The sequence below is a fragment of the Jaculus jaculus genome, chromosome 19 (assembly GCF_020740685.1).
Source record: "Jaculus jaculus isolate mJacJac1 chromosome 19, mJacJac1.mat.Y.cur, whole genome shotgun sequence".
Lineage (NCBI taxonomy): Eukaryota > Metazoa > Chordata > Mammalia > Rodentia > Dipodidae > Jaculus > Jaculus jaculus.
This window is the reverse complement of record NC_059120.1, coordinates 42,923,791-43,031,052: the sequence shown is the minus strand read 5'-3', so window position 1 is coordinate 43,031,052 and position 107,262 is coordinate 42,923,791. Positions and strand designations below refer to the sequence as shown.

General features: G+C 48.5%; 1 protein-coding gene across 4 annotated transcripts; it reads left to right on the top strand.

The window, feature by feature from the left end:
* The first annotated feature begins 8,084 nt into the window (after positions 1-8,084).
* On the top strand, positions 8,085-62,066 carry Kcnc4 (potassium voltage-gated channel subfamily C member 4). Of its 4 annotated transcripts, none has more exons than XM_045138809.1 (4): positions 8,085-9,175; positions 19,250-20,186; positions 22,170-22,373; positions 61,618-62,066. In XM_045138809.1, exons 1-4 carry the CDS (start codon positions 8,471-8,473, stop codon positions 61,764-61,766), a joined length of 1,995 nt encoding a protein of 664 aa, XP_044994744.1. In that variant the 5' UTR covers positions 8,085-8,470; the 3' UTR covers positions 61,767-62,066. The 4 variants fall into 4 exon arrangements, with proteins under 4 accessions (XP_044994744.1, XP_004659068.1, XP_004659069.1 ...); XM_004659011.2 differs by lacking the exon at positions 61,618-62,066 and adding an exon at positions 28,632-29,771; XM_004659012.2 differs by lacking the exon at positions 61,618-62,066 and adding an exon at positions 28,570-29,771.
* Positions 62,067-107,262: the final 45,196 nt, after the last annotated feature.

The following is a 107,262-nucleotide window of genomic DNA, read 5'->3' as shown; positions in this document are numbered from 1 at the left end:
AGTACCCAGACCATTTCAAGAAACCAAAAACGCAAACTACCCACTTCTGAGACTTGGGCATGAAAATGGCACAGTGTCCCTCCCCACCATAGTCTGTGCGTCCCAGCATCTGTTCAGAATGGAGAGGACACAGATTTCATTAGCTCATGCGCAGTAAGCCTAGTCTGGGGTGCCAGAGATCTCCATTGTCTGTTTTCAGCATCTGTGTGGAAGCTTTCTCCTGAGGGGATATCAGCTTAGACACCCACAACTGGGACACACCACAGATCCATTTGGATGAGGAGGTGAGTAGCTAAATTTGGATGGAGGAAACAGGCAAGAAGGAAGATGAGAAGGACAAGTCAAAGGACAGGAGAGACAGCTTCTGGCTCATGTCGGTCCAGGGGCAGGTGGCTGAAAGTAGTTTGAATCATGAGTCTGTCATCAACTTTGAGAAAGCTACTTAACCCTCTGAACCTGATTTTCTAATCTGCTAAGGGAGATTAACAATAAAATCTTTTCCCCCTAGTAGATATTGTAAGGCATAAATTAACTCCTGGAGTACCTGGTGGAATACAGCATAGAATTCTTGCAATATGAGAATCTAATGGATGTTCATTACATATTACCCTTCTTTCTTTTCTTTTCTTTCTTTTTTTTTTTTTTTTTTTTTTTTGGTTCTTCGAGGTAGGGTCTCTAGCCCAGGCTTACCTGGAATTCACCATGGAGTCTCAGGGTGAACTCACGGCAATCCTCCTACCTCTGCCTCCCGAGTGCTGGGATTAAAGGCATGCGCCACCACGCCCGGCATTACCCTTCTTTTTGTTGCAACCCTGGGTGGGTCCATGAAGCCTGTTTCCCTCAGGGGGCTATACCACCCATGCAATACACTAGCCTCCCAGAGCTAATTTTAAAAAGACCATCTTAGTCCAATATTGGAAGAAGCCAGGGAAGGAAGAGAGGGAAGGATGTGCTGACTGATCCTGAACACTAACCTGTTCTCTGCAACAGCCACATAGGTCCATCCAGTTCCAGCCATAGGGGCTTGAGCTGAAGAATTCCATAAACTGCAGGAAGGTAATAGTGTGTTGATGAGCAAATTTTAAAAGAAAAGGCTCCGATATTTTTAGCCCTTCTCCCATGAAAAGATTATTCTATGTCTACTTTTTTTAGTATTTGTTTTTTATGAGAGAGAGCAGAAGTGAGCAAGAGAGAGATAGAAATAGTGCTTCAGGGCGTCCAACCACAGTAATCGTACTCCATGCACCATCCCGTGCTCATGTGCGACCTTGCGCACTTGTGTCACATTGTATGTCTGCTTTTGTGGGACATGGAGAGTCGAACATGAGTCCTTAGGCTTCATAGGCAAGCACCTAAGGTACTTGGCCATCTCTCCAGTACGTGTCTTTACTTTTGAACTTGGGTGAGCAAATGCCTCTTTTGATAATAAAATGCGGTGTGACTTCCAAGGCTAGACCAGCATGAGTCTTGCCACTTCCACACGGTGCTGTAGGGACACTGGTCCTGTCATGTAAGAAGTCCTATGACCTGAGCCTGAAATGCTGGAGGCTGTGTATTTGCAGGTACCTCAGTCAACAGCATCAGGCTTCCAGCCATCAACTGCCACATGCACAAGTCATATTGAATGTTCATTCCAGCTGAGCTTCAGATGTTTGCAGCACCAATAGACACGTGACTGCAGCTACATGAAGGCCTGTGTAATAGACAGCTTCAGGTCACTGAGATGAACCTCCAAACCAGAAACAGTTTATGGGAGAAAGAAGGGAATTATTTGAAGCTTACAGACCCAGGGGAAGCTCCATAATGGCAGGAGAGAAGTTGGTCCACTTTCACAGGTCCAAGCAGAGAGAGAAGAGCCACAAGCCACCACCAAAAAACAAGCCAGCACTTTAGGAACTCCAAGCACACCTCGGGCGCTTTGCATATCTTTAGAATGGAATTCCAAATCCACCCCCACACCTTAGGGCTGGGCCCTAGGATCCACCCACAGTGACCCCTCCACCAGCCAGGTGGCTGCAAATCAAAATTACAAACTTAATAAAGTCCTGAATACATTGGGGGCCATCCATTCAAACTACCACAGGCTGTTAGCAAAAAACCGTGTAACTGAACCTTTCCTCACTTCATGACCCATACAATCATGAGTATGAGAAAATGGTGAGAATGAAAATACTTAGTAGCAGAGGCCAGTAAGTTAAAAAGGAGACATAAAGAAAATGATGCAAAGTGGCATATGAGCCTGTTATCCCAACATGCTTGCAACAATGGGAGGCAGAGCCATCTGACATTCATTAGCAATCTGGAGGTTTGTTTGCAGCAGTGAGAGGCACGTGGGGCCACTGTATTCATGACCGTACAGTGGCTATCATTACCTGCACAATATAAATGATATAAATAATATAAATGATGAAGAGAGGCAGAAAATAAAGACATCAAAATAGTAGAGGGATTGGTTGGAGGGAGAAAGAGTCTAGCAGAAGGGGTAGATTGAGGGGGGGACAAGAGTGACAAGAGGGGACTGTGATCAAAATACATTTTGTGCATATATAACAATTGTCAACAAAAAGTTAAAACAAGGGCTGGAGGGATAGCTGCTTAGCAGTCAAGGTGCTTGCCTACAAAGCCAAAGACCCACGCTTGATTCCCCAGGACCCACGTAAGACAGCTGCACAAGGTGCCACATGCTTCTGGAAGCTGAAGGCCCATTTTCTCTCTCTCTATCTCTCTCAAATAAATGAATACATGAATTTAAAAAATTCTTCTCTTAAGTTAAAACAAAAAAGAGACCCTGAAGCTGGGTGTGGTGGTGCACGCCTTTAATCCCAGCACTTGGGAAGCAGAGGTAGGAGGATCGCCATGAGTTTGAGGCTACCTTGAGACTACATAGTGAATTCCAGGTCAGCCTGAGCTAGAGTGAGACCCTACCTTGAAAAACCAAAAAAGAAAAAATAAAATAAAAGAGGGGGAGAGAGAGACCCTGATTCAAAGAAGGTGGAGAACAGAGACCTCGAAGCTGTCCTCTGACCTCCACACACGTGCTGTGGTACACACGTGCATGTACACACATACACGTAAAATATAAAGAAGAAACCAGCCATGATTAAGATTTTTCTGGGTACAGTCAGCTGCAAACAGAAAGACCAGGTGGGTCTGAATTGGCAGAATTGTGGGTCTCTCCCTTGTGCCCAGGGTGAGATAAGCAGGGAGGGATCCCTGAGCTTTATGACTACCCCAAGAAGAACTTTTGTCTCTTGAGACAGCTGCTGGCCTTTCCCAGGACACTGCTGGACTGGAGCAGGCTCGTCAAGACTAATTAACTACACTAATGGAATGAAACTGTTTTCCTGGGACTTAGCCCAGGTCGGAGGAATCTGTACTTTTCTAGATGGAGAAATGCTTAGTGCCAAGGAGTTTTGCCAGCCAGACCCTGAGCTAGAGGAAGAGAGAGAGAGAGACAGATTGCCTAGAGCCAGGCTGGGCCCCAAGTCCAACAGCCTTGAGCAAGGAACATCCCTCAGGGGGTCCACTCAGCTGGCCCTGGCCCTGTAATTCTCATTAACACTGCTCTACATGTGAAGAGCACATGGGCTCCCACATTTTCTCTGTGCTCGGTCCAGCTGAAGCTCTGTCTTCTCGAGTCATTGTTTCTGCTTAGGCCTGAAGTCTTTCAGCACCAATGTGCCTGTGAGCTAGCACCCAGCTATTTTTCTAGCTCTATGACTCAAAGCCATGGTTTATGAGGACCTGAGTTCTGGTCCCACCTGACCTGGCAGTTTCCACTGTTCTGGTCTCTTCTTAAGAGCTGGACCATCAAAAGCCATCTAGAGTTCCCCAGAGTCCCAAATACAACATATTGTCACAACCACTCAATCCTGCTTGCAGCTCTCAGAGCCCTTGTAGTTCATCCCTATAAGGTCTACGTCATTCTGGGCCATTGTCTTAGGCTACATTCTCCCTAGAGCCCTCCAGGGAAGACTGTCTCATTTGATTTGGAGCCCAAGAGTCTTTGTCCATTGCCTGGGGGTTAATGTGGGAGGATAAAATAACCTGATGAGCAAACAGAGGCTCCCAACCTTCTCTTGCCCACCCTTCCTTTCTTCCATAAGGGGAAAGGCTTACCTCCTCTGATTGTGATGAAGTCTGATAAAGCAATTCAATTTATCAGGTTAAAAGAGAGCAGGGCATGCTGGGAAAGGATGCTGGCTCCTTGGCTTGGACCAGAAGGAGGAGGGGCTGGCCACTAGAAGAATATGGAATGCCAAAAAGGGGAGGTGTGAGTTCCAATGGCTATAACCTTGCTCTGTCAGTTATGGGCCTGCTTAGCTGCAGCCCCTTAGAACAGGCGCCCATAGGAGGAAAATGGAAAGATCAGATGGCTCCTGTCACCCCCCAAAAGCTGAGTCCACACATGCCACCCCCTCTCCAGTGTAAAAGTATAAACGGCTTTAATTTCAGGTTCTCACCTTCCTCTGCACAGAACCAGCCTCGGCAGAAAGCAAGGGTGTCTTCTAAGAGTCTTGGAAAGGGGCAGTAACTCAACAGCCCCATCAACATCACCCTGGAATGCAGCATCGTTTTCTCTATTCTTTGTCCCCCTACTAATCCTGGGGAGGAAACTAACATCTAATGCCAGAAAGATGCTCCTGCCTACATCCAGAAGAAACGGCTCCCAGGAGAGAGGGTGAGGGAAAAGGCGAAGGAGAGACGGCAACATGGGAAAATGCACATTTCTAGCTGGTGCTACTGGTGGTCTTAAGACTGGTGGCTATCAAGGTCTTGGGAAATGGAGAAAGATTCTGGGTGAGATTTTTAGGCTAGGGTTTGCCTGAGATCTTGGAATCGACAGCAAGCCCTGGACCAGTTGGCCTGCTGGACCAACAGCAAGCAGCCCCTTTTCATACCATGGAAACCTGGAGCTGAAGGTGAGGTCCGGAGCCAGGCTGTCTCACTACCGCCAGGGGGCAGCACCCTCCCACCTGCAGCACGGCAGGGGGCTTCCCGCCTCTTCCCGGGGCTCCAGTGGAAATAGCATGACCTCATTCATACACGGAGCTGATGGGAGAGAAGTCCCGTCACCAACTAGTAGCACAATGACTCTCCTATAAAAGCCCAAGAAGGCCCAGGGAACAGGTTAACCCAGAGCTCTAGAATAAAACCTCCAGTAGGATGAGTGAGGCCTCTTGTCTGAGGCCCGCCAGAGTTGGCCAGCAGCCTCCTCCTAGAGCATCTCTACCTGACTGTTTTCCTAACCTCAGATCAGCTTTCCCTTCTCCATTCCTTCCCCCTGGCTTCCCTTTTCTCTGGCTGGGCTCTCCCTCCATCCCATTCTCATCACTATCCAACAGTATTGCACAATGGAAACACACTGGACACCTTTTTTTTTTTTTTTTTTTTTGCGGGAGGGTGAAGGGGACAGTTATTTTTTAATGCATTTACAGGTGTTCAGGGCCTGAAACAGCTTCTGGAGGGTAGTAGGCGTTCAATGAATATTGAAATAAATAGACGAATCGGCTGTTGAATCCCCCCTCTCCCACCTCAGCCCCATTAATTTGTCCCTTTTCTTAGCCTGAAAAACAGGAAAATGAGGAGAGACTCCAAGGGGCCTGCCAGGGAATGGCCCACAGAGGACTTTAAAGCCATCATTACAGCCAATTCTTTCGATGGCTCTTCATTCCACACTCCAACTCCAGCCAGTTCTGCATCTTCTCTTCCCAGTCATGCTTGAGATGTTTCTTTTAACTCAAGACCAGTTATTGAATTCAGACAACTGAGTCTCAAGGGGTGGGCTGGGGGGGGGACTCACACAAACGGGAAGCCAGCAAATGTGTGCTTCTAAGTACAGCCCGGGTGGTGATCTTTCTCTTTCCATACATATTGATATAGATCATCATCATTTTGGGTTTCGGCCTCAAAACGAGTCTTTTTGTTTATAAACAACTCTTCCATTTGTTCTGGGCTTTTAACCTTTCCTAGGAGCACAGGGAAGTCCTGGTCTTGTTTTACCTATTATAGCTATGTGGTACTTAATCCAGAAATCAGATACACAAGTGTCCAGGGAAAGCATGTTGATCACCTTGCATTTCTGACTTAAAGTCCTCCCTGTACAGAGAAAGGGGGGGGGGTTGGGAGGGAGGGAGATTGACGATGTAAGAGAGGTTCTGTGCTTAAAAACAAAAACAAAAGAACCTGGACACTGTTCTTGGGACGGGGCCAGCCTAATGTTTTGGATATGGCAGCCTCTCAATCACTTAGCAAACAGATCCTCAGGGGCAGGCACTGTGGGTGCTATCAAGATGAAAAGGCACAATGCAGCGTGAAAGAGCCCAGGATCAGGGAGAAGACAGGAGACAGAACCACAGGAAAAGATAACCTGCCAGGACTGGAATCATGGGGTGTCACAAGGAAGGACAAGGCACTTCCTATGTGCCCTGTCAGACTGGGCTTTAACCTGATGAGCTTTGGAGCCACCACTCGCCACCCATTTCTCCAAGACAGTGGTAGGTTACAGCTTCCCTCCAAGCAGACCAGAAAGCCCTACTTCGCCCAGGGCCTTGCCATCCCGATTCCGTGGCGGGGGCCGTGGTGACTGTGCCAGAGGCCATCAACACCAAGACAGGAGGGGAGCACAGCTGTCAGAAAGGTCTAACACTGTCTCTGGGTCAGGCGAGGGTACCCTCCTTTTCCAGGCACCATCTCTCCACTCTCTTTCATCCAGGCCTCAAGTCAGCCGCCGCAGTGAAGCAGGAAACCCGCGAAACCATAACAACGCCACCAGCTTGGCAGGGAATGGGGAGACAGGTTAGGTTCTGCGAGAAAAGGACCGAGGTTAGAGGTCAGGGGTCGAGAGCCCTTGAGTGTCACTGGGGCTGCAGTGGGAGGAGCTGTGGACTTGGACGGTGGTGGGGAGCGGGGCCCAGGGAGGAGGGTGGCGGAGGCGCGCAGGGGCGGCGCGCTCAGCTGGGCACGGGCGGCGAGCGGGGTACGCGCCTCGGCTAGGCTCGGCGGCGCGGAGGGAGGCTGAGCAGAGCGGTGCTCCGGAGCCCTGCAGCGAGCCGGGTCGGCCCGCGCCGCACCTACCCCGCCCCGCCCCGGGGAGGGCGCGCCCAGGCCAAGCGGGGCCGCGAGGAAAAGGCGCCACCAGAGCGCCGCCGCCGCCGCCGCCGCCGCGTCCGCCCACTGCCATCGCAGGAGGGAGACGCAGAGCTCTCGGAGCCCCATCCCGCCGGCGCCCGGGCGTCCTCTGCCCGTAGACCACCTCGCACCCACCCCTTGCCCGCGAGCCCAGGCCGGCAGCCCGGCCGGGAGATGGGCAGACGCGTAGATGGCGCGGTTCCCGGCGCCGCCACATCTCAGGAACCCGGCTCCGGGGCGCTCCGCTGAGCCACCCCTCTCGGCGCGGGAAGCCTGCAGGTGTCCTTGGCGGCTCGGCCGCCGCCCGGGGCACTCCTTCCCCGCTGCGCGGTGTCCGGTTCCTCGGAGCGGCCCCGCCCGCTAGGCTCGGCGCCGTGCAGGACGCCCCGTCTGAGGCCCCCCTCCCAAAAAAAAAACCCCAGCCCTCCTCCCCGGCGCGGCCCCCGCAGCGCGGCGCCCAAGCCCGGCGCAGCTCCCGGCCGCAGACGCAGGACCCGGGCTCGCGGCTGGCGGACGCGCTTGTTTTCCTGCCGCCGCCTCGCCTGGCGCAGCCCCCGCCCGCCGGTCAGCCTCGCTCGGCGCGGTCCCTCCCGCCACCGTGCCAGGCGTTGGATTTATGAATGGGGGGAAGAGGCCACATGCCGCCACCGTCGCCGCCTCGTGTTGACCGTACGCAGCCCGGGCCCGCGGAGCTCCGGCGGCCGTGAGTGTGAGCCCGGCCCCAGCAGCTCCGGGGGAGGGGGGGGTGGGAGACTTGTTGCTGCCGCCACCACCACCTCGCAGGCTCGGTGCGGTGCGGGAACCGGAGGGTGGCCCGTGTGAGTGCGAGCGGGCGAGCGAGCGCGCGCTAGCTCGGCGCGGACCTTGCACGGTGCTCCGGGACTGTGCGCTTCTGGGTCTTTCGGGGTGAGGTGGGGGGAGGGGGTTGGGGGCGTGTCCCTGGCCCCGTGCGTGCGTCCGTGTGTTTGTGTGTGTGTGTGTGTGTGTGTGTGTGTGTGCGTGTGTGTTGTGTCCCGTCCCAGCGGGGAGGGGCCGTGCGTGTGCGTGGACCCCTCCTTGGAAACCCTTGGCTCGGGTCTCCCCGCTCCAACCTCCCTCCCCGGCCCGAATCCCAACCACCTGTGCACGGGAGAAACCCAACTCCTCCCGCTCGGCGCCCCCGGGGGGTGGGGGAGGCGGGGAGGCAGGGGCAGGGCCACGCCGCAGAAGGGGGACCACGCCGCCTCCTGCCTCCTCCTCCTCGTCTCCTCCTCCCCCTCCCCCGGCCTGACGCTGCCTCCTCGCGAAGGGTGTTTGGAGGGCAGCGGCCGCCCCAAGCCGGAGCCCCGCAGCGCTTCTTATGATCAGCTCGGTGTGTGTCTCCTCCTACCGCGGGCGCAAGTCGGGGAACAAGCCTCCGTCCAAAACATGTCTGAAGGAGGAGATGGCCAAGGGCGAGGCGTCGGAGAAGATCATCATCAACGTGGGCGGCACGCGACATGAGACCTACCGCAGCACCCTGCGCACCCTACCGGGGACCCGCCTCGCCTGGCTGGCCGATCCCGACGGCGGGGGCCGGCCAGAGTCGGATGGCGGCGGCGGCGGCGGCGGCGGCGGGGCGGGCAGCAGCGGCGGCGGGGGCTGCGAGTTCTTCTTCGACCGGCACCCGGGCGTCTTCGCCTACGTGCTCAACTACTACCGCACCGGCAAGCTGCACTGCCCCGCCGACGTGTGCGGACCCCTCTTCGAGGAGGAACTCACCTTCTGGGGCATCGATGAGACCGACGTGGAGCCCTGCTGCTGGATGACCTACAGGCAGCACCGCGATGCCGAGGAGGCGCTGGACATCTTCGAGAGCCCGGACGGGGGCGGCGGCGGCGCCGGCGGTGGCACGGGCCCCGGCGACGAGGTCGGCGACGATGAACGGGACATGGCCCTGCAGCGCCTAGGCTCTCACGAGGGAGGAGCGGGCCCCGGGGCCGGGGCCGGGGCCGGGGGCTGCCGTGGATGGCAGCCTCGAATGTGGGCGCTCTTTGAGGATCCCTACTCCTCCAGGGCGGCCAGGGTGAGTGCCAGGAGCCCGTGTCTCCTCCCCCCCCCCCCAACGGTGTCTCCAAAGGGTGTTTGGTGGTGCTGGTGGCGGGTACGGTCCAGGAGGAGTGTAAGGGTTTATTTTACCCTACAAACCTGTAGTTCCTATCTGCTTCCCAATTCCCTCCAGGTCCCTGGGAAATTACACACTCCTACCCTCTTCCCCTGCATGCTCTATCGGGAGGCTTCACACACTTGGCTTACTACTTGGACCCAATCCCAGCCGCCTGAGCTGCCGCATCTCCCCCTCCCCCGCCCCCCAGTGAGTGGGGTGCCCTGGGCTTGGCTTTTCTAGCTCCTCCTTTGGTCAGCAAGGCTGCCTTCCGCAGAGCCACAGTCCTGGAGAAACAAGAGCTTGGCATTCTGATTAAGTCGAAGGAAGACCAAGGGAGGGAAACTGATGCCACATGTGTTAGATGTCCCCCAGCTCACATCCTGTCAGCAGCTTTGCATTTCAGAGAGAGGCGCAGAGGCTCCAGCATGCTGAGCTCAGGAGAGGCAGAGTTGCCCAGAGCCCAGGCCTCCTGTCCTATTTGGAGGCCTTCTTTATTCCTGGGGGCCAGCCGTGTCTCAAGGCTTCCTGTACTTTGGGCATAACCTGGGGCCTTTGCTGATGTGGGAGGACAGTTATCTATAGGAAGGTCCTTCTGGATCCCAGGGTTGTGGTCAGCCACAGGCTTCCGGGTGATGGTACCACATTTGTCGTCGTTCCTTTTCACCCTGCTGCAGCACAAAGTGGCTTCCCAGAAAGTCCAGGTTCAAGTTACACTGAAAATGAGTGTGCTGGGGAGGGGTGGGAAGGGAGCGCTGGTTGATTTTCAAGCAAGATCAAGTCTTTGCCCTGAAGGCAGGAGGGATGGTGGAAAGGGAACTGGTCACTCTACTTTATGTTTGTGTAGATAAAATTCCTAAAGGGGGCTTTAGCTTAAAAAAATGAGAATCCTGAAAGCTGGTGTGTGATCGCATGCTCTTAGCCTAAAAGTCTAGATGGAGTTTCCCTGGAAGACAGGAAAGAGAGGTGTGAATTGCTGGGTTCTGGGTCTACCTCTTGCTGTGGAAGCTGAGCTGAAGTTTGCATCCCAAGTTACTGTGTCAATGAGCCTCAGAGCCCTGCTCACTCCACTTCTTTCTCACACCCCATGGGCTGCGCCTCAACCCAGTCATGGGAGGAAAAGTTCTGATTCCCACCCTGGGTAGATCAAGCAGAGGATTGAGGATTGGAGCTAAAGGAAGAGGCTAGGCTTAGACCAGGGCAGATGTACCACCTCCTGCCCTGAAGAGAAGACAGGAGGTCTCAGAGGCCTTAGCATGCCAAGCTGGAGATACAGGCAGCCGCTAGAAGGCAGGGGTATTTTCTAGGTCCCTGACCACCCCAGATGCCTTGGTTTCTTGCCTTGCATCCCTAAGACCAACTAAGACAATTCAGGCACAGTAACCCCTCTGGCCAGGGTTTTCTGTGAGCTCACCAACTCTGCGGGTTTCAGCCCTTGGCTGTACTAAGGAAGAGGCGGGCACAGATCATTAAGACACTTTTAAAGTTGAGGGACAGGGAGGAGAGAGGAACAGGCATGTAGGAGACTAACTACTGAGGGATTTATGAGAGGAGGTAGTTAGGTACTATTTCTGAGTGTTCTGGGGGTCTGTGGGGATATTTTTATCTGCTCAGTTTCTTCCATCAATGAGTCTACCTACTCAACTCATTGCAGAGTGGCCCAGAAAGGGACCTCTGTTAGCACCTGGTTCCTTGGAAGCTTCTAGGTGTTTTGACATGGATCTTATCAGCCTGGCCATTCCACTTTGTGAAAGGAATTTTGGGGCCGGCCAGGGCAGGGTTAATTCTCCCCTGTAAGAAACCAGTTTTCGAAGACATTAAGTGTCCTGCCAATGACAAGTAATTGCAGAGCCAACAAGTCAACTTTATTTTCCAGCCTTCTGGTGGTTAGTACTGATGTAAATAGCTCTGTGGAGCTTTGGCTGGCATATGTGCCCAAGCTGCTTCTGGCCACAGAAGTGGGAATACACAATTAAAGAAAAAATTAGTAACTGCTATTCATTCAACACCCCATGCAGATACTTACCCATGCAAACTTTACTTGAAGCAAGGCTACTATGCCCATTTAACAGATTGAAGCTGGGAGCAAGTAAACCACTGGCCCAAGACAACAGCACTAGCGGCAGGACTTTGAATCCTAGCCAGAGCTTCCTGGGCCCCAAGTCCTTCCCCTTGGCTGAGGCTGTTTACAGCATGCAGGTGGGGCTACTTTCTTGCGCCAGCCTGCTTGGTGCCCCGAGGTTCTGTACCTCCTGTGGATAACATCAGAAAATCCAGGAGCAGACGGGAACATCAGAAAGGACACTTACCTTGTTATTCCTCCGTGCCTGAGGGCACAGTACCATATAGAGGGTTCTAGGCTGCACTTCTTCCCTCCAGTGACTCCAAGCCGGTAACACTGTCCCCATGGAAGCCCTATGGCCTTGAGTATCTGCATTCGGGGCCACTGCCCCCTTGAAGGGCTTTGCAGCACCGGGGTAGTAGACTGAACGTCACCCTGGAGGGCGCATGAGAGCAGAGCAGCTGCGCTTTGCCTCGGGCGTCTCTTCACGCACAGCAGTCCCGTCTTGTGAGTAGTGCATTATGACAGGAGCAAAACAGATGCAAACGGAAAGTGAACTGAGCTGATTAGGGGAGCCTGTTGCCTAGCTACTGGCCTGGCCCACAGAACTGGTCCATTCAGGGAAGGCCCTAGAAGCTGTAGTTCATTTCCTGTGGTCTGAACTGGGAACTAGCTGGTCCTGTCTCCACCATCCCATGACCGACCTTCTTCCCTGCGTGGAGAGAGGGATCACCTAGATCATTTCACATCCTGGTGGTGGTGGTGGTGGAAGGGTTGGGGGGGCTTGATGGCACTCAGCTAGAGAATTTTGCCTTCGTTCTTTTTTGAGAGCAGACCAGAGGCCTAACAAAGGGGACCATGGGCCACCCGGTACCTTCACTGTGTTCTCCACAGATCTGGACTCTTGACTCACGGCTGAACACTAGCTATTGGCTATATTCTCCTTTGGCTAAATTGGTTCCTGGATGGATTTTTCTCATGATGTTTCTCTTCTGAGTGGAGCAGGTGTCCACAGGATCCCCGTTGCCCCAAGAGGGAAGCTAGAGTTGAGTGTCCCCCTTTCTCAGGAATGGGGTGGGTGCTTGGCCTGTGTTTTCTTTTGCTGCCTCTGGCCCTGGGGTGTGGGGAGGAAGGGATTATTAACGTCAGTGAACAGGAGGACGTTCCCCAGATGGTGGGAGGACTAGGCTGCAAGCCAGGTCTCATAAGGCCACATCTGTGCTCTTACGTGGTCTCTCAGAGTTCTGCCCAGAAAGGGCCTCGAGCTGGCAGAGGTTTTGGAAGTGGCCTTCACTGGGTCGCTTCCTTCTCTATTCCTCTCTCATCCCTTCCTTTACTTCTTATTCCAGGAATTGAGTCTGACCCCTTGGGGAGCCATGACTTAGTTAGGAGTGAAGGCTGGGATTCCCCTGGCCAGAGTGGAGAGATAAATAAACCATTTCTGTCTGCCCCTTCCTGAAGGCCCCCTGGTCCCTGGCCTGGTATTATGTAGGAACCTACTGCTTAGTGGCTACAACAGGCTTTGGAGTGAGGACCAAAAGTTATTGGTACAAGGTCCTTTGAGATAGGGTGATCAGAAACGAGGGTCTAGGAGGGCAGCCTATCTACTTTCCCCCAGAGGAGGAGGAGGAGGAGGAGGAGGAGGAGGGGGCCGGCCCTCAGAGGCAGCCTCCCAGGGCCTTCCCAGTCTTGTGTTTTTTTTCTTTCTCATTCTGAAGAGATCCAACATTTGCCTCTGAACATCTTGTCTCTGGATGATGACGTGTTTCTGACTGTCACTGTTTGGGTTGGGGTGTGGAGTGGGGGAGGGGAATAAGCTGAATGGGCTGTGTTGGAGAATGAGGGAAAAGGCAGGCCTGAGCAGAGTCAGGACCCTGGGCCTCGGGAAAAGGGAACAACCAGCCTTTCCTCCACCTCCACCATGGACAGCGTCAGCCTAGGCGCTGCGCACCAAGGTTCGCGTGCCATCCTGGCCACAGCCGTCCTGCCGCGACGGCTCAGCTCTCTGTTGGAGGTCCTTTCTGGCTGCCATCCAGCCCCTGCCAGAGTCCAGGTCTCAAAGAGGGTTTGGTTCACCCCGGCATGCTGCCAAATTACTAGGGCTCTGGTACCTGGAGGTCCTTGTGGATACTCCTTTGTCACCTCCAGCCACAGGGCTGATGAGCCCTCCAACTGACAGGCTCTCCAGGCCTGCAAGAGGGAGCTGCGGTCACCTTACCCCGTCCATCCAGAAAACACTTGCTGAGCACTTAGTATATGACGGCCACGTGCTAGATTCTAGAAATGTAGAGAAGAGTCAGGTGGCTTCTTTTGAGAGCCACGACAGGTGGAGGGAAACTGAGTAACAAGAGATAACAGTAATATTAGAGTACTCGATCATGAAGGACACCGTGGTGGTCATGACAAAGTTTAGTAGGTGAGAAAAGGGCATGGTAAGTCCTACCTCTTCGTGGGATGGGGGTTCTGTGAGGAAATAGAGGTTGAGTGGGGTGGGTCTTGTAGGATAGAGAATAATGTTTAGAAGGAGGCAGGTTATGAATACATATGTAAATAACTTTTCAACTGGGTGGTGCCCAGCCGTGCGGTCAATGCAAGTGGAATTGCCTGGTCAGGACATCAGCCAGAAAAGATAGGTTTGCAAGAGACATGAAGAGACAAGGAAGGATGCTATTGGACAGTGATCTGGACTGGACCTAATCCTGGCTGGTGTGGGACTTGAGGGCCCTTGGGCAGGCCAGTGGTCTGAGAGGCCCCCCGTGCTGACCCAGCAGAGGGCCAGCACAGGTGGAGTCCCGCACTGGTCACTAGAACTATGGGTTGCTGGTTCAGGCTGTGAGAGGAGCCTTGGCTGGGTTTGCTCTGAGGGCAGTGGAGAGGAGTGTGCCTCAGCTAGGATCTGGGCTCAGTCGTGGTCTCAGGATCAAGGGACCACTCCAAGGTGCCCTTCTTGGCTGTCCCTGTCTGTAACTGCTTCTTACCCTCAGGGCACCCCACTCCCTTTCCAGCGCTGCCAGGCTCTGGCTCTGCCCCTCACCCCATCCCCACAGATCTTCCTCTGCAAGTGTCTTTGGCTGTGTTCTCAATTTTCCTGTCTCCTACACTTCATCCTTAATTTAGGCTTTTGGGCATGAGTCTTCTTATGTTTATCTGTCCATCTGTCTCCCTGGCCCTCCTTCCTTGGGCGCCCCTCCCCAGCCCCCAGTGAGTGTATTCAGTTTTCAGTGATTGGTGTCTGTCACCTCTCCCCTTGCCCAGCCTGTGCCAGCTTTCCCGAGACACTCCAGACTCTGGTAAGTTCAGCCCTCAGCACAGCACAGCCCTGTAGGGCAGGTTCTGCTCTAATCCCTCTCACCATTGGCGCCTCGGGGCCTGCACACCATCTTTTCCTTCTGCCTCTGGAACTGACAGTGTTCCCTGTTGCTACCTTACTCCTTTAGGTCTATCCAAAAGTCACTTTGTCATTGTGGTCTAGGCTGACCATCCCATGTGAATTACTGCTCCCACCTCATATTCCGTGTCCTCTTCTTCTGCATAACACTTGTACCATCTGACATGTTAGGTCTTTTACCTACTTAATGATAAGCAGTTTCCTTCCACTAGAATGTGAAGTCCAGGGGACATGGGTGTTTGTCTAGATTGTTTTTAACTGATGTTCCAAGAACAGTGGTACATAGTAGGTGCTCAGTTATCCATTTTGTGAATGAAAATCCTAAAACTAATTAATGTTTAAAAAAAATCCACACAGGGGGCTGCAGGGATGGCTTAGCTGTTAAGCTGCTACCCTGAAAAGCCAAAGGACCTAGGTTCAATTCCCAAAGACCCACGTAAGCCAGATGCACAAGGTGGCACACGTGTATGGAGCTCGTTTATAGTGGCTGGAGGCCCTGGCATGCTCATATTCTCCCTCCCTCCCCCCATAAATAAATTTTAAATATATATATATATATTTTTAAATTTTTATTTATTTGAGAGCAACAGAGAGAGAAAGAGGCAGATAGAGAGAGAGAGGGAGAATGGGCGTGCCAGGGCCTCCAGCCACTGCAAACGAACTCCAGACGCGTGCGCCCCCCTTGTGCATCTGGCTAACGTGGGTCCTGGGGAATGGAGCCTCGAACCGGGGTCCTTAGGCTTCACAGGCAAGCACTTAACCGCTAAGCCATCTCTCCAGCCCTTAAAAATATTTTTCAAAAATCCACACAAGGTCTCAGGTAGTTAATAGCAGAGACCAACTAAAACCCAGAAGTGTGTGACCTTGCATTTGTACAAGGACAGTCTTTGGGTATGGTGATGGGGAGAGCTGGTGATTGAGCTGACAGTTTTAACACCTGAGCCTTTGGAGACGGTAGGTCCCTTGCAGGCCATGGTGGCCAGCCTGTGTCTGAGGGGCCCTAGGGATCTAGGAGAAGTGCTATCCCGAGAGGCCAGAGGATTCAAGGTGCTGAGGCCCAGCTGCCTTCTCCAGCCTGTGGGAGAGAGGTGGTGCTGTCAACGCTGGGTCACACCAGAGGTTTTCCGCTTGGGCAGTTCTGGCTTCCAGCAGAATCCATAGCCTGCGTCCTTGGCTGTGGAGAGACCCGAGCACTTCAGCCATGGAAACCAGGGCAAGTCCCTTTACCTGGCCCTAGGTGTTTTTATCTGCAAAAGCAGAGAGGGAGTTGATGAAGACAAACCTCTGAGTCCTTTTTCACTTCTAAAATGCCAAGATTTGTTGATACACTGGTCTTAGGTGTAGGAATCCTGCCAAGGACCCCCATGCCGCAGCTCAGTTGCCATGTTACGGGACATTTATAGGATATTAGGTATTTCTGTATTGAAGCTCACTTAGTCCGACAGTGGCATTGTGAGATGGGGACTTGTGCTGCCCTGGCCTGCATGGAGGGGATGGCACAGGGACACCTCTTAACCTGCACGAGGAATCCGAGCTAACAACTCTCAGCAGAGAGGCTTCGAGACCAGGACTCCTTAGCTCTGCTTTGCCCCCAGACCAGTAGTGCAGGGCCTGACAAGAGAGAGGCTCCAATGCAACAACCAGTCCAGAGGGCATTGCCCATGGTGGGGGTAGTGGAGCTAAGCTTCAAAGCCAGACTGTGACCCTAACCACCTTCTCCCGGGTTCCCTTTGTCCTGGGAAGCCCTGAGACAAGGGCCTAGTGGAAAATGAAGCAACAGACCTGCCGCAGGAGGAAGGCTAACAAACGCCCTAATCACACAAGTAAACTGATGGTGGAAGAGCCCCGCTTGGGGGTGATGTGGGGGAGAAGAACAATATAGTCCTGAAACCTTAGGGTGATACATGGGACAGTTTTGTGTTTTGAAAAAAAAAAAAAAAAGGAAAAGAAAAGAAAAGCCCGAGTGAATATAACAGGAGTCAAGAGGTTGAATCGTCCCCCATGAGGATGGATGGTCTGGACTTCCTGGGCCCGGCAGGCGCCCTGGCCTGCCCGAAACGCCTTGGGCAGTGGCAGCTGAGGGAGGCGGCGAGGAAGGCGCCTTGTTGGCCCGTGGCTCTGACAGTGGCGAGGCTCATGCTGTCCTCCCTCCTGACTCTGCTCTCCGTGCTCAGCCCCTTGGCAGCTCGTCATGAGCTTGTTTTTCCACATCACTAATTAACCTCACGCTCAGGTTCCCAGGTGGGCTGACTCCGACGGCTAACAGTCCCTGAGAGAGGGAGAGGGAGAGAGAGTGTGTGTGTGTGTCAGAGAGCCAGCTTCCATGGCTCCTGGCAGAACTGGGATGGGCTGTTCCTGCTGCTCGCTCCGGAGCCTTATGCTTGGATTCTGGATGTCCAGCATCACCAAGGTCACGGGAGGGCGCTGTCACTAGCTCATCCCTGACAGCCCTAGAACCCACAGGCTGGAGCCACTTGCCTGCACCCCGTCGTCTCTCAGGGAAGGAAAAGCTGAGGCCCGAAAAGGCACTCGAAGTTGTCCTTTCCAGGGAGAAGCAGGCAGGAAGAACACCAGGCAGAGCTTTAAAGTAAGGGAAGTGTGTCTTTGCATGCTCTTCCCTGACCTGCTTCTTCCGCACTGTTTGTGATCAACCCGTCCAAGGTCAGGCGTAAGGGAAGTACCCTGTGGTGTGTGATGGGGGCCTGTGCTAAGCCAAAGTACGCATCCCCAAGATGAACTAGCAAGCGTCAGGGAGCTGATGGGACAGGCTCAGGGGTTCAGACTCAGCATTCCTGGGCCTGGTAAGTGACCCTGCCCAAGGAGTGTGCCAAGACAGTGTGGGGAATATACACGTGGTACAGTTTTCAGTTCACATCTGGTTTTCACTCATCCTAGGCAGTATGACCCAAGACAGGTATGTAACCTCTCTCCGATTCTCAGTTCTTCCTGTGTAAAATAGACCTGCCTCTCAGGTCACCTAGAGGACTGAAGGCAGTGACACACACAGGGTGCCTAACTGTGAGGTAGGTACAGGATAGATAGCTGGTGCATGTTATGCCCAAAGTTACCCTCCCAGCCCCGCAGGCTGGCTCCTGCCTCAGTGGCCCCTGGGGGCTGCAGCTTCCTGCCTCGATTTTCCAGATGCCCTGCGTTTTCCTTCAGTGTTTTACGGTCCTAAGAAAAAGTTGTTCCTTCTCCCTGGCTAGATGCCCTAGAAGAAAAATCTCTCACTGGTGGAACTGAATGTTTCCTGGACAGGGACGAGGCCAAGGCCAGGTTGAAATTGAGGCAGAGTAAGCATTAGGGTTGCCATGTTTTGGGGCCATGGATCTCCCTTACCCACCTGTGAAGGATAAGTCCTTTGCTTAGGAAGCAAGCCTGACAGGAAGCTCCACCAAGCGGGATAGGCAGAAGCAGGAGTTTTGCTGGACCCTGGCAATGAGCGGCCTGACAGTGCTCTCATGAATAACAGATGAAGGTTCCGTAATGGGTGTTATTACACGTGCATCTTATCTCCATTCATAATGATCAGACACTTAGCCCAGCCACTCCCGTGGGGAGTACTGTCGTCACGTTCCAGCCCAGGTCACTGGAGCTGATGGCTGCTGCCACGCTGATCATGACGGGTACCTTTCCTTTTGCTTTGGGGCTCAAGTGTCCCAGGGTACATTGGCTTACAGGAGGAGGGGACACTGATTGTTCTGGGCAGATCACCTTGTCTCTTGCCATGGCCCATGCTGGTATCTTCCTTCAGGGACTGCCTCACTGCCTGGGCAGTAGATGGGGGCGTCCTAAGTGGGTCACGATTGGAGTGGAGTGGTTAGTAGGGTCAGCAGACAAAAGAGGTCATTCCTTACAGCCCTCTCCTCCACCACCTCTGCACATCCCAGAAAGCAGCTGACTTCACTTGAGCTCAAGTGTGCACCAGGATGACCTGCTAGGTTTACTAAAGTAGGTTTACTAAAGTGCTGGGCTGGGTCCCCTTGGCATTTCTTGTTTAGTAGGTTTAGATGGTGTCTGGAACTTGCTTTTCTAACCTATATCTAAGCACCTGATGTTTCTGGTCCAAGACTACACTTCTAAAGCCTGGTTGCTCCCACTGTGGCCTGTGGACCCCTTCTTACCTGGAGCCTGTGGGAAGGACGGGGGTGCAGGCTCTGCTCTAAGCTGCCAGAGTCAGAATGACACTGGATTCTCAGCTGGTTTGTCCATCCATTACAACTTGGGTCAGAGGTGGACAGAGCTATGGAAGGCAGGGCCGGGCAGCTGTGGTACTGTGACCTGTGGCTTCCAGCCAAAAGCAGCCTCAGCCTTCTAAATACCCTGACAAATGATTAAGAAGCCTGGTCTAGAATACCAGCGCCAATGCATAGAGAGCCTCCAAAGAGGGAATTCTAGCCCTTGGCGCTACTTTATTCCCAACTCTTGATTAACACCCTGCCTAGCGGCCTGTGTGCCCATGTTCTGTGAATAAAGGTCCCTGTCCCCCACAAGACCAACCATCTCTGTCTTGACAGCCACCCCCTCCTCTCCCTCTGGCCTACAGGTGGTGGCCTTCGCCTCTCTCTTCTTCATCCTCGTCTCCATCACCACCTTCTGCCTGGAGACCCACGAGGCCTTCAACATTGACCGCAATGTGACCGAGTTCCACCGTGTGGGGAACATCACCAGCGTGCGCTTTCGACGTGAGGTGGAGACGGAGCCTATCCTGACCTACATTGAGGGCGTGTGTGTGCTGTGGTTCACCTTAGAGTTCCTGGTTCGCATCGTGTGCTGCCCTGACACGCTGGACTTCATCAAGAACCTGCTCAATATCATCGACTTTGTGGCTATCCTGCCCTTCTATCTGGAGGTGGGGCTGAGCGGCCTGTCGTCCAAGGCAGCCCGGGACGTGCTGGGCTTCCTGCGTGTGGTGCGCTTTGTACGCATCCTGCGCATCTTCAAGCTCACGCGCCACTTCGTGGGACTGCGGGTTCTGGGCCACACCCTCCGCGCCAGCACCAACGAGTTCCTGCTGCTCATCATCTTCCTGGCCTTGGGCGTGCTCATCTTCGCCACCATGATCTACTACGCCGAGCGCATCGGGGCCAGGCCATCTGACCCTCGGGGCAACGACCACACCGACTTCAAGAACATCCCCATCGGCTTCTGGTGGGCTGTGGTCACCATGACCACTCTGGGCTATGGGGACATGTACCCTAAGACGTGGTCGGGCATGCTGGTGGGGGCGCTGTGTGCACTGGCTGGCGTGCTCACCATTGCCATGCCGGTGCCTGTCATTGTCAACAACTTCGGCATGTACTACTCGCTGGCCATGGCCAAGCAGAAGCTGCCCAAGAGGAGGAAGAAGCACGTGCCACGGCCGGTCCAACTCGAGTCACCCATTTACTGCAAATCAGAGGAGACCTCACCCCGGGACAGCACCTACAGCGATACCAGCCCCCCTGCCCGGGAAGAGGGTACGGTTGAGAGGAAACGGGCAGGTGAGTAGGGCCTGGGGTGAAGGGCCCCTTGTTCCCCAGTGGCCAAAGGCACCTCCCTCCCCCCAACCCCCAGGGAAAGCTCAGCCCTTGAATGTGCTTTGTTGGGTCAGCTCCACTGTGTAGCACATGTGCCTCTCGGACAGCAGACTACAGAGACTGGCTTTCTGTCCTCTGACTTCTTGACTCTGCAACGCGTCAGGGTCTGCGGAGTGAGCGTTCCATCCACGTCGGTTTCGATGGCAGCACATGGGGCTGGATGCCTGACACTTAGGCTGCTTGTTCCTTCATGGGCCCTGTGCCGTGTGCTCTGAGGCCGGGCTCTTCCTCTCTGGACCTAGGTTTCTCACCTGCACAATGGGAATGAGGCTTATCAGTATCCTACCCCCAAGACTGATGAGACCCAGATGAGTGGGAGGTGTGTAGTGCTTTGTGAAGTTAGGACCCCTTTACTAATGCTAGGTGCCGACATAGATGAGGCAGAGAGCAGGGCAGCTGTTCCTCCAAGGTGCACCAACACATGAGTCATGTCTTTCCCAACATTCACGTCTGGTGTCTCTTGGCCTAATAGATGTGATAACGTGCCAGCAGTGGGAGGCTGCCTCCTGTTCAGTCCTGGGCTCAGGGTGTGATATGGATGACAGGGAACCGGGGAAGAAGGGGGCCCAGATGATCTTGGGAAGGAGGAAAGATGGGAGAAGCTGGTGTCTGTCCTGGAAAGGGTGGGCCGGAGCATTGCATTCCTGTTCTTTCCAGGAAGGAAGGGCTGCCCAAGAGAGGTCGCCCGCCCTGGGTCAGGTGAGAGTAAGTAAACGAGCTGTGTGCCCAGCAACATGGGGCAAGGCTGGAGGGCAGGAAAGACACCAGTTGTTTTAGTGGGTGGAGTTCTGGGGACAGTGGGAATCCTCTGATGCTGAGCATCAGGCCATTGGGGCTGGGCTGACCCCGGAGACTGAGGCAGAAGCTCCTGGTTACGCTTTAGGATGAAGTGGGTTGCGTCTTCAGAGAAGTGTCGGAGACGGTGCACTCATTACGGCCTTTTGGCATGTTTCCGTTACACGTTTTAGGGCCACTTGTTCCCTGGCATCATCGGGGCTCTGGAGCTTTCTTGATAAAAACCTTGCTAGGACAGCTCCCCCAGGTCCCTTGGCTCCCTTCTGCTCCCGCCACAGGAGCGCCTCTTTCTGATTCCTGACTGTAAGTCCTCCAGGAATCCCAGCTATGTTTCAAGGCCCATTGAGGGCTCAGAGAGGCTCCTCGTGTTAGTGTTCCGAGGGCCTTAGGTGGGCTCTTCATTACTGCACTGTGGCCCTTAGCCTGGCTCGGCCGTGCTGAGGGCTTGCTTGGCTAATGCCAATGCTACTGTCTTCAGCCCAGGGACACCCCCACTTACCACGCCACCCCCCCCCCCACGTGTCCCGGCGTCAGTATCAGCTGCATTGCTGCCTGACAGAGGAAGGGGATCCCAGCAGAGGGGAGATGAAGTGGAGCCTCTTTGCCACAGTGTCCTCCCAAGCACAGGGGCACCCTGTGAGCAGAGGGCTCCAGATCCTTCCGTAGCGCACTGGCCTTGGTGCCTGGGGAACAGGGTAGCTGCTGTAAGGGGTCCAGGGAGCTAGCTGGAGCCACCACCTAGTACATCGGGTGCTCATGGTGCCACCCACCATTCCACCAGCCAGGTATTCTCCCAGGAATGCAAGGTCATCCAAGAACCAACCTGAGTCCCAGTCCAGCGGGGGCGCGGTGTAGCTGCCGGCCTTGGGCTGATCCCTTGGGGCGTCCTCAGTGGGCCTATTTGGAAGTTCCTGATGTAGCCAGTCTGTGCTTTCCTCCAGGGAAGACTCTAGGCCAAGGCTAGGAGAAAAGCAGCCTTTGGACCAAGCCTAGCCATCCTGCCCTTGCCCTCCTCCCCCCCACCCCCATTTTGCTCCCTGCCTCTGGGGTCAGAGAGACCCATCGCAGCCTCTTTTCTGTCTGCCCCTCCAGACTCTAAGCAGAATGGAGATGCTAATGCGGTGCTGTCGGATGAGGAGGGAGCTGGTCTCACCCAGCCCCTAGCCTCCTCCCCCAACCCCGAGGAGCGCCGGACCCTGCGACGCTCCGGCACAAGAGACAGAAACAAGAAGGCAGCTGCCTGCTTCCTGCTCAGTGCCGGGGACTATGCTTGCGCTGACGGCAGTGTGCGGAAAGGTATGGCTCCCTGGGCCGGGCAGCTGGGCCACTCTCCCAGGGCTGGGTCTCCCCAGTCTTCCCCACCGAGCTTGAGGTCGCCCCCTCCCCTGAGCCCGTGGCCACCATCTCCTCTGCCTTGGATGCGCCCCCGCTTTTAGAATGGGTATCCCCATCTCCCAGTGTCTGGACTAGAAAGGCCTCCATCATCCCTTAAGGTCCGTGGAGCCTTCTCCCCACAACACCCACAGGGAAGAGCAGTGCTAGAAGAAAGAGGGGGACCCTGGATCAAGGGCCCGACCCCTCCCCTCCATCCTCATCACCTTCTCTGCCTCTGCTTCTGCTGCTACCTTCAAGCCCAGCCCGCAGGGTCATGGAAGCCTTCCCCAGGCCTCTTGAGCATAGCCAAGGCCTCCCCAAGGATGTTGTCCCATAGGTGCCAGGTCCCACATATTCAGAGAGCCTACATAGGCCTTTGTCCCTCCCATCTTGAGGCTTTGGAGCCCAGGGTAGGCTGACCTACATCTGCAAGTAGCTGGGGTGTGACAATCCTGGGGCAGAGCCAGAGGTGACCAGGAACAGATGGGCCGGGAGAACTCTCCCCTTTGAGGGGTGATTTGAAGGGTTCACTTAGTGAAGAAGTCTTTTCCCTGCCTGCCAAGGAAGGTCAGGGTCTGTCACTGGGCCCCTGGCTCATGGCAGGTGCAAGATAGAAGGTGGGCTGTGGAGCTTGGGTGAGGGCGGCAGACGTGGTCAGATGGAAAGGGCCAGTGGGAGCTGAGAACTGAGACGCTGTTCTGAGCACATTTCTCCTAACTGCCTCTTCCTGGAGCCTAATCTCCCCAAAATCCAGCTTAGTTCTAGGACGAACAGTGCCTTTTCCTAAGTTCTCTGGACATTCCTTGGTTAGCCAGATTTCCCATTCCTTCCCACTGTCCCAAATCCCAGAATGAGACCAGATTGAGTGAGGCAAGGACAACGGCTTCGGCGGTAATAGCCCATGATACCTCTGGGCCCTAGTGATGTCCCCTTCTACCTAAGCCAGCCAGTCTCGTGGACACCGTCCATGGATTCGTAGGCCACCAAGACTTTGTCTTTGCCAGGTTTGAAAGGTGTGCACCCAGTTTCGCTGAGCACAGGTTTTACTGGGTAGGAGCAGCAACCTGTCACCAGGAAGGACAAGGGGCCAGGCGCCGCAGCCAAATGACTGTAGGTAGAGAGTGCTCCGTCCTCAGACACCCTCTCTTGTCAACTTTCCTCAGACCCTGGACATGTCTTTCTTGCCCACCTTCTACCCCAAACATACAGAGGTCCCACAACAGCCTCTTTCACACTCAGAGCCTTGCTCAGGCTGCATCCTGCTAAGGGACAGCCTAGAAGGTGTCCCCTGTCCACTGTGGAGGACTTGAGCAGATGGAACTGAGTGACAGCTTTCTTTCTGGTTCTGTGCAGTGCTCAGTGGAAGGAGAGATGTGAACTAGGCTGTGACTATATTAAGTTAGGAGGGACCGGAGACCCTGGGATTGGCTGTACCTACATGTCCATGCATCAGGCAGGGAAGTACCCCCCCCCCCCATCTCTCTATGGGGCCTATCTGCTCTATTTTCAAGATGCCTCCACACTGCTTCTTGGCAACAAGCATGTAGCTCAGCCAATTAGAGTGACCTCCGAGAGGGAACAGGTGGGTTGCTGGGAAACAGGCCCTGCTAAGCAAGCATGGCAATTAACATCGCCAAACTCCCAGTGCGCACTCAACAACTTTCCCCATGCCACATCACGCTGCACCTCTCTGCTCAGCTGCACTTAGGACCAGGAGAGGACGGGATGGCCTGCTCCAGCCACTAGACAGATCCCATCACTAACCTGTAGCTGCTCCTCGTGGCAGAATATCAGCACCCTGAGAGGAGGGTGGCAAGGTGCCAGTTGGGGCTTCTTAGCATGGGAAGAGCTGGGTGCTGCAGGCTGTGGGCTCTCGGTGTAGCTGGGGCACAGGGCTGGAGAGGCACTTAGCTGCCAACAGGACAGGACACAGGTCAGCTGGGTGTGGGCCCAGGACTCTGACCTCAGAAGCCTTAAGAGACAGACCAGGGCGAGTCAGGAAGCCTCTTCCAGCCAGGACAGATTCCCTTCACCCCAGACTGGGGCCTTCAGGACCTCTTGAAGCATCATGGATTCCATGGAGCTGCCCTGGTGTGGAGCTGCGTCCCGCTGACCCATGTGCCTTTTCTTCACCAAGGCTGTGAAAAGTCCCGGAGTCTAAACAACATAGCTGGAGCGGCTGGAACCAGTCTGGGGCTGTCTCCACTGGCATCGCGGTACAGCTCGCCTTACCCTCCGAGAAAGCTTCTGCTCTCACACCCATTCCATCCCCTCGCCAGCCCCCCGCCGGGCCACTCAGGACCTTAGCTACACCCTTGGCCCTCTTCGGCTCTGGGAATTGGGACACACACCCTCGCAGGCACACGCTCTCCCAGCCCCTGTCCCTCCTGAGGCTGAGAGCAACAGGAGAAAACAGTGAGTCAGGACAGAGAATTGGGGCACCCAAGTCTCCCTTGCACCATGGCTTTTTCTCCCAAGTGTCCAGCCATGGAGCCTGAGCTCAGGGAGGAAATTGTTTCTAGAACCTCTAGCCTGTCATCTGACCTCCCGAGCCATAGGTGCCTGCATCTCCAGGACCTGTGTGTCGGGCTGTGTCTCCAACTCAGGGTCCCACGGGGTAGTACGCAGCATCCCTGGGACCAGTCAGCCTTGCTGGGGAGCCATGCCTACATTCATATTTTTAACCACAGCAAATTTATTTGCATTCCTCGTGGCCTTTAACCAGTAACCAAATAGCCTGTCTGTCTGTCCATCCCACACCAAGATCAGAAAGGGACAAACGTGGGGCATCTCTGCTGGTGTAAAGGGCAGTTGACTCCTCAGAAGAGCAGTGCTCATGGGCCGAGCTGCCTCGGGAGCAGGGACCTAGTCTTTCCTACCCTAGGCCTCATACAGAGATGCTAGAGTCGAAGCCCCAGACTTGGTGCAAGCCCTGGGCAGTGAGCCTAGGTGCAAGGTGGCCCTCCTCTCCAGGGGCCTCTGGCGCCCAGATTCGGCGAGTGGCACCCAGCGGCCCACCTAGCATCCCATCTGCGCCCTGCACAGAGGCACCTCTCTCCCTCCACGCTGCTTCCTCTGCTTCCGCGACAGCGCGCTCCCTCTCCCGCAGCTCCCTCAGATTCCCAGCCCTGCCTCTGAGTCACCTGCCACTCCCACCCAGCCTCTGCTCCGTATTCCTGCCAGAACCGGAGACTCATCTAATTTCTATAATTAAGTGTGTTCATTTACCTAACGAGCCCGAGAGCACAACAGGTTTGTGAGTCATTGGGTGAGCAGGGGTACACCTTGCGCAGGGACAGCTGAGGGGAAGTAAGGAGACAGGAGTGGTCCTTTTGCACCTGCTCCTGCCACACCCAGGGAGGCCCACCCCTGCCGCTGACCCCACCCATCTCCAAACAGGCCCCCTCCTCAGCCCATAAGCAAGGGCTGAAGGCCGCAGCCAAGGCATTTTCCTATTTTACCTGATAAGAATTAGACCTGACAGCAGAGCCATGCTCCTGGCAATTTTTAGAGTCAGATTATGCAACTTTGTAGAGTGAATGACTCAGGATGGTCCATATCTGCTCCCTGCAGGGTGGCAAAGATAGGCCTGGCAAGATAGCTCTAGGTACCTGGTAGGAAGCTTGAAAGTCTGGGAGTCAACCCCAAAGGTGGCCCAGGCAGAAAGGTCAGATTGTTTCCTGAGGCTAGGGGGTGGCGGCCAAGCCTGTGGCAGCAGTGCCCATCAGCACAGTGAGCAAAGCCCCTGGACGTCCCTCTGGGCCAGTCTTGGGACCCGCCAGCCCTGCTGTGCTCCGTGGTGCCTGCCAACCACTTGCCGTCAACATGAAATGACTGTGAGAGTTGAGAGGAAGGTGACAGGATGCGGGAGCCATGGGGAAGAAGGAGACACTAGGCACCCTCTGTCCTCAGCTGAGTCCAAGGCCAGCTTCCTCATCCAGCCCCACTGGGCAGGGCTTCTGTCGTAGAGGGACCAAGGTCTGACAGGGACATGACGAGCCAGGTGTCCAGTTTCGCATGGGTACCACAGCTATTTTCTCTGCTGTTCTGGTTTGGGGAGCTGAGACGGCTATTTCTGTGGCAGCCCTCAAGTTGTCAAGAGCCCAGGTTTCCACGGCACCCACCGCCTCCTCCCCTCTTCCTCCTACAGGGATGGGCATGCTCACAGCACCCCTGTGGGGGGCACAGATGTCCCTGGGAGAGACCGTGCAGCAATGCCAGGCTGGAGCCCCTAATACCTTGGTGTGATGGGGGGGAGGGGGAGGATGAACTCCCACACGTCCCCCACCTGCCAGCTTAGTAGAGGAGAAACAGGGCCCAGTCAGAGGGAGTTTAAAGTGGGGGGGGGTCGTTATTTGCAACTAACTACCTCTCGGGACTCTGGGCCTTCACTGGACCCTGGGAAAGAATAAATCCTGCATTTCCAAAGGCTTCACATACACTGGTCTCTGCCCTGAGAGGCGGCTGCCTCTCTTGGAGACTCCTCTTCAGAAGAGGGTCTTCCGCCCAGAGTCTGAGGGGGCTCTTTGCTTTCTTCAAACTGGACTTGGACTTGCACGGGTTGTGTTGGCTCTGAGAAAGAAACCTGTCCCTGCGGCTGGGGGAGGGGCCCTTTCCTAAGGAGCAGGCCAGCATCCTAGGCAAGAACTCCTAGTGTCTCCTTCAGGTCCATACTGGACCTTCTGAGTACCCGAGAAGTGGCTTCAGAGCTCAGGCTTCTGAAACAAGTGGCTATGAGGTGCCACCAGCACAGGAGACTGCTTGACCTCCAGATAGGCCGGCAGGAGCCGAGGGGGAGACTGAGCACTCCCCAAGGGTCTGACTAGGGCTCTCCTGACCAGAGTCGTCCTCTGAAGCCCCTGCTCTCCCGCAGTGGGTTATGTAGAGAAGATTCCAGAATCAAGAGTCCAACCCTCAGAGGTCCCCATGGACAGAGTGCTCGTAGAAGCTGCTGAGAAGCCACTAAAAGTCATTCTGTCCCTTGTGTGCCTTGGCATCTAGTGGCCTTCCCCTAGTGAGAGGAGACCAATGGCTAGATATTACTGCAGGCACACAGGCAGGTGACTTTTAGGAATTTAGGTCAAGGCTGTAGCTCTCTCTCCTTGTCCTCAGAAATGGGGTTCGGGAGAGCTTTAAGCTTTTGTGGTTTCCTCAGGGATACTACTTAGAGGCCTAGGACTCTAGTGAGTGATGTCTAAGGAGTTGTTGAGGCCCACAACCTTAAGGAGATGGGGACAGTGCCACCCTGAGATGAGAATACACTTTTCTCAGGGGATGGCGAGGCACTTTAAGAGTATCAGGGGAAAACTGTGAGAACTGGATGACAGATCCAATCCCCAGCCTGCCTGGACCACAAACCTACTAGCTCCAGTTGACCGGGAGGGACCGAAACTCCCAACACACTGCTGGCTCTCTCCCTAGCTGTCCTTCCAGTTGCTGCCACTGGAAAGTAGGAGAAAGGAAGGCCCAGGCCTCAGGCATCCCGGGCTGAGGGTGCGGTGCCATTACATAAGGACTCTCCAAGGGCTTGGGTTTCTCAGCTGCTGTGTGCCAGTCTTCTCTCCAGAGGCTGTGTGCCCCTCCATCTGCCAAGACTCTTCCTGCCACATGTTACCACACTGCTTCACCAGCTCCTTGGGAGCGTGGAATAGTCCGTGGTGGTGAGGGCAGATGGAGCTGTCTGGGGGAGAACTCAAGTTGAGGAAGAAACAGCTAGGGTGGTGGCCTGCGAGCCACAAGCCGTGTCAGGAGTTTGCCTTCCTGCTAGGCGGTGGGGTTCACGGTGGCTCCTCACCCGACTCTGTCAGGGCTCTGAAGACCTGAGAGGATGACAGCTCCGAGATATGGTTACCTGAGCTGAGGCCAGCATCACCTGGGTCCCCTTAGCCCAGAGGTGGGTTGGCAGAGGGGAGATGAAGAGCTTACCCCATTCCCTGACCCATCCCGCCCCCACTCTGCCTCGCCTCTTAGCTCTGGGTTCCCCACGCCTTCTAGCTCTGCTCTGGATCTGCTCCGTAGCCCACAGCCTGTGGGTCAGCAGCTGGCTGCCTCTCTTCTAACATCTCATTTTTTTTTTTTTGTTTCTCCCTTTCTTTTGCTGAACTCTGTGCCTCCCCAGAAGGCAATGTTGAACAGAAAGCGTGCGTCCCAGTGTCTCACACCTGTGCTCTTTAAACACAGAGACCTGCCAAGACGCCCTCTCGTCCAACTATGCCCAGCCTGAAGTCCTCACCCTCTCTTAAAGCGGCACCAACGTGAGAGAGACAGGCAGACAGACAGAAAGCCAGAGGCTTAGGGAAACTCTGGAACCCAGGCACGAATCTTATGCTGGGAAAGACTCAGATATCCTTGTTTGCACAGGACTGGTGAAAAACCTCCCATGTGACCCTCGAGGCCCAGAGCCATCTGGGTCTGATGTTCTGTTCTACTGTACATTGAAGAGACATATATGCACATATAGTATCTATATTCATACATACTATATTCTTGTGTTTAGTGCACGTGCTACTGGTGGTCTGTCTTCTTTGTTAGGCTATGTATCCCTGAGCCCTCTCCCCACCCTGTGTACCCCTTTCTTCTGACCATGTGTGTGGAATGCCTCAGGGAAAGTGTGCCTGGGACCTGCTCATCCCGCTGGCTGGTCCTAGGCTGCTCTCTCCTGGGAGTGTTTCCCTGTCCGCAGGTGGCCTGTGTTGAAGTCTGTTGAAGGCAAGACTGTCCCCCAGGGTCACCGCTTCACTAGCCCAACCCCACCCCAGATTGGGGTTCTACCTCCCACCCCACACCCCAGTTGTGGGGGGACTTCCAGGGGCTCTTCTGCAGCCTCTTTCACTCCTTCTGTCACCCCCGTCCCAACTGTGTCTCTGACAGAGGGGGACATTTTGTTATTTTCCTTTTAAAAATTCTTTCTTGTCTCCTTCGTCTGTTTGTTTTCTAAGATGCTGCTGGGCAGACGGGCAGGGAAGGAGGTCTGTCTGCCCATCTGGCTCAGGGGTCTGAGAAGGGGATGCCTTGGGCGAGAGGAGACCAGTTACAATACTGTACTTCCTGGCCAGTGGCCAGAGGACGCGTGCAATAGCAGAGGCCAGGTGACCCCTTCAGCCTTGGCCTCTGCCCCTCCCTCGGCCCTCCCTTCCCACGTTCTTCCTTCCCCCCCTGCTGCTCCCCGGTGTCGGTGGGTCCTTTTGTAAAGCTGTCTTTCGTGTGTATCCGAGGCATGCCTCGGCCGGGCCCTGCTGCCCTGTCTGTATGCCCTCAACTGTCGTGCTGTGCTCGAGCCCCAATAAAGACATCGCAGTGTCCCGCTGCTCCTCCGTGTGAGCATCTGCCTCGCCTCTCTTTCTGGGGATTTCCGTGGGGCTCCAACTGACCAGCCGGCCACCTGCGTCAGAGGAGTGCAACAAACACACCTGACCTGAACACATCTTCACCGCTGACCCTCCATGCAGCGTAGCCACATTTCACAGCTAGCAGTGAGTGCTTCAAGACAGAGGTGACCTGCCCAGGGCGACAAACGGTACAATCTTGAAGCCCTGACCCCCAGAGCAGCGTCCTGTGCCCACTGAACCCCATACTACAGGAAACATCTTACTTGTCTAGTGAAGCCCACTGTGTGCCTGTTTGTTTGTGCGCCCCCCCCCCCTTCCTCCCGACAGCTGCACTAGTTCTAAGTGGGCCAAGGCCCTGGGGATGCCAGCCATTACCATGACTGCAGGGCTGGCGGCCTGGGCTGACGCGGGACTGGTGGCGCAGCCAGGGGCATGAACACACTTGGGTCTGGTGAGATGAAGAAGGGGCAGGTGCTGGCCGGATGCCATCAGTGGCTCTCAGTGTTCCTTTATACACAGGGCCACACACACACACACACACACACACACACACACACGCAAGGCTGGCTGTACGGATGTATCACCCTGCAGCCATTCAGCAAGCCCCACACCGGTTCAGCCGTCACCACGGCAGAGGTAGTTGTTGAACAAGGAGATCTGTCGCTTCATTTTGCACTGTGCTGGACAAATCCCATAGCCAGGTCCAGGGATAGGTTCATCCTGCCTGTCCAATATAAACTGAGTCATAAAGGTTTCTGTTTATTCTTTTTCTTAAAAAAATTTTTTTAAATTTATTTATTTTATTTATTTGGGTTAAAGAGAAAGGCAGATAGAGAGTGAATGGGCACACCAGGGCCTTTGGCCACTGCAAAATGGACTTCAGACGTATGCGCCCCCTTGTGCATCTGGCTTAACGTGGGTCCTAGGCAGTCAATCCTGGGTCCTTTGGCTTTGCAGGCAAGCACCTTAACTGCTAAGCCATCCCTCCAGCCCTGTGTTTATTCTTAATCTGCCACTTACCACCTGAGTAACAAGGGAGCAACTCCCTAAACGTTGGCTTCTCTGCCTGTAAAAGGACAGTACTTACTCAGAAGCGGCACAACAGCCTGGCCCAGGGGCTTGTGTCTGCACACCAGATGCAAGAGATGTACCCTGAGTGCTGCCCCCACCTCACCCTGGCCTGTAGCTGTCAGGCTTCCCTCCGTCGACTTCTGAGATCTCCAGGCCCAGTCACACTTGGAAAGGATGAGAGCACACCCAGAGCTGTTTGGGGAGCACAGAATGGCAAGGTGAGGATCGCAGCGACCCTGGGAAGGGGAGAAACAAGGGGCCGCCTGCTTCTGAAGTGGGAGGGAAAACCAGCCGGGAGCCTGGTCCAGCAGCAGAGGCTGGTGGTGGCAGGCGGCCAGTTGTCAATTAAAGATAAAAATCTCTCCTCCAACTGGAAGGCAGATAGGGCTGTGCCCCCCTCTGCCCCCACCCAGACCGGAGAAAGCCATTTGCAGCCTGGCTGCTCAAAGAAGCTTGGCCAGGTGATAATGGGATGGGATGCACTGCTGGCTCCCTAATGACATTACGCATCAGGGCCCATTTCCAGAATGGCTGTTTTCTTCGTCGTTTTTTAGTTTAGTTTTTTTTTTTTTTTTAATGTGGAACCATTTCAGGGTCAGGAACTCAAAACTCAGCAACATCCCAGGAGTATTGTCTATCATGGGCATCTTGAGGTGACATCTAGGATGCATGGTGACACCTTCAGAACCCTTAAGTTGACAGGGACAGAGCTGGCTGAGAGAAGCAAAGGGGGAGCCCCTTTGCCCTAGCAGCTGCACAGTCGCTCTGGGCTTCTGTTGGCCAGGTGCTTGAGTTGAACCCCATCCGGGGAGCTGCTTAAGAGAGCAGGACATTGGGGTTGAGGATTTAGCTCAGTGGGAAGACTGCTTGCCTATCAAGTGGAAGGCCCTGGGTTCAGTCCCCAGCATTGGTCGGGGGAGAAAAAAGAAAAAAAAGAAAATGGGATTTCAGTGGTTGGGACAGGTTTGTCGAGTCAGAGGGACTTGAGCTTAAGTCGTGGCTCCATCACTAGTGAGCTGCTTAGTGATCTAAGCCTCGGTTCCTCATCACTCCAGGAGTCCCAGTGGGCATACTCCTGAGCTGTTTGAACAATGAGGCAAGGTGCTGCCTGCGCGAAGCCTGCTGCACGGTGCTGGGACGTAAATGTGGCTTACAGACACGGGGCGGGAGCTGCTTGCAGAGCACTTCACTCCACCGTGCGCCAGGTTCATCTGATGGCCTCACTTTTCAAAATAGACGCTTTGACTCAGCCTCATTTTCCCAAGGCCTTTCTCTCCTTGGCAAGGATAGTTCCAAACAGCCAGCACATTTTGAAGGTGAGGTGGACATGTATCGCTCATGAAATACATTCCAAGACTGATGGGGTTCACAGAGGAACAAAATGTGAGGTCATTCCCTCAAAGTCACACAGCCTAAATAAGCAGCAAGCCTGGGATTCCGGCACACAGCCCGGCTCTATGGGCCCAACTCCTGGCCACCACCTAAATCGAACAGGGCTGGGGAGGCAGAGCCTCCTGCTGTGGTGCTTTTCATGCTTTTCATTTCCTTAATCTCAGTTGATTTTACAACAAAGTCTTATTTTCCTGCTGTAGAGCTAAGAAAATTAGGGCTTGGGGAAGTGAGCAATTTAAGTCTTCCCCCCTTGTATATGTATGTGCCCCCTCCCCAAGACAGACACATACACACAGAGGACAGAGACATCTCCTTGGGGTTCATTAAATAACGTCCAGGAGGTAACATCCAGCTCAGGGAGTGAAGCTCAGCCCTGTGCGAGGACGAGGACGCTGGAGTGTCACTCTCTGACACACAGAAGGGAGGCCTGGGTGACACTGACCTGGGAACCAGATCACATGAGGAGCGGCTCAGCCTGGGGAAGGTTTGGTGGAGATCCAATCCCCACTCTCAGGTATTTGAAGGGCACTGTGGGCAAGTGGGTTTCTATTATTGGTGGAAATATGAGGAAGACAGATTGGGTTCAAAAAGGAGGAAATTTATTTTTGTTTCCTTTGCAAGTACAAATGTGATGAAAAGTGTTGGAAAGCATTCCCACACTAAATCAGTAGGGAGACACCCCCCCCCTTCTCCCTCCATTCCACTGTCCCCCAAAGGTGGCACTGTGAACATCTGCATGGGACTCCCAAGCTTTTCAAAATCAAGCTTTCAAGCAAAATGACCAAAGAGAAGCTGGGTATGGTGGCATACACCTTTAATCCCAGCACTTGGGAGGCAGAGGTAGGTGGATCACTGTGAATTCAGGCCACCCTGAGACTACATATTCCAAATCAGCCTGGGGTAGAGCAAAACCCTACCTTGAAACACCAAAAAATAAATAAATAAACATGACCAAAAGGGCTGGAGAGATGGCTTAGCGGTTAAGCGCTTGCCTGTGAAGCCTAAGGACCCCGGTTCGAGGCTCGGTTCCCCAGGTCCCACGTTAGCCAGATGCACAAGGGGGCGCACGCGTCTGGAGTTTGTTTGCAGAGACTGGAAGCCCTGGCGCGCCGATTCTCTCTCTCTCCCTCTATCTGTCTTTCTCTCTGTCTCTGTCGCTCTCAAATAAATAAATAAAATATAAAAAAAAAAACATGACCAAAAAAGACTAGAGAAAGGCCATTTATCAGGCTGAGAGGAAGACCCCACTCCTGGAAGTGTTTGGAGACATGGCTAAGTACTAGGCTAGGGATATGTGAGAAGAATTTCTGCTTCATATGCAAGATTCCCAAACCCCACCTTCACCTGGAAGGCTGGCTCAGCTGAGGGCAGGTCCAGAACCCAGACCTTCCAATGAGTAGGCTCAGATAAGTTTCTTTCTCAACAGGAAATTACAAAGTCCTTAACTTCAGAGTGGTGTTCCCTGCTAGATCCACTCTGCCTCCTCCATACAGTGACATTTGAGTCAGCAGCGACTCAGTCTACACTCGGGTGTTAGTTGCCACGTGTCCCAGCGCCTGCCCTCCAGGGATCCAGGCATTGTCACAGTGAGCACTATCCTCCAGCTGGGACCTCCAAGCCCTATGTGCATGACGGTGTCCACACAACAGGTGGCATACAAGCTGGCCCAGTTTCTAGGGTCAGTGGTCACCACACCTGGTCTTAGGACAGCATGCATTGTTTCAGAAGGCCATCAGACTCTAGGGGCCCAGCTCTCTCCTGGGCACCTCACTTCTCCCAGGTATTTGCTTCTCCAGGGACTCTTGGGAAGGGTAGTGGTTAGAGTATTGCTGGGGCCACTCAAGACTAGTTTACTGGAAACAGATTGCTGCTTTCAGCTCAGTTAGGGTCCCTGCTTCCTAATGTAGTCATCTCTGGTTGGTGGTGGGGAGTGGGTGCCCCCTTCTCTCTCCACATTCTTCCTAGGCGATCTCAGCCACTCCCATGGCCTTAAACACCCAGTGCCGATGAAACTCCCATTTCTAGTCCCAGTCCAGAAATCCCCTCTCACCTCCACGTACTCATTCGTTGAGCAAGCACACAGTAAGCTTCTCCTCCATTTCCAGGGCTGTCCTGAATCTCCGTACTCACATTCACTCTTTCCCCAACACAGGGCTTTGGTTCTGCCCTCTGCCTACCTTCACTGTATGCTACCTCTCCCCATCCTGAGGCTGAGCTAGAAACTCAGGCTGGAGGCAGACATCCTTACTCTCAGCCTCTCTCTCATTCACCACTAACTACTAACTTCACTCACTCAGTTTTCCAGCACAAAATTGTTAAATGCCTGTGCTGTGTCCTGGAGAAACAATAGTAAACAAGACCCGCAGGACTCCTGCCCTCATGGAGCTTGCATTCTAATGGAGGCAGGAAAGGAGATTAGCCAACAAAAAACAAAAATGTGTCACAATATCCCTCACTCACATTCCAGCCCTAGACTAGCAAGGTCTATTTTTCTGTCTCTGAAACATATTTCAAATAGTTTCTGTCAGCTCCTCTCCCTCCATTGGTATGGTCCATGGCCTCCAGCCTGGACTTCTGCAATGGGCACCTTCCTGAGGCCCCTCAGTCCATCTACCAAGGATTCCTACCCAGCCACTAGAGAGCAGCTTAAAATGGAGCCCAGATCATATTACATCTGCTTGAAACCCTCTGTGGCTGCATTGCCATTGCATTTTGAATCAAATCTAAAGTTCTCAGGGAGCCTCTTGGCCCTCCTTGTTGCTCAGGCCCCTCCTGCCCCTGCAGGCTCATCCGGCTCCTGCTCTCAGCCCCTGGGGACTGGCCACCACGGCCACTCTCTTTCCTAAGTATCTTCATGTACGCCGTTCCCTCCCGTGAGCCATTTCCCTCCCCCGCCCACCCTTCCCTTGACTGAGTTCTCACTCTGCAGACCTGGCCATGACCAGCCCTTCCCAGGTGAGCAAGGGCCCCTCTCCCATCCAGTCTCTCACCTCTGCTGTTGACTATCATCACAACTGGCTGGTTTCCTTCAAGCTCCTTGTCACACTGCATGACTGTGTTTATTGTTTTGTGCTACTGGACAGTGCTAAGAGATTAGTCCCAATTTTATGAATGAATGCATGTGCAGGAGAGAGGCCTCCCAAAGCTGCTGAACTCGGTCCTTCCTCACCCTTCCCAGGCTAGCTGCAGCTGGCTTGCACATCTCACTTCCAGGACATTCTTGGGAGCCCTTGGGGAATGATGTGAAAGCTCTTTCTCTTTACATTATGCATTTCCTGCCTGAGTAACTGTCAGAAAGAGAGAGAGAGACAGAACCGTAGCTGTTTCCTCTCTGTTCTTCAGAGTTCACCATTTTTTTCTATCTGGTCTTTTTGGCACTTTTAGGTATTTTTGGTCAGGTGCCCTTTCCCCAGAGTGCAGGTTGTTCAAGAGTGTTGACTCAAACGTGGCTTCTCTTTCAGGGCCTGGTCCCATGCTCTGTACATAGTTGATGTTCAGTGAAGTGGTTAAGTGTTTAAGTGAGGGAAGAAATGACGAGAAGGAAAAATAAGCAGAAATGAGAAGGAAAGACGAAAAGGAAGTAGGAACAAAGGAATGATGAAGAGAGAAAAAAGGAGGGCAAGAAGTGAGGTTGGGAGTGGGAAGGAGGAACCTGGGGGCCAGTTGCTTGGCCCAGCATCCACTTCTCCCCAGTACCCCCCAAATCCCTTCCCTCCAGTGAAATGGCAGGGCCCACTGACAGGAGGGGCTTCCTTAACTCTGGGTCACAGGGCCTTGGACCATGGGTCATGACTGCCCCTGAAGATACTCCTGCAGTGATAAGAGACCAGGGTCCTTTAACCCAGGCTCAACTCTACCCCTGATCCCTTTAGCACCTCTCAGATTCCTTATGAATCAGTGATAAAATGTTCACAACAACCAACCATTGGCAGACTTTGCCCCAGAGACCAGGCTAAGAGAGGCAATCTGCCTCCACCTGTTCAAGGCCCATGACAGGTCCCCCTTGGGAAGGCAGGGAGGGCGAGGCCAGGAGGCCCAGCAGCTCCTACCTATTCCACAGTAGCTGTTGCCATGGTGGCCTCCCTGGGGTGGAAGCTCTGCAGTTGCTATGGAGAATGGAGGTGTACCGCTGCCATCACCACCACCGTGGCTGGCTCCGTGGAGAAGCTTCTCTTTCCTTGGTCACTGGCCAGTTAGCCTGGTGACCAGTTGGTGCCATAGTTCATGCGCAGGGAACAGGAGTTGGACAGTCCCTCCCATCTGGTGTGACAGCAGGCCTTCCTGTCCCCTGAGGGGACAGCACTGATTGTAGTCCTGGCAAATCCACTAGGGATCTCATGTCCCTTAGGACCTCACTAGTGGTGGGAACAAGCTCCCAGGGAGCCTGGGCAGAATGGGGAAAAGGAGGACACTGTGATTCCAATGTGACCATTCTCCCTCTGGGCCTCAGTGCTAGATTGTGACAAACTGGATTTCCTTAGACAGGAGTGTCTCCAATACTCTTATCTCTTCCTCTATCCCAACTCCCGGCCAAAGGACTCTCACCTACTTTCTCCTTGCTGCTGCCTGTACATTTCCAGGGTTTTTCTGCTCTGCTCACTCACACTTCAACATCTAGTCTGCGAACCCAAAATATGTTAATTATCGGCACTCCAGTATGAATTAGCGTGGATGTATATTTTATTTCCCAGGACACAGGAATGCAAGATCTCTCACCTTTCATTATTAGAGCCCCGTTCTCTCTTGTAGGAAATCCTACCACCAAAGATCTCTATGAAGGATAGATGATTTTTTTTTTTTAATCTAGAGAAGAAGAAAGCAGATATTCCTTATGTTAGGTCAAATTAGAGGCCAAGAGAGTTCTGGCCTGGCTTTGATTAACCAGCAAACAAATAAATGGGCTAGGGCTATAGTACAGCGGTAGAGAACTTGAACAACATGCAAGAGGTCCTGGGTTCCATCCCTAGCACAGAAAAAAAAAAAAAAAAAAAAAGGAAAAATGAAAGCCGGGCATGGTGGTGCACGCCTTTAATCCCAGCACTTGGGAGGCAGAGGTAGGAGGATCAAGGCTACCCTGGGACTACAGAGTGAATTCCAGGTCAGCCTGAGCTAGAGTGAGACCCTACCTCGAAAAGCAAACAAACAAACAAACAAAAAAAAAACATAAAAATGAAAAAGGCCCACAAAAGAGACTCAGATGTGATATATGCAGTAGAGATTGCCTAAGTCTGGAAGGTCACCCCTCTCCTTTTGCTCCATCCCACATTCTATGGCTAAATTTTCCACCTGGTGAATTCTTATTCCCTCAGGGCTCACTCGGCTATCATTCCAACAATCCTTCCTGGGATTGCCCAGGTATAATTCCTCTGCCATTCCCTTGTGCACATCCAAACCTTTGCATATTTATCACAGTGATGACTTCTTGCTTATTTACTCAGCTAAGCTCCTGCTCAGAGCTCAAGGGTGAATGAATGGATGGATAGTGCATGAATTGCTGCCCACTGTTGACTTTAGTTAACTTCTTTCTAGTCCAGGCTGACCTGGAATCACTATGTAGTCTCAGGTGGCCTCGAACTCATGGCAGGCCTCCTACCTCTGCCTCCCAAGTGCTGGGATTAAAGGCGTGAGCCAGCACGCCCAGCTAACTTCTCTCTTTCATCTTTGTCATTCCAGCACATGTCTGAGTCTCAGAATTTGTTCAGAGCAATTCCCTGGGATGCGACGGCCCTACCGCCCCACCACCAAGAGCCCCTCTCACCATCAGTGCTCCCACCCCAAGATCTGCAGGCTCCAAAAGGTTGGGGTTTTCTTCCTGGGAGGAGGCTGCAGATCTGCATGCGGGCCTCTTGGAACAGCCAGGGGCTTGTGTGTCCTGGGCCCTGTACGCCTGACTTCTTTCTTCACGAAGGATGGCTGGGAGTCTCTTGCTCACCCAGGCTCTTGCGTGGTGCCCGCACTGCTATTTCTGAACAGAATCCCTGCTGCAGAAGGGATCCATGTAAAAGCAGGCAGGGGTTGCTTCCACGGGGGGCCAAGCCACAACATGAGGCTGCCAAGCTTCATCTTACACATCTGTGAAGTGGCAATGAACCCCATCCAGCCCTCATCTAAAAGTGGCAGGAGGGCAGAGAAGTGGCTTAGCAGTTACGGTGCTTGCCTGCAAAGCCTAAGGACCCAGGTTTGATTCTCCAGGTCCCATGCAAGCACATGGTGGCGCATGTGTCTGGAGTTCATTTGTAGTGGCTAGAGTCCCTGGTACATCCATTCTCTCCCTCTCTTTCTCTCTCTCTATCTCTGTCTCAAATAAAAATAAATTAATTTAAAACAAAGAAAAAAGGGCTGGAGAGATGGCTTAGTGGTTAAGCGCTTGCCTGTGAAGCCTAAGGACCCCGGTTCGAGGCTCGGTTCCCCAGGTCCCATGTTAGCCAGATGCACAAGGGGGCGCACGCGTCTGGAGTTCGTTTACAGAGGCTGGAAGCCCTGGCACGCCCATTCCCTCTCTCTCTCTCCCTCTATCTGTCTTTCTCTCTGTGTCTGTTGCTCTCAAATAAATAAATAAATAATTAAAAAAAAAAACAAAGAAAAAGATCATAAAAGTAGCAGAAAGATTAGGTAAAGTCTATGAAAGACCCTCTGAGTCCCATACAGGTGCCCCTGGGGTAATCATTCCCTCAGACGCTGAGGGACTTGTAGTCAGAGGCAGGTGACTCAGGAAGTCATGGAATGTGAGTGCTTGCAGACTTGGAAAAGCATTGTTCTATTCCCCGTGCACAGTGAATCCTCTGAACAGCCCCAGGAAGGAAGGCCTCCTTGTAACCGCTCAGGTTGTGCAGGTGAGGAAAGCGAAGCGAAGCACCGAGAGAGCCTCACAGGCTGCTTCTCACCTGCTGTCCTTCAGGCTGCCTCCAGCCTTGAGTACCAACCACTGGCTCTATGACCAGGCACAGCCACAGGCAGACGCTGGCCCCTCACTTAGCACCATCACTGCCATCCCAGAAGGGGGTGACCTGTGTGCTTGTTGCCTGAAGCTCTGCTTGCTCCCAGGAATACAGGCATTCTTAGGGTACTTTGGCCTTCATTTTCACTCACTGATCCTCCTCTCCCCCACAAAGCACAGGACTTTTACAAGGGTGCGCGCGCGCGCGCGCACACACACACACACACACACACACACACACACACACACGTGAGCCACTAGATGTGGGAACCAAGGGAGACAACGAGATGAGAGGAAGCACGGGAGGGCAGATGAAGATCAGGAGAGCAGATGTCACGGTCTAGATCATCAATTTCCCCCTAAAACCGGCTGCCCTGTCTAGGGTTGGGAGTTGATGAAACCTTTAGGGGATGGAGCCTTGCAGGAGGGTGCTAAGTTGTTAGGGGCATGACATTGAAGAAGATTCTGGAACCTCAGCCCCTTCTTTGCTCGAGCACCCCTCTGTCATTTGCTCCCACCACAGAGGACTGCGTGCCAACAGGCCCAAAGCGACACACTCAAGTGACCATGGACTGACACCTCTGAAACCAGGAGCTGAATAAATGGTCCTCTTTTAAAACTGATTATATTAGATACTTGTTATTATCATGGAAAGTTAAGCAGCACAGCAGGAGTCTCAGAAAAGAAGGTCCGTCCCTGACTTTGTAGAGTTCAGGTCAGCTGGAGAGGTCGATCAGCCGTTAAGGTACTTGCCTGCAAAGCCTAATGATCTGAGTTTGATTCCTTAGTACCCACATAAAGTCAGATGTACTTAGTGGCACATGCATTTGGAGTTCATTTGCAACGGTCAGAGGCCCTGGCATGTCCATTCCACCCCACCTTCTGGGTCTGTCTCTCTTTACTTGCAAATGGAAGGAAGGAAGGAAAAGCAAGAGAAGAAGAAAGGGAGACCTTAGAAGCAGAGCAGGAAAAATGGGCCCGACAAGGAAGGAGGGGCCTGCTATTGAGGGCCAGGGCTGTGAGGCCTAAAATGAACCTAACAGGCTAGAAATAGAACCACTGGGCAAACCTACACGCTCTTGGTGTCTGCGGAGCAAGTGTGCCAATGAGCAGAGCAGGCACAACAATTCAAGGGAGACACGGATCATTTCTCCTCGGAGGCAGGTCAGGCCAGGAGGCATGCATGCCAGTCCAGCACAAGTTAGTTGGAGTTCTTTTTCTGGGGATGTTTTCTTCATGTAATCGTTATTTTTAAACAGGGCGGCTTATGGCTGGGTTAGCCTGACGCCACCTGTCCTTGGCAAGTAACTTTGAGATCAAGACCACTCTGGGTTTTGATTCTAAATGTGGGTTCTCCTGGCTGCAGGAGAGCAGATCCTAACCCCCTTACTAAGTGGAGATGCAGGTTGGGGTAGACTGTCACTTTCTCTATATGAGCAAAACTCAAGCTGGGGATGGGGCTTGGCTGACCAGGGGCTTCGCCTTTGAGGACCTCCAGGCCACCAACAAGTTTCACCCTGGGATGTGCTCAGGCTCTTGTCCAGCTGGCTCCCTAGGCCCCCGGTTCCTTCTCCTCCCCGGCCAAAGCACTGTTTCTTCCCTCGCCCTGCCCGCTCAACTCACTCTCTCCCCAAGGCCCCTGGAGACTTCTGCTCTTCAAAAGGAATGGGCAGTCTCTGGAGCCCGTGAGCCTCCCCTGTAGTTGTTGCCAATGTTGAGGTGTCTGTGGGTAAAAGTACATTTTCCAGAGAGAGGGATTAGAGCTTCCATCCGCATCTCAGAGGAATTTGTCCCCACCCCCACTGCACTGTGAAGGAATTCAGTGTAGAAGTTAGACTCGAGGGCGACACAGGCTATGCAGACATGTGGAGCCAGCCAGCCTTGACTGTTGCTTTTCAGTCTACCGCAAGAAGGTCACAGTGGGGCTTTTGCTCCGTCCCTGATTTTGTAGAGCTCAGGTCAGCTCTACTTGGGGGTGACTTTTTTAAAAAATATATTTTATTTATTTATTTATTTGCGAGAGAGAGAGAGAAAGAGGTAGAGAGAGAGAGAGAATGGGCACGCCAGGGCCTCCAGCCACTGTGAAACAACTCCAGACGCATGCGCCCCCTTGTGCATCTGGCTTATGTGGATCCTGGAAAATCGAACCAGGGTCCTTTGGCTTTGCAGGCAAATGCCTTAACCACTAAGCCATCTTCTCCAGCCTGGGGCTGACTTTTCACAGGACCTAAGGGCCCTGAGCTCTAGCTTGACTTCTGCCCAGGCTGTGCGATCTTTGGCAATTAGCCTAACTTGGGTGAGCTATAGCTCCCATATGTCCATCAGGAATAATGCTACCTACCTTGACAGGCTTGGGTGAGATCTCTGACCCTACTAGTGAGCTCAGCTACTGATACTTCATGATACTTCTTCCCACCTCTCTCTCTGACTCTGGATGAACTCTAAGGCCCTTTCCACACCTAATAGGTAGCCTCCCCGGGATGACCTCTGAGAAAACCTAAACCAAGGTCAGAAGGACTAAACAGTTACCCAGCTGAGGACGGAAGAGAGACCAGGAACCCAGAGGTGTCAGGGGAAGTGCCTGTCATTTATGTGACTGGCGGAGAAGTAGCCGAACTTGTCTCTGATATTTGGAACGCAGCTGGAGATCACGCTGCATTTGGCTTTAACCAACTATTTGACATTTTGCGGAGCTCATTTCTAAACATGAAGCTGGGAGCTGGCAGGCCCGGCTCCATTCGCAGAGTTCCAACTCACTGGCCTCTGCTGCTTGGGGCTTTGATTTTTTTTTTCACCTCCTCTCCCTGTCATCAGAAGGCACTCATGTGAAACCCAGCGGGGATCAGTTCATAACAAAAAGTGTGGAAGCTGAAACAGGGATAGTCTTATCTCCAAGGAGATTAAATCAGAATTTCCCTGTTTTTATTGACTGGTCATTCCTGGAGCTAGTGATTGTATAGACCCAGGTGAAGTGAGGAGCCTAGTCGGCTGCCTACCAGAAACACATGAGCCTTAGAAGCTGGGTTGAGACCCATCCCTGCTTTTTCACGCACAGGGGAGCACGAGCCAGCCAGAGACACAGCCAACTGCAGAGCATGTATAATCTCTCCCCCACACTGCCTCTTCCCTTCCTGGCAGCCACAGGCTTTCTGCTAAAGAAGCCTGTTCTGTGCATGTGTTTTGTTTTCCAAGTAGGACTAGAAGTAAAACAAGTCACTTTCCTTTTTCTGACATTGGGGCTTGGGGGACCTGGGAGGATATTTGCAAGAATTGAGGAGTTCTCGGTTCTTTGTACTCTGTGGCCTAATTCAACCTTACCTGCCCCTGTTTAACCTGTCTCTTCTAGAAGCGGAGACCAGTGTCTTAGGGAGTGCCTGCAAAGGACTCTGGGCTGCTCAGATGTAAAGGGCAAGAGAAACCAAAGCTGGCTCTTTCTCCAGATGCTGTGGAGGAAAACAGTCCAGCCAAGCCCTTTCTTGCTTACTTGGCCAGAGACTGATTTAATTCCAGGCTCAGATTCTCTTATCTCACAGAACCTTGACCCAAAGATTGTCAGAGTATCACCCAGTCGGTCACCAATCCTTAAATCATCTTACAGCTTTCCTCAGATCCCCAGAGCGATTCTGTTATGACCTCAGAAGCCACTTTGTCCTCTGTACTGTGGCTTTCTTTGTCTTGGATTTGAGCATCACCTTTGTCACTTGATGCCCAGACAATATTTTTAGCTACCAACTATGATATGAGTTTTCTCCTCATTCACAACGGTGGTCACAAGAGGGCAGGGAGCTGCAGAAGATGCGGAGCTTACTTTAAGACACGTCTGGTCTTATCTTTTCTTTTCTGGGTGGAGATGAAACATGACACCATAAACTAACCAGGCCCTTGACTGTGTGGTCCCAGCCTGCCTTCCAGATCTGTTAGGCCCTGAACCTCCCTTCATGCACCCTGTTTGCCAGTCACATGCCCACAGGAGCCCCTCCACCTTGTGAAGTGACTCATCCTCAAGGAGATCTTTCTTGATTCACAACATCTCGTCCACAGGATGTTGTGCCCTGTAGCCCTGGACATACCTCTTAAAGAGCATTATGTACACTAGATATTTCCTCAACTGCCTTGAACAACCCCTGTTGGGACTCAAAAGTTTAGACTCACCTTTCCTACAGCTTTTGCCAGTGGATTATAGGAGCCTGAATTAGAAAGAATGATACGAACCTCAGTAGAGACCAGGAGGAGGATGACACATCTTCTATGTCATGTGGAAGCTATGTTTGAAAGATGAACACAAAGATTATTGAATTCTCTAGAACTGCAAATCACAGATGGCTGTTGAGCACTAGAAATGTGGCTAGTGCCATATGACAAAATGACAATATTTTGGACTTGTTGGGTTAAAATATATTACTCAAATTAATTTTATGTTTGTTTTCACTTCTTTTGTGTGTGGGCTTTTGTTCTTTGACATAGGGTCTCACTGTGTTCCAGGATGACCTCAACCTTAACATCCTCCTACTTCAGCCTCACAAGTGCTGAAATTATAGGCATGAGCCACCACACCTGACTTTCTTTTTCTGCTGTGGCTACCAGAAGCACTTAAATTTCACATATGGTTGACATAATATACCTATTGGGAAAAGTTGCTCGGCAAGGTAGATTTTTAAAAATATTTTATTTTTATTTATTTGAAAGAGAGAAAGAGGCAGATATATGTAGAGAGAATGGGCATGTCAGGGCCTCTAGCCACTGCAAATGAACTCCAGACGCATGCATATGTAGGTCATGGGGTAATCAAACCTGGGTCCTTTGGCTTTGCAGGCAAGTTCCTTAGCTGCTAAGTCATCTCTCCAGCCCTGAAATGTAAATTTTTATTTGCTATTAATATTAACTAAGGACCTGGACTGTGAGGTTTTGTCTGGTAGATATCCAGTGATTTCTGTCCAACTGGAAAGATAATCCCAATTTAGTGGCCTGTAAGACATTAACTATATTTGTCTTAAACCTAAAAAATTATTTTGTGTGCCTTTCTTTTAAATGCCACTTTCTCAAAAAATGTCTTTGAACCAACTTTATCATCTTATTGTTAATGAATGAGTTCAACAAAATCTTTGACATATGCTCAGTATACATTTCATGCTTTTAACTTTTTGGAATTATTTTTGGAAATTATAATTTGACAGATCTTTGTCTTTGCACAGCTTGAAAGTAAAAACTCAACTATTAACATGTTTCATATCAAATTAGGGCTCAATAAATGTGGTGCAAATAAAATACATTTGGGTGGGTGTTTTTAACATTTTTATTTTATTAATTAATTTATTTGAGAGGGAGAGAGAGGTAAAGAGGCAGATATAAAGATAATGGGCACACTAGGGCCTCTAGCTACTGCAAATGAACTCCAGACATGTGTGACACCTTGTGCATCTGGCTTATGTGGGCTCTGGGGAGTCAAACTTGGGTCCTTAGGCTTTGAAGGCAAGTGCCTTAACCACTAAGCAATCTTTCTAGCCCTGGGTTTAGGACCTTAAGTTGGAATTGCCAACCATACTTCCCAGTGGGATCTCTAAGAGCTGCAGGCCTGGAGGGTGAGTGGGAGGCAGAAGAACCATGAGACCTTCTTTTTAGAACCCAGACTATTTGGCTGCCCCCCCCCCCTTAGATTTTAGGGCTCATGACTTCAAGGAGAGGCTGGCCAAAGCGAGTCTCTTCTACACTGGAGCCTGAGACTCACACCCCATTCCTTCCAGCCTTGTGCCTGAGACTTGCCAACTCCAGGATTGTGAAGATTCTGCAGAGAAGCCTGGTTGTGCCTCCAGCTCTGGACACAAAGGCACTTTTATTGGCAGAGGTCAGTGGCTACACTGGCCTCAAGAGCCAGGTCTTATGGGTGATACCAGAGAAATGTCTGCAGATCTTGAGTCCTGGCCCATAATTGCAAAAATATCTCTCTTCCTCCCTCCCACCTCCCCCCCAATCTCTGCAGTGAGACCTTGCTGGCTGCTAACTGAGGGCAGAAGGTGACTGCAAATTCCTTGAGGATTGCTTTGCATGTACAATCTTGGCACCTGGCTAGCATGCCACCTGCCTGGTGTGCAGTGGATGCAAATGTGCTTCCCCCTCCCTCGTGCCCAGCTCCAGCACAGAGACAGCTTCTTCCAGTAGGCCTGAGCTGCAGACGCTTGGGCCTGAGCAGAACACTGCTAATCAAGCTCCCTCTGGAAGTCTGGGTAGGATCAGCTGTTAGACACCAAACTCAGGGTTTTACAAACACTTGCAGAAGTGTTATAGTGAGTCTGCCCTTGTCCAGTTTCCTTCAAAGGACAGAGAAATTGGTTGAGCTTTTGTTTCTGGAAGAGAATGAAAGTAATACCTTTTCAAAGTGTGATAAGATATAGTTTTACTACATTTTAAGATTTACTGTTTTAACAATTTTAAAATATGTACTTTATTTTATTTTTTTGTTAGAAAGAGAGAGAGAGAACAGGTGTGCCCAGACTCTAGTCACTGCTAATGAACTTCAGACACATGTGTGCCAACTTTTGCATCTGGCTTACATGGGTATTGGGGAATCGAACCTGGGTCTTTAGGCTTCACATGCAAGTGCCTTAACCACTAAGCCATCTCTCCAGCCCTGTTTTAACTATTTTAATGTACCAAAAGCATTAAGTGCATTCATCATCAGCCATCCCCAGAACTCTTCTCACCTTTCTAAACCTCATTCCCATAACCCCAGCCCCTGGAAACCAGCATTCCATTCTCTGCTTCCCTGAACTTGGCTACCTAAGTGCCTAAACAGAATGGTACATGTGCTCTTTGTGGCCAGTAATTCATATGTCCTAAGAAGCAGTTACACCCCTAAACCAGGGAGCCATTGTGACCAATATTTCAATTCTTTCAGGTTCATTCAGATAGCATGTGTCCAAATTGTCTACCTTGTGTATATGTGATGAAACCCAGGGCCTCAAATATTCTAGGCAGATGTTCTACCACTGAGATATACTCCCAATCTTCGTTTTACTTTCTTATATTGAGATAAGTTCTCACAATGCCTAGATAGGCCTTGAGTCTGCAATCCTTCTGCCTTGGCTTTCTCACTAGCTATGTCCCCAGGCCCACCTTGTCTTTCTTTTTAAGGCTGAACAATGTTCTGTTGTCTGTGTAAAGCACAGCCTCATTGTCCTTCCCCATCAATATGCACTCAGGTTGTTCTCATCTAGTGGCTATTGTGAATAGAACTGTCATAAACACAGGTGGCCCAACATCTGCTTGAACCCCTGCTGTCACTAGTTTGGGGTACATACCTGCAAATGGAATTCTGGGTCCTCTGATAATCCTATTTAGTTTTCTGAGGCAAAAGCATCATGTCTGTGTGCCTGTTTTATGCTGGTCCTCAGCTGGGCCCTTTCCACATGACATCTCCTTTGACTGGCACAACAGTCCTAGTGATTGAGATGATTGTTGCTTCTTTACACAGAGTTCCCAAAAATGCAATGACTTGCTTGAGGTTCCTGGTAGGTTCCTGGTAGTGGGCTCTCAACCCAGCTCTGTTTGATTTCAAAGCCACGCTGGAATCCAGTCATGAGGATCAGGAGTTTGAGGGCAACCTAAGCTACCCTGAGAGAAAAGAAGGAAAGGGGGCAATAAGAACAACACTCAAGTAAAAGTCCCACCTTGAAGCTGTTACAAGCTAACACTTTCCTCAGTGAACACTTAACACCTTTGCAGGAATTAGTTGCTGACAAGAATGGGGGCTGGAGAGATGGCTTAGTGGTTAAGTGCTTGCCTGTGAAGCCTAAGGACCCGATTCAAGGCTCGATTCTCTAGGACCCACGTTAGCCAGATGCACATGTGTCTGGAGTTCGTTTGCAGTGGCTGGAAGCCCTGGCGCATCCATTCTCTCTCTCTCTCTGCCTCTTTCTGTCTCCATCACTCTCAAATAAATAAAATAAATTAAAATTTACAAAATTTTTTTTTAAAGAATGGGCCATCACTCCCTCTTTCCTTGTGCCAAATGAAAGGGGTCTTCCAGATGGTTTCCAGACCCAGCTCCCGGGCTATATACCCAAACTCCCTCCTCCCAGTGGCCAGACCACCTCCACAACTGCTTAACGCCTCTTAACACAAGCCTCATCTTGACCTGGAAACCCAGCAGTCGCCCAGGATGGGTTCCTCCTCCACGTGTTCCAGAACTTCTGCTTTCCCTCCCTGTACACTTCATGCACTACTAGCTCCCTCGAGAATCTAACTCCAGGGGGTCACAGTTCACATCAAGCCCTTTACCAATGTGCCTTAGGAACTGAAAATTCCAGAAAAAAAAAAAAGAAAGCTATACCTATGTTGAAGATTTTGTAAAGCTGATTGATTCGAACTTTGTGAATGTAGAGTTGGGAGGTTACAGATTTAGAGCTAAATTATCTTGGGCTATGGTTAGCCAGCTCTCTTAATAACTATTTATCAACCACCTCCACATCTGACCTAATATCTATGTATTATCAAGTAAAACCTTTTGGAACATGTTAACATGCCACTAGCTTCCACCGACTCAAAAGCTAAGAATGTCATCAGATAGCATCTGAAACCTGGAAGAGAGATCTCTCCTAGGTACTGTAACCTGCTTACCCGATTGTTCCCCCATAATGTATTGGAAAAATGCTTTATGACTTTTCTTTCTTCTGTAGCTATAAGACCTTCATGAAATTGTTCCACATTGGAACAGATTATTTGGGGCAACTTTAATCTGTGTTTCTGGGCTCTTGTTACTCATATTTGGCTCAAAAATAAACTATCATCTTATTACTTTTGAGGCAAAAGCAGCATTTGGTGTCAACAACTTGATGCTCTTGAAGTGTTTGAATTAATGAGTCACTCTATCAGTGGCAGTGGTGACAGTTAAACAAAGGAAGGGAAAGTGAGAATGACCCTCTCTTACCTCAGGGCTTGTTCAAGATCAGACTGTTGAGTTCCTCATCATTTGCAAGCCATACTTGGTACCAGTGTTCAAGCTCCAGCTATTTGGAGTGGGAAATTCACAAGAAAAATGATGAAATCATCCTCTCCGAGAAATATATCCTCACAGTTGGTCTAAGGTGCCTTCAACAGGGGTAGAAATTCCTGTCAGGAGGGAAACTAAATCCTTAGGGGCCTTTTTATTTTTATTTTCTTAAGACAGGGTCTCAGGTAGTCTGGAACTTACTATGTAGCCAAGGAGGACCTTGAACTTCTGATCCTCTGTCCTGCACCTACTAAATGCTAGGATTCTTGGAGTTACCGCCATGCCTTGTTTGTACTTGGTTCTGGGGAATTGAATCCGAGTGAACAAAGGAAAGCAAGACCTTCTGCTGGGTTGCTTGGACACAACATCTTGCCAAGAAAGGGCGTGTTACCTAGGAAGGCTCAGTTTAGGAGACCTCCGAGGCTTAGGAAGTTCCTTAGGAAGAGAAGGGAGGCTGTGGCATGGAAAGCCAGACAAGCTCACTGGGCAAAAAAACAGGGGGCTGCTCCCAAAATCATGCCTCTGGATTGTCAGGAAGCCATGACCTCACCTTTTGCCAGCTCATCTAATGTCTTTGACATCAGCACTGGGGTACGGGAAGAAGGCCATGTAGCTGGCAGAGGGGGCAGGGAGGTGGTGAGCATACTGAAAAAAAAAAGCCACATACCCCACATGGTAGTTGCTCCTGTGCAGAGGGCTCCAGGGGAGTGCCCATGGGGTGGGAGCTTGCTGGCCAGGGTCAGGGCAGGACCTCCATGTGAGGGACCCATGCTCATTTTCTAGACTTCACGCTACAGTAACTTGGCTCCAAGAGTCAATTTAGAGGACTTTAAGCTCCACAGGCTAAGAACGTGAAGTGTGTAGCAGCAAAATGACAGAATTGGATTTTGCTCAGAAGGCAGAGAGTTGGGATTATTTATTTGCCCTAGAGAGAATGAAGCATTTAATCAACTTGCTGTTTGTGATGATTTCTAAGGTGTTGGGTGGACAGCATTCTCTCAGATGATCTTCCCATCAACCCCTGAGATGAGCAGCAAAGAAGCGATAATCCCATCATGCAGGCCAAGAAAAGCAGGCACCCAAAGGCGGAAGGCCTTCTCTCCACCCACCCATCCGCAAGGCAGATGGGGTGTGACGTCGGTGTGTCTGCCCTTGGCCCGGGACACTTGTTCGTCCAGGCATGAGTCCAGCGGGTCTCTCCTCAGGTGGACTTGGTGAGCAAGCCCACAGTGCTGAGCTGTCTGGCTGCCCCCAGGAAGCTCCTCTGAGAACAGGTCAAGGGAGGGGGCAGTGGTGGAGACAAGCTCTGAGTCACCTCGGGCTTAGGCAACCCACCAGATGCCGCCCCCATTTTAATCAAGCTGCCCAGAGCCCAGTGGTCCTGCATTTGCCTTACTAGGTACTGGCAGGGGTGGCTTGGGGGAGCTCAGAGGCTTCTGACTGGAAGAGGATGTCCAGGCCCTATGACTCAGTGTTCCTGCAGGAAAATAAATCCACTAAAATGATTTTTCTTTTTCCTTCCATCAAAGAAATGAGGTTCACAATGCATCCCCAGCTACCAGAGGAGAGCCAAGGCTGACCGCCCTCTCTATCCGGGTTACAGCTCCGCAATTGGCCAGCAGGGTTCTGGGAGATAAAAAGTTGCATTGCAAGGCAAGGGAGAGGCCTGCTTCACTTGTTGGCCACTTGTTGGCTCCAGTTTGGAAGGAGGTGTGGGGTGGGGGCAGGCTTTGCTCCTAAGCACAGGTGGTACCTGGGTGGAGCACTCTGAAATGTTCTCTTTGGTCACAGGAGAGGGTAGATGGCTCAGCTGGGGCTGTGAGGGTGACAGATCTGGCTGCAACATCTGTCACTTCATTGGTTGCCAGGGTTGACTCAGCTGATCTGACTAGCTAAATAGGTGTCCCCTTCCTCCCTCACTGGTCATGGGCATCTCTCCCAAAGTTGGGTGCTTTGTGGAAGAAGACCTTCTGTGGTTGAGGAAGACCTTTTTTGCAGTCCGAGGTATGCAAGGAGCTGTGCTCCACAGCTAGAACCTCCAAAATGAGCTCTCAAAGTTCATTTGCAGGAGAATGTGGGGCAGTTAAATTTCCAAGACTCCAGACATATCCAATTTGGAATTCTGCCTTAGAGAGGGAAATAGAGAGAGATAATATAGAAAGAGGAGAAGAGATAGCAAAAGAAAAGAGAGAGGAAAAGAGAGACGGCCCCAATGGATCCCATCAGAAGACTTCCCAGGGTCCAGTGTCCTTCCTCCCCAGGATGAATCTATTATATGACCACATTAATGGACCATCTTCCCCGTGGCAAATACCTCCTATGCCTTATCTCATTTCAACTGTGCATCACCTTCAGAGAAGGTGATGTCCCCACACCTGCATAGTCAGTAAGTGTGAAGGGAGGTGGGAAAGGAGAAGGGTCCTTCATTGACAGAAATGTCATTATGCGATGTGTGACTCTATCTGGACAGTCCAGCTTACAAGGGCGTCCTTTCCCGAAGCACCTCCAGCACTCTGGGCCACGCTAGGTCCCCTGCGCTCCTTTCCCACTACCTTTCCTGACTATGAAGATACTTCCTCACAGGACAGTTTCACGTGTGGACACCTCGTTCCTGCCACCTTTTGTCCTTTCTAAAGAATGACAGTCGTTGCAGGGTGTGGTGGCGCACGCCTGTAATCCCAGTACTCGGGAGGCAGAGGTAGGAGGATTGCCATGAGTTTGAGGCCACCCTGAGACTACATAGTGAATCCCACCCAGGTCAGCTTGGGCTAGAGTGAGACCCTACCTGGAAAAAAAAAGAAAAAGAGAAGAATGAGAGTCATACCAGAAGGTTACATTGCTTACAGCCCTGAGAGGTCCACTCTGGAGGACATAACTTCTCCAAGGGGGAGGCCCCCACTTCCCTACCTGCCACAGTATGTGGTACAGGCTGGAGACACAGAATTGTGGAATGCGTTCCCCAAAGCCATGTGCTCCTGTTCAGAAAACTTGGATTTGCATTGTCCCAGTGGATCCTCCTGAGAATCCTAGGATGGGTTCTGAGGAGACAGTGCTGTACCTAAGGTGTGCAACTGCTTATGGGGGAGCAGGACCAAGGCCCGAGTTCTTTCTTTTTTAAAAAACAATCTTAAGAGAGACAGATAAAGAGGCAGATAGAGAGAGAACGGGCACACCGGGCTCTCCATGTGCCACCTTGTGCATCTGGCGTACGTGGGTATTGGGGAATTGAACCTGGGTCCCTAGGCTTTGCAGACAACCACTAAGCCATCACTCCCACCCCTAGGGCTTGGTTTCTAATGCCAAACCTAAGGCTCTTTCTTTGCACAGGCCACACACACTTGCAGTGGATCTTTTCCTCCGTTGTTTCTTCCTTCACAGAGCTGGGGCCCTAGGAAGGAGATAATTAGCCTGGCTGAAGACAGCTCAAGTCAGAGGAGGTGGGTGAAAGCATCCCAGGGGAAGCGGAAAGGAGTCCAGCACCCTGCCCAGCTGAAGCCTGCTAAGAGAATATTCTCCCCGTGTCCTCACAGGATTGGTGCTAATACTGCTTTAGGGACCTGTAGGATCACTGTCCCACCCTCTGGCTATGCAGTAGCCCCCACTGGAGGCAGGCCAAGCCTCAAATGACCCTGGATTCTTCCTCTTGCAGGAAGGGAAAGGAAAACCATCAGAGGCTGGCTCTCCTGTCACCCAGTGGAAGAAATAGAGCAGAAGAAGGGTGGGACAGGCAGGTGCTGTTCTGCCCACAGGGTTCCGGAGGGAACTAGAAGCTACTCTGTGGTGCCTCCCCCCACAGGCAGCTTTCTTGCTAGAAGGATTACACAGCATGGATTCATTCTCACTTGCAGCCAGACTGGCAAGAGTCTGAAGTGCCTCCAGGAGCCTGGCCCCTGCCCTGCCCTCATCCAATCAGCTGCAGAGTCTAGTGTCCAAGGCTCATTGCGGTATCCGCAGGTGACCTGGGACATCATTTGCACCTCGGTTACCTGTTGAGTATCCAAGAACAGTCCCTAAGAGTCACGGTCAGAATCCATTTTCCCATCTGCGGCTTATCTGACAGTGAGGAGGCTGGGGCTGGAGCTGCGTCTGGAGCCAAGTGTGCGACACCTGTTTTTTGAGAGCAGCCCTGGCACGGGCTGCATGGTCTAAACTCTATAGCCTCTTGCTCTGGGAAATGCAGAATTAATTGAATGACATGTGCAGCGATTACGGGAAGAAAGAGGAGGGTGGGGGAGGACTGTCTGTAGATCCTGCCACATAGACCAGGAATTAATTCAACCTGTCACTTTATATTGAGCGCCCTTAGCAGGTGTCAGCAGAGCGGTCACCTCGTTTATCCTGACTACAGTACCTCATAGCCTGAGCTTGCATTTTGCAGAGCCAGTCAGAGCCGTGCGGGGGCCCACAGAGAGGCTGCAGCACTAGGGTGGAACAGGCCACAGCTGGAGCCTCAATGCCTTTCCATTCCATCCCATTACATCCAGTCCCGTATCAGCTTACCACCCACTAGGTCCCGGAAGTGGTGCCAGATAGACGCAACACAATCTTCAAGTTGATGCGGCTCACTGCCTAGCAGCTGACAACCAGATAGATACACCGCCTTTCCAGACTTTCAGAGGTAATTCTGGTTTCAAACGTCCTGTAAGATGAGCAAGGACAGAAGAGAGAGAGAGAACTGGGAACGTGCGTGTTGTCTTATTCACACCTATAACCTCTATGATTCACACCTATAACCTCAGTGCCTGGCACAGGGCTCGGAGCAGAGTGAGTGCTTCATGCATCTTTGTTAAATGAGGAAATGAATAATTGCCCGACTGTTCTGAGTTGTGCCAGCAACCCCTAAAACTTGGCAAGGATGCAGGAATCAACTGTTTGCTGATCGCCGCGGCTAAGACCTCTGGTGTCCTCTTAAGGGGCTTCCCTGCTTCTCGCAGTGAGCCACTCCAGACCTGAGCTCTGCAATCTTGCAGTCAAGCTCCAATCTGAGTCCCCCAAGTCCAAGTTGTCAAAGATACTAATATTAGCAGGTCAGAGTCAGCACAGAGGTACTTTAAGATGCTTAGCCTGACTGGGGAGCCCTAGAAGGAACTGGGTGTATTTTTAGCTCTTTGGGTATCTGGAAAGGCATTGAGATGCAGTCGTTGTTACAGACACCCTGGCAAATCAGTATTCTGCTACTGGCCTCTCCACACCAGCAGTTTCCATTCAGTGTCTCAAAAGCAAGTGTTGCCATGGAGATTGAGTGCCAGGACAACTGAACTTCCTGTCAGGAAGCCACAGCACAGGTAGAGCTCTGAGCCAATGGAAAACAAGGAGCTCCTTGGATGACCACAGCTTCTTGCCCCGAAGGTAAATGGTGGCAGAATTCCCTGGCACCCTTAGAAGGGGTCAGCCAGAGGATAGAGGACATTATCTCTGAAGCTACGTTCTGGGAGAAACTGAGTCTATTTCTGCTTTATACCTTTCTGTCCCTTCATTCTCCAAAGGACTGTGGCTATCTAGGCAGCAATCTAGAAGGTGCAGGGGAGCAGGAAAAGTGGCAGAGGCCAGGGCTGGCACATACCTACACAATGTAAGCATGAGCCTGAGGGAGGCCGGGCTAGCCTAGTCCTGGAGCTGTTAGAATTACAGAAACCCTCTCTATGGATGGCACTGTGTAGGATCACCACATTTCATTCTTGCTGTACCTGTGTATCTGATATCATGAGCAACCGAGATGAAAACCTGAGGCTCCAAGGGACTGTGTGGCCCACCTGTCCTCACAAAGCTAGTGAGAGGTGGAACCGGAAGAGCACTGGGGCTGTGCTCATGGACTTAGGTCCACAGCCTCAAGAAATGCCCAGAAGAGTGGTCAGTCTGAGCTGCACACTTTATAGAAAATCGACTGAGGCCTAGAGAGGACATGCTACTGGTCGCTCAAGGAGTTGGTGTTAGGGCAGGGTCAAGATCATCTGCCTTCTTTTCTTCTCACCTTCTAAAGCTCTCAAGGGAAACCTGCCGCCCTACATATTTGCTGCGCTGTCCCGAGTCAAAGAATGAAGCAAGTAAGAATTATATTCGGTTGCTGTCAATGGAGATCCGACCCAGTGACGTAAAGCTATGAGTTTATTCCTTCTCATCAAAGAAATCCATGCTTGGAAGGTTGAGGCAGGAGGAACAATGAAGCCAATGTGAGACATTCTTCTTAGCTGCTCTCCAACTTATTTTTGGAGACAAAGCCTCACACTGAGCAGAGAGCTCGGCAATTTGACCAGCAAGCCCTAACCTCCATGTGCCCAGCGCTGGGGTGACAGGCACAGGCCACCACACCAGTTTTTATGTGGGCGCTGGGGATCTGCACTCAGGGCATACACTTTCCTCGCTGAGTCATCTCCCCAGCTCCTGAATAAATGGTTTATGTTTCTTGTGTTTTAAAGGTTCTCTGTACTTTTTGTTTTGTTTTGTTTTCAATTTTTTGAGGTAGCGTCTCGCTCTAGCTCAGGCTGACCTGAAATTCAGTATGTAATCTCAGGCTGGCCTCAAACTCTAGGCGATCCTCCTACCTCTGCCTCCCCAGTGCTGGGATTAAAGGCATGTGCCACCACAACTAGCTTTTTTGGTACTTTTCAAAGTTTCTGTGATGTATATTTATTTGGCAATGGGAGGGGGAGGAAAAACATCTATCCTTCAAAAAATCCACATAGGTGATAATTTGTTTCACCTAAAGTCAAAATGAATGTCGGTTCAATTCAGTTTGAAGGAAATCGACAGACCATATCACTGATAGAATAGTCATGAGGCGAAAAAAAAATGTAGCCACTCTACCAAGAAGCCAAAGGGATTCATGACTTGATGCATGATCAGCAACAAACCCAGAGCTCTCTCTCGTGCTCGCTCTCTCCCTCTCTCTCTCCCTGTCTCCTCTCTCTCTCTCTCTCTCTCTCTCTCTCTTTCTCTTTCTCTGGGCTCCAGCTCCTCCTCACACCAAAACCCAGCAGTCTCCGGCTGCAGGGCCATGCGGTGCTGCCTGGAATCACGCTGAAGAAGTCCACTGAGGCTCAGCGTTCACAAAGCCCACATGCTCTAGGCTGCAGCCCTTTGAGTCCAAGGAAACCTCAAATATGTAAGACAGGTCGGTGTTGTGGAAGAGTGTCCTCTCCTCCCCACAGGCCAAAGAAGTCCCAAACCAACTGAATGTCTGGGCCCTTCTGACACCTGTCACTGCAATGGAAATACTTTAGGAGCAGGGGAACCCACCCAAGACTGTCCTCCACTGAGCTACACTCTGAATTCTTCCAATATGGTTTTTTTTTTTTTATTGCCTATGATGGTGCTCCCTGACAAGATGTTCAGGTGGTATGCTGTCCAAGGCATGATGAGAGGTTTTGAGAAGGGGTGATGAGGAAGCCAGGGTCATTGTTCCTCACATGCAAATGAAGCATGGGTGGCTCCATCTCTAGATGAGCCCAGATATCCCTAGGTATCCCAGAATCCTTTCTCTCACAAATGGACACTGATCGGAAGGCAGCTGTAATGAATTCCTTGACCTCTTAGATGCAGATGTTCACAGTGCTGTACCAGGAAATGCTGGTCAAATCTCTGGGAAGCGTGTGTCACATGAATGACAGGCAAAGACCCAAGAAGAGACGGCATTTGGGTTTCACTTGCCCTTTCAGCCTACCTAGAGGAGAGAGGCTGGGAAAATGGCCCTAGAAAGGATCACTTCATGTTGGAAGAGTGGGCCAAGGGACTAGAAGAATATATGACTTTCTTTTATTTATTTTTGAGGCAAGCCCAACAGACTGGCTTTTTTATGAAAGAATGTGTGCACATGAGAGAGAGGGAGAAAAAATTGGAATTCTAAGGCCTCCAGCCACTGTAATCAAACTCCAGATGTGAGTTGTGAGTGTTACCTTGTCTGCAAGTTCAACCTTGTGTATGTATCACCTGATGCATCTGGCTTACATGGGATCTGGGGAGTTCAACATGGGTCCTTAGGCTTCACAGGCAAGTGTCTTAACCACTAAGCCATCTCTCCAGCCCTCATGACCTTCTTAATAATGCCTGTGGACCACCTATTCCCTGACTTCTCCCTATGTGACAAAAAGAAAAGCTCCATTTTGGGCAAGCCATTGTGGTGTGGTCTCTGTGACAGGGAGCCATGGGCAATGCTAAATACCATCTAAAGCTGGCCAGAGCTGGGGAAAGTGGGATAGCAGATTTGCCACCCTATATGCAGGGCCTAACCTGGCTGTTCCCAGTCTGAGCTTAGAGCCTGGACAAGCTTGGGTCAGTCCACCCATTTGTTCGATGAAGAAAATAAACAATGTGGCTGGATTCTCCCACAGAGCTCCCGTGGACAGGGTGCACCTCTCCGAGGCTACTCTTCCTTGACGGTTCTTCTGCATCACTCTGGGGAGCAGGAGGATTAAAATGTTGTGGGTTGATTTTACTCCTCCCAAGAGAGAGGATGGCTCCCAGGAAGACGCCTCTTATTTGCAAAGCCCCTGAGAAATAGAAACTTGATCTTATACCCAGGGAATGGGTCTATTTCCTCCAGGTATAGCAAGACCCCAAAATGGTGAGTCATGACCCTTTGGGACCTTAATGCTTAATAAAGAGAAAATTATGAGTGTATTATCTACCATATGCTTCTGAGGTCAACAATGTTTATTTTCTCTTTTGTGGTGTGCTGGGGATTGAACTCAAGACATTGTAAATGCTAAGCGGGTGCCCTACCACTGAGCTACACCCTCAATTCTTCTTTCTTTTTTGATTTTTTTGAAGCAGGGTCTCACTCAATCCAGGTTATCATAGAACTCACTCTGTATTCCTAGGCTGGGCTCGAACTCATAACAATTCTCTCATCTCAGCATCCTGAGTGTGAGGATTAAAAGGTGTGCATGCCACCACATCTGGCTTCACCCTCAGTTCGTCCAATATGTGTTTTGAATACCTGTGATGTATCTTATAATCTATACAAGATGAACAAATGTCATTGTCAGGTGCCTGGGATGAAATCTGGATTGGAAGTAATGATGCAAATACAAGGACTGGGGAGATGGCTGAGTGAGTAAAGTGCTTTCCTTGCTAGCATAAGGACCTGAGTTCAAGGCCCAGCACCCATGTAAAAATACCAGATGCAGGGGTGCACACCTGTGATTCCAGTGCTGGGAAGATGCAGATAGGGGATTTGTGGGGCTCACCAGCCAGTAAGTCTAGCCTAATTGGTGAGCCCCAGGCCAATGAGAGATGATGCCTCAAACTCAAGGAACGAAACTCAAGGTTGTCCTCTGGCTTCCACATGCATATATACTCACATGGACCTGAACACATGTAAAACACCTCATAATGCAAAAATTTTAGAATGTAAGTGTAATACCTATTGAGAAAATATCTGGCAAAAAAAAAAGTATCTGAAATGACCTGCTTTCTTTTTATTACCTACTCTATAAGAAAAAAGCAATTGGTATGGAGCTCTGAAAATAAGTAAACAGAAAGTTCAACATTTTCACAATAACTACCTGAAATATGGCTGACATTTATTATTGGTTATGATTACTATCTTACAGTTGTAAGATATTTAAAAACTGAATATCCAAACCATAAAGATAACTTTACCAAGGTTTTCCATTGATGTTTAAACTCATTGCAGTGCTTAATACAATATTTTACATCTTATTAGATATAATGATAAGCATATACAAAAGTCTTCTGGCATTCCTTAGTAATTGCAAAACATAAAAAGCCACATGCCCTCAGGGAAACATTTGCTTTTCTACCATGAAAAATGGCTGAAATAATACATGAAAAAATATGGCAATAAAAATGCAATCTTTTGTCAGCTCACATTATTGGAAGATGCATAGAAATCATTATTGAAAATTTTAAGAAATGAATATTAAGACAGTACGCCTCATAGGAAGCATGCTATATATTTGATTAAGAACATAGAGATTTCTAACATCTGTTAATGGAATTTGCTAGATTTTATTGAAGTATCTTAGGAAAAGCTATTTTTGAGCCACTAAAGGAAAGGTATGTGGGAGAAGAATAAGTGACTTCCTTCATAAAAATACTTTATGGGAAAATTATTGACTGGAATAAAAAGAGGAGACACCATGGTTACAAAAGTAAAACCACCCTTGACATTCATTCACTGGGCAGCAAAGATGTTAAAGATGGGTGTGCACAAAATGAAGAGCTGTTACTGATGTCTACTTCATAAAAATAAAGTCCTCAACATATAATAGACTTCTTGCAACACTTGGTACCAGGAAGATCTTTTAATTTACATAGAGGTTCACTGATTTTTCTCCTGACCAGTATCTAAAGATTTACCAACACTAAAGATAAATATGTTTTTCTCATACAAAAAGGCAATGGCTCCATTCTCCTTGTCCTTGTCTGTGATGACTAATGGCTGTTAGGTATGTTTTAATGAGTAATCTTAATCTGTGTGTTCAATAATAAAGTGATGCTTTATAAACTCTATAAAAGTAAAGTTATACTAAAGAAGGAGCATTTGGAAATAGATGTTTGGGTGTTTCCATCACTACATAATTTTGCCCAGAGCATTGCTTCTAGTACAATCAGTCCTCCGTACCTACCAGTTCTCTATCCTTAGATGCAACTGTCATGAGCATAAAATGTAGTTAGACCTAAAATGCTTATATCTAGGCCAAATGTACACAGACAGGACATTGTACTCACCATTATTCTCTAAACAATTCATTTCAACAAATGTTTGCATAACATTTACACTGGGTTAGGGATAGGTGACCTGAAATCCTGGGTTGCATGACTGAATGTGAGGCTCACACAAACACACACACAAAAAAAATGGCAATAGCAAGATTTCTGAATGCACAACCACAGATTAATTCGGAATCAGATGCATAATGAATCCAGGTGTTGCTGGCAGAGCTCATGTGTGTTGCATCACATGACTTTGCTGTAGCTTTAGTTCCGAACGTGCGCGCATATTTCGCTCCGTACATGCTGTGCAGAGCCAGTGAGCGTTGCCTGGAACACCTTGGCTCAGATGTTACACATTGCGGTTTGCAGTTTGCACACGTGAATGCACAGCATACATTGGGCAATAAAAGAACAGCCCCGGAGATTGGTCCTTGCCTTCTGCCTTTCTTGAGACAAAACTTCTCATGTTTTGTTCTGTTGCTGTTTGCCATTGAGAATGCCAGACCAGCTGGCCCGAGAGCTTCCAAACGGACTTTGACACCCATTGTCATAAGCTACTTAGGGTTACAGATGTGTGCGCCACTTGGGCTCTGGGGATTTGAACTTGGTGAATCATCAGACTTAGGCAACAAGCACTTTTAACCACTGAACCATCTCCCCAGCCCTGTGGTGTTTCTGTTGTACAGTTTTCTGCTTCTTTAGACACATAATAGCTTTATTAAAGCAAACAAAGACTTTAATATCTTCCTAGTATCATTCCTCAGAATGTAAGCATTAAATTCAGATCTCTGTGGATTACATAGAATGTTTGATTTTAAAAAACTGCTGTTTGAGTTGCTGATATGCCTTTCATGAGCAATCATTAGATAAATTTTGGCCTAGGATTAGGGCAGAATTTCCAGCAATTTCTGAAATGGCACTAAACATACTTCCACCATTTTGTTTTACATATTTATGCAAAGCAGTCCTTTCAGCAGTGACAATTATAAAATCAAAATATTGATTGACTCTGAAAAATGTTGAAGATGGTCTATATCCTCCAGTATCAAACATTCAGCCAAGACTTAATTCTTCATGTCAAAATAAACAAGCACATCTATCTCATCAGCATGCAAATTTGCTTCCCTAGAACCAACCCCTTTCTCCCATCCAAGTACTAACTAGGCCCAACCCTGTTTAGCTTCTGAGATCAGGGGGGATCAGGCGTGTTCACGGTGGTATGGGCTTAGACCCTGTTCTGATATAAGGAGACTACGTTTCCTTTAAGTCTCTCATATCCAAACACTTAAATTGGAAACAGTTTTCTGCCTTTTTTTAAAATTCTTTTTAAAAAATATTTTGTTTATTTATTTATTTGACAGAGAAAGAGGGAGAGGGAGAGACAGAATGAATGGGTGTGTCAGAGCCTCCAGCCACCGCAAACAAACTCCAGAAGTGTGTACCCCCTTGTGCATCTAGCTAACATGGGTCCTGGGGAATTGAACCTGGGTCCTTTAGCTTTGCAGGCAAATGCCTTAACTGCTAGGCCATCCCTCCAGCCCTTAACATTTTTTAGATTAGGAGTTTCCATAAGTTTTAGTTTCAGTTTTCTAAAATTATAAAAATATAATAGTTTTTGTAACAAATACAAAGTTGTACAAATTTTTCTGTTTGAAAGAATATACTTTGAGGCCAGGTGTGGCGGTGTATACCTTTAATCCCAGCACTTGGAAGGCTGAGCTAGAAGAATCACTGTGAGGTTGAGGCCAACCTGAGACCATAGAGTGAATTCCAGGTCAGCTTGGGCTAGATTGAGACCCCACCTCAAAAAACATGTACATATACACACACACACACATACATACATACATACATGCATACATACATACATACACACACACACACTTTGAGGTACTATTGGAATTATTTGATGCTTATACTGCCTTAGATCATTAGCTTTCTTTGTGTGAAAAATGCACAGTCTTCATACAATATAGTCTGTCGGTAGCATGTGAATATATATGGAGAACAGGGGCTCCTTTTATATTATAGATCAGTAAACAAAACAAAACATTTTTTGATTTTACTTATAAAAATAACAAATTCTATCCATGACCTCACAGTGCCTGACACAAGACCATCATCATAGGAGGAAAAGATCATGACATCAAAATAAAAGAGAGACTGATTGAGAGGGGGAGGGGATATGATGGAGAATGGAGTTTCAAAGGGGTAAGTGGGGGCAGGGAGGGCATTACAGTGGGATATTGTTTACAATTATGGAAGTTGTTGATAAAAAAATTGAAAAGAAAAAAAGAGGAAAAAAATAAGAAATTCTTTGGTCATACATAGGCAATATCAGCAGGTGGCTGGGGACTGGTACAGGTCTGCCCTTGAAAGTCAGGAGAGCCCAGCTACCACTTCCTTCAGTTACTTCTTGGCAGATGCTTTAGCAGCCGCTAAGCCTTTAGGAAACCAAAACAGCAGGGAAAGATCCCACCCTGCATGTGCTCCCTAAACCTATGCTGCATTTTTGACTTACTGATATGGATCAGGAACAAGGTAGCTTTTTCATTATTTTTTATTTATTTATTAAAGACAGAGAGACAGACAGAATGGGCTCACCACAGCTTCCAGCCACTGCACAGGGACTCCAGACACATGCGCCACTATGTACATGTGGCTTAAGTGGGACATGGAGAATCGAACCTGGGTCCTTAGGCATGGTAAGCATATGCCTTAACCACTAAGCAATCTCTTCAGCCTCTTTTTTTTTTTTTTCTTTTTTTTTGGTAGGAAGTCAGTTAGTGACTGGCCCAGAAGAACATGGCTTCCGTGGCCCTGGTACTCCAGTGTTATCCAGTGCCATCCAAGATGGTAAGCAGCAGCAACAGAAGGTTCTGGAACTTTTCCAAACTTACCATCAGTGGGCAGGCCCTTCCTGAGTCCGTGGTCCTCCTGCCCCCAACAACCAATCAAGATCCATTGTATACTTTTGGACTTGGCAATGAGACACATCCTCATTGGATGCCTAATTCATGTAAGTGGACCTGGGCCAAGCCTCCACTTAGAGACAGATTTCCCCTTTCCTTTCACAGCATAGCATGAGGGGAGGAATTCCCCTTGGCTTGGAAGTTTTCCTGTTTCTGTCCTCCTACTTCAGCTCTTCCTTAAAAGTTCTCCATGACTTAACTCTTTTTGGTGTCTGTGATTTTCAGTTCTGTGTTAGATGTGCACTTGAAAAAGGACTTGCAGCTTGAGAACATCCTGAGTTCTGAGCCCAGAGCCCACACAGTCTCTCCTGCATCATTGTGGAGATCCAGTCTATAACATTAAAATAATAAAATGTCAAGTTTTATGATGATGTTTGAATTTCTTTTTCTTCTGGAGTGGACATGAACAGGATTCTAATCAATATTGTTTGATATTTACTCTCTATATGGTCCTCAAAATAAACTTACTTCTGTATTAAAAATTATATGCATAACTTGAAAAAAATATTTTCTACATTAAAAAAATTGGGGGACTGGAGAGATGGCTTAGCAGTTAAGTGCTTGCCTGTGAAGCCTAAGGACCCCGGTTAGAGGCTAGATCCTCCAGGACCCACATAAACGGGATGCACAAGGGGGCTGGAGGCCCTGGCACACTCATTCTCTATCTGCCTCTTTCTCTCTGTCTGTCACTCTCAAATAAATGAAAATAAACAAACAAAATATTTGTAGTTCTATGGGCCAGGAGTGGTGGTACCTGTCTTTAATCCCAGGATTGCCGTGAGTTTGAGGCTGGACTGGGACTACAGAGTAAGTTCCAAATTAGCCTGGGTTAGGGTGCCGCCCTGCCTCAAAACAAATTATTATTGTAGTTCAAAAAAGCAGTCTTAGCCAGGTGTGGTGGGGCACGCCTTTAATCCCAGCATTTAGGAGGCAGAGGTAGGAGGATCGCTGTGAGTTCAAGGCCACCCTGAGTCTACAGAGTTAATTCCAGGTCAGCCTGGACTAGAGTGAGACCCTACCTCGAAAAGAAAAAAAAAAGTCTTTCTGACAGCTGGCCTCTTATTGAAGAGTGTTTACTTTGTCTTCTGATGCAGGTGGAAGCCCATGGCCATTTCCTGCCCTTCTCGGGCCTCTCCTCTTCCCTGTCACCTGCCCCAGCACCTGTGTCCTGGCTCTACAGATGTCATATTTGTAAATGTAAATCTACAGCTCAGGATGTCCCTTCTGAACGTTCAGTATGAAGCCTGCCTTTTATTTAAGGAAATAAGAAATGGCTTATTCAGGAGCCAAATATGAATGACCATGGGTCTGGGAACACAGATTTAGGTTACTCCAAATTCCATGTTTCAATGTGTTAACAATTTCATGAAAGTTTTATAGTTACAGAACAAGAGAAGGTCGTAAGTCAAGGCACTTTTCAGATACATTGGCTGACCATCAGGTAGGCTGGTTACAGCAAAGAGGGGCAGAGGGATGTCCGCCATAGGCCTCAGCTGCTATCTCACGATATTGTTAGCTCTTGAGTTGGTAAAAACTGGGGTCTGTTCTTACCTTCCAGAAAGGATTAAACCTGATCAACTGATAGTCACCAGGATGTTATCAGTCCGTTCAGCCTTGCCGGAAGTAGGTACAGCAGATACAGCTATTTTCTGGGAACGTCAGTTCACATTACCCCTGTTGACCAAGCATCACACTTTGTGCATGCAGAGGCCAAATGTCATATTTTTAACTATGTCCCACACAGCTAGGAAGGCTCATTCCTAGGATCTAGTACACGTGAGGCTGAGTAGTATGAAAGCCTTCCTTTCTATCCTCATCTGATTTCCTGAAGGCCACTGATAAACTCAGTCTCCTCTTTGACACAGCTATGGTTCTGCCCCACCTGGTTTCTGTTACCTGTCACCTGCCTTCCCAACGCTTGTGCAGGGGCCCTTCCTCCTCCCCACTTGTCTGAGGCCTAGGTTCGGGGCAGGACCCTGCCCAGTCCCACTTCCATCTTACTCCTCCATGGCCCTTATCCCCAACCCCTTGGGTCTGTCCCTCCTCGGGGCTTTTCTTCAGCACTTCCTGCATAATCTGGCACTATGACAAATATTTGTCATGATAAGAATGCCCTACCATTCCTACCTAACTGTCAAACCATGAGAGACCTTGTAAGTCCCCAGGACCTGGAGCCGAGTTCTGTGTAAAACAGAGCCAGCTGTACCTAGGTTGCACTTGAAAACACCCTTGATGACAGTGTGACATCTGGAGCCTGTGTGGTGACTCGTTTGCATCTGTCACTCGCACATTTGTTTATGGTGGAGGGAGGCCTTCTGTCGCTCTGGAATTGCTGCCCACCTGGTGGCAGAGGAGACACCGTGGGGCTGTTCAGTTTTTCTGGGAATAGCCGACCACCATGAGCCCATGGAACTAAGGGCTGGTTGCTGCCTCGAGCCTCGGATAAGTTTTCGTAATAACAGCTGTTCTACACCAAAAGATATTTAGTAAAACCTTTAGAGATTTTGGTGCATGCTTAAAAATACACGAGAATTTAAGTGGGTTTTTTTTTTTTTTTGTTCCACGCCTGCTGGACAAACATGTCCACACGTCTAGGCTAATATTAGGGCTGTTTATTTCCTAAGCCTGACATCTCCTTGCCCATCTAAGATTGCTGCTAGAGATGGAATGACTGACATTTGTCTTGGCACCGTTGAACCAGAAAGGATTACCAAGGGTAAGTAGGAGCATGTCTGGGCAACACAGACAGAGAGACGCCTAGAAATATATGTGCTGCTCCAAGTGTGGCCACCATCTGGCCCACAGTTATTTCTAGGGCGCAGAGTGACCTTACATAAAGGAACCCAGGTTAGAGGGGCTCATTTCAGGTAAAGTACTGGCAGGCTTCCAAGCCCATCTTTGTCCCCAGAATAAGAATCATTCTCCCCACAGGAAGGATTTACTTTAGAGCAAATTCAGACTTAGAAGACAACAGCCTCCAATTTTTCAAGCTTTTCGAGGGGTCGGCATTACAGACCCTTCACAGGCCTCTCTCTAGCTCTGGTCCAAAGCTCTCCTGGTTCCCTGGTCTAGTGGAATGGAAAACAAGTCACTTTCTCATATGGCCTTTAATACTACTGAGGCAGTCTGGAGTTCTGAAAGGAAATACATATATATCAGGCAAATGTCCCCTGTACCCTCTGAGAGCTCCAGGCTGAGTTTATAAACTAAGCTGAGCATATATGGATGAACAGGGTTTGGGATATGCACATTTGTTATGTGCATGGGGACATCACAGGAAAGAAAAGTGAATATATCAAAACCAGGAGAGATCTAGAAGTCTATGGTCTTTGTTGGGGGAAATGGAGGGGGATACAGGCAACTTGGGGAGAGTGATTTTTTTTCGAAAGATGTATGGGTCTCGGAAGAATAGGTGATAGCCTGTGACAGAGTCTGTGGGGCTGTCAACCACCAAGCTTCTCTTCTGTGATGCAATTAATCTTCTCTGGTTGACGAGACTCCCTAGGAGGGGATTCTTGACAACTATGTTCCTTTGGGGAAATCTGTCTTTAGTCAGATAAGAGAAGCTGAGAAATCTTCTGTCTGTTTCCCAAGTGCCCGCAACGAAGTAATCAGCATACTAATGCTGCATATCGTGGAACTTCTTGAAAGGAGGCGATGGAGTAAAAAAAAAAAAAGCATAAACCAGGCTGGAGAGATGGATTGCTCAGTGGTTAAGGCACTTGCCTGCAAAGCCTAATGACCAGGGTTAGATTCCCCAGTACCCACAGAAAGCCAGATACAGAAAGTGGAGTTTATTTGCAGTTACTAGAGGCCCTGGCATGCCCATTCTTTCCCCCTCTTTCCCTCTCTCTGCTTGAAGATAAGTAAATATAGGGCTGAAGAGATGGCTTAGCTGTTAATGCATTTGCCTGCAAAGCCAAAGGATCCTTGTTCAGTTCTCCAGGACCCACATAAGTCAGATGCACAAGGGGGCACATGTGTCTGGAGTTCGATTGCAGTGGCTAGAAGCCCTGGTGTGCCCCATTCCCTCTCTCTCTCAAATAAATAAAATATACTAAAAAGAAAATAAGTAAATAAATATTATTTTAAAACACAGAACCAGTTGAAATACCAAAACATTATTAGAGCCAAGTGTGGCGATGCACACTTGCAATTGCAAAACCTGGAGGAGAGCGAGACAGGAAGATTGTGAGTTTAAGGCCAACTTAGCAAATTTCTGTCTCACAAAATAATAATATTATGCATATAATGATTTACTGATGTTATGCTAATATTAATAATACTACTAATACTATTTTCCCTATGCCTTCCATTGAGAAGCCCTAGAAAAATCTCTTCTATTTAGGGTTTTTTTTTAACTTTTTATTTTTTTTTTAATTTCCCTAAGCTAGAGGCCTGAGAAAACAAGCTTGCAAGTAGCTAATGAGTAAACAACAGAACTCTGTCTCTTTCAGCCTCCAGCCTTGGTCAAAATTAAATTTAATTAAAAAATAATTACCCACCCAGAGGGTGTTGTCTTTACATTGGTTCTCTATACTGCTAGAACTTCCCAAAAGTTGTTTCTGGACGCTGTCTCCAGGCAACACTGAGCATAGCCACCCGCTCTTCTCTAGGCTCCTGGAGTTCCTTGGATTAGGGCACACTTATGTTAACCCTCTGTGGGTTGGAGGTAGAACCCAAATTGTCATGACATGTCATTTTAGCCAAGGAAACCTATGCTGGGACCTTGAAGAGGCACTCTGAGACAGAAGATGGGTAGGACAGGTTGGGTCCGATCATGCACTAGACATAACTCCAGAAAGCATGGAGAGGTTGGGCTGGTGGTGCGGGGGCAGGGAAAGGGGGAATCAACCAGGGATAGGCTAGAGACTTGGTCCCAAGGCTGCATATAAGGTCACAAGCAGCACCGCAGGGCACCCGGGAGGTCCAGCCACTTCTAACTTGAGTCCAATTACGTCTGTCGGCCTGCTGTGCTGAGGCTGGAGAATAGAGCGAGCGAGCAGAAGAGCAAGTGATATGGCCCATCAGGGATGCCGATACAGGCTTTGTGTGCAGCGGTGTGGGTACACTGCTATATGGATGGATGATCCTGGCTGAATGAAATGGTCGCAGTCACAGGGCGACACTGCACCATGCAGGGCTGCGCTCACGAGGAGGGCAGGGCCAGGGAGCAGGATGCACCGATCCTATGAGCAAGGCCAGCCCCAGCACCTCCCTGTCCTCAGGAAAAGGACAGTGATGCTTGGAACCCCTTGGAGACTGCCTGGAAATACAGTCCTTTGTTGTTGGTAACCCTGGTGGCGGCCTTACTAATAGCCAGGCTTGCTCTAAGCACATTACTCATTAGTTTCCTCAGAGATCCTAGGAAGTAGCAGCTGAATTCCCATTTTACAAATAAGGAAAGGTTAAACAACTTACTTAAGGACACGGAACTCAGCAGTGGCAGGGCTAGGATTTGAAGCCAAACAGTCTGGCTCTTGTCTCTGCTCCTGGCTGATGCAACTGCCATTGCTGCCATTCTTAGCCTGGGTTGGCCCCTTCGGTGATGTCCACTCCTGGGGATAAGCCGTATTTCTTCCCCTCAAGTTCTTGGCATTTGTATCTCAATACAAAGAAATAACTGAAGTGTGTGTGTGTGGGGGGGGGTATTATCATGGGATTTTTTTTATAATCATGGAAAATGTTAATGAAAATTAAATTTAAAAAAAGAAATAACTGAATGAATTTTCTGGGTTCTTGGGGACCCAAGTCTTACCACTGTTTGGAGAGTGTTTGCTCCTTTATTTTATTTTATTTTATTTTATTTTATTTTATTTTATTTTATTTTATATATTTATTTATTTTGAAGCAGGGTTTCTCTGTAGCTCAGGCTGACCTGGAATTCACTATGTAGTCTCAGGGTTGCCTTGAACTCACAGTGATCCTCCTACCTCAGCCTCCCAAGCACTGTGATTAAAGGTATGTGCCACCACACCCAGCTTTTTTTGGCGGGGGTGATGTTCCTCCTTTTGATGTCCCCTTACCATCTCCTGGGTGGTTCTCCTAAGGCATCTTCTTTCTAACCTTGCCTTACTGGACAAGTTGAGTGAACAGCATCTGCCAAGGGGGCCTGCGTCGAAACCAATCAGAGCAGCCCCAGGGGTCTGGTAGCTCCCATTTAGCAAGCAGCCTGTGCCTCTATGGTAGAGCTGTCCAGGGGGAAAGGACTGCTCTTCAGAATTTACTTGGCTGCAGTTAGCTGTCTCGAGTGGGCTTTGCTAGTAAGAATGGCACTGGCTTCCTGGGAGCCAGGAGGGTTTGGAGGTCAGTGGGGCCTTATTGGATCCAGTACCCAGGCCCTCAGGTGGTGCAGGACAACAATGCTCTCCTTTCAGACCCAGGACAGCGTTGTGTTTGCTAGTTTGCTGTTTATGCTGCAGTTACTGTCTAGGGGTTTCCTTTGAAGTAAACTTGGAAGCTTTGAGGCACGTAAATACATTTCTGGCTCAGTGCTACATGTGCATGTGAATATGCACTGTGCACATGGACAGACACACACACACACACACACACACACACACACACACACACACGCACTCAGCTAATAGAAGGCCATGTTGATTCTCCTGTTTCCTCACCTCTTTCCTAAACCTGTGCATTCCAGCTACCAATGCTCCTCATACTCCCATCTTCCACAGAAGCACTCCTAAGACATCTAGAATCCGCTTCTTGCCTCTTTCCCCAGCCAGTGAAGCTTTGGATTAGGATATTCCTTTAGCCACCATCTCATCTTGTTTTTAATAGGGTTAGCCTTCGAAAGTCAGTTGCCATCTTTAATCCTTCTCACTCCTGATCCTACATCCTCATCCCCAGGAGAGGACCATGAGTGGTCTCAGAAAGCAATTTTCCCCAAGGTCTTCCTATAGTGCAGGATCTAAACCACATGGAGTTTGTTTTTCAGCCAGATCTATTTTGGTATAATCTACACAGAGTTTAAAAAAAAAAAAAGGCTTTTTCCATATAGTTCATATTCATGTGTGTGTGTGCATGGGTGGTGCATGCACACGAATATGCCCTTGCAACACCCCATATGCTCACCTGCTGTAGGGTGGCTTGCCTGTAGTGGCCAGAGCAGAATGCCCAGTGTACCACTCTACCACTCTTCTACCTGGTTCTATTTGAGCCGGCATCTCTTACTGATACCAGGGATTGATGCTTTTCACAAGGCCAGGTGATTCCCAGGTCTCTTTTCCCATTTGTGGGACTAGGGTTACAGGTGTGTGGCCATGCCCAGCTCCTTACATGTTATCTGGAGATTCGGACTTGGGCGGTTTCGGGCCCTCAAGCTTACATAAACAGTGCACTTAACCATGGAGCTGTCTCTCCAGACCTAGTTCTTACATTTTTTGACACTTGAGATCGTATAACTACTCTCCTCATCAAGGCACAGAGAGCATTCTCTTATACAACTTTGAAGTCAAGTCTCCCACCTCCCCCATGTCCAGCCTTTCACAGCTAATAGCCTAGGTTGGTTTCATTTTTCCCTGTTTTCGCTTTTTTCTAGATTTTCACATAATGGAACCCAAGTGCAGTCATGTACATTGTTGAATGCACCAGTACACTCCCCATTCTTCTTCTATGATGCTGGGTTGTAGTCCAAGCATGGGCATGCCACAACATGTTCATCCGTTCACTAAGTGAAGGACTTTTGAGTTATGTCCAGTTTGGGAAAAATTTTGATAAGATGTCAAAACATTTTTGTAGGGCTGGAGAAGATTGCTTAGTGGTTAAGGCACTTACCTGCAAAGCCAAAGAATCCTGGTTCACATCCCCAGGACCCACTTAAGCCAGATGCACAAGGTGGCACATGCATCTGCAGTTTGTTTGCAGCAGCTGGAGGCCCTGGTGCACCCATTCTCTTTCTCTCTATCTGCCTCTTTCTCTCCTTCACTGTCTATTATAAATAATAAATAAATAAATGAATAAATAAATAAATAAATAAATAAATAAAATGTTTAAGAAAAACTGTTGTGTAGAGGGTTTTTAAATTATTCATTTATTTGAATTGAGAGAGAGAGAGATTGAGATTGAAAGAATCAATTACCAGGGCATCTTGCCACTGCAAATGAATTCCAGATGTATGTAGCATTTGTGTGCATCTGGTTTTATGTGGGTACTTGGGAATTGAGCTCAGACCTGCGGGCTTCGCAAACAAGTACCTTTAACCACTGAGCCATCTCCCCACTCCTGTGTAGAGGTTTGTATGTGGACATATGGCTTTGTTTCTTCTGGATGAATATCTAGGATTAGGGTTTCTGAGTTGTAGAGAAAGTATATTTAACCTCTAAGATATTGCCAAATTGTTTCCAAAGGTGGCTATATTACTTTGCATTTCTACTGACAAAGTGTGGATAATTTTTTGCTCTGATCCTGATAAATATCAGACATTGACTCACGATGTGCTTCATGGTACTTTAAAGATAATTTCTATGCCTCTGACTCAAGGGAAGTTTTAGAAGGCAGAAATTAGGATTTGGTTATTTCTATGCTAGCCTCACAGAACACAGCAGGGTAGAATCTAAAATATAAACGTTATTACATAAATTAATACATGAATGAAGTTGTCCAGGCTGATTTGCAGTTTCTAAAGATCAGGACTATTTTTTTTAAATATTTTATTTCTTTATGTATTTATGAGACACATACACACAGAGAAACAGAGAGAGAATGGGCACACCAGGGCCTCCAGCCACTGCAAATGAACTCCAGACACATGTGCCACCTTGTGCATCTGGTTTTACTTAGGTACTTGGGAATTGAACCTGGGTCCTTTGGCTTTGCAGGCAAGCACCTTAATTGCTGAGCCATCTCTCCAGCCCCAAGATCAGAACTATTGATGCTTCATCCTTCTTACATGGAAAATCACTGTGGTCTAAAGAACTCACCTGAAGTCAGGCAATCCTGTTTAATCTTTGTCCTCACCTCTTCTTGAAATCAGGGTGTCCTTGGGCTCTCCGCCCTGGTCCCTTTTTCTTAGACAATTGTCTTGGTCTCACTCCTTTGGGAACAAACTAAGTATATAGTGAGCTTCCCCCTCCAGTGGCAGATATGGCCAGTGGATCCCTCAAGTATGTACAAACTACTTTTGAAGTCTCAGGAGTGTGGAATTAGGGAACTGTCTTAAGCAAGTCACTTCTGCTTCGAAGGATCAAGCCAGAGGCAAGGAGCTGAATGAGAATACACTACTGGCATCATGGTAGACTTTGAGACACAGTGGCGGTTCAAAGCCTTGTGGTCCCTGTGGCCACACATTCACTAGATGTCTTGCGACATATACTCATTGGGTTGAAGACAGATAAGATGGGCATTGGGGGCTGGGGAAATGGCTTAGTAGTTAAGGCATTTGCCTGAGAAGCCTAAGGATCCTGGTTTGATTCCCCAGGACCTATGTAAGCCAGATTCACAAGGGGGTGCATGCTTCTGGAGTTCATTTGCAGTGGCTGGAGGCCCTGGCATTCCCATTCTCTCTTTCTCTGTATCTGCACAAAAGGAAAGCGAATGAACTCCAAGAAAATAAAGCTTTAGGGGAGCTCATGGTGACCAAGGTAGGCAGAAATGTTATGTGATGGGGGAAACGAGACTACAAGGCTGGAAAGGATTGCGCATCAAAGGAGATTTGAATCCTCTGACCCAATCACAGAGCATCAGAGGTCAGTAGCGAATCAGGGCATTTGACCACAGGATTCAGGTCTCTTCTTCCCCAATAAAGCGTCTTTATCCCCTTCAAATTGCCCCCAGGTGACCCCAGCTGCGAATTACACTGCTTGGGACAATGGAGGGGTTTATTGATACAAAAGGTCAGCCTACAAATAGACTTAAGTCCTTAGGCTTGAAATGGAATTCTCAGAAGGATCTTTCCAGCTAGGGTTAAGGGAAGGCTTGGGGACATGTTGGAGGATCCTAAGGACCAGAGTTCTGCAGGCGGGCCAAAACAGACAGGAAATAACAAGACAACAACAAACAACAAAATAAAAGGACTCTTTGAAGTCAAGGACATTTCATTCCTCTTATGGGGACTGACAAGATTCAGAGGCCACCAGGACCTTGGAGACATTGAGCAGAGAGATGAGACATTGAACCTTCGGAAGTAAGACAGTTGTGAATTCTAGGTATCTTCCCAGTGAGGTGACAGTGTGGTTGGGGAAAGGATGAGTGAGTGATGATCAAGAAGAGAGCCTCAGGTGGACTTCCGGTTAAGATGGCAGTGTAGGTACCACGCCAAAGCAGCCTAGGGGGGAAAAAAGACCAAAAAAACTCAGCAAAACACACACTTTTACTAAAAAGTGAGATGTATAGGAAATTGAAGCAGCAGCAGAGAAGTAGAAGAGTTCCAGAGCATCCAGAGCCCGCACAGGCCGGCAAAAGCGGCTCCGGCAGCTCGGCCAACCGCCGCAGCCGCGGCGCAGCAGAAAGCCGCCAGACTTGGCTCGAGCCGTAGGCAAAGCCAGGTGCGGGATTTTCCCCTCACACCGCGCTCTCCGCAACTCGGGAAACGTGAGGGGAGAGCGGCAGCGAGCAGCGGAGGAGCAGACCGCGAGGTAGAAGAACGCTTGGAGCAGCGAGACAACCAGAGCAGCTGCGGCTCCCTCCCCTCCCCCACCGCCTGAGGCGAACAGAGCAGCAGCCCGGGACCCGGCCACGCCAACAGCGGGACCCAAGCAGGAGCAGAGTTCGGCAGCAACATCAGCAGCTCCAGCACCGGTAACAGTGGCCCCAGCAGCAGCAGACCCAGGAGTGGCAGCAGCGGCAGACTCGGCAGCAGCAGCTGCAGGGGGAGCAGCGGCAGTGGACACAGCAGCAGCAGCTTCAGCAGCAGTGGTGGCTCCAGCAGTGGCAGCTACAGCAGCAGCAGAGGCAGCAGCAGTGGTGGGTCCAGCAGCAACACCTTCAGCAGCAGTGGCTACAGCCCAGCAGGGGCAGCTTGAGCAGCAGCAGTTCCAGCAGCAGGGGTGCTGATCTGCAGGGCCACACTTGCCAGGCTCGGTTTGGCCCACAGGAAAAGCAAGTGCCCAGCTCCAGAAATCAGAACAGCAGCCCAACGGCCCAGGCAGCAACTTGACTGAGACCAAAATCATCCAAGGTAACTGGGATTGCACCAGGGAAGGGTCTCACTTGGTCGCAAGCTGACTTGGATCCCTCAACAGACCAGAAATCTTAACCTCTTTGTTGATAGAGGATCTGGTCGTTATAATAACTACTCCTGCATACATACTTGGGGCTGTTTTTTGATTGAATGTGTACAGTGTTTAGTTAAATTTTAGAATCTACCTGTATTTTATTCCACTCAGCCTGCTTGAATACTCCTATAGCAGGGAAACTCAACCCCTAAGAACATCTTTGTAGATACTCTGAGAGTCTTAAGAGCCACACCTAACACCTTAAGGTCCTACCCTGAAAATATATTACATCAAATCAATTGATACAGCTAAGAATACACAGCTATCTAGAAAATCCAAGCATTAACTTATTCCAAGATGCAAAAATATATACATTATAACACAAGAAACACTAAAAAGCAAGATGATATAAACCCACCTAAAAGTATTAATGCATCAGAAATGTCCTCCAGTGAGAGTTAGAGGAAATGCCTGAGAAAGAGTTCAAAAGAATGATTGTAAATATGTTCAAAGAAGTCAGAGAACAAATCAAAGGAGTCAAAGAGGAACTTAAAGAGGAAATCAAAGGAATCAAAGAAGATGCAGGACACCAATTTCATGAAATAAAGAAGGCAATACAAGACATAAATAAGGAAATAGAAATAATAAAGAAAAACCAGTCAGAATTACTAGCAATGAAGAACACAGTTAATGAAATAAAAAACTCTGTAGAAAATCTCACCAGTAGGATGGATGAGGGAGAGGGCAGAATATCTAAGCTAGAAGACCAGGTGGCAGACCTAATGCAGTCCAACAAAGAGAAAGACAAACTTATAGAAAAGTATGAGTGGTAATTTCAAGATATTCGGGACACTATGAAAAGATCCAATATAAGAATTCAGGGCATAGTAGAAGGAGAAGAACTCCACTCCAGAGGCATAGTAGGCATCTTCAACAAAATCGTAGAAGAAAATTTCCCCCAAATTGGGAAAGAGGTGCCAATGCAGATACAGGAAGCCTTTAGAACCCCAGCCAGACAAAACCCAGAAAGAACCTCTCCTCGCCATATTATAATCAAACTTCCAAACACACACACCAAAGAAAAAATATTGAAAGCAGTTAGAGAGAAAAATCAAGTTACCTACAAAAGCAAGCCCATCAGGATTACAGCAGATTATTCAACACAAACTTTTAAAGCCAGAAGGGCTTAGAGTGATATATTCCAAGTTCTGAAAGATAACAACTGTCAACCAAGGTTACTTTATCCTGCAAAGTTATCCATTCAAATAGATGGATAAATAAAGACATTCCATGACAAAAGCAGGTTAAAGGAGTATTTGAAGACAAAACCAGCTCTACAGAAAATACTTGATAGAATCCTCCATGCTGAAGAAAAGGAAAAGCACACATATAAGGAACCTAGAAAAAACAAGCAATACTCAAATACTAGTTAACAGAAGAGAGCGCAGGTAGAACCAGAAACTCACACACACACACAAAAATGGCAAACAAAAATACACACCTTTCAATAATATCTCTTAATATCAACGGCCTCAATGCCCCAACGAAAAGACATAGATTTGCAGACTGGGTTAAAAAGCAGGATCCTACAATTTGTTGTCTCCAAGAAACTCACCTTTCTACAAAGGATAGACATTATCTTAGGGTGAAAGGTTGGAAGATGGTGTTTCAAGCAAATGGGCCTAGAAAACAAGCAGGGGTTGCTATCCTAATATCAGACAGGGTAGACTTTATTCCAACGTTAGTCAAGAAAGATAAGGAAGGTCACTTTATATTGATTAAGGGCACACTCCAACAGGAGGACATTACAATCCTAAACATATATGCACCTAACATGGGGGCTCTCAAATTCGTCAAACACTATTAGAACTAAGGTCACAGATAACACCAAACACAGTGGTGGTGGGTGACTTTAACACCCCACTCTCATCAATTGACAGGTCATCCCGGGAAAGAATAAACAGAGAGGCATCTGGACTAAATGAGGTCATAGAAGGAATGGACCTAACAGATATATACAGGACATTTCATCCAAAGGCTGCAGAATATACATTCTTTTCAGCAGCACATGGAACATTCTCTAAAATAGACCATATATTAGGACACAAAGCAAATCTTAACAAATTCAGGAAAATTGAAATAATTCCTTGTATTCTATCTGACCACAATGGAATTAAACTACAAATCAGTAACAAGAAAGGCTATAGGGCATACACAAAATCATGGAAACTAAACAATACACTACTAAATGATGAATGGGTCAATGAAGAAATCAAAAAGGAAATCAAAAAATTTATAGAGTCAAACGATAATGCGAACACAACATACCAAAATCTCTGGGACACAATGAAGGCAGTTCTAAGAGGTAAATTTATAGCCTTGAGTGCCTATATTAAGAAATTAGAAAGGTCGCAAGTAAATGACCTAATGCTTCACCTTAAAGCCTTGGAAAAAGAAGAACAAGGCAAACCAAAAATCAGTAGATGGGAAGAAATAATAAAGATTAGGGCAGAAATTAATGAAATAGAAACAAAAAGAACAATCCAAAGAATTAATGAAACAAAGAGTTGGTTCTTTGAAAGGATAAACAAGATTGATAAACCCTTAGCAAATCTGACCAAAAGAAAGAGAGAAGAGACACAAATTAATAAAATCAGAGATGAACAAGGTAACATCACAACAGATTCCAGAGAAATTCAAAAAATCATAGGGACATACTATAAAAGCATATACTCCAGAAAGTATGAAAATCTGAAAGAAATGGATGATTTCCTTGATCTATATGACCTACCTAAATTAAATCAAAATGAGATTAATCACTTAAATAGACCTATAACAAACATGGAGATCCGAACAGTTATCAATAATCTCCCAACTAAAAAAAGCCCAGGCCCGAATGGATTCACTGCTGAATTTTACCAGACTTTTAAGGAAGAGCTAATACCATTGCTTTTTAAGCTTTTCCAGGAAATAGAAAAAGAAGGAATTCTACCAAACTCCTTCTATGAGGCCAGCATCACCCTGATACCAAAACCAGGCAAAGATAGAACAAAAAAAGAAAATTACAGACCAATCTCCCTCATGAACATAGATGCAAAAATTCTCAACAAAATATTGGCAAACAGCATACAAGAATATATCAAAAAGATCATTCACCCTGACCAAATAGGCTTTATCCCAGAGATGCAGGGATGGTTCAATATACGCAAATCTATAAATGTAATACATTAGATAAACGGGTTGAAGGACAAAAATCACGTGATCATCTCATTAGACGCAGAGAAAGCATTTGACAAAATCCAACATCCTTTCATGATAAAAGTCCTACAGAGACTGGGAATAGAAGGAACATATCTCAATATAATAAAGGCTATTTATGACAAGCCTACAGCCAACATATTACTAAATGGGGAAAAACTGGAAGCTTTTCCACTAAAATCAGGAACAAGACAAGGGTGTCCACTGTCCCCACTTTTATTTAATATAGTTTTGGAAGTCTTAGCCATAGCAATAAGGCAAGAGACACACATAAAAGGGATACAAATTGGAAAGGAAGAAATCAAGTTATCATTATTTGCAGATGACATGATTCTATACATAAAGGACCCTAAAGACTCTACTAGCAAGCTGTTAGAGCTGATCAAAACCTACAGCAATGTAGCAGGATACAAAATAAATACACAGAAATCAGTAGCCTTCACATATGCTAACAACAAACACACAGAGGATGAAATCAGAAAATCACTCCCATTCACAATTGCATCAAAAAAAAATAAAGTACCTTGGAATAAACCTAACCAAGGAAGTAAAGAATCTATACAATGAGAACTTTAAAACACTCAAGCGAGAAATTGCAGAAGACACTAGAAAGTGGAGAAACATCCCTTGTTCCTGGATTGGAAGAATCAATATTGTGAAAATGGCAATCTTACCTAAAGCAATCTACACATTTAATGCAATCCCTATCAAAATTCCAAAGGCTTTCTTCAGGGAAATAGAAAAAACAATCCAAAAATTCATTTGGAATCACAAAAAACCTCGAATATCTAAAATAATACTGAGCAACAAAAAAGAGGCTGGTGGTATCACCATACCTGATTTTAACCCATACTACAGAGCCATAGTAACAAAAACAGCATGGTACTGGCACAAAAACAGACATGTAGATCAGTGGAACAGAATAGAGGACCCAGATGTAAACCCAAGTAGCTATAGCCACCTGATATTCGATAAAAATGCCCAAAATACTCATTGGAGAAGAGACAGCCTCTTCAGCAAATGGTGTTTTGAAAACTGGATATATATCTGCAGAAGGATGAAAATAGATTCTTTTCTCTTGTCATGCACAAGAATTAAGTCCAAATGGATTAAAGACCTTAACATCAGACCGGAAACTCTGAAACTGCTAGAGGAAAAAGTAGGGGAAACCCTTCAACATATTGGTCTTGGCAAAGACTTTCTGAATACAACCCCAATTGCTCAGGCAATTAAACCACAGATTAACCACTGGGACCTAATGAAATTACAAAGATTTTGCAACGCAAAGGACACAGTGAGAAAAGCAAAGAGGCAACCTACAGAATGGGAGAAAATCTTCGCCAGCTATATATCTGATAAAGTATTAATATCTAGGATATACAAAGAACTCAAAAAGTTAAATAATAAGGAATCAAACAAGCCAATCAAAAAATGGGCTATGGAGCTAAATAGAGAGTTCTCAAAGGAAGAAATATGAATGGCATATAAGCATCTAAAAAAATGTTCTACGTCACTAGTCATCAGGGAAATGCAGATTAAAACTACATTGAGATTCCATCTCACTCCTGTCAGATTGGCCACCATCATGAAAACAAATGATCATAAATGTTGGCAGGGATGTGGAAAAAAAGGAACCTTTCTGCACTGCTGGTGGGAATGCAATCTGGTCCAGCCATTGTGGAAAACAGTGTGGAGGTTCCTAAAACAGCTAGAGATTGATCTACCATATGACCCAGCTATAGCACTCCTAGGCATATATCCAAAAGACTCATCACATTTCCTTAGAAGTACGTGCTCAACCATGTTTATTGCTGCTCAATTTATAATAGCTGGGAAATGGAACCAGCCTAGATGTCCATCAACAGATGAGTGGATAATGAAGATGTGGCACATTTATACAATGGAGTTCTACTCAGTGGTAAAGAAAAATGAAGTTATGAAATTTGCAGAAAAATGGATGGACCTGGAAAGGATTATACTAAGTGAGGTAACCCAGACCCAGAAAGCCAAGCGCCACATGTTCTCTCTCATATGTGGATCCTAGCTACAGATGACTGGGCTTCTGCGTGAGAATGAAAATACTTAGTAGCAGAGGCCAGTAAGTTAAAAAGGAGACATAAAGGGTAGAGAAAGGAAGGGGGGAGGATACTTAATAGGTTGATATTGTATATATGTAAGTACAATGATTGTAATGGGGAGGTAATATGATGGAGAATGGAATTTCAAATGGGAAAGTGTGGGGGTGGGGAGGGAGGGAATTACCATGGGATATATTTTATAATCATGGAAAATGTTAATAAAAATTTAAAAAAATAAAATAAAATAATGAAAAAAAATTAAAAAAGAAGAGAGCCTCAGCAGTTCTCTACGCTAAATGAGAGGGGAGAGAGAGAGAGAAATCAAGAGAGAGGTAAAGTCTACAATGCAGAGGGACTTGGCTCTGGTCACATGACTGGCTAAGTAGCAAAGAGAAAAGCAGAACCCAGTTCTCTGGATTTCTTTGAAAACAGTTTTGAATTCAGAGTCCAGGCAGTTCATCAGGAAAATCCAGTCTAGAAAGAGCAAAGAGCTAAAAATGGGAAACAAGACTGAGTCCAAATCTGTTTGGACTTATTCATTCCTGTCCAAACTACACACACTTGTGCCGTAGAGTGCAAATGCATTTCCAAAGAACAGTTTTCTCCTTCCGCAGAGTGGGCTAGCTGCTCTTAGAAATGTCTAGGCGTAGGTTTTCCAGGAAGCAGACAATCACATCATGCTGTTTCTACTGTAGTGTGTGGCAGGAAAGGTGAGGTCTGAGGCTGAGGAGATCACTGTCCTCACACAGGCTTCAGAGTTCTTCCCTCTTGCTACTAGCTGGTCATGTGACTCAGAGAAGCAGATGTTGGTGGAGGAGGTTCTGCTCACACACAAAAGGCCACAAGAGACTGAAGTTATCAGGAGGCAGAGAAGCATCGTGAGCAAGCAGCAGAGAGAAAAATGGCCATCAGTATAAATAGGCAAGACACCATGGAGGGCCCAGAAAAAGAGACTCAAAGAGGTCATTCATTACAAAATAACTCATGTGGCTAAGAAGCCAGCATAACTTGACACTTTGATCAAGACTGAACTTCTAGCAAGGTATAGTAAGTAGTGCACACGTGCAATCCTAACACTCCCTAGGCCGAGGCAGAAGGATCATGACTTGAGGTCAGCCTGGACTAAACAAAAAGTCCCCATATCAAAAATTTTGGGCTGGAGAGATGTCTTAGTGTTTAAGGCACTTCCCTGTGAAGCCTAAGGAGCCATGTTTGACTTTCCAGATCCCACATTAGCCAGACACACAAAGGTGAGACAAGCTCAAAGTCGCAAATCGCAAATACCCAGTAGGTGGCGCAAGCATTTGGCATTCACTTGCAATAGCTGAGGCCCTGGAGTGCCAGTTCTCTCCCTCTACCCTCTCTCTTTCTCACTCTCTAAAAAAAATTTTTTTTAATTACCATAGGTTTTTCTGAGGAGATACAAAACTTAGTTACTAGTAACAACCCATGATTGAGGGGTGGGCAAGTGGATCAAGGACACCAAGTTGATAGGAGAGAGAGGGAAGGAAAGATTATTTCAAGCCCTAACAGCTCAGATTTCCCAGATTCAATTTCTAAGCCACTAGGCTGACCTTTCTTTCCATGAGCTGTCTTATATCCTTACAAATAACTACTCCCTTTATTTTGACTTGCACGAATGCTTCTCTGTCCTTTACATCCAGTAAATCCATTCTAAAATGCCTTTATCTTCATGTAATCTGATTTCATGTATTATAAGAGTGACTGCTCCCAAATCTCTAAGGGAAGGCTCTGGAGTTGGTGGTGATGTCTGAGTCTCTGCAGTTCCCATGACAATTGGCCTTGGCAGAATGAAAGACCATTAAGAAACTGAGCACAGAGAGGAAGGAAGAAATCTGTACCTCATGACTGCAGATAAAACTTCCTGGAGAAAAGAAGCTGAGGAGTCAAAAGAGGACATCTAGTTAAAGCTTGAAAATGCCTTTCGACAACTTGGTGTGGTCCCTAGAGAGGAAGTGATCTATATTCCCTTGACTGGGTTCGTCACTTTTTATAAACAATTATCAGGACCAGATATGCTGCTGAAGTTGGTGCAGAGGAAACAGACAAGACAAAGTTTCTTCTCACAGTTTACTCTAGCGCTGTATTGGTATTGCCACTAATCCCCTCCATTCTGGCCTGCTGTTGTGAGAGTCACCTAGCTGTGTTAGCCCCGTCTTTGATATGAAGCCTCGAGAAAGCACAAGGATGGGAGGTTATCAGATCTCCTTCCCCGCACTGGGATTAGGTCAGAGCCTGACAGAACGTAACTGGAGGTTTGACCAGAGATGGACTGTGGGTCAGAACTCCCACATCCATGTAGACATAACTCCTCCATGTAGGAGAAGAACTCAAAGCAAAAAGCTACTGGGTGTCTTAAGGGAGATGCCCTAGCCCTTACAGCTAGAACTGCTTGTCTGGATGAAGTCAGTGGCAAAACCAGCTGTTCTAAAGCTTTTGAGAAGCTTGAGTTTTCTAAGAAAGCTACTCAGATGTCAGAGTCCATACCAGAGAATCTGAGGCATTCCCAGACTGACCTAGAAACCTAAGGTGCATTCTCAGGATTAAAAGGCCACTCGGAACAGCAAGCAGCTTTCTGAGGTTTATACATTAAGAGTGAGTTAGCGGAAAGGGGTTGGCTTTCACCATGTGGATGCAAACAAGACGCAATGAGCATCAGCTTTGTGAGAAAAAGAGGAAGCCCTGCCTAGCCTCCAGTGTAAACTCCTTGGACAAGCTCTTCTAGAACGCATGAGTCTGCACCTGCCTCCATGTATAACATATTGACCATTAAAAGAAAAAAGAAACAGGCTGGAGAGATGGCTTAGTGGTTAAGCACTTGCCTGTGAAGCCTAAGGACCCAGGTTCTCAGCTCAATTCCCCAGGACCCACATAAGCCAAATGCACAAGGTGGCACATGCATCTGGAGTTCATTTGCAGTGGCTGGAGGCCCTGGAACACCCATTCTTTCCTTTTCTCTCTCTCTCTCTCTCTCCATCTTTCTGTCTGTGTCTGCCTATCTCTCTCAAATAAATAAATAAAAATGAACAAAAAATATTATTTAGAAAAAAGAAAAAATTGCCCGGCGTGGTGTGGCACACCATTAATCCTAGCACTCGGGAGGCATGAGTTCAAGGCCACCCTGAGAATACAGAGTGAATTCCAGGTCAGCCTGGGCCAGAATGAGACCCTACCTCGAAAAAGCAAAAAAAGAAAAAAGAAAAAGAATTGCTTCCTGCTACCCATATCCTGCTTCAGTACCATCCAATCATCCCCTGGCTCCAGGCTGCATGAGATCCATTTCTCAGGACAGTTCTGATATGCCAGCAATCTCTCAGGAGGCCTATTGGCACAAGTGAGTCCTATGGTACATCTGAATGCCTGAGTGTCATCTTCAGCAGAGAGCAGGACGCTTTGTATTCAGCACGTCATGGAAACAAGTGTCCCAACAACCCCAACAGCTTCATCTTTCATGCAAGAGCAGTGCATCATGTCTCCAGGCCAAAGCAAACTAAAGATTGATAAATGCGGAAATGCAGGGGCAGGCTGCAAAACTCACTCGATAATAGGTAATTTCTCCCTGAAGCTTTCCACAGCGCTGAAATCTGGGGCATACATATTTACCGATGTAACCCACATGTTTCTTTTAATTAATGAAAAACTGGAGTTTTTATTGAACTGCATAGAACTCTAAGTTGTCCTTTTCCCCCGAAGTTTCTGCTTTCAATGCTACCTACCACCCCACACCCCACCAAGATCTGATTTTAGCCATCTCCTTTTGGTATTTCAGTAATCACAGGGACTTGGGCTCACTTGATAGGGGCAATATTCTAAGTGAAGCCAAGAAAGAATGCACAACATCAAAAATATCCAGGAATCCCAGTACTCGGGAGGCAGAGATAGCAGGATTGCCATGAGTTCAAGGCCATCCTGAGACTACATAGCCTGGACTAGAGTGAGACCCTGCCTCAAAAAAAAAAAAAAAAAAAAAAAAAAGTCCAGAGCCAGAAGAAAAAAATGTCTTTTAAATTGCTTGTTTCTTTTAGCTGGAAATGTGAAATAGCCTAGCAGGGGCATGTCTTGATGTCTGCATTAAGAAGATAATAGAAATGTAATGCTATTCCCTCTGCCACTTTTAATGCCGTGGGCAACTGTGGGCTGTAATAAATTAACAGTGAGATGTTCTTTCTTTGAGGAAAAAAAAGAAAATAAGGTTTGTTGGGGAAATGAACAGCCCACATTTCCTACTAAGTCATCTTATCCACTCCTGAGATAGCTCGTCTCTTACTAACCTTGAAATTCTCCCCCTCAGGATGCAACTTAGTTCCTTTGTTCCTTTTAAAACCAAGACCTAAAAAGGTGACAGTCGATCCAGCAGCACTATGATGGAAGCTGAGCATGTCAAGAGTTTCTTCCTCTCAAGCCTGGTACATTTTGCTCTAAACCTGATTTCAGGAATGTCTGAAGGAACATGGTGGAAGGCCCAGAATCCAGCTCTCCCAGGAGACAGGAGCAGAGCCCTCCTCTGATAAAATGTAGGCTAACTCTAAAAACTTTTATCACACTATTATGTTATGTGCTGACATTAGGGGCATAGACCTTGCCTTTGTATGGGGGTGTATTCCATTTCCCCAGGGAGTTATTAAAGAAAAAAAAAAAACAAATGTTCCATGGTTAGATCTTTCTGGATCTGTTTGTTTATGCATAGATTGTGATGATTTGAGTCAATGATTTTCAACCAGTGGGTAAGTGGCTTCCTAGTGGACAACTAGCGATGTAATGAGGAGGAAGTGCACTGCTCCTAACATCTATGGCTGTGCCAAACAACCTGCCAGGTGTAGGCTTCGTGTGCCCCAACTACAAAATCCTATTTGGCTTAAAATGCCAGCTGTGCCAAGGCTGAGGAGCCCCTATAGTAGATAATCCCTAAGTTTTCTTAACTTTGCAAGAATATCTGTCCCCCTTTTGCTTGAGTATTATAAACCCATGTGACCATGTGTACTTGAAATGCCCTGAGTTTTCATGGCAAAACCCAAAACACTCGTTTGAGATGCCAGGAAGGCATCCTGCATCTATCTCTGCTTCCTGGGTCTACCTGCTATCTTACCTGCTACCTTCAGGATCTGCAGACTATCCGTCATCGAGGAGGGCATTCCCAGTTAGAGAGGCTTGATGGGAGCAAGGACAGAGTACATGAGGCCTTCACTCTGTCAGATAGCTGGAGGATCGCTTGCCACCAGGCTTTCCTTTTTGACGGATTTCAACTATTATTTGGAGAACTCTGTTCTTGTCTGTCAGCCATGCTTGTCAGGCCTAGCTGTAACCTTATTTCTCCATCTCATGTCCAAGTCTTTCCTTCTTTTGGATTTTTAGGTTTGCCAATTCTGAAGATTCATCTTTTCCATCTTCATTACCATCACCCTCAGGCTTTGACTCGTAGTCCGACGGGGACGTCGAGGCTCAAGTTATGAGCATTTATTCCAGGATTTAGATGCAAGAAAAGGCTCAGTGTTCATCACAATGAGACATCTACGATCGTTTTTCTCTCCTGTGCCCATGCCATGGCTGACATCATTAATCAACCACAGCACTTTCCTCATGGAGCTGGAGCAAGTCTAAACACAATATTCCACTTGGCTACTTCAAGCTGATCAGAGTTGCTATTCTAAGTTTAGCCAATTTGCTACCCTAGTTTGTGAAACATTCATGTGAAGACAGCAGGGGTTGAAAGAGACAATGCAAAGAGGTCCTCACCCAGCTTGTAAATTCCATGAGGGCAATGATCAGTTCTGATTCCTTCACTAATCCATCCCCAAGATACACAGGACAAGCTTGATGGAGATTTGTTGACTGAGCCACCCAAGTGTGAACAGTGTTATTCTGAGGGGCAGGCACACTGCCTACTAGGCTCTGGGGAATGGAAGGACTCTAATTCATAACTTGCCATCTAGATTAATGCTGGATACAGCAGCCCAGGAGAAGAAGGGATTTAAGGAGGGCAAGTGATTTAGTGAGTGTCACTCAGGTATAGAAAGGGAATGCAAGACTGATGTTTTCCATTTCTAAAGGGGGTAAAGCTGGGAGTGAGAGCTTTGAATAATCTGCTACGTGCGTCACTTTCTCCCATTTACTAATTTTTACTATTCCTTTCCTTGTTCCCTGTGGTGATTAAAGAGCTTTGAAAAAATTTAAGCCAGCATTTATTGAGTGCTTTGTCCAACAGCTTTAAAAACATTAGCCCAGAGAACAACCACAGCGTGTTGGTTCTGTTTTGCTCCCATGTCCCAGAAGCCCAGGCATACAGTGGTAAATCACATGCCTACATATACCACCCGTGGATAACCGAGCTCAGGTTCATATTAGGTATACCTCCAGAGCTGGCACTCAGAAGTCCTTCCAAAAGAAAGAGCCCGAGTGAGTGCTTGCACGTGGAGGCCGCCGGCTGGGCTTGGCGGCCACTACATGCAGTCTCTTTCCCAGCTTTGAGAGAAAAGCTCTAAAGTTAGGGGAGGCACAGCAGCAGGAAACGCTGAGGGCCGAAGACCTTAGGGCAAACAGAAACACCCAGGTGTGATGGTGGCACACGTCTTTGGGCCCAGCTCTTGGGAAGCAGAGAAGGGAGGATTGCTATGAGTTTGAGGCCAGCCTGGACCACAGAGTAAGTTCTAGGTCAACCTGGGCTAGAGTGAGACTCTACCTTGGGAAAAGAGTGGGGGCTAGAGGGGTGGCTTAATGGTTAAGGCATTTGCCTGCAAAGCCAAAGGACCCAGGCTCAATTCCCCAGGACCCATGTTAGCCAGATGCACAAGGGGGTGCACACATCTGGAAATTGTCTGCAGTGGCTGGAGGACTTGGTGCACCCATTCATTCTCTACCTATCTCTCCCTCTTTCTCTGTCAAAAGATAATAAATAAATACAACTAAAAAACATGTTAAAAAGCAAGCTTTCTTTTTTTAAAAAATTTTTTTGGTTCATTTTTTATTTATTTATTTGAGAGCTACAGACATAGAGAGAAAGACAGATGGAGGGAGAGAGAGAGAATGGGCGCGCCAGGGCTTCCAGCCTCTGCAAACGAACTCCAGATGCGTGCGCCCCCTTGTGCATCTAGCTAACATGGGACCTGGGGAACCGAGCCTCGAACCGGGGTCCTTAGGCTTCACAGGCAAGCGCTTAACCGCTAAGCCATCTCTCCAGCCCAAAAGCAAGCTTTCTTTAAAAAAAAAAAAGAAAAAGAAAAAGAAAACAGAAACAAGTCCCATGTAGTTGGCCTGGATAGGAAATAGATCCTCAGGACCCAATTCTGTGAACCCCCAAGACAAGGGTCCCAACTTAGAGATCCCAGGTAGGGTTCAGTTCTGGCCTCCTGCCACATGACCCTTTATTTCACGACTCTATCTCCTCTGGAGTACTGCCACACTGGCTCCTGATTGTCATTCCCAACATTCCAGTCCCCACATTTGACAAGTAAAAGTACAAGATAGCTGGATGATTTTAAAATTTAAATAATAGGAAATAACCTCTGCATAAATATGTCCCCAGTGCCCCAGGGGACATACTTAGACTAAGCAAGTATCTGTTTATCTGGAATTCATATTTAGTTGTCTGTCCTGAATTTTACGTAGCAATTGCATCCACCATCCTCTATGATGGGTAAGATTAGGTGTCAACTTGATTGGATTGAGGAACATATGGAAACTGGTAAAGCATTCTTTGTGTGTGTGTGTGTGTGTGTGTGTGTGTGTGTGTGTCTGTGTCTGTCTGTCTGTCTGTGTGCCTGTGTTTTCACAGGAGATCAGTAAGTGAGTCAGCAGACTGAGTGGGGAAGATCCACTCCCAATGTGGGCAGGCATGTCCAGTGCTCCGGGGCTCCGGCTATAACAAAAAGAAAAATGTACAGCAGAGGAAAGGTGGACACTTGCCCCTCCCCTGGAACCCTGTCGCCATTCTTTCCCCTGAGCTTCAGTACTTCGGGCTCTCCAGGTTCTGGGCTTAGTAGCTCCCCATGTCCTCAGGCCTTGGGCCCAGGCTGACAGCCACGCCACTCATGGGTGTCCCTGCTTCTGAAGACTTGGACTAAGCCATGATATCTTCAAGTGTCAATCTTTCAAGTGGACTGAATTCATATTCTCAGCCTCCATAATCACATGAGCCAAGTCCCCCAATAGCTGTCTCTCAGCTACCTATGTAAGTATGTATCCTGTTAGCAGTTTTGGCTGTCTAGAGAATGCTCACCAACATGCCTACCCTCCCTCATCGATCCCCCCAGTGTCTTTTTTAAAATTTTTATTTATTTATTTGAGAGTGACAGACAGAGAGAGAAAGAGAGAGAGAGAATGGGCGCGCCAGGGCCTCCAGTTGCTGCAAACGAACTCCAGATGCGTGCGCCCCCTTGTGCATCTGGCTAACGTGGGTCCTGGGGAATGGAGCCTCGAACTTAGGCTTCACAGGCAAGCGCTTAACCACTGAGCCATCTCTCCAGCTCCCCCACCCCCGTGTCTTTTGGCCAACGGACCCATCATCGCCTGGCTCTCCCATCACCTCCCTGACTGGCACTTCATCTTTGGCACATGCCCCGTCACCTCCCTGCTCTCCTGTCCCTCCATCCCTAGCAGCAATCCCTGGCCCCATTTTAGGCCCGAGTTGCTAAGTGTCTCCTTCCCTGTCCAGAGTTGTCTGGGCTCTTTATTCTATTCTGTCCCTTTTCAGCCCTCCTGGAGACAAACAGTTCTAGCCCTAAGCATCCCTCCTCAAGTCACTCAGACCCTGCTGGGTTTTGGGGGGTGGGGTGAGCATTAGATTTAGGCTTCTAAAGGGGGAATAAGGGGGCTTCTGGAATGGCAAAGCAATGAAGCCAATGATCCAAGAAATGTTGCTTGCAGTTTGGAAAACATCACCCCCTTGGCTCAGAGCCCAAACAATCATTTTAAGGTGTTTTTGGAGAGGACATTGAGAGGAGGGCAGTGTGAAGTTGTTGTTTGCCCCCAGGCTTGCCAACTGCAGCTAGGACAGGTTAATGATCCGCAGAAGCAGAGCTCACCCTGAAAATGATGCTGGGCTGCCCCCAGGCCTGTTCCAGAAGCGTGAAGCTCCCCGCTTAAAACAAGCGCAGCCTCAAAACTCGCTGCCCATTTGGGATTCTCACCCCTCCCTTCATACAGAGAAGCGGGAAAGGACATGGCCTTTTGAGAAGGATAGGAAGGGGGCCAGGAGGAGAGGAGAGGCGTTAGAGGTGCTGTGCCTTGGATACTCCTATATGCACACATGCACGCAAGCACGCACGCGCGCGCGCGCGCGCACGCGCACACACACACACACACACACACACACACACTGTCATACCTGCTCTGCTGGTCTGGAAGAGCCAGTCTCATTCCTGTTTTCCCTGTGTCAGCCTCAGCTCCCTCATTTGCAACCGTTGGGTAAAGGCCTGGGTTCTCTTACCCTTCATGCAAAGGTCCATTTTAATCTTTCCACCTGATTGTGGGCTCCCTGAGGACAAAAACGAGGCTTCAATCCCTGAGTGACTGGTCTTCAGTCCCTGAGTGGCTGGTCTTCAGTCCCTGAGTGGCTGGTCTTCAGTCCCTGAGTGGCTGGTCTTCAGTCCCTGAGTGGCTGGTCTTCAGTCCCTGAGTGACTGATCTCTGAGAGCTCAACCAGAAGCTCCAGCAGTGCTGGCTTTTGTTGCTGTTGTCGAGAGACCTGGAGACCAACCACAAAACCAAAGGCATTTCCCAGAGCATGAGAGCCAGGGACTGTCCAGACGGCTCTGAAAGAGGCTATAGGAGGATCCGGGAAACTGGATTCCCAAGCTAACAGGTGACCTGTGCACCCTGACATCTTCAGACCATTCTAGGAGACCAGGCAGAGCTTGAGAACACATCTGGCCAGGGACACCCAAGGTCTCACCCACCAGTCATTCATGCACTCAGAACCACTGTGAATGACTTTCTTAATTAAGCCATCTGCCCACATCAAATGGTAAATTATCTCAATCACTCCCTGGATCCCAGAGGGGAGAAAGAGATAAAAGGAAAATGTTATCCTCTGAGTGGATCTGGAGGACCTTGTCCTGCCCAGGAAGGCGAGAGGCAGCCTGCAATGTCTATTGATCCTTGTGCATCTCCAAACTCAACTCTACAGGTTGATTATCTCCTGTTCTCTCTAGGGGGAGGAGCACGGCTCACATTTAAACATGGGTGAGACACAGACAAGAGAGTTTGTTTTCCCTCTGGGGTGCTTGAATGCAGGGGCCATGTTCTATTTTATTTTATTATTTTATTTTTTACAGAAAGAGTGCATGAGACAGACAAAGAGAGAAGAGACAATTGGTGTGCCAGGGCCTCAGCCACTGAAATTGAACCCTAGACACTTGTGCCACCTAATGGGCACGTGTGACCTTGCACTTGCTTCAGGTTTGTGTGACTGGCTAACGTGGAATCTGGGAGAGTCCAACATGGGTCCATAGGCTTGGCAGGAGAGCGCCTTCATTGCCAAACTGTCTCTCCAGCCCTGGGGGGCCACATTCTATGTTATGTGGAACCCCTTCATCTTTGAGGTGTGTGTCCCAGAAGTTATGTTTCCACTGACAAATCTGTGAACCTCACTCTGCTCTGTAGCGCTGTGTGCCCAGAGGCCAAAGGACAAAGGTATCTCATTCCTGACTTCTGTAGGGTGTGGAAAGAAGCTCCTTAGCCGGGTTGGCCTAAGGGATGGTTCTGGCCAGGCTCTTCAGTCCCAGATGATAAATTTTAAAAAGAATAGCTTATGGTTGTTTAGGTTGGAGAAGCATTGACTCCGAAGGGCTTGAAGAACCCCATGCAAAAGTTAAACTGGTGACAAGTACTATGAGGCATGTTTCTCTTTGGGCTGGGGAAAGCTAACAGTCAGAAAGGTGATTAGTGCTTTCAGAACAAAGAACATGGGATAGAATGTGGCCAGGTACTGTGCCTGGTCGCAACAGTCTCTCTCCAGAGCCAGGAAAAACTGGAGATGCGCTTATTGCCTGTATCGTTGGACTGCTCTGTCTACAGCCCTTTGATTACCATGCCCTTCCTTCAGTCACATAGGAGCTATTGATCAGATTGCAACTCTGTCTAGCTGCCTTTAGTCCTATCATTTATTTGGGGATTGGGTATTTCCCAGTATGCATTTCCAAAGTACTGCTTAAACTGGCTCATTTCTATCAATGGCTAAGTGTAGCTATCATTTATTAGTTCATAGTTACTTTACTTTTTTGAAAATGACTGAAGCTGGAGGTTCCAGGAGTATCTTTGGGGGAATCCTAGGTCCCCCCACAGCAGCCTTCTAATGAGTGGTCAGGCCACCTGATCTTGGAAGGGATTCTTAATGCTGTTATGGGGGGGGGGGGGGGAGATGGCACTTGGGTTTCCCTTGGAAGCTTATCTCAGTCTCTTATTGGCCATATTACTTTGAGTAAATCCCTAACCCTCTATGAGTGAGCCTTGGTTTCTTTAGCAGTCATGAGTAGTTTAATGATTACCGCAGAGAGCATGAGGATGAAAGGAGACTGTCAAGTGTCATATCCCCAGCCGTGCATCAGAATGGACTGTGACTGCTCTCTTTTTGGTGACTGTCATCAGGCTGCCAGATGCTCTTTTTGACAGGTGTGGTATTGGGGAAATGCTTAATTCGTTTATTTAAGATCTTATTAAGCACCAACTGTATGACAAGAATGACACTCATGCTAATAGATGTAATTTTGTTGTTGTTGTTGTTGGGTGTGGGGGAGAGGTTAAGACAAGGTCTCGCTCTATAACCCAGACTGACTTACAATTCATTATGTAGGCTAAGCTGGCTTCAAACTTGCAGCAATCCTCCTGCCTCTGCCTCTAAAATGCTGGGATTACAAGCATGACCCATATAAATTATGATATACATTTTTGAACCTAGGACCTTGCGCATGCTAGACAAGTATTCTACCACTGAGATAAATCCCCAGCCTGTTGCAATTTTCTTTTTAAAAAAATATACATATACATATATATATGTATATATATACATATACATATATATATATATATATATATATATGAACAAGAGAGGGAAAGAGGCAGGCACACATGAGAAAGAGAGAGAGAATGGGTGTGCCAGGGCCTGCAGCCCATGCAAACAAACTCCGGATGCATCACCACCTTGTGCATCTGGCTTACGTGGGTCCTGGGGAATCAAACTGAAGTCCTTCGGCTTTGCAGGCGAACGCCTTACCTGCTAAGCCATCTCTCCAGCCCTTTGAAATTTTATTTTATTTTTATTGATTTATTTGATAGAGAGAAAGAGACAGAGAGAGACAGCGAGAGAGGCAGTTTTCTTAGATGCTAAAATGACTACCATGGAAGGTGAGAATAATACTGTGCTAGACGGAGTGCTGCTTCATTGTATGCCCCATTCATTTGCTACCTATAACAGTCTGATGAATGCTTCCTGTTACTATACCCACCTGACAGATTAGTACGCTGAGTCTGAGAGAAAGTAATTAAATGCTTTAAAAGCATGCAGCTTGAATGGGGCGTAAGCAGAATCCAAGTGTCAGCAGCTGTAAAGACCATGCACCTAACCAAGCTTCAGGGAGGCATAGATTTCTAATGCAAAATCAAGTTTGATACTGTGTGCCTGGTTTTCTTGCATGGTGATGAAGTTTAGTGTATTGTATTCAAACATGATTGTGGGTTAGGGCTGCACCATCTGGGTGGGTGGGTGAAGAGAAGATCTCTCTATTCACTAGGGTGCATAGTGATGAAGAAAGCCATAGTAGAGCCAAAAAAAAATATTTTTTTTTGGACCAGGTCTTAGGAGACAGAAGTCGATGTGGCCATCTAGAAATCAGGTACAAAGATATTATCTACTACTTTGAAGCAAGCAGAAATCAGGAATTTGGGTAGGGACCCAAAATTTTAAGGGAGACCTACCATCTCCCTTAAAATCCCAGGCCTCCAGGGCTATATAGTTCAGTGGCTGAACACTTGCACAGCCCGCATGAGACCCTAGTTGAATAGCTGGCCTTTAGGGAGGCAGGGGCAGGGGAGCAAAATCACTGACCGCCAAACTCAGGAATGTGAGGGGACCAGGCCCTCACTAGGTCTGGCTCAGGGATATTCTCCCTTGGGGATGTTCTGACAGTGACTGCTGCCTCTCCCAGGGCTTCAGTTCTTAATATGCAACCCAAGAGAAGGCAGCCCATCATCAAGAGGGCAGGGCGCCTTGCCATTGTGTTCTGTGGTCCTGCTTTACAGTGGTGTTTATTTTTCCTCGGTGATTCCTGAGCCCTGGGTCCTCTTATCTAAATGGCCCAGCATGGCTTTTGCCAGGCAAAAGGGAACAACGTTTTATGCTCAGGATTCAACTGAATCAGTGGAGAGATTACGGGCTCCCTGCAGTTTTGCTCAGAGAATGTGTTCCAAGGTCCCAGTGCCTTTTTTGTTTGTTTGTTTTGATTTGGTTTGGTTTGTATTTTTTTGAGGTAGAGTCTCACCCCAGCCCAGGCTGTCCTGGAACTCTCTATAGTCCCAGGCTGGCCTTGAACTCACAGCAATCAATCTTTCAATCTTTGCCTCCCAAATTATGGGATTACCCAGGCCCCAAGTGCTTTTTTTTTTTTTTTTTTTTTTTTTTTTTTGGTTTTTCAAGGTATGGTCTCACTCTAATTCAGGCTGACCTGGAATTCACTACGGAGTCTCAGAGTGGCCTCAAACTCGCAGTGATCCTCCTACCTCTGCCTTCCGAGTGCTGAAATTACAAGCATGTGCCACCAAGCCTGGCCTGGGTGCTTTTTCAGGAGATATGCTGGGAGGGTCTTGTCACTGTAGTACAACCATGAAGACTGTGAAGTCCTGTCTCCCCACCTCAGGCCACAGCAGCAGACGATCCTCCTGTCAGACCCCATAATGGCATCACCTTCCCTCCCAGAGTGTACCCCAACCCAGGGACCAGTAGCTTCTGGCAGAGTGTATGAAAAATGCAGAGCCTCAGAACCACATAGACCTATGAATTGAGGCATTTTAACAAAATTACACACTCCTGCGTGGTTCATATGCACACTCTTGTGCGCATGACTGCTCCCTGCCTCTTTCCCCCTCTCTCAAACAAATAAGTAAAATATCTTTTTAAAATGTTTTATCTGTTTGAGACAGAGAATGAGTGAGAGAAAGAGGCAGAGAGAGAGAGAGAGTGAGAGAGAGAATGGGCATGCCAGGGCTGCCAGCCACTGCAATGAACGAACTCCAGATGCATACACCACCTTGTGCCTCTGGCTTTACGTGTGTACTGAAGAATCAAACCAGGATCCTTAGGCTTTGCAGGCAAGTACCTTAACCAATGAGCAATTTCTCCAGCTTGGTTGCTTGTTTGCTTTTCTTTCTTTCCTTCCTTTCTCTCTTTCTTTCTTCCTAAATTCTTTTTTTTAAAGATTTGTTTATTTTTTTTTTAATATTTTTTGTTCAGTTTTTATTTATTTATTTGAGAGCGACAGACACAGAGAGAAAGACAGATAGAGGGAGAGAGAGAGAATGGGTGCATCAGGGCTTCCAGCCTCTACAAACGAACTCCAGACGCATGCGCCCCCTTGTGCATCTGGCTAACGTGGGACCTGGGGAACCGAGCCTTGAACCGGGGTCCTTAGGCTTCACAGGCAAGCGCTTAACCACTAAGCCATCTCTCCAGCCCAAGATTTGTTTATTTTTATTTATTTATTAGAGACAGAGAGGGAGAAGGAAAATGGGCATGCCAGGGCCTCTAGCCACTGCAAACAAACTCCAGACACATGTGCCACCTTGTGCATCTGGCTTACATGGTACCTGGAAAATTGAACCTGGGTCCTTAGGCTTTGTAGGCATGTGCCTTAACCACTAAGCCATCTCTCCAGGGCCTTCTTTCTTTCTTTCCTTGTTTTCTTTTGTGGGACTGATTGAACTAGTCACATTTACCAGTGCAGTGGCCCATGTGTCCTGTGTCTTTGATGACTTTTTCTGTGTTTGCCCTGTTGGTGTTGGATCTACCAAGAATTTTAAAACCTCTTGAGATGTATTTACCTCCTGTACTTTCTAGCCTCACAGACTTTCAATGGCCAGATGGGAGAACGATCAGACTCTCAGATCAGTGAGTCTTCTGCAGCTTTCTCAAGGGTTTCATCGGGCCTTGTCCTCCTTCAAATTTCTGATCTGGCAAATGCTGTTACAGTCTATGGCTTGAACAAGGAGGTCAGCCTTGTAATAAGCAATATGAAATCTGTAACACAGAAGGACAAACAAATGTGCTACCTTGCTTATGTCCCAGCCAGTGCATTAAAATGTGACTGAAGTCTTTGAAAGTGATGGAACATTATCTTTGCTGTTAGATAAGCTTGACTCAGGGGCAAGGGTGCTGGCTTTCCAATGGCCACCTTTTAGTGGTCACCAAAGCCACCTGAGCCAGAGGTCTGGGTTCTTTGCCTCATGGATTTGACAAACGGAATTCACAGACAGCAAAGGTTTTATAATAGAGAAGATTCTTTTTAGAGAAAAAGAAAGCAAGTTTACTAAGGAGAAAAGACAAAAATATTAGAACTTGTTGGGAATGGGAGGGTACCCGTTGCTTGGGGGTATTATAATGTATTATAGTTTGGGGCAACTCTTGAAATATGATTATGTGTTCATCACTACTTTGAAATTACAAGAATGATTAGAGCTGAAGCTAGATTATAGTGTTAAAGTACTAGTCCTATAACACCTGATAGGAAACAGAGATAGACAGATTATTTCAAGCTTGAGGCTAGCTCAGTTCAAGGTCAGCCTAGGATATTATAGCAAAATCTTGTGGAGGTTTTGTGTTGTTTGTTTTTTGTTTTCCAAGGTAGGGTCTCACTCTAGCCCAGGCTGACCTGGAATTCACTATGTAGTCTCAGGGTGGCCTCAAACTCATCGCGATCCTCCTACCTCTTCCTCCCGAGGGAGTGCTGTGATTAAAGGCATGAGCCACCATGCCCAGCTATAGCAAAACCTTGTATCAAAACAACAATTGTGTGTTTATGTGTATATATTAGTAATAAAACAAACATGTCAAAAAAATTCATAACAATTTCAGATAAATGAATTTATATTATAATCCTACATATCTTGCCAAATTACTGTGGATTTCATTATACTAAAAAGGCAAGTACCCTGCTGTAAGAATCACTGGGAAGTCTGAGGGGGGATTGGAGAACTTCAGAAACATAGACAGAATGTGTCTGGGGCTGTCAATCACATGCTCCCTGTGGCAGAAAACACCTGAACAATAGCAATTTGTGGGAAAGAAATTTATTTTTGGCTTACAGACTCAAGGGGAAGCTCCATGATGGCAGCAGAACATGGTGGCATGAGCAGAGGGTGGACATCACCTCCTGGCCAACATCAGATGGACAATAACAGCAGGAGAGTGTGCCAAGCACTGGCAAGGGGAAGCTGGCTATAATACCCATAAACCCACCCCTAAAAATACACTGTTTCCAGGAGGTGTTAATTCCCAAATCTCCATCAGCTGGGAACCTACCATTGAGAACAACCAAGTTTATGGGGGACACTTGAATCAAACCACCACACTCCCACAGTTAGGTGGCTTCACAGTTAGTTCTGCTTGGGTGACATCTTAAGTCTCAGTAAAATAAATAGATAGATAGATAGATAGATAGATAGATAGATAGATAGATAGATAAATGTACTGGATGAATTCAAATTAAAAAGATGACAGTTATCACCCCAGCCAAAGAACCAGGGACCCAACTGAAAGAATACCACAACATCTTTTAAGCCTTGAAGTAACCACAATCTATGACTTTTATCTACTCTTACTTTCCCTATAGTAAGTGACAGTAAATCCTTAGAAGGAGAGTAGCCTGCCTTCCTGTCTCTAGGGGCAGAAAGGAACCAGCCACTGGGGACACTGGCCCACTTTGCAGGCAGCTAGGTAGGAAGAGTCTCAAGGGATGAGTGGGTGGTGGCAGTTTTAAGACCCCCCATGGGACTGAGAGAAGGGCTGGGATGTCTGGAGATGAAGCTGCCCGCAGGCTCGGGTGCTTCTCCTGACCCCTTCTTGTGGAGAAGGAGGCAGCTGCCCTTAGGGAACGTTCCTCTGGCCAGAAGGTTCATGGAGAGGCTGAGAAGTAGCCTTGAGTCAGTGCTTCTCCATGGATCTCCAACTGGCCATGTGGGGGAGGGGGAAAGTTCCACACTCTTCAGGACCTTGGAAGCACGACCCTCTCGAGCTCACGGAATAGCTGCTTAGGGCCAACAAGTGGCTGAAGCCACAGAGATGGGGTAAACTAACCTCCCACTACTCTCCTTCACAAGCTGCCTGGTATCTCTGACTTTTCAAAGCTCCCTTAAAATGCTTAATGGGGAAATGGAAGGAGTCCCAAACTGGTGTACTCCTTGCCTATGAAAAAATGAGGAAAACCTAAGCCAACCTCCTTTGCTCTGTGGCTTCAGTTCTCATCTGTGTGCCGCGGTCAGTGGTCACTGAGAGGCCTACCTCACGGGTCTGTGTGGGCATGGATGGCAGCCGAAGACGAAAGGGGAGGGCTAGGGAAATGGCAAGTATTGGTGGTTGGGAGCGTTTTTTACTCCCTGTATGAGTATCTCAGTGCTGCTAGAACAAAACTATCTAAACTGAGTGCTGAAAACAGCACACATCTAATTGCCTCCCAGTTCTAGAGTCTGGAAAACCAAAGTCAAGGGATCCATAGAGCTGGTTCCTTCTAAGGCCTGTGACACGGAACCTGTCCCCACCTCTCCCCTGGCTGGTCATCCCTGGGCTTCTAGGCAACTATAGGCATCATCCTGATCTCTGCCTTCCTTCTCACATGAAATCCTGTCAGTATGGAAATTCGTGTCCAAATAAATCTCCCCTGACGAGGACACCAGTCAGATTGCAGTGGGAGCCTGTCTACTCCAATAATACCTCATCTTAATTAATTATATCTGAATCAGCCCCCTTTCCAAATAAGGTCTCAATTGGGAGTTGAGACTTCAAAATGTAAATTTGCAGAACAGTCCTACTGATAACACCTCCATTAACCATGTGACAACCTTGGCCATGAGAAACCCAGAAGGACTTGCGGTCAGGTGAGGTACAAGAGATAGAGCAAAATGGGGTGGTCCCAACCCCTCCCACAGTTTCAACTCTCATTTGAGCTGAGGTCTCTATCACCACATTTATTTTTTATTTCTCAAAAATCTTTGTTTACTTGAGAGAGAAAGTGAATGAGAAAATGGGTGTGTCAAGGCCTCCTTGCCACTGAAAATGAACTCCAGACACATGTGCATCTGACTTTACATGGGCACTAGGGAATCAAACTGGGCCGTTAGACTTTACAAGCAAGTGCCTTTAAGAGACAGAAAGAGATCTGTGTGGGCACACACCTTTAATCCCAGCATTCAAGAAGCAGAGGTAGGAGGATCACCATGAGTTCAAGGCCACCCTGAGAAGACATAGTGAATTACAGGTCAGCCTGGGCCAGAGTGAGACCCTACCTCAAAAAAGGGAGACAGGGCTAGAGAGATGGCTTAGCAGTTAAGGTGCTTGCCTGTGAAGTTTAAGAACCCAGGTTCGATTCCCCAGTACCCACATAAGCCAGATACACATGGTGGTGCATGCATCTGGAGTTTGTTTGTTTGTAGTGGCTAGAGGCCCTGGTGCACCCATTGTCTGTCTGTCTGTCTCTCTCTCTCTCTCTCTCTTTCTTTCTGTCTCTAATAAATAAATAAATAATAAAATCTTTAAAAAGAGAGAGAGAAAAACAGCCAGCTATAGTGGTGCATACCTTTAATCCTGGTACTTGGGAGACAGAGGCAAGAGGATCACCATGAGTTTGAGGCCAGTTTGGGAGTACAGAGTTCCGAGTCAGCCTGGGATAGAGTGAGACCCTACCTCAAAAAACAGAGAGACAGACAGACAGACACAGGAAAGATGCCCACCTGGAGATGGAAGCAGGGCTTGGTTCTATGCCTTCTCCAGCCCCACAACTCAAGGAGCTACCCACACCTAGAAGAGGAAGGAAAGGTTTCCTCTTGAGACTTCAGAGGCAGCATGACTCTACCAGTACCTTCATTTCAGACTTGTGACTTCCAGACCTACAAGGAAACAAAACCCCCATTGTCTTAAGTTCCTCACCTTGGGTACTTATGATGACAACCCTAGGAATCTAATCTAGGACCAGAACCCAAGAAGTTGGGGCAGGAAGGTTAAACTTGGAGTGGAGCCCTAGGCAAAAGAGGGAGAAAAACTCCATGGGCTGGTAAATTCAGAAGGGCTTGGGGTTGACAGTCTTGAGGAAGAATGACAGATTTAAGCAAATGCTTTCAGCCTTTGAAAGGATAAACTGGGCGTGGTGGTGCAAGCCTTTGATCCCAGGCAGAGGCAGGAGGATCACTGTGAGTTCAAGGCCACCCTAAAACTACAAAGTGAATTCCAGGTCAGCCTGGGCTAGAGAGAGACTCTGCCTCAAAAAACAAAAACAAACAAAAGAAGGCTGAAAGGATAAAGACAGGAGGATCAAACGTGGGGACTGGCAAGTTTAAAAAGATTTCTGAGATGGAGCAGTTCCAGACAATTACAGGAACAGTCAGCTTGGTCTGTCTTAAAGGAAAAAGCAACCTGTTAACCGCAAATTCACTGAAACTGACAAGGCAACTTTCCCTCTTGGAGCCTGTACTTCAAATGCAAGCACTGAGGAGAGCCTTTATTCTTCCAGGGAATTAACTATAGTTCTCTCCATCTTGTGGCATTTCATATGCTGCCTGAGAATTTGCATTCTGGAAAGGAAAGTGAGTCGGGTGCTTCCATCTTAGCCTGGGGCAGGGGTCTGCCCAGGCCTGATCCAGGCTTTCAGTGGGAGACCCGTCTGCGTGGGTGGCTTTGCAAAAGGCATGCTTTTCTGGAGACTCCAGGGACTTAGGTGGTGGAGCTATGAAATGACAGGGTAAAGCAGGGCCAATTGAAGAAATTCAGAAGGAAAAACCCCAAGCAGACTCTCAAGGCAATTAAGTGCCTTCTCCAGTGCAAGCCAAACTCTCCCTGAATTGCCCTGGGGCCAGGAATTACTCAATGAAATAGCAAAAGCCCAAAGGGGGAACAGTGTCTCTTCCTCTTCAGCAATACTCATTACAATCCTCCCCCATTAATTTCACCTCACTTGCCCTCTGCTGCTCCCCGCAAGCCATGACCTTTCCCCATCCCCAGCTGTCCTGAGAGCCTTCCTCCTTTGCTAGGTCTCTGGCCAGTTCTCATCATTTTCTACTTCAGTTTCCTAGCACAGCTGCTGGCGGCCTGGGCCTGGGGTCTCCTTTCCACCTTCAACCAGGAGAGTGCAGGAGAACCTGGCAGGCAATGAGGAACCTAGCTTGACTGACCCACGAGACCCCCCTGCCCCTGCCCCACTGCCCTTCCTCGCTCAGCCCTGGTCCTGCAGCCCGAGCTCTCCCCAGCTCCGGCTCTGCTTCCTCTTCTTCTCCTGGCCCTTTCTCCAACTTGCCAAGTGGGAGATACAAACTGGGAGCAGAAGACATTTTAACTTCTGCACCCTGGTGTGAGGATCAGCTAAGAGCTATTCTAAGGACTGTGTTTTACAGAAGGGACTACATATTTAATCAACGCAAGTGTTTCTCCTCAAGCAGACACATTCATCTTCTCTGTGTATTGATACAGATAGGAGAAGCACCTCCTCTTGCCCTCCTTGCCTGGAGTCCCATTTTCCCTCCTTCCCCCATTTCCCACCCCCATGCACAGCAGGGAATGGGAGCTTCCAGTCAGCTCTCTTGGATGAGAAAAGCCAGAGGCGGGTGAGAGGATGAGAACCTGGGTAAGCAAAGTGACAGATATGTCAAAGAGAGGCGACAGTTTCTTGGTTGTAAGCTGTCTGGGTAGTATGGAGGGGATTATACTGAGTCACTACTGATGAAATATTTATTGAGCTGAAACACTCCAGAGCAAAGCTAAGAACCAGTAATCACATGAAGATGCAGGGGTTCGAGTCCTGCACCATCTCTGTGCTATGCAGGAGTAGCAAGTCCCTTGTCCTCTCTGGGTGTCCGTTCAGAGGCCTGAGCATCAGGTGGGAGGGAGCAGGGGGGAATCTTTAGTGGAACCCCTGCATATTGAAAATGGAGCATTGGACATACAGAGGCTGAACTGCCCAATTGCAATTCCAGGTGGACAGAGGCAGAGACAGCATCAAGAGCCAGCTCTGGTGCCTGGCCACTATTCTTTCTATCCACTAATTAGTTTGGGAAGGAGCTGGAGCTGTCTGATCAAAGAAGCCATTGGCCTTCCTTCCAAGTAGCTGAAAGAGGGGCAGCCTCAAATAAATGTGCAGAGGTGCAATCAGATTCCAAGTCTATGGGGCACTTAGCTGGGGATATGAAAACAATTGGACAAAGGGGCCACTTGTGCATGTGACAAGGTTAAGAGAATCAATAAGGAACAAAGGAGTCATGACAGGGGGAAAATATTTCCATCTGTCCGTACATGGAAGAAATTATATGCTTAGGACCCAGGAAAAGTGGGAGCCATGCAAGGGGGGCTGCCCAGAAGGAGCTGTAATCATAAAATCACAGCAAGCAGAATGAATACCTGACCTCCCTCTCGTGGCCTCTGATCTCTGATCTCCCGTGGAAGCTTCCCGTTAATTGAATCCAAATTGGAAGGCCAAGGACAAACGAGCCCTGGGATGCCATCCATGGAGAGCAGTCTCCTGCAGCAAGGAGCAGGCAGAAAATGAATGTTGAGTTGAGAGATGGATGTTGCACTGGGAGCAAAGTAAAATTGCAGAGCTGGCCAATGGGGTGTGTAGCTAGAATGTCCCAGTAGGAAGAGCAAATCCTCAGGAATCAGTAAATGATATGACTCCGGAGCTTACTGCTTACTAGCAAGTCATTTTGACTTACTGAGTCTGATTTTTTGGTGTCTGTGTGTGTACGATATATGTATGTGCACATATACATTGTGTGTGTGTGTGTGTGTGTGTGTGTGTGTGTGTGTGTGTGCGCACATGTGCCACAGCATGCATATAGAGGTCAGAGGACAACTCTGGGTGTCCTTCCTTTGCCTCTTGTTTTGAGGCAGGATCTCTTGTCCCCTCCTCCCCTGTTGGTGTAGTAGCTTCTGGGTGATTTCTCAGTCTCGGTCTCCATTCATTCCATAGGCACACGGTGGTTACAAATGCTTGCACTGCAGGCTTTGGTTGTTTATGTGGGTTCTGGGGATCTGAACTCAGGCACTCATACTGACATGACAAGCGCTTCATCCACTGAACCAACGCCCCTCTGGTTTTATTTTCTTGGGTTTCATTATACCCTCTTGGTAGAACGACAGTGAGGATTAAATGGGATGCCTAAAGTGCCAACCACATTCTACGTATTTACCAACGTTGGTCTGCCTTCCCTCGGGTGTCCCCTTCCAAGGTGCTGAGCTGCAGTTGCTGGTACAAGGCGACATACAGGACATACACAGGATTCAGGTCCTGGGCTCCTTGGCCACCAGCCAACCTCAGGAAGTCACTCATCGAATTTTGTTTATTTAGTGGTAGAAAGGGAATAGCAAGTCATAAGGTGGTAAGGATTAGAACTGGTTTAAGAAGGGATTAGGAAGCCTAAGGCCCAAGTTTTTCCCCAGGACCCACATGAGCCACATGCACAAGGTGGCGCATGCATCTGGAGTTCGCTTGCAGTGGCTGGAGGCCCTGGCACATTCATTCTCAGTCTCTCAAATAAATAAATAAATGGAAAAAATTAAAAACAAAAAGATGGTTTCAGGAAAGGCGCCTAGTGAAGTGCTGGGTTCATTTTGGGCAGGCCTTGGAGTCAAGCTAATTTCAAATCCCACCTCCCTATTTGCTAAGCAGGTGATTTGGGGCAAGTTTCTGTGTGTTTGTTTGGTTTTGGTTTTTCATGGTAGGGTCTTGTTTTGTAAGCTTTTTTTTTTTTCTTTTTGACTCAATTTAATCTTATTTATTTGAGAGAGAGAGAGAATTGGCTCACTAGACTCCAACCACTACAAACAAACTCCAGATGCATGCGCCACCTTGTGCATCTGGCAACGTGGGTCCTGGGGAATCAAACAGAGGTCCTTTGGCTTTGCAGGCAAGCACCTTAACCACTAAACCATCTCTCCAGGCCCCAGGTCTTGTTTGTAACCCAGGCTAACCTGGAATTTACCATGTAGTCTTAGGCTATCCTTAAACTCACAGTAATCCTCCTGCCTATACCTCCTGAGTGCTGGAATTAAAGGCGTGTGCTACCCCACCTGACATGCAGCAATTTTTAAAAAGTTCTCTGAGTACTAGTTTCTTCACGTCCAGTGTGGAGATGATAAAGGCACTTCTTCGGGGGTCATGATAATTAACTGAAGAATGGGTGCTAGAGAGATGATTTAGTGGCTAAGGTTTGCTTGGGAAGCCTAAGCCAAGTTCAATTCACCAGTACTCACATAAGCCAGATGCACAGGGTGGCACATATGTCTGGAGTCCTTTTGTTACAATGGCTAGCGGTCCTGGTGCACCCATTCTCTCTCTCTCTCTCTCTATCAAATAAATAATAAATAAATAAAATATAAAAATATTTTTATTAAAAAATGAAGTAATGGGAGCACACATGGCAGGCATAGTGATGGCCTCAAAAGTTTGCTTTTGTTGGACGTTTCAGTTTTCAGCCTCTTTGTGGTTTTGTTATGTCTGTTTCTCCACTCAGGCATCCAACCCTCTACCCAGAGCGCAGACCCTTTACTGGACAAAGACAAGTAAAGATGAGGGGCAAGGAGAGAGTGGGTTGGCCCATCCAGACAAGGTAGGCGCAGGACACACCGGTGACTCAACTTACCCTGGACCGATGACCAATGGCCTTGTCCAGCACAGGCATGGGCACATGCTGTGCAGGTAAACACTTGGCCTGTGACTCTCCCTTCGCTGACCACCCAGGCACAGGAAAGGACTGTCCTCCTGCTCACTTGAGCTCACGCGAGCCAGTCCTGGCTGGCCTTTAGCTGGATGAAAACACAGGGTAAGAGGAAGTACATGACACGACTAACCATGCCGCTGCTCTCCCCAACCAAAATTTGCTGAACAATACGGTACGCTCCCGTCAATTTCAACAATACAGCGACATTAATCCAATTAAAATAGTGACATTAGAAATATTAGACGCTAAGGTCCAAAGAAGTCGGGAAATTTGTCCAACATCACACAGACAGGAAATGGCAGTGTCCACATTTGAAATAAGGTCTAGTTGTTCCCAAAGCCCAGGTTTGAGCAGCCATGCCAGGTGGCCTCCCAGAAGGGTTCCCACATGTTGAAAGTCAGTGGGAAGGGTTGGGAAGAATGGGAAGACAGGGACGGGAAAGGATACCAGAATAGGTCTGCCAGCATGGGCCATTTCCCTGGGAGAGCTGGAGACTGAGCCAGACCTGGACTTGTTGGGGTTCTGGACACTTCCGTGCCCAGGCTCCAGAGCTTTCCCCCTTCCCTTTTCCCTATCCTAGTACTTTAGGCCCTGGGTACTTTGCCTACTCTGAGCTTCTGAGAGTCTTGCAGCTCATGGCATAGCGTGCTCTTCTTCACACAGAGTGCGCCCCTGTGTGTGCCTGGGGAGCAACGGACGTCTCTTGGGGGTGGGTGGGGCTTTACCTCGTGTCAAACGACCAGGTGCTTTGAGCTCTTACTCCGTCAGCCTGCATAGCCAGGTCTGTGGTGTCAAGTATAATTATACTGGCCAAAGTGTCATGGGCAGCTAGACTCTTATAGCTCAGTTGACCTTCACGAGCACATGTGCTCTTCTTGGGACCCCTTCAGACAGGACAAGAAGATGTGGTGCAGTAAAGGGGTCCCACCATGGGATTGCATGGCAGCAGGCAGCACACAGCCTTGTGAGCCCCTCAGAAGTGAACCCCGAGAATGAGTTGTGGTTTTTTTTTTGGGGGGGGGTCGAGGTAGGGTCTCACACTAGCCCAGGCTGACCTGGAATTCACCATGTAGTCTCAGGGTGGCGATTCTCCTACCTCTGTCTCCCGAGTGCTGGGATTAAAGGTGCGCACCACCATGCCCAGCTGAGAATAAGTTTTAATTCACTGGTTTCTTCACAGATTCCACAGTTATGGAAAACTCGCTTCAGTGCGAGCCCTATGTGAGTTGAATCACACAGCACCATGCCCTCATTACTTAGATCTGGCAGGGAGAGAAAAATTCTATACCCAGAAATCTATCAACACATGGGAAGTTATCCAAACCACTCTTTGGGATTAATGAGTGGCCAAGGGTTCCAAGGAGGAAGAGACAGCCAGTACGGACCGGATGCTTCCCTGGTACTTAGGGTGCGCCCATCACAGTACCAAGAACAGTGCGCGGATGAACTCATGCAATCTCACAACCACCCTGTCATGTTACAGACCAGGAGATGGACCAAGAGAGCCTGAGTCACTTTCCCCAGGGCTCCCAGCCAAGGATCTTGGGCTGGTTAAGTGGATGTGACCCAGGCCATATGGCTTGAAGAATGTGCTCTAAACCCATAGGTTGTCACATGTGCTCCTGCCCTGTCCTCGTGTCTTCCCAGCTAATTGTGAAAGTGTGATTATGAAAAATGAGCGCTAATGTCCCCACCGGTGTGATGCTCAGTTGTTAAAAATCGGCACATCTGCAGCATGCTCGTGTGTGTCGTTGTTAGATTATAAACCATAGAGGATCTCATTCGGCTGCACTTATTGAGTGTCTGCCAAGAGCCAGACACTGCTGTAACTGCTTTCGCATATTCTAGGTCAATTTTCTTCTTGCAGCAGCCTTAGGAAATAGGTGGCAATTTCCCCTGTGCACTGGAGGAGGAAAATGGGAAACAGACAGGAAAGAGACTCACTCCACCATTAACTGATGGAACTAAGCTTTGGACATAGTTCTTTTAAAACCAAGTTGTTGCTTTTAATTTTAAAGAGTAACATTGAGGGGGCTAAGGAGATGCTGTAAAAGGCTTGCCTTGCACACATAGTATCTGAGTTCAAGCCCTCAAACCAACATTTAAAAAACTGGGTATAGTAGTGCATGCTTACACACCCAGCACTGGAGAACTGATCCTCTGATCCTTCGGACTTGCTGGCCAGCCATTCTAGCCTGCTTGCAAGTTCCAGGCCAACAGACATCATGTCTCAAAGAAAAAGGGGGTGGGGGAGGGTACATAACCTGTGATTATCTTCAGGCACATGCATGTGCCCTCACTATGAACATGCGTGTGTACCCACCCCCACATACACACACACACACACACACACACACACACACACACCTGCATGCAGAGAGATTAACACACAATTAATACATAGCATAGTCTTAAACTAGTATTTACTTTCATTTACATTTGGTTTATTTTATTTTATTTTATTTTATTTCAGATAGGGTCCCAGTCAGGCCTTTAACTCATATAGCTGAGAATGACCTTGAGCTTCAGATCCTACCTCAGGTGTGTTGGGATCATGTGTATACTATCACACCTGGATCATTTGTTTACTCTTGCAGTGAGATAGACATTAATTTCATTTCTTTAGGACTACTGTCTTTGCTCCTAATGTTCTAAAAGGCAAGGCATATGGGGTTTGGGTTGGCCTAAATTCACGTTTTCTGTCAATGTAGGTTTGAGAAGTTAGACAAACTTCTCAAACCTCTGAACCTGTTTCCTCATCTGTAAAATGGGGATTATGCTATCAAAATATACCACGTTATTATAACAAACAGGAAGTGCCAACCACTGACTGTGGTCCCCCTCCAGTCTCCCAGAAAATGATAGCTGTTCTTTATGGAAATTCACATAGCAGGGTCCAATAAATATGAGTGGAAGTGATGAGTTTCACACTGTTGCTCTACCACACATTCCCAGCTCCTCCTGTCAGGGTCACTGTGAGATAGGTATTTCCATTTCAGAGAGAGATACCCACACAAGTCACTGGCCAAGCAGAATCTCTAATGCATGTCGCTCGATTCTCCATTCTAAGACTCCACTTTCCCTTGTCTGTAGACTGGGACACTCAGGGGAAGGTTGGAGAGTCACAGAGTAAGAGAGATGCCCAGAGGTGTTTTAGAAATAGAATGATTATCTGGCTGTGGTGGTACACACCTGTCATCCTAGCACTGAGGCAGGAGAGTCACCACAAGTTTTAGGCTAGCCCAGACCATGTAGTAAGATCCTGTTTCAGAAAAGTGAAAGATGGGCTGGAAGGATGGCTAAATGGTTAAGGAATTTGCCTGCAAAGCAAAAGGACCCAAGGTTCAATTCCCCAGGACCCATGTTAGCCAGATGCACAAGGGGGCGCATGCATCTGGAATTCGTTTGCCATGGCTGGAGGCCCTAGCACACTCATTCTCTCTCTCCCTCTTTCTCTGTCAAATGAAGAAATAAATAAAATATTTTTTAAAAGTGAATAATAAATAAGTAAGTTCATGAGTAGATAAATATTTTAAAGTAAAAAAGAAACAGAAGACCACAAGATGAGTGGTGAAATGTGACATTCTTTTCCTGAGGAGGAGGTTAGAGAAGAGCATCTAAGGCCCATTTCTCAGCAGATGCTCCTAGGAACATCCTTTCCATGACCATTTTGAAATCATCAGCAAGAAAAAGAGTTCCTGCGAAAGAAGCAAGGGTGCTGTTTTCCTGGTGAACCGGGTACCAGCACAAGGGGGAAGGAGATCAACACAGAGAAAAATCAACTCCTACCAAATCAGAGAGCCAGAGACCCAGAGGCCCCCCACACCTCATCACTGAAGCAGACCAAAAATGAACCCAACATGGCTCAGGGAAATTTTGTGGAAGAGGGGGTGGAAAGAATGTCAGAGCCACATGTTGGGTCAGGATATGCAGAGACATTTATCCTACCCATAACTATGGGCTAACTCCACAATGCATGACCTATATACCTCAACAAGGAGGAGCTAAGGGGAGGGGGCAGGACATGGATGAGCCTAATAATGGTACCAAAGTGACTGTATTTGCTGAATACAAAACTAATTAATAAATTTTTTTTTTAAAAAAAAAAGTTCCTGGGCCAGACTTGACTGGCTGTGACCAGTCCTGCTTCAGAAAGCCTCCCATGTGGGTTCTAAGTCCTGGCTTAGGAAATTCCTAGCTGCAGCTGATGTTGATGTTCTCTGTTCCAGGCGTGTGGTGGTCTGAGGGAAGCTCCACTGGTGGCTGGTGTCAGGAGTGCCAGGTTTCCCCCACTGGGAGATGACAAAGCCCCTGAAGGGAGGAGATTCCTGGTCAGGATTTGAGCCCTTTCCTCCCAGATGGCCCCACTGAGGTCAGCGGGTGAGCCTGCGACCCAGAGCGCCCCTTATGACATGGCTTCACTTGGTCACGATCCAGTCTTTACTCCATAGCCTGTCATCTCCTGTTCTCCTGCTCTCCACTGTGGTGGTTGAATATGAAATGCTCTCCGTAACCTCACACTTGGTCCACAGCTGGTGGCAATTTGGGAAGGTTAAGGAGCCTTTGGGAGGTGCAGCCTTGCTGGTGGCGTGTGTCACTAGGGGAAGACCTTGATGCTTATAGTCCAGCCCACTATGTGTTCAGAGGTGGCTCACTCAATTTCCTTCCTGTTGCTGTGACAAGATGTGATGCCCTGTCTGTCTGCTCACACCCCCTGCCACGATGAAACATCCTCTTATAACCCAGAATAAACTTTTTCCTTCCATAAGCTGCTTCTGGTCGAATGTTTCATTGCAGCAACAAGAAGGTAACTGCTACCATCTACCATCCTGAGTACTTGTACCAGGGCCATCTTGCATCTGCTACCCCTGACCCATGGGGGTCTTGAATCCTCACACCTTTCTTCTTGGGAAATCAAAGTGCACACAAATTATGATTCTAGATAGTGTATCGTGGTAGTTGATCATAGGTCCCTTTATCCTTCACTACCTATTGATATCCTGCAGCCCATACAGCACGCTTTGGGAAACGTTG

Coding starts and splice junctions, on each gene's coding strand:
- Kcnc4 (XM_045138808.1), top strand. CDS start 8,471: ATGATCAGCTCGGTGTGTGTCTCCTCCTACCGCGGGCGCAAGTCGGGG. Junction 20,187..22,169: donor GGTTGAGAGGAAACGGGCAG/GTGAGTAGGGCC, acceptor CTGCCCCTCCAG/ACTCTAAGCAGAATGGAGAT. Junction 22,374..24,588: donor TGACGGCAGTGTGCGGAAAG/GTATGGCTCCCT, acceptor TTCTTCACCAAG/GCTGTGAAAAGTCCCGGAGT.